At 44.4% G+C, this 144,179-nt stretch overlaps 2 protein-coding genes across 9 annotated transcripts; one reads left to right on the top strand and one right to left on the bottom strand.

The window, feature by feature from the left end:
- Positions 1 to 5,680: 5,680 nt before the first annotated feature.
- MOB3A (MOB kinase activator 3A) lies at positions 5,681 to 38,278 on the bottom strand. Of its 2 annotated transcripts, none has more exons than XM_029613924.1 (4): positions 37,640 to 38,278; positions 9,311 to 9,866; positions 8,845 to 9,047; positions 5,681 to 8,234 (listed from the first exon to the last, which is right to left on the bottom strand). In XM_029613924.1, the coding sequence occupies exons 2-4, from the start codon at positions 9,741 to 9,743 to the stop codon at positions 8,205 to 8,207; spliced, it is 666 nt and encodes a 221-aa protein (XP_029469784.1). In that variant the 5' UTR covers positions 9,744 to 9,866; positions 37,640 to 38,278; the 3' UTR covers positions 5,681 to 8,204. The 2 variants fall into 2 exon arrangements, with proteins under 2 accessions (XP_029469784.1, XP_029469786.1); XM_029613926.1 differs by having other exon boundaries at positions 37,531 to 37,643.
- A 43,575-nt stretch (positions 38,279 to 81,853) lies between these two features.
- On the top strand, positions 81,854 to 143,348 carry IZUMO4 (IZUMO family member 4). 7 transcript variants are annotated; one of them, XM_029613922.1, is made up of 11 exons: positions 81,854 to 82,317; positions 83,217 to 83,297; positions 116,002 to 116,073; positions 116,506 to 116,532; positions 116,729 to 116,804; positions 117,808 to 117,855; positions 118,264 to 118,284; positions 118,653 to 118,673; positions 121,098 to 121,115; positions 125,945 to 125,988; positions 143,095 to 143,190. In XM_029613922.1, exons 1-10 carry the CDS (start codon positions 81,903 to 81,905, stop codon positions 125,946 to 125,948), a joined length of 783 nt encoding a protein of 260 aa, XP_029469782.1. In that variant the 5' UTR covers positions 81,854 to 81,902; the 3' UTR covers positions 125,949 to 125,988; positions 143,095 to 143,190. The 7 variants fall into 7 exon arrangements, with proteins under 7 accessions (XP_029469782.1, XP_029469783.1, XP_029469778.1 ...); XM_029613918.1 differs by lacking the exon at positions 125,945 to 125,988 and adding an exon at positions 142,782 to 142,798 and having other exon boundaries at positions 81,855 to 82,317; positions 143,095 to 143,348; XM_029613920.1 differs by having other exon boundaries at positions 81,855 to 82,317; positions 125,942 to 125,988.
- Positions 143,349 to 144,179: the final 831 nt, after the last annotated feature.

The following is a 144,179-nucleotide window of genomic DNA, read 5'->3' as shown; positions in this document are numbered from 1 at the left end:
GAGAGATGCTTACCTGTAACAGATGTTCTCCTAGGACAGCAGGATGTTAGTCCTCACATGTGGGTGACATCAGATGGAGCCCGGCCCGGAACACTTTTGTCAGTTTCTAGAAACTTTGACTGGCTCACTAAGCACACCTAGCATGCTGCTATCCATCCATCCACACGGAGCCCCCTCTTCAGTCTCGTAACATAGAAGTATGAAAAAATAAAATAAACACATAGGAAAAACCAACTGTGCGGGGTGGCGGGTGGGTTTCCTGAGGACTAACATCCTGTTGTCCTAGGAGAACACCTGTTACAGGTAAGCAACTCTGCTTTCTCCTAGGACAAGCAGGATAGTAGTCCTCACACATGGGTGAATACCAAGCTACAGGCTGCTCCCGGCAACAACAACCAGACACTTAACTGGGTGCTAACAGGCACAAAAAAAACCCAGGTTGCTGCTGGCAACAGAGGTCTACAGCCTGAACAAAAGGCCCTAGGCTGGGAGAGTTGGGTTTACAGCTGAAAGATTTCAAAAGACAGATTGGTCGAAGCTACTGTCATTTCAGCCATCCTTGCCCAAACAGTAGTGAGTAACGAACGCGTGGAGAGAACTCCACGACGCAGCCTTGCAGATCTCAGCAACGGGAACCGCTCTCAAGTGAGCTACCGAAGCCGCCATGGCTCTCACGGAATGAGCCTTGCACGGCCTCCAAGCTAAAGGCCCACCTGCGCATAGCAGAAGGAAATGCAATCTGCCAGCCAGTTTGACAAGAGCTTGCTTGGTCACTGCAACTCCCAATCTATCCTTATTGAAAGATATCAAGAGCTGCATGGACCGCCGGTGGGCGGCTGTGCACTCGAAATAGAAAGCTAAGGCCCTCTTGCAATCCAAACTGTGCAGAGCACATTCGACCTGGTGTGAATGAGGCCTCAGAAAGAATGTAGAACCATCCTATCATGAAATATTTTGTGTAGGGTGGAGACATCACCAACGCCTGAAGCTCACTAACCCTGCACGCCAAAGCAACCGCAACCAGGAAAAGAACTTTCCATGTCAGGTACCTCAGATTGCAAAGGCTCAAAAAGATCACACATGAGCCGAGCTAATACAACGATGTCCCATGACACAACAGGAGGCCACAGGGGAGGCTTCAGCTGAAGCAAACCCCGCATAAACCGCCTCACTATGGGCTGCACAGAGATGGGCAGACCATTAACTCCCTAGTGGTAAGCAATGATGGCCCTCAGGTGTACCGAGTTAGTGTTCAAGCCAGCCTCCGAAAGGTGCCACAAATAATCAAGCAACTTCAGAGTATAGCAGGCAAACGGATCCAAGCCATGACCTGCACTCCAGTGGGAAAACTTCTTCCACTTCAGTCTGTAAGACTTTCTGGTGGAAGGCTTCCCGGAAGCTACCAGTACCTAAGACACGTAGTCAGAGAGACCCAAGTCTAGTCTCTCAACATCCAGGCTGTTAAGGCTAAAGCCCTGAGGTCCGGATGGCGTAGCCTGCCCTGATCCTGTATGATCAGGTCAGGGGAGGTCCTCAGACCGATAGGTTCTCCAACAGACAGATCCTTCAGTTTAGGGAACCAGACCTGCCTTGGCAAACAAGGGGTCACGAGAATCATGGTCCCCTTGTCCTGCTAGAGAGTTTCAAGAGAGTCTTCATCACCAGCGGAAGATATGCTTACAGAAGACCTTTGCCCCAATGGTGGGCAAAGGCGTCAAAGGCTGGTGTTCCATCTGACCTGAACAGGGAGTAGAAGTGGCTCACTTTGCTGTTGAAAGGGCAGGCAAAAAGCTCCACATCTGGGGACTCCCACAGGCAGAAGATGCGATCCACCACTACTGGGTTCAGGGAACACTCGTGTGGCTGGAATGCCCAATTCAGGCAGTCCACCACCACATTCTCTGTCCGTGTTAGGTACATCGCTCGTAGGAGCATGCCTTGTGACAGAACCCAGGACCAAATCTGCACCGCTTCCCGACAGAGGAGGAATGACCCAGTGCCTCCCTGTCTGTTGATGTACCAAACTGCCACCTGATTGTCCGTTTGGATGAGGACCAAACGGTTGGACAAGCGATCCTGGCACACCCAAAGAGTGAAGAGCATCGCTCGTAGCTCCAGGCAGTTGATCTGGAACAGAGATTCCTGGGCTGTCCATCGACCCTGCATACAGAGGTTGTCCATATGCACACCCAACCCACAGTCGATGCATATGTAGTAAGTACAACCTGAGACGGGGGGGAGCCAAGAAAGGAACCCCCTGCTCCAGATTGGAAAGATCTTCCCACCAAGATAGGGAGATCTGAAGAGGCTGCATAATGCAGATGCATGCACTGAGGTCCTCTGTGGCCTGCTGCCACTGTGACCGCAGTGTCCATTGTGCCTGTGCATGGACAAGCGGTGCCAGGGGTTTAACATGGACCAACACAGCCATGTGGTCGAGAAGCAAAGCAAAAGGCAGGCAGAGACCTCCCGGCTTTGGTGGATCAAACTCACAAGCAACAACAGGGCAAGCACCCGATCATGGGATAGGAATTCCCTGGCCTGAGCTGTGTCAAGACAGGCCCCAATGAAGGCCAGCTGTAGCGACAGACTGAGGTGGGACTTTAGGTAATTAATGACAAGCCTGAAAGACTGTAGTACCTGAATGGTCAGTTTCAGGGAGCAAAGCAACCCCTGCTGGGTGGCACTCTTGACTAGCCAGTTGTCCAAGTAGGGGAACACATGTACTCCCCAACAGCAGAGGTGCACTCGCATTACTGCCAGCTAATCTCCTCTTTGCAGGAGTGGGATCAGGGTGCCCAAAGAGACAATCTTGAAATTTTCTATTTGAAGAAATTTGTTCAAAGCTCTCAGGTCTAGAATAAGGTGGAGCCCCTCCCTGTTCTCTTTGGTATCAGGAAATACTGAGAGTAGAGCCCTTGGCCCTATTGGTGAAGCGGAACAGGTTCGATCGCTCAGGCCATTTGAAGGGCAGAGAGCTCTGTCAAGAGTATCTCCTGATGAGGGGACAGGCCCCAAGATGGATACGGGGAGAAGCCATAGGATTGTTCCTGAAGTTCAGCCGGTACTTTTTACAAATGATGGAGAGGACCCACTGGTCCGCAAAGAGATGCAGTCTGCCCCATATTGGAGGGCAGGATATTGAGGTTATGGCAGTTTGGCTTATACTACTCTGCCGCTAGTCAAAAAACCCGGTAGCAGGCCTCTGCTGCAGGGCTGGCCTAGCCTGGGCATCTGTTGCTGCTGAGAGCAGCCCCAGGAACTGCTGTGCGGCATGTGTGCCCATGAGGCAGGAGGATAGTACTTCCTCTGGCAATAGGACTTCCTAGATCTCTAGCACGAGGATTTCCTGAGGGAAGACGGCAGGTCAGAAGTACTGGCCGAAAGATGCTATAGGGTCTCATGGTGATCCTTCAACTGGGCCACCACATCCCTGACCTTATCTCCGAAGAGATTTTCACCAGTGCAGGGCAGGTCTGTATCTCTTGGACCTCTGGCTGAAGGTCTGAAGCTCTGAGCCAGGCCACCCTACAGGCGCCAATGTCTTAAAACATTGTAGGTGGATCTTACCTTGTGTTTACCAGCCTCTAGGCCCTGTTGTATCACTGCCAAAAAAGCATCCTGCAGTTGTTGGGGCAGGCGCTCTGACAGCTCCTGAACCTGTTTCCAGAGGTTTTGGTTGTATTGAGTCATATATAGCTGGTAGGAAGCAATATGGGTGTTCAGCATGGCGCTCTAATATACCTTCCTATCCAAGGCATCCAATGCTCTATACTCCCTACCCGAAGCAGCCAAGGCATGAGTACAAGAACGCTTGGCCTTTTTGAGGGTGGACTCCACCACCACCGATTGATGTGAGAGGTGATGTCTCTCAAACCCCAAAGGCTTACTGTACTAGGTAGATGGCATTCACCTTCCAAGTCACCAGAGGAACAGACACACAGTGTGCCCAGATCCTAAGGAGTAATTCCTTAAAGATGTCATGAACTGGAACAGCCAACAGAAACTGGAGGACTTCCAGCACCTTAGGTCGAGCATCCTCCTATGTGAGTAGCTGAAACAGTATAGCCTTTGCCATAGCCCAGCAAAGCCCGCAAAGAAAAGGTCTTCAAGGGAGGGGGGACCTATGCCTCTCATCTGAAGACAGGTCCGAAAGAAGGCAGCCGAGGACAAGTCAAAGGTATCATCCCCCCCCCATGGATCATATGGGACATCCTCCTCGCTAAGGTCCCCTAGGGCCCCCCATGGAGGGTTACTGCCCACACCTCTCTGTATGGGCACAGAGGCCCCAATGGCCCAGGAACTGGACCAGGGAATGTTGGTTGCAAGATCAACAGCCACGATGGTGCCGGTGACTGCATTGCTCAGAGGACCCCCCACGATAGGAATCGCTTTGGAGGGGCCCCAGGCAGAGGATATAGACCTCATGCACATCAGTAATGGCCATGGTCCACGGGCACTGGGGGCATCGGCAGAAACCAGACGCCATGAAAAATAGGCAAGCAAGCGGTTGAGGGCCAGCAGCCAAGGAGCGAAACACCAAAGATCGACCACAAACAAGGGAAAAATTTAAGCTACTGGCCGCTGACTGGGTTACCGACTGGAGGAAAAGGGACCCGGAGAAGAAAGTTGAAAAACCAACTGGAAAAGCAAGACACACTTTGAAAAAAGCAGAGCTCCACAAACCGCGAGGCAAATAGTTCGTGGAAAAAAAAGACTGAAGAGAGACCCTGTGTGGACACATGGATAGTGGCATGCTGGGCATGCTCAGTATGCCAGTCAGTTTCTAGAAACTTTGACAAACGTTTTCTGTGCTGGGCTCCATCTAATGTCGTCATCCATAAGTGAGGACTACCATCCTGCTTGCCCTAGGAGAAACTAGTGCATTCCTTAAGCATAAATGACTATTGAAATGCCAAATGTATTCAGAGAACAAGTTATGAGGCTGGTTTGGTTGCTGAAAATTGCTGTGCTCAAAGAGGAAGTTATAGGAGGCTCTCTTGTTTAGAAGGGAAGTCTCGCTCACAAACAGAAAAGATGCAAATGTAATATAAAACTGCTTTTAATATATTACTGTGAAATACTTATTGTAAATGTATATGCTTTCTTATTAGGACCCTCTATATAGCTTCTTGCAGACCAGAGATAAGGAAATGCTTTGAACTCTCAGAGTTAAGACAGTCTTTCTGGTTGAAGCAGAATGAGGAACTAGTATAAAACTATATTTTACTATATTAAAATGTAAAGAGATGTCAGCACCTGGGCCCCTCTGTTCTTCTAGAGTTGTAGCAGACAACAAAGAACGAACCTTGCATATGCCCTCTGATACCCTATAAAAGTAAGCCAGACTGGAAGGTGTGTAGAAAAGATGGAAGAGACTGAACTGATCTAACCGACATCAAGCCCTCACTTCCTGGGAGAGATAATGCCCTGCTCTCAGCAGGACCACAACCAGAGAGTTAAAATACTTGCTTGAAAGGGGGCCAAAGTGAGAAACCAGAACTCATCTGATTGCTTTCAGAGTGATCACCGAAGACGTATCCTTGTAAAATACTACTAGCAAAATATTCCTTTGCATATCATAACCATTCCTTTTTACTATAACCAATTGCTTTTATTACAATATATACATATAGATTAGTGTTGTGTGTGTAATTTCCACTGGGCAACAAGCAGCACCAAAAGGTAAGAGATATTTTATTAGACTCCCATAGAAGAAATATATATTGAGCACATGGTAACATACAAAAGGATATGAAATCAGTACAGGTGTGCTACTACTCATAGGTAGCAAATTCAACCCTTGTGTACAGGAAGAGAGAAATTTGATCACTTATCAATAAACAAACATGGTACAAGAGAGGAGCAGCAGCAACTCAAGCAAGGCAAAGCATGGTACAGGTGCACAAAATAGGTAATGCAGTTAGGAGAGGATTCTGTGCTTTTAAATAATGGTCTAAAAATGCACACATTCACAGATGACACACAGTCATGTAAATACTGCAACATTTATTCTTGCTATTATTTCTAGCAAACAGCATTGGTTCAGAAAAGATCAATATTAAAAAACAAAATCAAGGATTATCAAACTGTGCCATTTTCAAGAAAGTACAAGAGAATTATTTGTATAAAAAAGTACACCATTTAAAGTCATTTTTGCTACTGGTCATTGCATACAAGTCCCCTATTAAGGGGATAAAACAGTGGTACAAGAGCTGAGCACAGGAGGGACATGACCACTGGGAATACAAAGTACAGGTTACACATTGTCAGCTGCTCCTTCTACCTTTATGCTACATAAACTGGTCATCCTGCAAATCATGCCTGCATCAAGGTAAGCCTCTGGGGAAGAGGAGGAAAATATTCTTGCAAGGTTTGACCTAGCTATGAATTAGATTTTATTCTGAGCAGTATTAAGAATTCTTGTGGTCCAGCTCAGTGTCTCTCAAATATGGCTACCAACAGATTGTTTGTGGTATCTACAGATGAAGTCAGTTAAAACTAACTGAGTAGTTAAAAGATGTTGTCAATACAGCCAACAGCAAGATTGTGGCCACACGAAGAAAAGCTAAAAAATTGCTGTTAGAACTACTATTCTAACCGTATAGGCTGTTCCTAAGCTTCTGGCATAATCCATAAGGAGGTGGGAGCAAATAAAATGTAATATTAAAATAAAAAACACAGGAGGTAGGGAGACCAGGATAGGTCCACTCCAATTACTTTGTTTTAACAAATGGTAAGGAACTGAAAACAGTTTAACAGAACCAGCAAACCTCTTTATAAAAGAAAGAACATCAGAATAACAAGGTCTTAGTGCTCTGAAAGTCACCCTAGGAGCTTTAATTCCAAAATTACTGCATATCCATTCCTCTTCTAGCTTCTGTACCAAGAGGTCACATTTCACCCTCTTTAATCCCCAGCATATCTTATCAAATTCTAGCAAATCATTAATTAAAAACTAAGTGATTTAAATGCAAAAACATGTATAGAAATGTACAAATATGGATGCTAAAAAAAAAAAAGATTTCTTTCTAAACCAATGTTCATAACAAGGTGTCTCAAAGTATGCAGTCTCTTAAAACTAGCAATAACTGCCCCAAAGGAAGCAAAAGTTTGGTCTCTTATCATGGTTAATGTCTCTGTCAAATATAAGACAAAGCAGACCCTGTAAACAGAAATAGATTTGAAGGCAATCAAGCTAAATCAGCTTGACAGATTTCTTTTCATTTGGAGAAAAAAAAAAAATCAGCAATATTCCTACTCACTTCTGTCTCCAAAACCAATGATGGAAAGTTTCTGCTGATTTGATAGCTATGTTGAAATGTGCCATGGGTCTATGCTACTAGTTTGTCTTATGTTATACTCCTAGAAATTTAGAAATCCAGCAGGATGTGTTGTAGGTTGCTGACCCCCCTGCATCAGGAATTAATTCCTGTGCTGTGGATTGCGCTGATGGGGTCCAGGAGGAGATTTTAAGGCTATTGAGGCAATGTAAGAGTTGCTACAGTGAGCCTAAAGGTGCCAAAGTGTGTCCAGCACTACAAAGAAGTGAAGAGGAGAGGCTAAGGGAACTTTCCACCCAATTACACTGACATTCTGTTTTAAGATATTGCGCAACAAGAAAAGAGCAAGAGTAACATTTGTTTGGTTCTTTATTTTCCAATTACTTAACACGAGGGAAAATATTAAACAGCAGATCGCTATTTATCTGGGAAACTGGATGACTGAATGCAGGTTTAACCATGAGAATTACTTTTACACTTCCTTTGATTTATTGTGATTTTGTATTACTGGCCCATGAGGTAAACACCAAGGTACCTGAGGGATTAAAACCAGCTGCACTGCCCCACAATAGCATATTAATCTGAGGACAAACGCTAAGCTTGATCTGCCCTGCAGCACTCTGCCCTGCTTCAGAAGGTTGCAAGGATATAGGCACTGAATAGCTAAGCAAAAGACAAACAACCTACTACATCAACTGTTTAAAAAGAGTCTCTTTAAAAAAAAAATATCCTGAAACAATCACAGCTGAAAGAGAGAAGTGGTATCTGTCAAAAGCTTTCTGCATAAAAAAATATATATTTCCTTTTTTATATTTTTAAAAAGTCTCCAATTTCCCATGTGACAGCTCCGTTGTGGCAATGAGATGGAGTTCAGCAGTACGGATAGGTTCCTCGGGATCAAGGGAAAGGCGGGCCCAGTTCTCAGTGGCACATCCGCAAAGTCATTTCCTTCTGTTAACCACAAAGTGCAGGATGAGTAAGTAAATGCTACACAATGTCAGCAACCATGCTATTTTATTCAATGAAAAGATCAAACCAAGAGAAAAGACTGGAGAGATATAGACCCCCATGCTCCAAAAGATAAGCTGTGTGCCCTTACTGCAGGGATCAGAGGTGAATGGCCACAATGGAATAAGCTTGAAATAAGCCAGCGGCCCCCCGAGTTCTACCGCAGCCACCTCTAACAGCACAAGCCTTTTTCATCCTAGAAATCTTACAAGAACTAATTCTGCTCCATGCATTTTACCAACATAAACAAAGTATTTTCTAATCTTGTTCATTTTGCTTTCAGGTCTCAAAAATTAAATTTGTAGAGGTACCAACTAAGTCTGATTCAATTTGACTGCTTTCCAGATTTCATGGTGATGAACACATAGAGAATAACTCAATACATTTTTAAGTTCAGATGTTTAAGAATGTAACTAATATTTTAGAACTTGAGGTGCATAAACAAAATTTGATTTGGTCCTGCAGCCTCAGCGGACACCCAAAGTGCTCCGCTGTTTGTACCTCTCTGCACCTTCAAGCTCTGCCAAGGAGGACTCTCGCTACCTTCACTTACCAAGGGCTCTAGCTCTTTGTTGTCCATCAGGTTGAACTCTGTGACAAAATAATAGAAATGCTTGTAGCAGGTGTTGACGTGAGCCTCGGCCCCCATCTGAATGATCCTGTCAAAGTGATGGATGTAGACATGCACGAAGACTCGAAACAGTCGGGAGAGAATCTTTTTCACTACCTGTAAGAAGTTCCTTGGGAACGGAGTACCTACATGTAAAACATATGAGTGTCAGGAATTATAGTGACCTCAGGGAAATCAGAGTCTGCTTATTCACAATACCTAATGCAGGCTAAGAGCATGTAGACAGTAAGAAATACCCAACTATAATTCACCACCTATATTCTACATGAAAGAACATGTGTACACAGAAGACTGTGGACTCTTCAGATATGTTCCACAGCCAGTCAGATTGAGGCCTAACATTTATTTTTGATTATGAACAAAGCAGGAATGCAAGGCCAAGACTTACCGACGTTGGTGGGGAAAATATCCTCATTGTTGATCTGCACTTCAATCCAGTCCATCAAAAGATTCATATACTTGGGAGCTGAGAGGGCAGTGGGCTTCCGGTATCTATGCTCATCCTGCCAGCGGTATTCATACTTGGGGCCTCCAGACATGGTGGGGCACGACAGTTCAGTGCAGCTATCATTAATGGTGCCGTATATCAGGTTGATGCGGTTGAAGAAGTCCACCACGTGCACCGCTACCCAGTCATTCTGGTCTTCTCCATGTGGCAGCTGAACAGCCAGCTTCAAGTCCAGCCCTGCGTTAAGTGATGCTTGGGCCTTCTTGTGCAGCTCAAACCTCTGAGTCCCAGGTTCAAACTTCCGCTTGGGCCGAAAGGTTCTGTCCTTGTTAAATACTTGCTTTAGAGGGTTTGACATGTTTTTCTTCTCCATTTTACTCCAACTTTTATGTAGTTTTCAGCCCCGGAATTTCAAGACTCCCACCAGACACTACAATCTCTTCACACTTCAAGGACACAAGATGCTGATCTCATCTATTCTGTGCTTTCTGAAGCCCTGCAAACAAATCAGAGTTAAGAAAATAACGAACATCAAATATGTAAAGGCACTTAAGTGAATACAATTTCTATGTGGAGACATCATTGGGACAAGTCAGACAGGCTCAAGAGAGCATTATTAAAGATCTAGATGAATACAGAATTTGGAAAATTCTAACATTTTTAAATTTGCGATTACTTAATTTTCTAGTGATCAAATTTCTCTGCCCTCTTCAGCTTTTTAAATCTTATAGGTGCAGATTCATGAAACTGCTCTACCTCCTATTATCTTCCTATACCTAATAAAACTTTGGAAGGTGGTTCAGCAGATACATCCATTGATTTATCTGGCTTTTTGGTGACGTCAAATGAGGAAGTTTCTTTCAGAGCAAATCTGCTTGTATCCTTTATATTTCCACAAGATTATAACATACTTTAGTCTCTTTTTTCATCACCGTGAAGCACTATTTAAAAAGGACAGAAACTTTGGATATTTCTTTACCTCTAAGGCTACACACAAAAAAATTTCTGGTGATGAGACTTGAAGTTCTGCCTTAGGAGCCACTTGTGTAATAAGATATCCTTGCAAATGTGTTGAGATTCAAGATATTAAGATTTTCTTCTAAGATCCATCACAATTGAAAGTTTATTGACTCTAGGTGGAATATTACATCTTTGTTTGCGCCAGCTTGTGTATTGGGGGGGGGGGGGGGGTAACGGGTTTTGCTCAGTAGTACTCATCTTTTTATACTGTGGTCCCAGGGTCTAATTCTATTTCTCTCCTTTGTAGTGTGTCTAATAGGAATTGTGCAATCATCGGTATTTTCCTTTGTAATACTGATGGTGATTTTTTTCCTTTAATTGTACATTTACATTTTTTTCGTTTCAAATAAGTTATTTGAATTTGTAAAAAAAACTGAATAAATTTACCCACCCCCCAAAAAAAAACCCACGCAATTTCTATTGAATAGGTTCGCTGGCCGAATGTGCAACATAGTATACTATTTAAAGCTACTTCAATGACCCATAAATTGATCAGCTTAGATTCTGTAGACTGGGCAAATGCCCTACTTCGATTATATAAATCCACACATTCCTTGAGATCTGCCCAAAGGGGACTCCTGGACAGGCAAGACTGGTTGAAACCAGAGTGTGTGCTTTTCCCTTTGCAACCCCAATTCTGTGAAACATTTTTCCTGAGGTGTTGCATCAAACAGAATGCGTGAAAACTTTAAAAAAGCAATGCTGAAAAAAGTCTTAATCAAGCAGGCATATACCTAATGGCATGGCTTCTTCCTTTGCTTAAGTGTCTGTTAAAATATCCTAACAATGTAATACCCAGGCTATAAACATCTCATTTTGGCTTTTGTTATGATGTGACATTTTAGTTACCGTAATTGTGTTACTGCTGTACATCACTTAGGGCTGAGGTGTAAACAACTGATACATTTTAATGTAATAAAAATAAAATGGAAAAAAAAAGTTTGGAGCCTGATTAAAATGTTCTCTTCTGTTCTCTCTGAAAAATCTTTTCTATAATCAAATCTTGGGTTTAAGGTAACAGGAGACACTGTTTGAAAATCAGTATTAGTTGCCCACTTTTATGGGCAAATATCTTAACCTAGCCTGCACCAGACTGCTGCCATCAGTGCTACAGTAGATTTAGCCTAACTGTACAGACACCTTTAAAATGCCACTGCTCTGAACCTCTTACAATCTCCTCAGCCTCCCAAGATACAGGTCTGTGGCACTGGAACAGGGACATTCATCTTTTCTAAACAATATTTACTGGAAACAACTGAAAGTTCATAGGAAGCCAATAGGCAAAATGACGCTGTGTGAACCTACAAGCAGAACAGCCTGGACAATGCGTAGTAAAACAGAGGTTTAGGAGAGGCATACAGAGAGAGGAAGCTCTGAAGTCACCAGAAGACAGATGAAAGCAGCCACCTGTTACTGACTGAAGAACACATACAGTCATTCACAACTGTATAGGGACCAAAATCTCAAGAACGTACATCTAAGAAGCATCCTTTGCAGACACTCAAAAGTTTGTTCAACAAATTCAAGATGGTCCATAGGTGTCAATCTACTTGATTTCTCTCTAGAGCAGCGATTCTCAACCAGTGTGTCGCCAAGCACCGGCAGGTGTGTTGCGGCTCCTGGTGTCCCACTGCCCCGGTTGTGCTTCCCCGTTCCCTGCCCCCACGGGCCAATGGCAAGCCTCCTCCATTCTTCCTGCCCCCACACAGGCCAATCGGAAGCCTCCTCCCTTCTACCTCCCAATGGGAGTAGGAAGAAGGGAGGAAGTTTCTGATTGGCTGGTGAGGCAGGAAGAAGAGACATAGTATAGGCCAGGGGTGAAGGTTGGGAGGAGTGGCAGTGTCGAAGCGAGGCCGCCAAGGGAGCTCATCCCCGTGGCGGTGAAGAAGCCTGACCTGATGAAGCAAGGCCACCACGGGAGCTCATCCCCATGGCAGCGAAGAGGAAGCCTGACCCTGGCCAAGCAAGACCGCCACGGGAGCCCATCCCCGTGGCAGCGAAGACTGACCCTGGCCAAGCATGACCGCCACGGGAGCCCATCCCTGTGGCGGTGAAAACGAAGTCCTGCTGGAGTAAAGCCGCGACATAACTGGAGCCCATCCCTGCAGCGAAGGAAGAGGTTTGGCGGTGAGGCCCGGTGCGTGCATGTGAGAATGGGAGCCTGGGTGCGAATGGGTGCATGGATTTTGATTTTGTATATAAAAAAGAGAGCATGTGTGTGATTGAGACCAAAACTGGTCATGGGGTATGTGTGTGTGAGTCCTAAGAAGAGGATCGTGAGGACAGAGCTTCAGCAGCCACTGCTGCTTCTGGTGTGAGCTTTTGGCCTGCAAGAGAAAGGAGTAGGAGAGTTGCTGGAGAGTGTAAGTAAAGGTGGCTTTTTAAGTTTATTTTTCTTGACTGCCATTTTAATTATTGGGTATTGTGTAATCTGTTTTGAAATATTTATTTATTTTTATATACCGATGTTCCTGTATAGCATACATATCGCACCGGTTTACAGAGAACTGAACTGTCGCCCCAGGGGCGGATACATTGGAACAATGGTATTTGGCAATTTTTAAATATTTTTGTATTTATATCTTTTATTGGCAAAACAGAACAAGAAACAGTAACAAAGTGGCAATATATCGGATTGCCCCATTTTTCTATATATTAACATTTGGACAATGCGCATCAAAGTTCCATATAAAATTACAAACCGTATTAAACCATATGTCTCCGCATTATGCCCCCCCCCCCCCCCACAATCCCACCAGGTCTTTTTCGCTACACTTATTGGAAGCTATTCAATAAACATAATAGACCAAAAAATCAACTGTATAAATTATGATGTATATAGAGATATTCAATGCAAAGGGAACATCATCGGTAACAGCTGTTTTTTTTGGATTGTGATACCTCATACAATATAGAGCCTCTCTGTACGATATTAGAGGGTGCTCTACTGTAACAAGAAGTCACGTTTTAAGCGTTAACCATAATGTGTGAGATTGGTTTTACACTATAAAGACTTTCTTTGTATATAATCACCGGTATCAACAATCACATGGTTTTTCAAGGTGCATTGCAAATTTTTCCAATTTTTTTTAACTTATAGTAAAACTAAGAGAGATGTAAACAGATCACTTATCATTGTACGCTTAGCGTGCAGAGGTGACAGCTTTTACTGAAACACCGGCATGAACCCGACACGTCCGTGGTTTCGTGGGACTTCTTCAGGGGTTTGTTTTTTTGCGGCGGTGTCGTAAGTTGTTTCTGCGTGACCGGTTCTCCAGATCATCGATTCGGTCCTCGCTCGCTGCCGCCTTTTTTTAGTCAGCTCCTCTACTCGCTTTTCTAATGCGGTGATGTCGTCCTCGGCTAGGCCCACTCGACCCTCAAGTTTTTCGGCGCGGGCATCAAATTCTGTCAAGGAGGCCCTCACATCAGCAACTTGGTCGGATAGTTGATGTAAACGCACATCCAAAGTGTTGACCACGGCATGTGATATTTTTTCTTCTAATGTTTCTCCATCTGCAGAGAGAGCCGCCGACGCAGCCGCGGCCATTTTGTTGCCAGGAACTAGCGCTTTAGGTTTGTCTTTGCGGAGAGTCTGGGTAGCCATATACCCACTGCAGAGTCAAAGAGTGGCGTAGTACAGATCAAGCCGCACCTGAGGGTGGTTTTGGTGGCCAGTCAGAGAGTCATTAGGGCTGGATGGAAGTGGATAAGGCCAGAGAGGCAGCCGGAGCGTGGAGGAACGCGTCCTACCAGACCCACCACATCACATGATCCCTTTTTAAATATTTTTTATGAGTTTTAAATTGTTGGATGTTATTCTGTTCATCAGCTGTTTTGAAACATTTATTAGTATAGTTTTACAATTATTTCTGCATGGGGTTCTATAGCAGCTTGGCTTATTCTGTTTTCCTACTAGGAGGTGTATTAGATAGGGTTGTTACTGTTTGAGTATGTTCCATAATACAGGTGTAACTTTGTGCAGGTTAGTTTGTGTGCATTATTATGTTAGGTGCTATATTTCTCTTTCCATTTCTCCAGGTTTGCACTGCATGCAGAGTGACTTTTTTGGTTTTCCATTCCAGTTTCTGTCTCCATATTTATAATTTGTGGTCTTTCTGTCTTTGGTGAAGGTCGGCTTTGTGTGTGACCGAGGTGAGGAACTTTACTAGCATGTAGGCATTTGTTTCAATCTTATTTGTTGTGTTTTCTCAATAGGATATGCATTAGTGGTAAATTACTGTCTTTTCATAAGGAAGGGTATCGTACGTAGTAGTAAAGGGAGTTTGCTTTTACTGAGATGTCACCAAAACATAAGAAATTGCCATGCTGGGTCAGACTAAGGGTCCATCAAGCCCAGCATCCTGTTTCCAGAACCCGAATATCTTTTTTGTATGGCGAGTTATATGGGTAATGACCTAGTTCTGCTTTGACCCATTGTTTTTGGGGGGGGGGGGGGGGGGTCGAGAGGATTCCCGTGGATGCAGTGCGTATGTTTACATATAGCCCCGTGACGTCACATGTTCAGTGTGCCACGCATGTGAGAACCATCTGTCAGGTGTGTCACAGCTGAAAAAAGGTTGAGAACCACTGCCCTAGAGAGATGTAGTCAAGGGTGCAGGAAGTCCCACAACATCCATCACACACACTGACACAGCAAAGGTTCCAGGTCACAAGCTATTTCTACCATGCTTGTATCGTACCACTGGGTATTCACACAAAATGGACATTACGGTACAAAATGCAAGAAAAGCAGGGTTTGTTTGTTTTCTGTACGCTTTCAAAAGCTAGAACAAGAGAGCACTGCGCACCAATAATTATATATTTTTATTTCCTGTCTAGTTAGTAAGAGGCAAATTGCTGCCATACCACATCCGGGAGAAACCTGCCCCATACACTTCCTCATTAAGGAAACATGACTCAGTATTCAGTTAGTGTCAAGCTTTAGGTTTATCTAGTAACTAGTTAATCTGAGAAAACACTCCATTTCATGAGTGCCCTGTAGAAAACCCTTCTGGGTGTGGGGGCTCAGGGGATATTTAAAAAAAAAAAAAAAAAAAAATGAAAAAAAAAAGAAAAAAAGGGATATGTGAAACACTTACAGAATTACAAAAAAAAAAAAAGTTAGTCATTAAAATCAGGAGGGGGGCACAACACAAATGATCCCCCTTACCCTCCTCAGTAGGCATCCATGCCTCGTTTTATCATGGCTTCTGGGTGAAGGTGTGCGCTTGGCTCAAATAGCATTGTTTGTATCTAGAAACCAATACTAAATGTTTAAATGGTTCCCTATCTGCAAAAGCAGCTAAGGAGCTAGACATTTATTTAAATTTATTTAAATTCTTTTAATATACCGATGCTCAAGACCAGGTCTTATCGTACCGGTTTACAATAAACTAGGGGGAACCAGTTAACAATGAAAGCAAAAAGTTACATTATAACAGGGAAAGTGGAACTAGGCTGTTAGAAAAGGATAGGTTAAACATTTCTAACTTGGAAGAGAGAAGGGCATATAAGCAGGAGAAGTGCTTACAGGTAAGAAATTATATACAAATTTACATAGTGTATACAATAAGCAAGTTTTATCAAAGTGCAATTAGGCGAAAAACAGTTCCTTTGAGTTGCGGAAAGGGACGCAACCGTGGGGTATGTGACTGTGTGGGTGACCCTGAGGGCTTCTTCAAGGGTAAGCTTGGGCGAACAGCCAAGTTTTTAATTTTTTTCTGAAAGTGATATGGCAACGTTCCTGGCGGAGATCTGGCGGGAGAGAGTTTCCAGTGATGCGGCCCAGCAATTGATAGTGCTCGTTTTTCAATAGTGTTGTGAAGAACGGATTTTTTGGGGGGAACCTGGAGGGAATCTCTGTATGCAGATCTGGTGGGTCTTGCAGAGGAGTGTGGTTTGAGGGGTATGGTAAGTTGGAGCGAGGATTCCTGAAATAAGGTTTTGTGGATAATAGTAAGTGTCTTGAAGAGAATTCTGTAGCGAATGGGTAGCCAGTGAAGTATATTTAGAATCGGGGTGATGTGGTCCATGCGGCGGGAGTTTGAGAGGATCCTGGCTGCAGCGTTTTGCAGCATTTGAAGAGGTTTGGTAGAAGAGGCCGGAAGACCAAGCAACAGCGCATTACAATAATCAATCTTTGAGAATAGTATGGCTTGAAGGACCGAACGGTAGTCGTGGAAGTGTAGGAGAGGTCTTAACTGTTTTAATACCTGTAGTTTGTAAAAGCCTTCTTTGGTGGTGTTGTTGATGAATTTTTTAAAGTTCATTCTAGAGTCTAGGAAGGCCCCAAGGTCTCTCACTTGATTTACTAGAGGTGTGTTAGTATTGATGGCTGGACATGAGGCTACTTTTTTGAAACATTACTCATTTATTTATTTTGTGTATTTAGCTCACATTCATCTGAATGTGCTCAGAATGTTGATATGAAAAAATGAAAGGTCACGAGGTTGTGGAAAAAAAGTCTTCATTCCCAAGAGACCCAAGGCCAGAAATAAGGTACACTTACAGAGCAATAAGCGTACTCAACACTTGCATACAAGGTGGTGATGCAGGTCAATAATGAGGTGTATTAAACAGGGTAGGGGCTCCTAAACAGGAATGGATTTCGTTTTTGTCACCCCTAGACACTGTTGGCGGTGTCGCCAACCCCACCCCCAAGGTAGGACATTACTAATAGGTTGCCATGTCCGGTTATGTTTCTCATAATTATATCTCAAATTCCTGGTCTGGTATTAAAGTCTCTTGTCAGCCAATCAGCTCTTGAATCAGTTGTCAAGTATTGTGATAATCACACTTCCAGCCAGTATCAAACACATACATAGTCTCTCAGCTACAAACACCCAAACACACTTTCAGACTTTGTGTCCAAGAGAGGGTGTGTGTGGATGTCTGTCTCTCAGACAAAGATACTCGCACACACTCTCACACTGTGTATGGGTGTGTCAGAGAAAGTGTGTGTATGGGTGTCTTTCTAAATCTCTTTCTGACACACATTCCGTCACTCTGTTGCTGCTCATATGCGGGCTGATTCAGTAAAAACACGGGAGAGCGGACGAATGCCCGCTCTCCTGGCGCACGCACCGGCCACTTGCCGGTGCAGGCGATTCAGTATGTAAATTAGGTGGTGTGGTAGAAACGGGCAAAAGGAGGCACTAGGGACACTAGCACCTCCTTTTGACCCGGAGCGGCAGCTGTCAGCGGGTTTGACAGCCGACAGTCAATTTTGCTGGCGTCTGTTCTCGAGCCCGCTGACAGCCACGGGCTTGGAAACCGGATGCCGGCAAAATTGAGCGTCCGGTTTTCGGCCCGACAATCACTGGCCCAATTTAAATTTTTTTTTCTTTTTACACCCTTCGGGACCTCAGACTTAATATCGCTATGATATTAAGTCGGAGGGTGCACAGAAAAGCAGTTTTTACTGCTTTTCTGTGCACTTTCCCGGTGCCGGCAGAAACTAGCGCCTACCTTTGGGTAGGCGCTAAGTTTCTTAGAGTAAAATGTGCGGCTTGGCTGCACATTTTCCTTTCTGTATCCCGCACGCATACCTAATAGGGCCATCAACATGCATTTGCATGTTGAGGGCGCTATTAGGTGCCGCGGGTTCGACGCGAGTTTTCCACCCCTTACTGAATAAGGGGTAAGGGAAAACACGCATCCAAGGGCAGGTTAACAGTGCCCCCGCTCCTGTACTGTTACATCATTATCTAAAAAAAAGTTTCTCCTTGCTGCCAGCCCTTCCCCAGTCTGCAGCAGCCCTCTCCCACTCCCACTCCAGGAGACTCACTCGTTCCACAGCCAGCTGACCCTTTCAGGAGGAACATCCAGCCTACTGAATCCTCCCCAACATTTTCCTCTTGATTCACCCCATTCCTTTTTCTGACTGTAGCTTGCCTCCACCCCCCTCCTCGCCACCATTCCAGTGTATTCCCATTGGCCGAGAGCTGCAGAGTCTGCTGCTTTTATGGTTGGCAGGCTCTGCACTGCCTACCTACTCAAAGGAGGGTAGGGTAGAGGAGACCAGACTAACCTATACTGTTTCGCCAGGTCTTAACAAGAAAAATTAAGCCTTGGCAGAGACTGGAAAGAATCACAAGACCCAAAGTAGTAGAGCTCCAAAATTCTGCCTTCCCTTGTGGATCCAGTGCAGCCAGAGCTGGTGCAAGAGTTTTAGGTATCATAGGTAAAGCTTACAGCCTTGTACCTCCCAGCTACTCACTTCCTACACACAAATTATGCATTTATAATAGTTTTATATTAAAAACTATTCAAAGTACAGTCTTATGAGGTAAAAGTATCACTAAAAGCACGTACATTATATTCACATACAGTGCTATGGTGCCAACCAGAAAACCCTGTAAAATAAAAAGAATAAAATAAATTAAAAAATTAAAAAAAACAAAAACAAACAAACCAGAGACACTTGGATCCCATATAGCATTGAACCTATTGTAACATGTTGGGCGTGGATTCGGCTCTCAGAAAGCCTTGCGTAAATTGAATTACAAACAAAATATAGTAAAACTCCAATACCAAAACAGCAATAATAGCCAGCACTCAAATAGTGACAACTCTACCTATGAAAAGGCAACACTATAAATATTACACCAGTCCCAAAAACACCAATTTGAAAACCAGAACAAGCTAAACTGTTATATATCCCTACACAGAAACTACATGCTAGCAGAATACCTCACCTCTGTCACACATGCAGAACACAGATCAACCCTCACCAAATATAGAATAAGGAGACCATAAATAGAAATGTGCAGACAGAAAATGAATTGGAAATTGCAACAAGCTAGATCTTGTATGCAGTGCAACAATGGAAAAGGAAACATTACTAGTCCTCATAAAATATCAAACAATTAAATCAAGAAAAATGTCAGCAATAGTAAAGCTATAAAAATAGGTAAATATTACAAAACAGCTGAACACTTGCTAAATAAACTCAAAACTTTTTAAAATTTCCTAAAACCCAATAAAATATTTTAAAACAGACATCAGATAATACCCAAAAATTAAAAATAAGAATTAAAAAATCCCCCACTTCCTATAATTTTCAGTCACCCCGGGATTGTTCTGCATTAGTGGTGGTAAGGGAGTGCACAAACTTTATCTTCCCTCGCACACACATGCTCTCTTGCACCCGCTGCCCCCACCCACACAAGCTCCCGCGCACCAGCTGAACCCTACACACACACGTGCATGCTCCCTCGCACCCGCTGACCCCTACACACATGTGCATGCTCCCGCGCACCCGCTGACCCCTACACACAAACACTCCCTCTGACACACACATACTTCCTCACACATGCTGCACACACTTGCTTCCTTTGTGCCTGTTGATACCTACACACCCGTGCATACTTCCTTGCATACTCCCACTCTCTCTCCTCCTGCCTCTGAATGTGTTAAAAAAAAAATATATATATATGTGTGTGTGTGTGTATATATGTATATATACACATATACACACACACATATATATATATACATATACACACACACATTGGTGGTCAGGAACGATCCAGGCAGGGCTACAACCTGATGGCCCTGGTTGGGAAGAGGTAGGCAGAAAGGCACAATGCAGAGGGGATGGGGTTATTTTTTCCATGCACCCAGCACAAGGGGAGGCCGTTGGCAGAAATCAGTAAGAGGCCTTCAGCTCTGTTGATGCAGCTGCAGGATGTGGCAGAGAGATGGAGTTGTGCAAGGGAAGAACGCGGGAGCATTTCCACCACTGCGGCAGTGAAAGGGGGGGGGGGGGGGGGGAGGGAGCAGTCCCTCAGAGATTGGTGACACTGTGGGGAAAGGACAAAAAAAAAAATGCAGGCCCATTGAGCTCTGGCTGCAGCTAGAGGGGACCAAAAAAAAAAAAAAGCATAGGCCCCTGAACCGCAGCTACAGCCATGGGAAAAGCAAAAAAACCCCAAAAAAACCTCAGGCTCCCGCTCTTTCAGAACAGCTGCTGTGGGGCTGCGTGTTAATCACAGCAGCTCCGCAGACATGGGGCAGCTGCAAGCAACACCAGTGTCACGTGACTGACCTGACTTTCACACCGGGGCATGCCTGAAACCCCAAATAGGCCAATCTGCCCCTGGGTGGGAGGCCTTTTGATGCTATGGGAGAGTTTGAGATTTTCCTTGGCCTGGGGGAAGGAGTAAGGCTGCAAGGCCCCAATGCTGCTTTTTTTTTTTTAAACAACTAGTTTTTGTCACTGTTCAACAATGGGGGGGGGGGGGGGCCAACAGCAAAGCAGTAGCACAGGAAAGCCTTGCAGCAGTGGCAGGAAGAGCAGCAGCGCTGGTAAATTGAGGTCGGCCATGTGTTTTCCGCTGCTGCTGAAGGTGGGGCCTGAGCCCGGTCTGCTGCTTGTGCTGAAACACCGGTCATATAGAGGGCTGCCTCTGAAATAGGCCAAGGTGAGAGAAGGTGCCAGTGGCGCACCAAGGGTCCCCGGCGCCTGGGAGCCAATACATTTTGTGCCTCTCCAGTGCCCCCTCCCATCCTTCTTGTACTAATGCTTAAGGTCACAGAAAATCAGTGGTGTCTCTAGACTGAAGAATTTGAGGGGGGGGGGGGTGGCTAGGGGGGAGCCAAAATGATATTACCTCATATCACACCCTCCTCCATAGCACAGCCCCCTGCTTTAAAATTGGCTACAAAAAGTCTCAATAAGAAAGTCCAAAGGGTCTTCTGCATAATGTTAAAAAGCTGGCTAGCTTCACACTTCTAATAAAACTACTATTAACTTTATTTCAACTAATTCTATATGGCTATGAGAGTGAAGTCTGGAATGTATACAGGAAGGGTCAGAATGTCAATATAAATCCTGCACCTCCAGTTCTGTAATGCACTGTGCATCCAAGGAAATTCCCCCAACAACTGAGCTTGAATGTTTCCCTTTCAGCTCATCATACAAAAAAAATGTTTTAAAGTTTTGGTGTCACCTCACAGTAATAGCAGTACAAACACCTTCCACTGCCAGACACATTGTGAACAACCACAAAACCCTGCAAAAAAACACAAACAAAAACCCGACACTCAATCTAAACAGCAAACCTACCATAACATAACTGTAGTAACACCAAAGACAAACAACAAGAATTCTACCTGTGAAAACACAGGTAAACATCACTCTGGGTCACAGAATACCAATACACCACCTATTGGGGAAACAAAACAAACCTGCTTGCTATAGATCCCCTACATGACATTACACACTAGCAGAATTTCTCATCATGGTCACACGCACAGAGCAGAGACAGACCCTCACACATACAGAATCACAAATTAGACAAAAACTGAAATTGAAACCCCAAGAAGTCAGATTATGTGTAACAATGGAAAAACAGAACCACCATTCCTCATAAAACAAATAAAATCAAGAAACAAAGCATCAATTATAATAAAACCATACTAATAAAAGAATCTTTTAAAACTACTGACAGAATAACTTCTATTAATTAAAATCATATTCATTTTTTTAAAATTTCCCAAGCAACAATAAAACATTTCAAAACATCACATATATAAAACACCCAATAATTAAAACTAATAATAATAAAAAAAAAAAAAAATCCCCTGCTGCCCATACCTGGGAATTCTTGATTGTCGAGGATTAGGGGGTTAGAAGGGGCACAAAATATTTATCCTCTCTCTCACACATATACCCTCATACACACCCACCTCTCTCTCTCACACAGCCACACTTGCAGGATCTAAGACCCTCTCTCTCCCCCCAACCCCTACACACAAGCTCTTCCTCCACTGAATTCTCACACACACTCTCACTAGCTCCCTCAGATAGACACATATGCCCCCAGGCAGGCTCCCACTCAGAGACCCCAAGGCAGGCACAAATTCATTCTCTCGCATGCGCCCACCCACTTCTCACACAGACCCCTCTCTTTCCTTTGCTAGCAACCTCTGAGCCTCTTTTTGTTCTTCTGCTGCTGCTGTCACTGCTGCCACATGGCTACTGAGGAGGCGCCCATTGCTGTTACTGGCACTGAAGCCTGCTCTGCTGCGACCTCTGTGCAGGCCCCGTGGTATTAGAAGTTTGCAGGGCTTCCAGTTCCTCCATGCTGATCTTGTTCATTGTCGTATCAGCAGAGGGAAAGGGCTTCTCTTGCACATTCCCAAAGACAACATACGCCATTCACTAAAAATTCAAATTATTTTTTTTTACCTTTGCTGCCTGATCTTAGTTTTCTAATCAGTTGGTCATAGGCTCCCCCCCCCCCCCCCCCTTTTCTTGGTCTTTTGCCAATTCCTTTTACAGGGTCTCTTTTTTTTTTTCTGTTTCTTCTCTCTCCATCTGTCTTCTTCCCTTCCTCACTGTCACACACACAGTCTATAGGGCCTCAGCCTCCCTCTCGCCTCTGCAGCACCCTGATCTTCTCAGGCCACCATGAGGTGGGATCCGCAGCGGCCCTGCTAGAGGGCCTCCTCTTCTAGGGCTACCATGAGTTAGACTTCACAGTTTGCCCTGCTGCAAACAATGCTCCTCTTCTGCAAGCGGGCAGATGCCTCTGCTCCTTCCTGCCCATGCAGCTCTGGCAATGTTTTTCTTCCGGGGCCATGCAGGTGGGAAGGAGAAGGAGCACCTGGAGGTTTGGAGGTAACTTGTTTTCTTGGGGCCATGGTGGGATGAACTCCACCACAGCCCCACCGAACTTCCTGCTGTGCGTGGCCACGCTTGTGTGCAGCTTAGAGAGAACAGTGACCAGTACATGAAGTTAGCAAGTAGCCAATTTAAAACTAATCAGAAAATTCTCTCACTCAACGCACAATAAAGCTCTGGAATTTGTTGCCAGAGGATGTGGTTAGTGCAGTTAGTGTAGCTGGGTTTAAAAAAGGTTTGGATAAGTTCATGGAGAAGAAGTCCATTAACTGCTGTTAATCAAGTTGACTTGGAAAATATCCACTGCTATTACTGTCATCAGTAGCACGAGATCTAGTGTTTGGGTAATTGCCGGGTACTTGTAGCCTGGTTTGGCCTCTGTTGGAAACAGGATGTTGGGCTTGATGGACCCTTGGTCTGACCCAGCATGGCAATTTCATATGTTCTTACACAGCACAGGAATAGCATGCGTCCCTGCTCAGCCACTGGTGGGATGAGGTCCACCGGCAGCCACATGGACCTCCCTATCTTATCCATCAATGACCACCTATGGCCCCACGCCCGGGGTACTGAACCCCCCTCAATACACTACTGGTCATGAGAAACATGCTGCAAGCAAGGGGCCTGACTTATCGGAGAGACAGCAGAGGCTTTTTCTTTACTGGAGAGAGAATATTTTTTTCCTTCTGCCTGCTGTTTCCCCCCCCCCCCCCCAAGATATTTATTTATTTAAAAGAATTTATATACCGCAAATTAAACAGGATCTGTCTGGCTAAGCAGTTTACAAGTATATAAACATACATAATAAGAAACACCAATTAAAAACAATTATAATATTACAAATAAAAACATTACATCTAAAACATTAAAACTAATAGATTACATCTAAAAAGACATTATAGAAAGTCAAAGCAGATTAATTAGGGTTCATGACATTGAATTAATTTTAACTGTAAAAGTTGTTAAGTAATGTTGTATGCAGCGGCAAAGAGAGCTGTTTTCAAAGCCTTTTTAAATTCTTTTACATTTGCTATTAGATGAATTTCAGCCGGGATAGTATTCCAGAAGATATCTGCCACTTAAGGCATGGGCCTAGTGTGCATTTCAGACCTGCTCCTAAACCTGGAATGGGGGGGGCCCTGCTGCACAGCAGGGTAGAAGATCACTGGCAGAGCTTTATGGAAAAGTTAATTACTACTGCTAAATAATTTTATTCCTGAAAGGGGAGCAACTGGGTTTCTCAGGATTCCCTATTTACCAAGCAATTTAACATGTGTCCTGATAAAAATTGTGGACCTCAAGCGCTGTCACTGCTAATGTTTACATGTCCTCTAATGGAACAGAAACCCTGAAATTTTCAGATGCTGCCCAAATAAAAGGATTAATCTACAGTATTCTGAATGGATAAAAGTGTCATGTGTGTAATTAATACAGCAAGAAGACTGTCAAACTGCAGAGACCACCTGAATTTAGGAGACTGAAAGACATAAGCAAGCTGAAAGCACTTTCTGCCCCTGGGATTTCTACAGAGCAGGGGAAGAAGGGTATCAGGTTACAGACAGACAGTGTCAAGATGAGAGGTTCTCATATTTCTGACTTTGTGGGAATAAAGACACTGCATAAAGTGCAGCAGATGGCATCTAGAATAGTATCAGATAAAATAGGACCTATCATTGTGGGGGTGCGAAGGCTTGTTGGACTGGCAATGTAATCAAAATGATTACAACAGAGCTAAGGGTCTGAAGGTCCTGCTTTCTCGTTCTTGTAGGGACTTGGAGCAAGTCATTTATTCTTATGTTTGACCACAGACAAGTTATCTTCAGAGAAGGAATACAGCAAGCAGCTGAATTACTCTGTTGAGCTACATGCATCAAATTCTGTAGAAAAAAAAGGAGAGATAACACAGTTAAATAGAAGATGGCTGCCAGGCCAACTGAAATACAGTTACTCTGCTCTTCTCGCTCTTTTTATATTTTAAAGAATTACAGGACATAAGCTGTGAGGTTGAGAAATTATTCATTCTGCATACGGAAATGTCCAAAAGCATCCTCCTGGAAATGCTTTTCCAAAATGTTCTCTCCTGTACTGTGCCGACAAAAAACAGTTTAGAAACAGGGACTTGCATGTTAAAATATTTTGTTACGCAACCTGGTGCACACATTGGCTCCTTCTCAGATAAAAGCAATTACTGCAAAACTGAGGCTCTGCCACAGCTGCAGAAATTAGCAATTACAAGAGAAAGCAAGCCTGAAGATAAGCCACACAAGGGCACAACTGCCCTGTTTTACTCATAGATTCTGACTGCAGTCGGGGAACCACTGTCAACCCATCAAGAGGCAGGCGATACAGCTCTCTCTCTCTCCTTCCTTCTGTTTTTCACAATAAGTCTTACACGATTATGCAAACACTGGCTTACTAACTCTTATGTGCACTTCTTACTCGCCAGAGCAAAGCTGCTCATGAAAGCTCTGAGAGTCCAACAAAAGAAGTTCTAATAGAAAGCTTGAAATGCACACTTCCTCTTTCACACTTTCTTCCTTCCTCTCCCACTCTGATTATGTCTCAGCTGGCTATACAAGAGTAAGTTTAGGGCTAGCTAACACCTCCCTATCCATGGTTCACCAACACACTTCTAACCACTTCCTTCCTGCACAGCTTCTAAGTGATACAATTCACACTCTGCTCATGCAGCAATGCTTCCTATGACCTTAAAAGCAGTGTAACACAACCAAAGCTGTTTCAGCTAATACAGAGCTGCTTATAGGAGTTTTGTAAAATAAATTAATTTTCCTTCCTTTACTGATCCTTTCCATCCCTAAAGTGTGGAATGAAGGAAGTATGTATAGCTCCTGAACACTAGTCAAGAATTATATTAAATTAGTCCAATAAAGAAGTGTCACCAGATATTTTCATGTTTGACCTTTCTTTCCATGCTGTTAAGTGGCCTAAAAACAGCAACCATGCTACTTCATCCACAAAGTAATATTTGTAGCAAATCACCACATTTGGATTTAATTCCAGTACATTTGGAAAAAAAAATGAATGGAATGACTAGAAAGTTTCTGTATGGTATATCAATTTGCTGCTCCTACACAGAGCTACATAGCTGACACACCTTCATTTGCTATATTTTGATTTTCTTTGGCACATCAATTAGCACTGTACCCATTCAATCTGTGGGTGCCCTCAATACAAACACTGAAATCTCCAGCTCAGTGGTCACTTAATATTATAGCATGTTACAAGAAGTGATTTAATGTATAAAGAAATCTTTAATCCACACATTTTGCAGTTGTTCAAGGCAGCTCACATAGAAAACATACACAATTAAAAACAGGAAATAAAAACAGACTAAAGACAGAAAAGCATTACAGTTCAATGTGAAATGAAGTCACAATGCTCAATCCAATAAGATGGTTTTAAAAGCTTGAGAGAAAAGGTAAGTTTTCAGTAGCTTTTTAAATGACTTTAAGGATGGGGTATTCTGTAATTTTCCTGGTATAGTGTGATACATTCTGACCACACATACAGTTTCATATACTATGTTTCCTGTGCATTAGAACAAAAAATGGAAAAGGACCTCAGCACAGAAGGCTTTACTCTTAAGCATGAGCACAGAGATTTATTTGCAAGGTAACATCAAAAAGGTGAGAATCATGGTATTAATACCTAGGTCTAAATTAGTTACACATTCTCATAAGAACATAAATGCCATACTGGGTCAGACCAACAGTCCATCGAGTCAAACATTCTGTCTCGGACAATGGCCAGTCTAGTAGCCTTGAAAGAACTCAGCAAATCCCAATATAGAAGTTTGTTTCATGTTGGTCTCCCCAAAAATTAAGAGGTGGAGAAACCAAAGCCCATATGGCTAATAATTATTTATGGACTGGTCCTTCAGAAATGCATCCAAACTTTTTTCAAACTCAGTTAAAACTACTAACCTTAATCGTGTTTTCTGGTAACAAGTTTCCATAGCTTAATTGTGCATAGATTAAAGCATTTCAGAGAATTTTGTCAACCTATCTGTTTAAGAGAATGTCGCCTAGTACTATTTGATAGTACAAATAATAGATCCCTATTAACCTTTTCATACCCCACACAAGTTTATATCCCTTCTAAGCCATTAGCCAAGTTGAAGAGCCCTAATCTGTTTATCCTTTCTTCATAACAGTTGATCCATTCTTAATCATTTTTATTGCCCTTCTCTGTACTTTCTAGCTCTACAATTAGACTTGCACACAGTACTCAAGGTGTGGCTGTGTCATGGATCAACCCAAAAATATATTCTGCAGAAATGCAAACATTTTCCAGAGGAAATAAATTCTAGAACAAGAGACGATATGAGGCTTGAAGCAAGCAAATTTAGGAGAAGCATCAGATATTTATTCACAAAAAGGGTAGCTGATACATGGAGCTCACTCACAGAGGTGGTGGTGAAAGCAAGAACTGTATCAGAATTTAAGAAAGCCTGAGATAAGCACAGAGGATCCCTAGTTGGAAAGGGAAAGAGAAACTGTGACCTGTCACATAGAAACATATGGAAAAAGAAAGCAAATTAGGAAGACTAGGAGGGCTTTAGTCATCTGCTATAAAACTATATTCTTATGACCCTACCTGGAATACGATGCAAGCGAACAAAATGGGGGGGGGGGGGGGGGAGAGCTGTTAGGCAGGAAGAATCCAATCCAGGAATCCACCAATATGCCCTAGAGCAGGAATGGCCAACTCCGGCCCTGGAGAGTCACAAACAGGCCAGGTTTTCAGGATTACCACAATGAGTATGGATTAGATAGATTTTCATGCACTGCCACCATTGTATGCAAATCTCTTATGCATAGTAACTGTACATATCCTGAAAAACCTGGCTTCTCTGTGGCTCTCTAGGACCAGAGTTGGCCATCCTGCCCTCAGTAACTGTTAAGACAAACCCTTTTGTTTACATATCATTAAAAACAGTACTGAGATTTGGAAAAAATAAAAATTGTCCCAAGGGGACAATTATGAAAGTAATGTGGAAAACACCCAGCATACATTCTTTATCAAAAGTACTCTTGTGAATCACCCACTTAAAAAGAAAGCCAATATCTAGTAAAGCTATCAAAAGATGTCTATGTTCCTGGAAATGGCCTCTTTAAAATGTCTGGAAGTTAAATTCACTGCAGGGCAAACTCCTCTGCCTGTAGAAATACCAAAATTATTTACACTCATAAGGATCCATTGCCAACAAGCAAAAATATGTTGCAATACTTAGGGAGGGATTTTTTTTTTACTTGAAAAATAAAAGTGAAGAAATAAGGGAGGGCATGGTGACATAACTAATATCATAAACGTGTTACCCAACATTAGGTTTCAAGCAACATCAGCTGTTACTTTATAGTATTCTGCAAAGCTGTGGGGATCACATGGAACTTAAGCAGATGGAAATACACTTGGGAAAAAGGTATAAGGAGTTCTAACTATGACTAGAGCCAGGCAGTGAAATCCAAAAGAGTTACGTGCAAAGTCATCTTTTCCCAGAGGGTGCAAACAGCATTAAAATGCAAAACAGTTTGAACTGTTTATTATGAGATTTTGACTACTAGGTATTCTCTTCTCCCATCATCCCTGCGACAGGAGAGTGCCCTGATAGTTAAGTCTACCTGAAGTGCGCTGTCTCAGATTGTTGCTCTACCATCCCTAGCCACTATATGCGGTGCTACCCTCATTTGGAGGGACAAAACAAGATGATGTGCTATCTACTTGTCAGCTAGCATATCTCTGATATACACACAGGGGTCCCCAGATGATTCTATATGCTTACACTTCTGACATAATGAGACAAAGATCTTTGACAGAAGATTGTCACTATCAGGTACAATGCTGTATACAGTGTGTGCTGCAAATATTAGAGATTTCACAAAAAGAATTCAAGAAATTAGGATAGCACGACAAAGAAAAATAAGGCACTTGAAAAGAAAAATGTTTTCTATCAGCCTCAGAAACAGTTTAAAAATAACCACACATTTCATGAATTTACCTTTTTTTTTTTCTCTTCTCCTTACTAACCACTAGTAACATAGTAATGATGGCAGAAAAGGTCCAAATAGTCCATCCAGTCTGCCCAGCAATCTTCTTATGGTAGTTATCTGCCATGCAGGTTACCCCCATGTTTCTCTTAAGGGTAGCAACTGCTGCTCTGTGCATTTATCCCCAAGTCTTATGATAAGAACATAAGAAATTGCCATGCTGGGTCAGACCAAGGGTCCATCAAGCCCAGCATCCTGTTTCCAACAGAGGCCAAACCAGGCCACAAGAACCTGGCAATTACCCAAACACTAAGAAGATCCCATGCTACTGATGCAATTAATAGCAGTGGCTATTCCCTAAGTAAACTTGATTAATAGCCGTTAAGGACTTCTCCAAGAACTTATCCAAACCTTTTTTGAACCCAGCTACACTAACTGCACTAACCACATTAGGGATGTGAATCGTTTTTCAACGATTAAAATTATCGTCCGATAATGTTTATATCGTCTTAAATCGTTATAGAACACGATACAATAGAAATTCTAACGATTTATCGTTAAAAATCGTTAAATCGTGTTAGTGCGCACTAACTCGAGTTAGTGCGCACTAACTCCCCGTTAGTGCGCACTAACTGAAAATGATACAAATAAACACTTTCCAGGTCACTGAAGGTCAGTTAGGAATGAATATGTGTTCCTATTGGCTGGCTGCCCTCTTATCTATTGATGTTACCAAGGTTACCACTGAGGTGATGGTTGGGGGGATGGGAAATGGAACTGGAAACTAACGAACACCAACAGAAAATGAAACAAAGTGTTCACACTTCCCAGGTCAGTAAAGGTCACTTAGGAATGAATATGTATGTATGTATTCCTATTGGCTGGCTGTGCTCTTATCTATTGATGTTACCAATATGGTTGGGGGGATGTGAAATGGAAACAGTTGGAAGCTTGACAAAAAAAGTAATGTAATGATCAGCACTCACGTGACTAGAACTTGTTTGTTTATTATTTTTGTTAGCAGGCACCTGAAATGCTAGTGCATGTTGAATTTGCCAATCACTGTGCATTTTAGAAAGGTGGTCCTGGCTGGAACTGTACACAGTTCAAATATATGTAATTGATTGTTGGTAAGTGTATTTTTTAAGTAGCCACACTGGCACCAGTATGTTTACTTTTCCTCCTACTTAACTCACTAGCTCAGCTTTGTAAGAAGGGCTTCTCTGCTTGTGTGTTGTTTTTGTTTGGTGTGAGGAGAGCAGAAACATCAGATCTTTATTCAATCTACTACAGTCATCTCTTACAGTGCCCTATCCCTATTAATACCAGGAGTGTTGTGATCTTCCTGCACACAGTGCCCTAACCCTGATACCAGTCTGAGACAGCTCCCTCCCTGCATTACTAGTGAGAGGCTGGCTTCACAGACAGGGGGGAGCTGCCTGACCCTCACTCCTGACTTCCCCCATGTCCCAGCTAGTGAATGGTGTGTGGGTGAGGGGGGGGGGGAGGATGGTGAAGTCTGAGACAGCTCCCTCCCTGCATTACTAGTGAGAGGCTGGCTTCACAGACAGGGGGGAGCTGCCTGACCCTCACTCCTGACTTCCCCCATGTCCCAGCTAGTGAATGGTGTGTGGGTGAGGATGGTGAAGTCTGAGCCAGCTCCCTCCCTGCATTACTAGTGAGAGGCTGGCTTCGCAGACAGGGGGGAGCTGCCTGACCCTCACTCCTGACTTCCCCCATGTCCCAGCTAGTGAATGGTGTGTGGGTGAGGGGGGGGGGGAGGATGGTGAAGTCTGAGACAGCTCCCTCCCTGCATTACTAGTGAGAGGCTGGCTTCACAGACAGGGGGGAGCTGCCTGACCCTCACTCCTGACTTCCCCCATGTCCCAGCTAGTGAATGGTGTGTGGGTGAGGGGGGGGGGGGGGGTGGGGAGGATGGTGAAGTCTGAGACAGCTCCCTCCCTGCATTACTAGTGAGAGGCTGGCTTCACAGACAGGGGGGAGCTGCCTGACCCTCACTCCTGACTTCCCCCATGTCCCAGCTAGTGAATGGTGTGTGGGTGAGGGGGGGGGAGGATGGTGAAGTCTGAGACAGCTCCCTCCCTGCATTACTAGTGAGAGGCTGGCTTCACAGACAGGGGGGAGCTGCCTGACCCTCACTCCTGACTTCCCCCATGTCCCAGCTAGTGAATGGTGTGTGGGTGAGGGGGGGGGAGGATGGTGAAGTCTGAGACAGCTCCCTCCCTGCATTACTAGTGAGAGGCTGGCTTCACAGACAGGGGGGAGCTGCCTGACCCTCACTCCTCCGGGGTATTGTGATCTTCCTGCACACAGTGCCCTATCCCTGATACCAGGGGTGTTGTGATCTTCCTGCATGCAGTGCCCTATCCCTATTAATACCAGGAGTGTTGTGATCTTCCTGCATGCAGTGCCCTATCCCTATTAATACCAGGAGTGTTGTGATCTTCCTGCATGCAGTGCCCTATCCCTGATATCGGGATGTGTGCAAGAAGATCACAACACCCCCGGTATCAGGAATAGGGCACTGTGTGCAGGAAGATCACAACACCCCCAGTATCAGGAATAGGGCACTGTGTGCAGGAAGATCACAACACCCCTGGTATTAGGGATAGGGCACTGTGTGCAGGAAGATCACAATACCCCTGGTATCAGGGTTAGGGCACAAGTTCTAGTCACATTGACTGATCACATTACTTGTTTTGTCAAGCTACCAACTGTTTCCATTTCCCATCCCCCATATACTGTCAGTAGGAAACTTGGTAACATGAATAAATAAGAGGGCAGCCAATAGGAATACATATTCATTCCTAAACTGACCTTAACTGACCTGAAAAGTGTCAAATTGTATCATTTTCAGTTAGTGCGCACTAACTCCCAGTTAGTGCGCACTAACTCCCGTTAGTGCGCACTAACTCCCGTTAGTGCGCACTAACTCCCGTTAGTGCGCACTAACTCCCGTTAGTGCGCACTAACTCCCGTTAGTGCGCACTAACTCCCGTTAGTGCGCACTAACTCCCGTTAGTGCGCACTAACTCCCGTTAGTGCGCACTAACTCCCGTTAGTGGCGCACTAACTCGAGTTAGTGCGCACTAACTCGAGTTAGTGCGCACTAACTCGAGTTAGTGCGGCACTAATCGGAAAAAACGATTTTTTAAACGATTTTTTAACTAAAAAATCGTGCCTAAGACGATTTTCTTGCCCTGCCACACGATTTCTATCGTTAAGACGATATGGAAAACGATTCACATCCCTAAACCACATCCTCTGGCAACAAATTCCAGAGCTTTATTGTGCGTTGAGTGAAAAAGAATTTTCTCCGATTAGTCTAAAACGTGCTACTTGCTAACTTCATGGAGTGCCCCCTAGTCTTTCTATTATTCGAAAGTGTAAATAACCGAGTCACATCTACTCGTTCAAGACCTCTATTATATCCCCCCTCATCGTCTCTTCTCCAAGCTGAACAGCCCTAACCTCTTCAGCTTTTCCTCATAGGGGAGCTGTTCCATCCCATTTAATCATTTTGGTTGCCCTTCTCTGTACCTTCTCCATCGCAACTATATCTTTTTTGAGATGCGGCGACCAGAATTGTACACAGTATTCAAGGTGCGGTCTCACCATGGAGCAATATAGAGGCATTGACATTTTCCGTTTTATTAACCATTCCCTTCCTAATAATTCCTAACATTCTGTTTGTTTTTTTGACTGCTGCAGCACACTGAACCGATGATTTTAAAGTATTATCCACTATGATGCCTAGATTTTTTCCTGGGTGGTAGCTCCTAATATGGAACCTAACATCGTGTAACTACGACAAGGGTTATTTTTCCCTATATGCAACACCTTGCTCTTGTCCACATTAAATTTCATCTGCCATTTGGATGCCCAATTTTCCAAGTCTTGCAAGGTCCTCCTGTAATGTATCACAGTCCACTTGTGATTTAACTACTCTAAATAATTTTGTATCATCCACAAATTTGATAACCTCACTCGTCGTATTCCTTTCCAGATCATTTATATATATATACTAGCCGTTAAGCCCGTAACATGCTACATTTAAACATTTTTTTGGTCCATTTCCTTCCCACTCATTCTCCCTCCCACCTCCCCTATCTCCCCTCCCTCTCTCCTCCCTCCCTTCAGTCACTCCCCCCCCCTTTCAGCTCATCCACAACCCCTTCCCTCGGATGGCGCAGACGGAAGATCTCCGCCACTACTGCTCCTCCCAGCGCCATTTTTTTTCAGGCACGCTCCACTCTGACTGACGTGCTCGCCAGCGCATGTGCGGTAGAGTTGCTCTCTACTGCGCATTTGCGGCACGTTGGTCAGGGCTCCCTTATCTAGTAGATTGAAAAGCACTGGTCCAAGTACAGATCCCTGAGGCACTCCACTGTGAAAATTGACTATTTAATCCTACTCTGGTTCCTGTCTTTTAACCAGTTTGTAATCCATGAAAGGACATCTCCTCCTATCCCATAGACTTCTTAATTTTCATAGAAGCCTCTCATGAGGGACTTTGTCAAATGCCTTCTGAAAATCCAAATACACCAAATCTACCGGTTCACCTTTATCCACATGTTTATTAACCCCTTCAAAAAAATGAAGATTTGTTAGGCAAGACTTCCCTTGGGTAAATCCATGCTGACTGTGTGTTCCATTAAACCATGCCTTTCTATATGCTCTACGATTTTGATCTTGAGAATAGTTTCCACTATTTTTCCCGGCACTGAAGTCAGGCTCATTGGTCTATAGTTACCCGGATCGCCCCTAGAGCCTTTTTAAAATATTGGGGTTACATTGGCCACCCACCGGTCTTCAGGTACAATGGATGATTTTAATGATAGGTTACAACTTTTAACTAGTAGATCAGAAATTTCATTTTTGAGTTCCTTCAGTACCCTAGGATGCATACCATCCGGTCCAGGTGATTTGCTACTCTTTAGTTTGTCAATCTGGCCTACTACAGCTTCACAGTGATTTCGTTCAGTTTGTCTGACTCATCACCCCTGAAAACCATCTCCGGAACTGGTATCTCCCCAACATCCTCATTAGTAAACACGGAAGCAAAGAATTCATTTAGTCTTTCTGCAATGGCCTTATCTTCCCTAAGAGCCCCTTTAACCCCTCGGTCATCTAATGGTCCAACCGACTCCCTCACAAATTTCTTGCTTCGGATATATTTTTAAAAGTTTTTATTATGAGTTTTTGCCCCTATGGCCAACTTCATTTCAAATTCTCTCTTCGCCTGTCTTCTCAATGTTTTACACTTACCTTGACAACCCATAAAAATGTACTGCTAGCAACATTTTTACTGCGAGATGAGCCTGCTTGAAAATTCAGACAGTGCTGATGTGTTTTGCTTATGGACTTGGCCTTAGAAGCAGTCCCAAGCTTTTTCACTTATGTCTGTGTATCAGTACCCCAGCCCATAAAAGTCAGGGCCCATGTTGGTTGTCGTCTCAATCCAATTCCTCTTCCACACCTCCATTCCCCTCCGCCATCAAAGCAAAGAGCGATATTGTAGTTGCATCAAAAGCATTAAGGCTTATTGGTTAAGGGTAGTAATACCTTGCCTTCTGTTACAGATAGTAATAACTGCTCCGTGAAGGTTACCCCCATGCTTATCAGTTCCCCAGACCATAAAAGCCAGAGCCCTCATTTGCTGTTGTCTTAATCCAACTCCCCTTTTCCCCTGCCTTTGAAGACCAGAGCAATGTTGCAGTTGCATCAAAAATATCAAGCCTTATTGGTTGAGGGTAGTAACCACTGCACCAGCAAGTTATGCCCATGCACCCTTTTCTTCATTTCCATCCTCTAGTCTTTAGGGTTCCAGTGTTTATCACATGCCCCTTTGAATTCTTTGACTGTTTTTGTCTTCACCACCTCCTCCAGAAGGGAATTCTAAGTGCCACCACCCTCTCTGTGACAAAATATTTCCTGGTGTTGGGGCTCAGTCGTCCACCCTTGAGTTTCATTTCATGACTCCCAGTTCTACTGATTTCTTTCTAACGGAAAAAGTCTGACATTCATGCATCAACAAAACCTTTCAGGTATCTGAAGGTTTCCCTGCACAGGTATACATATTAGATCCTTCAGCCTCTCCTCATAAGACTTCTGATACAGACACCATATCATTTTGGTTGCCCTTCTCTGGATTGCCTCCATTCTGTACCTATCTTTTTTGAGTTACAGGCTCCAGAACCGAACATAGTACTCCAGGTGAGGACTCACCAAGGACCTGTACAAGAGCATTATCATCCCCTTTTTCCCCCGATTATTCCTCTCTATGCAGCCTAGCATTCTTCTAGCTTTAACTATCCCCTTGTCACACTGCTTTGCTGACTTCCTATCGCCAAACGGTATCACCCCCAAGATCCTTCTCTTGGTCCGTGCAAATAGTCTTTCACCCCCCCCATCACATACAGCTCTTTTGGATTACTGCATCCTAGATGCATGAATCTGCACTTCTTGACATTGAATCCAGGCTGCCAAATTGTCGACCAAGCTTTCTTAAATCACTTTCCATTCTCTCTACTCCTTCAGGCATGTCCACTTTGCTGCAGATCTTAGTATCATCCACAAATAGACAAAACTTTACCTTCTATCTATTCTGCAATGTTGCTCACAAAAATACTGAACAGAGCTGGTCCCAAAATGGATACTTGTGGCCCTCCAATTAACACTGCTTTCTCTTCAGAATAGGTTCCATTTACTATGACCTGCTGTCTCCTGTAAGTCAACCAGTTCGTAATACACTCCACCACCTTGGTGCCGACTACTAAGCTTTTCATTTTATTCACAAGCCTCCTATACGGGACCATATCAAAAGCTTTGCTGAAATCCAAGTAAATCACAATGCGCTCTCTTCCTCGATCCAATTCTCTAGTCACTCAATAAAAAAAACAAACAAAAAAAACAGATTTGCCCGACAGGACTTTCCCTTGATGAATCCATGCTGCCTTGGATCCAGCAACTTACTAGATTGCAGATAGTTCACTATTCTTTATTTCAGCAGAGTTTCCATTATTTTTCCCTCTAGAGGTGAAACTAACTAGACATGTTCTGGACTTAAGGGTCCCCATGCACCAAAGACAGCTTCATAGTCAGAAGTTTATAAGCAAAATATGCCCAAACAGCTGAAGTTTGTAATGATAAAACTTTATGCAGGCCAACAGGAGCCGCTGTTCAATTAATTTTTTGTGATGTCCCTTCTACACAAAATCTGTTAAACTTTGTACACAGGCCATCCTAAATTTTACCTCAGTTAAGTACTTTATAGCTTATGCTCACTGAAAATGTTCAAATCATACTCCTCTGCCAGCTACTCTGCACACTGGGGAAATGTTTAAAACCCTGAAAATTAAATACACAGCTGTAAGAAAAGGAAAATCCTAAATAAAACTTCTCACTTCTTTCTTGGTACAGCACATACTGCTTTTTTCACAAGATAAATTACAAAAGGTATCTCTTCCAAGATTGAGAATATCATCTCAGTAGGCAGGCTTGTAAATATGTTTCAAGTACTCAGACTGAATTCTGAATCCTAAAAGGACTGGTTTTGGTTGCTAAAATATATCAAGTATTTTTCTCCACAGACCAAAAAAAAAAAAGGGAAAACCCCTTTAGTGCATCTAGCACTCTGCCCCAAATAGGGTTTCTGTTTTTTTCCCCCTCCAATTATTCACAGTCCAATCAAACACACACAGACTTCACAAGTCTTGGGACCCTAAGCCCTTCAATTATATACAACAAAATTGAGTTTTCATTTGGATAAAAATTACACTGGATAAGCCAACTGGTCTTTTTCTTCTGTCATTTATGTGTGGGAGAAAATCTCCCCTCCTTCGTTTCCTGGGAGTTACCCATGACATCAAATCCTGTCAGAGGAAGTGAAAAGCCTTTGGGTACAGAAGAAACTATAGTCCAAAATAGGGTCCTGAAGATCTCTTCAATATCGGCTGCAAAAGTAGTCTGGGAGAGTATACGTGGGGCATACTGGTACTTAGAATCAATTTTCAAATCAATTTTTTAAATGTTATTTTCACTGTGAAAAAGATATTTCACGAGACGCCAGTAAAATATCGATAGCACTGACTTTTTTTCGCATCGATTCCTCAGGAATCGTTTCTTTTCGAATTCACAGAACGAAAATAGGAAAAGAGAGTAAAGTTAAAACAAGGATTAAAGGAGGAACACAACTCGGTAACAAGAATAAAACGCACAACAAAGCATCTAGAACGGAGAAAAGCAAACTGCAGGTGTCAAAATTGTAATCAGGGCAGGAGTAAGAAATATAAACCTCCGTGGGGAAGAGAGTCACCCTGATAATTAAGACAGCAAATACAAATGAAACTGCAAAAATAAATGTTAAATGTGTCCCGCAAGCCTCAAGCTCCCCATGAGTAGGGGGAGCCCAAGGCCTTCTACTCTCATACTCATAAAACCCTTTTATCTTATAAAGCCTCCCACCCTCCAGGAGGTACCTCCGTATTTTTTTTAATCCTACTCCCGCGAGGGAACAAAACATCCACCCGGAGAGAGACGCCGCAGAACACATAACGGAAGGCAGGCAAAAACAGTTCCAACTCTTACCGGCAAACGCTCGGAACCGCCCAAACCCCTTGCGCTCTCTCCTCCTTCCGGTCTCACGGGGCGGCTCGTGCCGTGGCTCGGCGGGCGCTATTTCTTCCTTCCGGTCTCGCGAAGCGGCTCGTGCTCATGCAGCTTCTAGGATCACGTTCCTTCCAGTATCGCGGGTGGCGCGCGGTCCCGTCTAGCGCCTCCTCTCCACGCACGCGCCAAGCAACAGCTCCCAGAAGCTCCGCGCTTGCCTTCCTAAAACTTTCCAGAGCTCCTGACTTAGGCTGTACGTAAAAAGAAGGGGACTTTTCCTCGACGGGGAATTCTCTTTTTCTTACCTTCCGCTCTTACACTGGAAATTCTCTCCCTCCCCCCCCCTCTTAAAGGGGTTACGGATAGCGCTGCGGGATTCTGCAGGACTTCGGAGAAGACTCGTCGGTTGTGGACATAATGGGACTCATTAATCGAACCGGCAATATAAATAATTTTAAATAAAGATGCTTAGTACATCTGGCCCAAGTTCAGGAGGAATTCCAGCTGCAGTTTCAGCTTACCTCTGGGAGAAACAAAAGTGTGCCCACCGTGCTTGATCCCTCATCCTACAGGTTACGTGTGATCCAGTAGTGTTACTGAGTACCTTATCTTTCTTGCAGTTTATTGGGTCTGGTTAGGAAAGATCCAGACACCTTATGCAGCAGCAGCTGTTGAACACCAGGTAAGATCTCTTCTGCAACCAGATGAAGAGACCAAGAACATTTCTGGATAATGCTTAAGTCAGTTCATATCATTTCTCAGCAACAGAAGATACAAGGTCAAATTACAGAACAAAGAATCCTCACAACACACTTCATCAGTAGGAGTCCCACAGGGCTCTTCCCTGTCTCCTACTCTATTTAATATTTACCTCATACCATTATGCCAACTTCTTACCGACCTCAACCTCAAACATTTCCTGTACGCTGATGATATCCAGGTCCTGATCCCCATTAAGGATTCCCTTGCAAAAACGCTGACTTTCTGGAACACATGCCTTCAAAAAATTCAACTCCTCCTCACCAGCCTAAACCTGGTACTAAATTCCGGCAAAACTGAACTCCTGCTCATCACCTCTGAGAACAGCACCTTTTCACCAACACAAGACACACCAACAATCACACAAGTGAGAGACCTAGGAGTCCTAATTGACAATCGCCTGAATTTCAAAGCCACCATTAACAAAACAACCAAAGTCTGTTTCTACCAACTACAGGTGCTGAAAAGAATTAGACCTCTTTTCCATGCCCAAGATTTCAGAACCATCCTGCAAGCAATCATTTTTTCAAAATTAGACTATTGTAACACCATCCTACTTGGTCTTCCCGCTTCTTATACTAAACCGCTTCAGATGGTACAAAATACAGCTGCACGAATACTGACAAACTCCAGGAGAAGGGATCACATAACCCCCATCCTAAAGAGCCTCCATTGGTTACCTATACACTTTAGAATTATTTACAAGGCCATCCTTACTACATACAAAAATATCCACCTACTGGCTCCCATCGACATACAGATCCCTCTCCAACTACATAATTCAACAAGACCAACAAGAGATGCATACAAAGGATCGCTACAGGTACCACCGTCCAAATCTACCAGACACATCACACTAAGAGATCGGGCATTCTCTACAGCCATTCCACCGTTATGGAACTCTATCCCTTCAAACCTCAGACTTGAAACATGCATCTCAACCTTCAAAAAAAGACTAAAGACATGGATATTCACACAAGCATTCCCGGACTCAAACTGATCTACCTTCCACGCCAATCCTTACCTTCACATACACCATGACTAACCTTCTTGTTTGAATTTTATATTATTTTACACTATCGTTACATGTTTGAATTAATAACCTGTCCTTTCTCTTCTCTCTCTGCCAAGTTCTAATCTCCCTGTTATTTGTAACTGCCTTTTTTCCGCACCATTGTTTTAGTTTTGTTTACGATGCACACTTGTTTTAATGTGAACCAGCATGATGGGACTGCGTTCTCGAATGCCGGTATATAAAAACCCTAAATAAATAAATAAAATAAAATATAGTAACACAAATTCCCTCCATTGCTAGGCAAGTTGTGAAATAGTACAAAATCCTGGCACCTCCCCCACTCAGTACATACGTAACATACCACTACATCAGTAAATTACAGGTCTCCAAAGCAACAACCCTATCTATGAAAAGGCAGCCTGCAAATATTACACCATGCCCTAGAACACCAAGACACCTCCTACTGGCAAAACACAATGAACAAGACTGCTATAGATCTCTACAGGTTAGCAGAATACCTCAGCTTGTTCACACCTGCAGAACAGAAAGGCCTTCCTAAATTCAGAATAGCTGACAAAAATTAAAAACCCTAAGAAGCTCAGAATCTATATGCAGAGCAAAGCTGGAAAACTCACTTTCTCCGTTTCCCCTGTACAGCAGCTTTCTCCTTCCCTAACCCTAGTGTCTTTCTCCCCACCAGAGAACCAGGGATGAAAAAGGGTGAGTTCCAGGAAGGAAGAGAATGGGAAAAGGGAGAATCTGGAATGAGGGAAAGCCCTTGGTTTCCTGTGGCAGATTTTTCAAGATTCTGTGGTGAGAGTTGGCAATGTGATAGATTTTTCAAAATTTTGCTGCAATTATGTATCAAATTTACATAATGTTGCACATATTTGCAAATTAATTTTTTTTTACTTTATACAAATTAATTTTCTGACACTTTGTTGTTAATTTATTTGGTTCTTGTTGTGCTGGAGGTGGAGCCTTGGCCTGGTGCAGGATTGGTACAGCACTCTGGTCAGACCCAGAGAGCGCCTGCCACCAGGAGGCGGAGCACACAAGGAGACAGAGGCTAGCTGGAGCTTCGCCAATAGCAATCCGGGGTACCCGGACTGCTTGGGCTTAGGTGGGCCTCCGTGGGTCTCCCAGAGAAGTAATGAAGAGGTGTGCCTACCATGAGCAAAGGTGCGTTGCTATTGAAGATAGGGTCACCGGGGACCTCGGGAATGAGACAGGAAGTGAAGGTCCTCCGGGCGAGATAGGTAGCGCCTACTGGTTGAATCAGAGGTAGGCCACAGCCTGTATCAGAGCAGGCCGGTCTGGTGGTCACAGGAGCAAACAGTGTCTCAGAATGCAGCGCAAGGGTCAAAGCTAGGGTATGTGTCAGAGGGTGGCCAGCCAAAGCGAGGGTCGGTTCCAGGAGGCGATCAAGAGTGGTCAGGAGACAGGCAGTGGTCGATTCCAGGCAGCGGTCAAACCTGGTCAGAAGGCAGGCAGTGGTTGGTTCCAGGCGGCGGTCAAACCTGGTCAGAAGGCAGGCAGTGGTTGGTTCCAGGCGGCGGTCAAACCTGGTCAGAAGTCAGGCAGTGGTCAGTTCCAGGTGGCGGTCAAACGTAATCAGGCAGGCAAAAAGGTCAGTACCATGAATCAGTCCGCAAAGGTACGACAGGAGGATGAACGGAGAGCAGGGATCAGGAGAGGCGCTGGAACACAGAGAGGACCACGGGAACACAGTAGCACAGGAACACTGGAACAAGACAGGAACAGGAAGCAGGAGAACGCAGGAACAGCAAACTAGCTACACCGAAGTGTCGACCCGATTGCCAAGGTGAGGTCCTGGGGACATGGCCTCGCTTCTTATAGTCCTGCTACGTGATGTCATCGGGAGGCGTCCGGGCTGAGGTTCCCGCCCTTGGCCCTTTAAATGTAGAGATGTCAGCCACACAATAGTAACCCCTTTTGTAGGTGACAGTCATCGTATTGGTGCAGTTTGTCCAGAGAAGCAAAAGCAGGATCATGTCTGTTCCAGTAGCCTCGTGAGAGAGTTTTATGTCCCGGAGCTTCCTGCTGTTGTAGTACTGTAAGCTTTTTTAAAGTGAGAAAGGTGTACCCGGGTAGGGTGTCCTTCTAATTTTACTGCAGAATGTGAGGTTAAAAGTACCTGATAGGGTCCCCTCCATCTGGGGCCAAGGAGTTCTTTCGCTGGAAAATCTTCAGAAAAACAAAATCACCTGGTTGCACACTCTCAGTAGGCACAGGGTCCACTGGAGGAAAAGATGCTCGTACTTTCTGCCAGTGTGAAGTCAAAACTTTCTGCAACATAAACAATATATACCTCTTGTGGAAATATAAGAGCAGTGGAGGGTTTTGGTAGTAAACCAATAGCCATTGGTCGTCCAGTGACTGTCTCAAATGGGGTAAGCCCTGTCTTGGAATGGGGTGATGCCCGCAAAGCCATTATAGAAACATAGAAATGACGGCAGAAGAAGACCAAATGGCCCATCCAGTCTGCCCAGCAAGCTTCACATTTTTTTTCTCATACTTATCTGTTTCTCTTAGCTCTTTGGTTCTATTTCCCTTCCACCCCCACCATTAATGTAGAGAGCAGTGATGGAGCTGCAACCAAGTGAAATATCAAGCTTGATTAGTTATGGGTAGTAGGGGAAGTAACCGCCGCATTAAGCAAGCTACACCCATGCTTATTTGTTTTACCCAGACTGTGTTATTCAGCCCTTATTGGTTGTTTTTCTTCTCCTCTGCCGTTGAAGCAGGGAGCTATGCTGGATATGCGTGTAGTTTCAGTTTTTCTTCTCCCCTGCCGTTGAAGCAGGATATGCATTGAAAGTGAAGTATCAGGCTTATTTGGTTTGGGGTAGTAACCGCCGTAACAAGCCAGCTACTCCCCGCTTTGTGAGTGCGAATCCTTTTTACTTCTTCCCTGCTGTTGAAGCAGACAGCTATGCTGGATATGCGTGAAGTATCAGTTTTTCTTCTCCCCTGCTGTTGAAGCAGGGAGCTATGCTGGATATGCGTGAAGTATCAGTTTTTCTTCTCCCCTGCCGTTGAAGCAGAGAGCTATGCTGGATATGCGTGAAGTATCAGTTTTTCTTCTCCCCTGTCGTTGAAGCAGAGAGCTATGCTGGATATGCGTGAAGTATCAGTTTTTCTTCTCCCCTGCCGTTGAAGCAGAGAGCTATGCTGGATATGCATTGAAAGTGAAGTATCAGGCTTATTTGGTTTGGGATTAGAGCTAAAGGGAGAGCTCGTAGCCACGTTAAGTGCGCTGCAGCCATGATAATACTCAACTTAGTTTTTAACCTGCCATTGAAGTTCTGTATAAGGGCAGAGGCTTGGGGTCTGTAAGGGGTGTGGAACCTGAAAGAAATGCCTAACACTTAATAGCTATGTCATTCACAAAGTGTGTCCCCTGATCACTATCAATTGATTCTGGGATTCCATATCTTGGAATAAATTCTTTCAGTAAAATCTTAGCTGCAGAGATGCGTCTGCTTTTATTACTGGAAAAGCTTCTCCCCATCCTGAGAAGCTGAAAATCATTATTAGTACATACGTGTAAGGCAATTCGATAAAATCAACCTGGATTTGCAAGAAAGAACCCAGGGGGCGCTTTAGGTGCGCAGGAGTAATGACCAAACCCTTGGAGGCTTTGAACAAATTACATTGCATATACTGAGAACATATGGTAATAGCCAGAGCCCTAACTGCTGAAACCAGTCCCCACCAATGGTGAAAGAGCATAACCATTAATGTTACAGGAGTTGCATGAGATGCCTGATGAAGAGAAAGTAAAATATGGGGCAGTATATGTCGGGGGGCCACTACTTCGTCATTTGGGCCGAATCATATTGGATCTGTTTCCTGATTTTGGATAGTGGCCCCTCCTTTTGCCCACAACTTCCAATAATCCTTATCTTGTGCCTGCCACTGAATCAAAAATGTTTTTAATATTAAGGTCTTTGTTTTCTCTATGTATTTTAGCAAAGGGCATCCTGCAATTCCCACAGTATTGTTAGTCAGAGCTGCATGCTTGGCTGTTTTATCTTGCCAAGTTATTCTCTTTGGATACAGTTGAATCTTCCTTGCTATGCCCTGCACATTTAACTACTGCCAGCTCAAGAGGCAACAAGATAGCTTCTAGCAAAGCTTTAACAAAGGACCCATTCTTAATCATTTCTCCATTTGCTGTTAAAAATCCTCTCATTTTCCATAATGCCCCATAAGTAAGACATAATCCCTTTCCTCTAAAACAAGCCCGAGTGAGGGCTACCAATTCTCCAGTCTGTGCTGATTGTGCATGAGTGAGAGATCCAGCTTCCAGCACTTCCCACTGGGTACATACAGCACATCCAATCTGCAGCAAGTCTGTATCATCATGGAGAGCAGATCTATCTACAAAATAAACTGCGTCAGCATTAGAAAGAGGGATATTCTTTTAAGCCTTCCCGGGGCTGCAATTCATACTCCATTAGACTGCACAATCATGGTTTGGAATCTCTAAATCAATTATTTCTAATAACAAGGTAGCAGGGGTTAGAGTAGAACAGTGATGAAAGATAATATTCCTTGACTGTAAAAGGAGTTCATACGTTGTCATGCGTTCCAATGTTATTACCTGAGTCTTTGCATTATGTAAAACTGTGAACAAAGCGAAATATCTTATCTATAATTGACACGTTTGAAGTTTAACTTTTAATACTTTAAGACCTAATGAATGCAGGAAACACATCTCTACTTCAATATGGCCTAGGCAACATTGGGTGAGACAATACAAAAAGAACATTAACAAACTAAAGTATCTTAATTTTCTGGGATAACTGTCAGGTGAGGAGGTATGTATGGGACTATAAACTATAAATGTTGTAAGTCATGGTTCATTCTGAATCCTCATTTTTGTGTGATTAACTTGAATCATAGACACTACATTACCACGCCATAGTGTATTCTTCTAATGCTAACTTAGTTGGGAGTTTATTAAATCTTCAGCTCCTTTACTCTTTTCTTTCGTATATAAATCACTATAATGACAAATATTAAGAAACATTTCTAACCATAGTTTATTTTCCAGCCCTGGTCACAAAGGAAAAGGTGAGAAAAAAAACTGATACTTCACGCATATCCAGCATAGCTCTCTGCTTCAACGGCAGGAGAGAAGAAAAACTGATACTTCACACATATCCAGCATAGCTCTCTGCTTCAACGGCAGGGGAGAAAAAAAAACTGATACTTCACGTATATCCAGCATAGCTCCCTGCTTCAACGGCAGGGGAGAAGAAAAACAACCAATAAGGGCTGTATAACATAGTCTGGGTAAAAACAAATAAGCATGGGTGTAGCTTGCTTATTGCGGCGGTTACTACCCCTACTACCCCTAACTAATCAAGCTAGATATTTCACTTGGATGCAGCTCCATCACTGCTCTCTACATTAATGGTGGGGGTGGAAGGGAAATAGAACCAAGAGCTAAGAGAAACAGATAAGTATGAGAGAAAAAATGTGTGAAGCTTGCTGGGCAGACTGGATGGGCCGTTTGGTCTTCTTCTGCCGTCATTTCTATGTTTCTATGGTGTCTGTAAGTTTGGAACCCAGATGCTGATACATGGGTTGTGCACCGCTCATATAATTTCAAATATCAAATCTAAAACCTTTAAAGCATAACAGAGAGTACCAGTTGGCTTTACCCAGCCTGCCTTTTTGCTAAAGGTAGAGCCTGCAGCTTTCCAGTTCTCTATAGATTCATGCAGCAGCTGCACTGTTTGTAATCCAGCTTTCCTTTGTTGCTAATTGGCAAGCTTGTTTAGTAATCTCTTGTGCTGCAAAGTCTGCAAATGAAAAAGAGGTTCTCCAAAAACAAAGCCTTTTTACTATTCCATTTTCTTAAGTGTTTATTAATAGATGAAAAAAAATAAATATATATATATAATGTGAAGCAGTGAAAACTGTCAGGGGAACTAGAGCACAATTCATGAATTCTGCTCCCTGTGCAGACATTTGTGATGGTAGTGAGAACTGTTTACATCTAAGCAGCAGCAGATCCTGGGTTTGATTTTGTACAGGACTCATCTGTAAACCAAAATCTCTGTCTATTAGGGGTTCTTTAGATATAACAACCTTATCAGGTAGGGGCAGCCCAGTTATTCCATATGAGGAATTGGGTATGCCCCCTCTAGAAGGACCTGAAGAAAATTAAATGTGGAATTAATCGTAATTGTCTAATGGGGTACTATAAAAGTCAATAATATGCCCAAATATTTAACAAGTCTCATAGTGGTAAAGGAGATGAGGGCATCCCCTAAAAGTATTCTAACTTCATGGGAAGTATGTAAAACAATTAAAATTCCTGGTACATGTGCTGCATATGTCACAATCCTTAATTCACAATTTGAAAACCCAAACATACCAGAGAAATAAGTTATGGGGGTTAGATTGTCATGCTGAGAAGCATCCGCTGCCCATCCTTCAGACCCATAAATCAATCTTATAACTTAAATCAACAAGAACCAAACTAGGTGCATTCAATACAAAATACAATATATCTCCTACGTCTGCTGTAAAGTCTTTTAAGTTTATTGTTTACAAACTCAATAGCTTATTAACTTCTAACCAAATTCAATGTTAGCCAGCCAGAGAAAGCTGACGAAACCAATCTTTCTGAAATAATCTACTAAATTAAAGTACTTACTTTTCCCCACAACTTTAATTCCTCAGCAGTTTGCTTATCTCTTTCAAAAGTCAAGTAAACCAGTTCTCCCCCACCCTGTCTGTGCATATGAATTGCCTGGAGCTTTACCTGCTAACCCAGTTAACTCTCCAGCTCCCAGTGCTCTTTCAAGTACTGAAATTGCCATAACAATTGTAATGCATTATACTACAGCAGAAATCAGACATAAATAAAAAACCAGATTGCAAGCTACACTTTCCCTTTTTTATGTTCCTCTAATAATCCCTCAGCCTCGCAAGCAGAGCAAGGGCTTTAAACCATAGGCTAACTGGCACTGTTAAATCTCCCAGTATAGTTTTTCCAGTACACATTTAGTAACAAGTATACAGACAAATAATTCACAATCACTTTTAATAAGTTCTCCTTAAGTAAAATAGTCAACAATGGGCGTCCCCAAAGTAGATCAAAAGAAATAGTGTATTTGGCCAAAAAGAAATCTTTCAAACCAATCTACCATAGCAGAAATTCTGTTAACTGTCGTAACTTTTGTAAAGGTACCTTCAGCTGGAAATATCCCCTTAGTGGCATGATGCCATTCAAACATATATCGGACTGATTCAGGTCCATAATTTTTCCACATATAACGGGCGGGGGTTTTTAATGGTGGTTCTTGTATTTGTTTGCTGGGTAAATCTCCCATTTTTTTTTTCTCAAGTAGCAATCCTTTGTTGGATTACAGACACTCTCCTCTTGTATCACAAATACTCCATATATGCAAGATTTCCCAAGAAATCAAGATTCCCTTTGCTATCCCCTGATATCCCGTTTACATTTGTATGGTCTACTTTTATTGTATTTTTGTCCCCCTTTTTCTCTTTTTTTTGTTTTCTGGGGGGGTTTTTTGGGGTTTTTTTTATATCATAAGCAGGGGTGCACTTCCCATACTTATCCTAGCCTTTTCCTAGGCTATATTCCCAGGGAATTCGTCTCCCTGTATCCCAGTCCTAGACTTTCCCAGAGAATTCGTCTCCCTGATTTTGGTCTGCCTAGACTGTCCCAGCCTATTTACCTTAGGCTGTATATCCAGGGATTTCACCTCCCTGTATTTCACCGGACCCGGTATTTTTCCCAGAAGCCTAGCACCATGTCTATTAAGTAGCTGGCTTTACTGCCCTGCGTCCTGTCATGTAAGCAGCAGGTTATTTTTTCTTAAGTTGCCGGCATTACTGGAGGCTTGTGCCCAGTCTGTTAAGCTGCAAGCTATTTCTAAAGCCGTGTGCCCTTAAGCTAACGGCTTTGACAGGTACCTTTGTAATGCTGAACACTTTGATATTCATAGGAATACCCAAGTCTCTTAATAACAGTGCAAAAACAATGAGTAAGCACATTTCCCTTAAAGGTCTCAATGTTAGTGCAATACAAATGGTACAGCACAAAAAAACAAAGAGAAAAAGACAAAAAATACCTTCAGGGATCCTGTGTCCTGTATTCTGTTCGAATCAAGAGAAGGGCCACAACCAGCACTCCCTTCTTTGATTCCCGACCAATGCACCATCTGTAATGAAAAATGTTTAGCAAGGGCACCAGGAAAGACAGACACAGTGTATTTCTCATGAACAAAAGCCTTTATTTCTTATGTGCATAAGGAAGTCAGCTCCTAAATTGGAGAATACTGAATTGGTTAGATATGCCATTTGCTAGTCTTAAATACAGTTTTGCCCTAGTAATTAAAACAACACTCCTTTGATTTAAGGTCAGAAGGTGAAAAGAAACATTTGCTTACATCTGACATTCCAAAGAGTCCTGGGAAACTAACTAACCTTGAAGACAGGCACATTCCATGACTCTTTACTGTGGGCCCAGAACTACAAAGCGATGCATTATTTCTTCTGCTATCTAAAGGTTGAAAGAAGGCCTTAAATTGCAAGCAGTGCCCCCCCTGGAATTCCAATGCACAGACGTCTACCATAAATTTTTTATTATCACAACTGCAATGGAGATGCAGGCCGGGTCAATGATATGCGCCGGTGTCTCAGGAGTATCCTCTGGCTCCAAGGAATGTGAGAGCGCATCTGCACGAAGATTTTTTGCTGCTGGGCGATATCGAAGTTCAAAATTGAAACATGCAAAGAAGAGAGCCCAGCGGGCTTGTCTTGGGTTGAGTAACTGAGCTTCTTTCAAGTGTTCTAGGTTCTTATGGTCAGTAAAAATAGTAAACCTGTGTTGTGCCCCTTCAAGCCAGGGGCGCCATTCCTGGAGTGCGAGTTCACCGCCAGAAGTTCACGATCCCCGATCGTATAATTCTGCTCTGTGGGCGAGAATTTATGGGAATAGAAAGAACACGGGATCAGGGCTCCTTTGGTAGAATACTGACTCAAGACCGCCCCGGCTCCAATAGCGGACGCATCGACTTCAACGAAGGGAAGGCTTGGGTCCGGATGTCGGAGGCACGGACTGGTATGGAAGGCTTCGTTCAGTGCTTGGAACACAGACTGTGCCTTGGGGCTCCACACACGAAGGTCAATTCCTTTCTTTGTCATAGCGGTGAGGGGAGCAGCCAACGTGGAGTAGTCTGCTATAAAGTGACGATAATAATTTGTGAATCCTAGGAATCTTTTCAGGGCTGCAAACCTACCGGCTGGGGCCAATCATGGATGCCCTGGAGCTTATCTGGGTCCATAGTGAACCCCTGACTCGAGATAATGCACCCCAGAAAGGGAAGGCTGGGTTGCTCAAAAAGGCATTTCTCTAGCTTGGTGTAGAGATGGTGGTCTCTCCGTCATTGGAGTACAGTTTGAACATGGGAACGATGAGAATCCAGATCCTTGGAGAAAATTAATGTCATCCAGGTACACTACGACGAATGAGTACAGAAGGTCCCGAAATATTTCATTCATCATTCGCCGGAAGATGGTGAGGGCATTACATAGCCCGAAGGGCATAACTACGTACTCGTAGTGTCCATCCCGCGTATTAAACGAGGTCTTCCAAATATCTTCCGGCTGGATTCAGATTAAGTTGTAGGCACCACGTAGATCCAATTTTGTGAAGATTTGAGAACCCTGCAGCCGATCAAAAAGCTTGCTGATGAGCGGGAGTGGGTAGCAATCCTTCGGGGTAATGGCATTCAACCCTCTATAGTCAATACATGGTCTCAGATTTCCATCTTTCTTCTTTACAAAAAAGAAGCTGGTGCCTGCCAGAGAGGTAGACAGTCTTATAAATCCCTTAGCTAAGTTTTCTTTAATATATGCAGACATTGCCTGGGTTTCCGGAAATGACAGAGGATAGGTTCTACCCTTGGGTAGTGTGGAGCCAGGTAAGAGTTCAATAGGGCAGTTGAACTTCTGTAGTGGTCGCAGAATATCAGCCTTCTGCTTGGGAGAATACATCCTGGTATTCCAAATAAGGACTGGGTAACCCAGGAAGGGTTGTGGAGGTTAGTACTGGCACTGACAGAGACACCCATCATAAACACTGATCTTGACATCGAGGACCCCACTGAGTCAATTGGAGTGTCTGCCAGTTGAAGTGGGGTGAATGTAATTGAAGCCATGGGAGGATAAGGACTATGGGGTGTACTGACCGTTTTAGGATCAAGAGGGTAATTTGTTCTTCATGGAGTGTCCCCATGGCAGCCGAATGGCCAGAGTACGGTGAGTGATATGATCTGGTAGAAGTTCTCCATGGATAGAGGCAATACGCAGTGGTATCTCCAGCGGTTGAGTGGGTATCTGGAGGAGAGTGACAACCTCCTCCAGGATGAAGTTCCCATCAGCCCTGTATCTGTGAGGGCTGTGGTGGCAAAGGAGTCCGCCTCCCTTAGGAGCGAGACAGGCAGCAGCAGTTGAGGGCCAGAATCTGTGGCGCCCAAGCTCGGGATCTCCGCCGGGCTCAGGCTTTGAAGTTTCCCGGCCATACCAGGCAAGTGTGGAGGAGATGGCCCGAACCCCCATAGTAGAGGCAGAGACCAGATTTTCTTCTTCAAAGGTGTTCCTCGGGAGTAAGTCGACTGCGGTTTATCTGCATGGGTTCTTCCGGAGGTTGGGAACTCGCAGGTAGAGCCTTCAACTTGGGGCTTGTAGCCTGGGGTGGTTGTAGGGTGGGAGGTCGGAGAGCATTTACTTCCCGAGACTGTTCTCGGAGACAGTGGTCAATACGCCCAACCAGAGATATCAGTTCTTCCAAGGACGTGGGAATCTCTCGGGCGGCCAATTCATCCTTCAGGACAGGAGACAACCCCTCTAAGTAGAGTGCCCGCAAGCAGTCCTCTTGTCATCCCAACTCGGTTGCCAGGGTTCTGAACGCCACAGTGTATTCAGAGAGTGAGTGTGATCCCTGGCGGAGATGTAGGAGATGGTGGCTGGCGACTGCCTGTTGGCCTGGGTCCTCAAAGGTGTGTCGGAAGGCTTTGATAAATTGTGGAAGCTGCTGTAAGATGGAATCAGAACATTCCCAAAGCGGGAAGGCCCATGCCAGGGCCTTCCCCTCCAGGCAAGAGAGAATGAATGTGATCTTCGTCACTTCATCTGGGAAGAGAGCAGGCTGCAGTGAAAACTGCATGTAGCATTGATTGCTGAAACCCCGACAAAGGCGAGGATCCCCATTGAAACTGGGTGGAGCTGGGAGGGCCAGCAGTGCCCTTGAGGGCGAAGAGACAGCGGACAGACTGGGGGCGAGGGCCCCTGGGTTGGTCATAGCCAATTCCTGAAGTTGAGAACACAGTCTTTCCACTGAGGTGGCCAATGCCTCAATGAATTGTTGTTGTTCTCGACACATGTCGCCAGACCTGGAATGGCCTGCAAGGCAGAGGACTCCACTGAGTCCATGACCTTGGCAACCTGTTGCGCTGGAGGTGAACCCTTGGCCTGGTGCAGGATTGGTACGGCCCTCTGGTCGGACCCAGAGAGCGCCTGCCATCAGGAGGCGGAGCACACAAGGAGACAGAGGCTAGCTGGAGCTTCACCAATAGCAATCTGGGGTTTCCGCAGGTTGATGCCTTGGGTACCCGGACCGCCTGGACTTAGGTGGGCCTCCGTGGGTCTCCCACAGAGGTAATGGTGTGCCCACCACGAGCAAAGGTGCATGGCTATTGAAGATAGGGTCACCGGAGACCTCATGAATAAGACAGGAAATGAAGGTCCTCCGGGTGAGATAGGCAGCACCTACTGGTTGAATCAGAGGTAGGCCGCAGCCTGTATCAGAGAAGGCCGGTCTGGTGGTCACAGGAGCAAACAGTGTTTCAGAAAGTAGTGCAAGGGTCAAAGCCAGGGTATCCGTCCGAGGGTGGTCAGCCAAAGCAAGGGTCGGTTCCAGGAGGTGATCAAGCGTGGTCAGGAGACAGGCAGTGGTCGGTTCCAGGCAGCAGTCAAATGTAGTCAGAAGGCAGGCAGTGGTCAGAAGGCAGGCAGGGGTCGGTTCCAGGCGGCGGTCAAACGTAGGCAGGCAAAGGTCAGTACCGTGAATCAGTCCGAGAAGGTATGACAGGAGGATGAAAAGAGAGCAGGGATCAGGAGAGGCGCTGGAACACAGAGAGGACCACGGGAACACAGGGTCGCAAGAGCACTGGAAAAGACAAGAACACCAGAACACAACAGGAACAGGAAGCAGGAGAATGCAGGAACAGCAAACTAGCTACACCAAAGTGTCGACCCAATTACCAAGGCGAGGTCCTAGGGACAGGGCCTCGCTTCTTATAGTCCTGTCAGGTGACGTCATCGAGAGGTGTCCGGGCTGAGGTTCCCGCCTCGGCCCTTTAAATGTAGAGACATCAGCCATGCGCGCCTAGGGGTGGAGCCAAGGAGGTCGAAGACGTGGAGCCCCGATGGGAGCTCCACTGAGAGGCCTGTGGCGTGGAGGAAGCCGGAGAGGGCAGAGGTGAACGTCGCGGATGTCGGGAGCTGGCTGCAGCAGCAAGGGAGTACGAACCGGAGCTGGTGGAGGGGAGCGTGAGGTGAGCAGGCCCGGTCGCGGCAGCCACGCAGCCAGGACGCGCAATAGTTCTTTATCAAAGGTAAAGGGATTTTAGTAGAGCATTTTGGATTCAGAACGCATGGTGAAATTATACAAAATTACATAATTATATACAAATTCCGACGAGTGAGGTTATCATATTTGCGGATGAAACAAAATTATTCAGAGTAGTTAAATCACAAGTGGATTGTGAATCATTACAGGAGGACCCTGCGAGTCTGGGAGATTGGGCATCAAAATGGCAGATAAATTTAACGTGGACAAGTGTAAGGTGTTGCATATAAGGAAAAATAACCCTTGCTGTAGTTATACAATGTTTGGTTCCATATTAGGAGCTACCATCCAGGAAAAAGATCTAGGCATCATAGTGGATAATACTTTAAAATCGTCGGCTCAGTGTACTGCAGCAGTCAAAAAAGCAAACAATATTAGGAATTATTAGGAAGGGAATGGTTAACAAACTGGAAAATGTCATAATGCCTCTGTATCACTCCATGGTGACACCGCACCTTGAATACTGTGTACAATTCTGGTCGCCGCATCTCAAAAAATATATAGTTGCGATGGAGAAGGTTCAGAGAAGGGCAACCAAAATGATAAAGGGGATGGAACAACTCCTCTATAAAAAAAGGCTGAAGAGGTTAGGGCTGTTCAGCTTGGAGAAGAGACGGCTGAGGGGGGATATGATAGAGGTCTTTAAAATCATGAGAGGTCTTGAACAAGTATATGTGAATCGGTTATTTACCCTTTCAGATAATAGAAGGACTAGGGGACATTCCTTGAAGTTAGCAAGTAGCATATTTAAGACTAATAGGAGAAAATTCTTTTTCACTCAATGCACAGTTAAGCTCTGGAATTTGTTGCCAGAGGATGTGGTTAGTGCAGTTAGTGTAGCTGGGTTCAAAAAAGGTTTGGATAAGCTCTTGGAGAAGTCCTTTAACTGCTGTTAATAAAGTTGACTTAGGGGCTGGCCTCTGCTATTACTGGCATCAGTAGCATGGGATCTTTTTGGTGTTTGGGTAATTGCCAGGTTCTTGTGGCCTGGTTTGGCCTCTGTTGGAAACAGGATGCTGGGCTTGATGGACCCTTGGTCTGACCCAGCATGGCAATTTCTTATGTTCTTATAACCAAGGAGCTCACCGCACATTCATAGGACTTCCTCAGGAGCTTATCCACCACACACAGTGGCCAATACTGTGGAATTATACTGGGGGGGGGGGGGGCTAAAACCCAGGAGCTAATTCCCCATGCAAATACTCACATGCATACTCTCAGTACATTATACTTCCAGGTACTTTATGATAGGTTTAGCCGAGCAATAAGATGATAGAATAGAGAATAAATAAAATCAATTAATACAGAAGAACTGATTGCAGATAATAATTACTAAAGAGAATTCCTAAATATATGCAAGTAATGTCATTAAAACCTATTAGTTTACATCATATATATTGCTCTCCTGGTGCAGCTGGTCAGATGGCTCTCATCAGGAATACCTAAGCATCATCTAATCTTTATTTCACCTGAAGTTTAGCTGACCCAGAAGACTGGCCAAATTGAAATCTTTAGCAGGGCATGCTTCTATACTACTAGGATCATCTGCAGTGGTTCTCAGTATCTTCTGTCATCCGTTGTGATTTCAGTGCAGGTGGTTGTATACATAGTTAGTTTAGTTGACTTTAGAGGATGCCTGGCTCATTAAGGGGCCAATGCAATAAAGTGTGCTCAGCCTAGTGTACGGGTCTACTCAAGGTTGGGTGTGCGTTTTGGACATGCTTTTAGCACCCGCTGCAATAAGGAGATTAACGTGTCCAAAACACGTGCCCAAACAAATAATTAGCTGATAGTGCCCATTACATGTAAATTCCATGTAGATGAGGCTCTTAACTATTACCCCCCAAGGCAGGAAATCGTTGGGCACCCAACACACATTTTTTAACATGGAAAATTTAACTCCAACCCCACAGGTGGAGTAAAGTCAATTCATGAATCAAAGGCTTACGAGAAATAAAAAAATTTGGTCCTCTGTGTGTCCTCCTTAGTATTGTTGTGACACTTAAATTTACTCCTTACAGCGTGGAAAAATAAGTAGATGTTAAAAGGGTTGCAGGTGGAAAAACCAGGAGATACGTAGATGACTCGCAGATTTTAAAAGGCCACACGCGTATTTCCCGGTACACGGACAAAAAAGGGGTGGGGGCATGGACTGCACCATGCAGTCAGTTATGCACACTAGCATGTGCCAGGATCCCACAGCCGCCTAATTTGCTTCTGCTATGGGCTGCGTGTAAGTAGATAAATTAAAAGAAAAAAAAAAGGGTTTTTAACAGGGTTTTAAGGATTGGGGTTAGTAGGGTAAAAGGGAGGCTAGTTAGGTAGGGGGTTTAGGAAGTCCTCGCTTTTACTGGGACGAACTGGGAAACAGGCCTAATGCGTCACCACAGGCATCTACTAAAATCCCCCCAGTTACGCACTCAAGCCGGGATTCGCGTGTAAAATCGATATACAATTGTGCGCACATGTTATAAAATCGGTGCATCCCTGTACGCATGCCGACAGATGTGCGCGTCACTTTGAAAGTTATTGATTAAATGTATATTGGCTTGATTAAAAAAAAAAAAAATCTTATGGCGCACAATTTGGTTGCCCATAGCAAGGGGCGCTTAGTTATGGGTGTTTTCAGCAACCTCAGTAAAATAACAAAGAAATTGGCCTGAAGAAGTGGGATAAAAATGGACGCTTGTATTGAGTGCCCATTGTAATCGTGGGCGCTCAATGCATTTGAATGCTATGGATGCACAATTCTTCCCTAGTGCGCCCTTTTTCAATCAGCCCTTCATTTAAATACAGCATCTGGCACCCAAGGGATGTGTGTTAGGAAAATGGGTGCTCAATAGGAGCGCCTGTTTTCAGCACGTCTTCTTGCATTGGCCAATAAGAGTTTATGGTCAGGCTGTCCTTGGCTTAGTTCAAGGCCAGGCCCATATTGCTCATCATGGCCTGTTTAGCAAAAGTTCACAGTACTCAGTTCTCTTCTGAGCTGTACATCTCCATACTGTGTTGAATTATGGTCTCAGGTCGGAATCTACCAGTGGCAGTTGATACCCTGATTTTTGTATATTTTGTATTTATCTGGAACAGCCAAACTCAGATGTACCACCTATCTTCTCCTACTGACCTGTGATGCAAGAGGTAAAAAAAAAAAAAAAAAAAGCAAACAAACCCCTGTATTGTGTGCTTTCAAAAATCTATTCTATTTCTATGTAAAGGATTTCGGATTGACATGCAGCTAGCATATTCTACTGAACCAGTTATATGGGGAAAAGAACTGTGGACTAATAAAATTGCATTAATAAAGTCTTTATCATTATTATGTGAGAATCAAGACAGCAGTATTTTGGGCAGCATAATGAGGCTGTGAAGTGTCTGCTGTCTTTGCTGGTTTTTCTTTCACCTGGTTCCTGCTTGAGATGCCCTGCAAGGGGAAGGTTAGGGTCTTCCCTCCGGACCCCCTTTCCCCATCTGGACAACAGCCGTCTATCATCCACTTCATGTCCTCGCCAGCATTTGTGGTAGCCGAGGAGTCTGGTTTGCGGCGTGGTGTAGGAGAACTGTGATCGCCTCTAGAAGAGGTGTCCCTTAGCCCGGGACCTTCACCAGCCTCCAGTTCATAGAGTTCCTCAGGAGCGCGCGCCTCCGCAGCGCTCGGCCATGACTCGCTGCCTGTGTCCATGGCGGAGGGGGGCGTCCTTCCGAGATTCACTGCCTGCATCGGCTCCATCTTCCCTGCCTGATTGCAACTTCGAATTGGCCATCAAAACCATCCCTGCTTCGGGATCGTCGGTGTCGGGATCCATCCCTGCCTTCTTCATCCTAGGAAGCTGTGATCATTGAAGGTGGTGAGCTCTTTGTTGTTCCATCTCGCCCAGAGGCGGTGACACTTGAGGCTTTGTGGGACTTAGTAGCTGGCTTCGGGAGTTCTCTTGAACTCCTTAATTCAAAGATGGATCTTTTTTCTTCTAATTACCACCAAACATTGTCTGACTTGCAGGAACATGTTAATTTTACAGTTTCTAGAGTCTCTAAAGTTGAAGATACATTAAACCCTTTCCAGGAATTTAATGTAGCTACCGTGAAAGATTGTATGGCTCTTTTGAGACTTATTGAATTTTTGGAAAACAATGTTAAACATCTTAATCTGCATTTTTTAAAGTTTCCCAAAGTTGTTGGGGAGATTCCTTTTTCAACGTTGAAGAGGTTTTTCCAGGATGTCCTAGGTTTTTCATCTGAGAATATGCCATCTATCAATTCACGCTATTTTCTTCCTAAAAAGAAAATTCCTGGACACTAATACCGAATTTCATGATAATTTGTCTCATTTCCTTGAAAATTCCTCATTGGAAGTTTTGGATCGGAGTACTTCATTGGTTTCTTTTATTTTGACTGTGGTTTTAAATAATGTAATGCAAAATTATTTTAGGAAATTTCCTGTCTCATTTTTTGGTCATCCTGTAAGGATTTTTCCTGATTTTGCCTCTGCAACTCAGGTTAAGAGAAAAAGTTTTCTTTTGTCCTTCATTACCCATGTAAATGTGTTATTAAAAAAGGGGATGAATGTTTTGTTTTTTTCTGCCTAAGCAAATAAAATCCTTTATAGAGGCCCGCAGCCCACTTACTTCTTCCCTTATACCTCAATTTTCATAGAGCTATATGTTTTATACTGCTGGTTAATACTATGTTAATGCCATTTTTTGATACTGGTTACTTTTAGTATACTCCCCGGCATTTCTCTCCTCTCTCCGGATTCTTCTGCTTTGAAGTGGATATTTTTATTGTAATTTGTTATATTTTATTGTATTTTGATTTCTTTTGTTGGAATCCATGTATTTCGGTCACAAGCAATTTGTTTTGTTTGTAACTTTAAAATTCTATAAAGAGGATCACGTGATGTGGTGAGCGCTGTCAGACGCAGCTGACCTCGCTCCGGGCGGCACATATTCTACCTGCTACCATCCACCCGTTACAACAAGCCGAGACATCGGAATCCTAAGCATTTCCAGCCTCTTATGTCGATAACAACTTTTATATCAAAATCGCCAATCATGCCACCTAAACTGGCGAAAAGGGACAAACAAAAAATAAAAGGGCCGGATCACAAAATGGCGCCCGCGATGGCGGAAGACCCGAGCAGTGCACGGTTTCAGGTCAGTTCCCCCTTACATCCGACGACCACAGAGATTAAAGAGGCTGTAATCGCTGTCTTGGACAGTAAATTAGAGGGATTTCGGCACAAATTACTTCGCTGCGTGAGGCCTTCCACGATTATGCTCCACGCCTATCGCAAGTGGAAGAGCGGACGTCCTCTCTAGAGGATGAAGTTTCAACATTAAACGGGAAGGTGTCGGGGATGGAGAAAGCTCTCAAAGAGCAGGAAGAAAAATTAGAAGACCTCGAAAATCGGACGCGAAGGTTCAACATATGTTTTATAGGGATCCCTGAATCGCTTGAGGACCACCTCCTCAGGCCCACTTTATTAAAATGGCTGCCTGATGTTTTGGATCTGCCAGAGCTGCAGGATATCCTGGAAATTGAGTGGATCCATTGAATGGGAGCTAAAGGGACTGACCAAAATCGCCCACGTACTGTGATCGCCAAGATTCTTAACTTTCACCATAAGCAACTTATATTGCAGGCAGCACGAAAGCATGAGGCTTTAAAATTGCAAGGGGCAGTAGTCCGCTTGGCGCCAGATTATTCTATAAAGGTGGCGGCCATGCGTAGAGCCTATGCCCCGATTTGCAGCAAGCTTATTGAAAACCATATTAGATTTACAGTACAATTCTCAGCCAAACTCAGGATAAATCACAGCAGAAAATGGACCGCTTATGAGAATGTGGAAGCGGTAACCAGGTTTTTGAACACCCTCAATAAGTGACTTTTCACAGAGAGACACTGGTCTTTTCCCTTGTCTCCTTGATAACTGCTACTAAGGTGGTGGTATGAGCTCTGCGCTCACTGATCACACTAAAATGATCTCTACTAAGGACTCTTCGAGTCTGGGAAGGTTTCGGGGCTTAGTTTTGGGTTTGGAAGGGGGGAGGAAGACACTGGTATTGTAATATGTTTGAGATTCCTTTGTATGTATGGTTTCTACTTTTAGCAACAGGTCTCCAGGAGGTTTTCTCTAGTACAGTGATGCAGGTAAATGGCACGAGGGACAGGCTAGGCTGGGAGCCTGTTCTCTCTTTCTTTTTCTCCTTCTTATTTTCTGACAATTATGGTACAATTCTTAGCATGACAGATGGGGAGTAAATACAGAATGATTTCCTGGAATATAGATGGGATGGATCCCCAATAAAGCGGAAAAAGGTCTTTCAGCACCTGCAACGCTTAAAAGTAAATATTGCGTGCCTTCAGGAAACCCATCTAAATAACCTGGAAAGTATGAAACTTTGCAGGGAATGGGCAGCGGCCAGTCATTTCTCTGCAGCCCAAGGGAAGAAAGGGGGCGTGGCGATTTTGGTCCATAAAAATACCCCATTTACCATCACACACGAAATCAAAGATAGTGCCGGCAGGTGGTATATTATAGTCATAGGCATACTGGCAGGGAAGACTGTCACTGTATGCAACCTATATGCGCCAAATAAACCTGACTTGGCCTTTGTCACACATGTCATTTATGTATTGCTGACTAACTTGCAGGGTGAGCTGTTTCTTGCTGGCGACTTTAACTGTGTTTCTAATCCTGCTTTAGATAAATCACATCTACCTAAGGGCTATAAATTGACTTCAGAACCAGAGATGGCCACCTTTTGTAAAGGCTTACGCCTGGTGGATACATAGCGAGTCTTACACCCAGATATGCAGGCGTATACTCATGTCTCCAGGGCGCACAGCACGATGTCAAGGATTGATTACATTCTTGTCACTGAACATTTATTTGCTAAAGTAGAGGTAGCAGATATTGGTGCAATAGTTGTAGCGGACCATGCGCCGGTCTGGGTGGATTTTTGGCCCTCCAAGGCTGGGAAATGTCCGAAAGTCTGGTGGTTTCCAGGGCATTTGAACGACAACAAAGACTTCCATCAGTTTCTGAGACGGAAATGGGAAGATTATGCCAATAACAATGGGCAACACTGCTAATCCCCTGTTGTTTTGGGAAGCGAGCAAGGTGGTACTCAGAGGGGACATTATAGCGTATTCTATTGCTAAACGGAAAAAAATAAATGCGGACATTCTAAAATTAGAGGCTCAGCTTCAAGCTGCAAAAAACTGCTGGTGGACTCCCCAACCCCCACCCACAGGGATTCCTATAGGGCTTGTTTAGCGGCTATCAACGCCCAGTTACATCTAAGGGCACAGAGATCCCTTAAAGCCTCGGAACACCATTTTTTCCGTCATGGGGATAAATCGGGGAAACTTTTAGCAAGGCTGGTTGCAATTCAAAGGAAAAAAACTTTTATATGGGGTTTGAAAACACCAGCTGGAACACAGGTTACAACAAGCCCTGAAATTTGTGAAATTCTTCGCTTATCCTCTCCGATTGATGTGGAGAAATGTCTGAAAGAAACTCAAGTTGAGGGCGGGCTCCACATCAGGCATGCCCATCCAGGGCTGTCCGAGGTTCCTACCTGGCATGACCCAACTACTTTTTAAGAAATGGTCGGTGCTCGGCCTGCAATACATGTCTCAATTCCTAAAGGTGGATACCAACCCTATTCAGATCTTCAGTTTCCAGGAGCTTCGTGAGCGCTACCTTCTCCCCTCTGACTTTTATGGATACCTGCAACTGAAACATTTTATACTTGAAGAACAGAGGGAAAATCCCACTTTCACCCAATGTACTAGCCTGGGCAATCTACTATTAGGTCCGGATGGTAAATGCCAAAAATGTTCTCAATATTATACCGCACTGAAAGCCCTCACGGTATCTTCACCGTTAGCTTCAGTGACTTTGAAATTGAATAAGCAGCTTCCCCAGGAGATTTCGCATAATGATATTCGAGCCTGTTTTCAACGGATTCCGGATGAGGTGGAAAATGTGCCTTTGAGGGACAAGCTATACAGATTTCTTCATCAAGCCTATTATTCCCAAACCCATATGGGGGTTACCCTGGACAACTTGTGCGCTCGGTGTGGCTATCCTTCTCCAGATTTTTACCACGGATTTTGGTCCTGCCCTGCTTCGCAAAAATTTTGGGAGTACTTACGGCAATTGACAGTACAGCTCTAGGGGTATGTCCTCCCTAAGGACCCTACTGTTTGGCTCCTCGGCATGATTCCTGACATAGAGGCCACATTAGACAAAAATCAAGCTAAACTTCTGTATAAAATCATTCTTATTGCCAAGGCCACTGTTCTGGAGCAATGGACTGAACAGAGTCCTAAATTTAAGAAGGTGTGGGAGCAAAGGTTTTGCGGCTAATGCATATGGAATTGTTGACGGCACGACAAAAGTCTACTGATCACTAGAATGGGGCAAAGAGGTTTTGGGCAGCTTATACGACCTTACTCCCTGCTGAGGTGGTCGCTTTTCTTCCCTGTTAGCTTGGCTCCAAGTGGCACATTTGAACTCTTGTATCTGCTTCGACATTATACATTCTTCATTCTGTCCTGATCTGCAGTGGGCATATTGGACTTCCGTATATAAGGATTGGGAGAATGCCTCTTAAACTTCTACCGACTATGCATTTGAATACTAGTGTCTTCAGGTGAGGGGGGGGGGGGGAGGGGACCTCTGCGAGGGAAGGTAAAGGGATGAGGGTCATTACAGGACTGACTGATGATGTCACTGGTCTGCTTTGTCTGTTTATGAGCCTAATCCTCAAAAAATAACAGTATACTTGGGCTTTAATCCTGTCAGCTGGACTTCACAGACCTTATAGATTTACAGTGGTCTGCATACCTACAACATGATGAAGACAAAGCTAAATGCTTGATGTTGAATGTTTTGCAATTTTAATTATGATTTGTCATAATGTGTTTAGTTGTTATGTCCACAAGCTTGACAAAGTTTTTGTAAGTTGTGATTATACTGTTAATAAAAATTACTCACACAAAAAAAAATTCTATAAAGAATTAATAAAAAAGATAACAGCAATTGCAGGCTACTATGCAACTAGGTATTAGCTGAGTGCACAGTAAAAATGTTTCATCATAATAATCAGTTATTACATTTCAAATATAGTAAAGAGATACCAGACAAGCTTACTGGATGGATGTAGTGCTTGGCTAATATGCAATTATATAGATCCCCAAGGGAAAAAGCACTACAAAAAATTATTGTAAAATCAAAATTTTATCTTTATTATCAAAAATGTTTAAATTGCCTAACTAAAAAACTGTATCATTATAAATAGTTCTACTCTATATTGTACAAAATTGAAATTAAATAAATACAATAAAAAACCTTCTACATAAAATATGCACACATACCGCAGTCATCCTTCAACAATATTAAAGTTAATGTATATCCATTAAACAGATCCATTGACATCAAATTAAATTAATCATACTTGATCACATTACAATAGTTTTTATCACAGAACCCAATGTTGAAATTCAAACATGAAGAACACTGACAAGTATCCTTATTTCACCTAATGGCTTCTTCAGGGGGAATTTACACATGGACGAATATGAAATCTATGAAATTTGAAAACAATGCTGTCTGTCTTGAAAAACTATACTGATATGAAGGTGTGAATAGTAGCAATCTGTTCTCAATAATGTGCAATATATGTGCTTGTTGCAGAAAAGTTTTTATCTGCCACATGCAACTTCAATAAGCATAAATGCAAATTGTCCACTGAGCAAAAACAAATAGATCTTAGTATCTAAAGCAGAGCTTTCCAAACTTTTCATGTTGGTGACACACTTTTTAGACAAACATAATTTCGTGACACAGTAATTCAGTCTACCAGCAAACCAGAAGTTAAAGGTTAAACGAACAAAATGTATTTCAACAATTTATGTATGTTTCCTTAAATATATACATAAATAAAATGTTTCACAACACAACCTATCTCATAATAAATATTTGCAGGCTTCCACTTCCTCCATGCTGATCTCGTCCATTGTGAGATCGGCATAGAGAAAGTGCTACTCTTGCACATTCCCAAAGATTACATGTGCCAATCACTAAAAAGTAATTTTTTTTTTTTACCTTTGCTGTCTGATCTTAGTTTTCTAATCGGTTGGTCACAGGCTTTTTTTTCCACGTTTCCTTTCTTGTTTTTTTGCCAATTCCTTTTACAGGGTCTTTTTTTCTATTTCTTTTCTCTCCATCTGTCTTCCCTCAAACACACAATCAGGTTCTCATTCTCACACGCTATCTCACACATTCTCACACACACAGGCTCTCACTCACATGCAATCTCACACATCCACAGCTCTCACTCTCACATGCCTCTCTCTCATACATACATACATACTGTCTCTCTCGTGCACATGCTGTCTCACTCTCACACACACAGGCTCTCTCACTCCTACATGCTCTCTTGCTCAAGCACAGGCTCTCACTGGCACATGCTGTCCCTCTGCACGGGTTGCCGAAGGATGGGCTCTTCAGAGGCCCTGATCTTCCCTGGCCGTGACATGGGATCTGCAGCGGCCCTGCTATCAGGTTTCCTCCTCTTCTCGGGCCGTCGCGACGTGGGATCCGCAACGGCCCATTAATGCTGCTCTTCTTCTGTACGCAGCAGATGCTCCTCCTCCTTCCTGCCCACGTGGCTCCGGCAACGTTTTTCTTCCAGGGCTGCACAGGCAGGAAGGAGGAGGAGTGAACGTGACCCTTTTCTTCGGGCCGTGGTGATGTAAGCTCCACCACTGCCCGCCGATCTTCCTGCTATAGTTCTCTGCTTCCGCCGGCCCTGTGGACCGGGCGACACACCTCTACACTACAGGCGACACACTAATGTGTCCCGACACACACTTTGGAAAGCTCTGATTTAAAGGATGACTAGCAGCGATTAACATGGCATGAGTCCAGAGATTAGTTAACTCAGCTCAAGTATGCTTATCCCAACAATCAAGCAAACAGCTCTCAAAGTTCAGCAATAAAGGCTTGCCTTCCTCCCTGCCAATACACAACTGACAATCGATTCAGCGGACCTTCCGCATCAGTGAGTTATGCACCTCTACCAACAGATGGAGTCTGAACAAAGCTAACATTACAGTATAAACACCCCTGCAGTGACATCAATCCACCAGTATTCTCTGCAAAAGCCAACTATGCTTAACCATTAAGCCTTATGCTCACCTTTGATGCAACTCCAACATTACTCTCTGCATCAATGGCGGGGGGTGGCAGGAAATTTGAATCAAACAGTTACCAACAAGGGCCCTGAACTTGGTGGTTGGTGAAACAGATAAGTATGGGAAAATAAGTGTGGGAGCTTGCTGGGCAGACTGGTCTTTTTCTGCTGTCATTTCTATGTTTCTATATCTTTCTATAACTAAATAATATATGAACATAACTATTAACAGACAACTATGCAAGTACTCAGTTAACAGGAAAACACTGAGCTCAGACAAGGAGTGTAATATCACTAATCTAGGGACCGGACCTAACACCAGTAATTCCTGGAAACGCAGCCACTCAGGAGAACAAATAGCACCACTATCCGGCAGTCAAGAGCAATCAGGTGGATTAAACTGCCCTCATTAAAGAAAAGGAAATTGTCAGGTAAATAGTAATTTCTCCTTTCTTAGCATTCAGACAGGTTAATCCACACCAGTTGGATGTACTAAAGCTACTCCCGAACAGGGCAGGAGGCTGTCCTTGGACCGATCAACAATGCATGCACAAAGGCTGCATCCTCCCAGGCTTGCACATCCAGGCGATAATCCTTGGAAAATGTGTGTAAGGAGGACCACATCACGGCTCGGCAAATCTCAACAGGAGACAACAATCTAATCTCCGCTCATGACACTGCCTGAGCTCTAGTGAAATGAGCCCTGACTAGGCAATGGCTGCTCAGCATCCACAAATGCGGCTGTGATTACCTTCTTAATCTAGCGGCTATTGTAACCCGGGAAGCTGCTTCACCCTGTTTATTCCCACCGTAGAGTATAAACCGTTGGCCATCTTCCTGAGAGGTTTAGAAACCTCCAAATACCTCAAGATATGCCGCTTGACATCCAATAGGGACGATGTAATAAGACCCGCGGCAAAACAGGCGCTAGTTATGAGTGTGGATTTTGATCACCACGCGTGGCTGAAGCTGCCGCTTCTGTGGGATGTAAAAAATAAATTATGCAAATGATTTGCAAGCCAATAATCCACACATAAAAGCGAGCAAGCGAACGAACGGGTCTCCCTATTAAGTGAAAGAATGACCCTGGAAAGTAGTTTTAATATTTCCAATAACTGTGCTGCAGAAAACATGGCAAATATTTTCATGGATGCTAATTCACACTGGCATAGCAGCGAGATTGGTATCCAACTGAGCACCTATCTGGATGCTCAGGTGCCGACATAGGCACTCACTCGGGAGTGAATATGGATGCTGTGGCGCCCAGAAAGGCGCCTAGCTAATCTTGTCACTCAGGCGCTGAGCTAGGCTCTTATTTGGTCACAAATCTATAAGCTCAGGCACCCAGAAAAGCACCTAGCCAAGCTGGCCCCTCGAATGCTGAGATAGGCATTCAGCTAGGTGGTTTTCAGGACGTTCGGATGCTGACATAGGCCCCCTCCAAGTCGGCACTGACACTTAACTTGTGTTGTGACCATGACGGTAAAAAACCCGCATTACAAAACCTGCACTAGCATTAGCATGGCTCCCTGCATTGCCTATAATTAGCTAATCGCCTCCTTTGCATGCCGTTAGCATGCATTCGCGCAGGAAAAACCACGGGTCCGTAATCACATTTGTATGCACTTTTTTCCCTGCGCACAAAACACTTATTACATCTGTGTATAGGGCTTTGCGCAGGAAAACACACGTACAAAACACGCGAACAGGTGAACACAAACCCACGGCAGCTTCAGCGCACCTTATTACATTGGCTCCAATGTCCATAACAAGACTATATTCATCCACATCTCTCTCCTTGTCCACAGTCTGCAGGGAAATTGATTGATTCAAGTGAAAATCTGAGACTACCTTCAGCAAAAAGGATGGAAGTGTTCACAGCTGTACTGCCCCCAGTCACTTGCAGAAATGGCCTGCAGTTCAGAAACTCTACGCACAGAACAAATTGCCACAAGAATCACCATCTTCAAAGTAAGTAACCTCAAGGAGAGGCTAAGCAGTGGTTGAAAGATGGGATCAACCAAAAAATCCAGAACTAGATTAAGACTCCACAAAGGCACCGGTAACCGCAAAGGAGGACAAAGATGCTTCACCCCTTTTAAAAATCCGGTTACATCAAGATGAGCTGACAAAGGTCCACCATTCATCTGTCCTTTGAAACAGGCAAGAGCCGCCACCTGTACCTTCAAGGAATTAAGGGCCAACCCCTTAATCGACCCATCCTGCAAAAATTCTAAAATGAGCGGGATCTTACCTGAACAAGGATGAACTCCTTCTCTCTCACACCAAGTCTCAAACACTCACCAAACCTGAACATAGGCTAAGGAAGTGGAGAACTTTTGCGCTCTAATCAAGGTGGCAATCACAGCAGTGGAGTATCCATGCTTCAGCAACCGAGCCCTCTCAAGTGCCATACTGTAAGACAAAATTGAGTCAGATCTTTGCGAAGAATAGATCTCTTTCACAGCAGATCCCTGTGGATCAGAAAGTGGAGAGCAGACTCTACTAGGAGCCTTCGTAGATCTGCATACTATGGCCTCCTGGGCCAATCTGGTGCAGTCAGAAGCACCATCCCGTGTGACTCTCAATTCTCCGGATCATTCTGCCCAACATGAGCCACAGGGAAAAGGCATATAGAAGCTTACCTTCCGACCACTCCTGCATGAGGGCATTGATGCCCAAAGACTTCAGATCTCTCCTGCAACTGAAGAAGCAAGGAACCTTTGCACTGTGTGATGTCGCCAGCAAGTCTAGAAATGGGAGGCCCCAGCAGTCCACTATGAGCTGGAATGCTTCATTTGACAATTCCCGTTCTCCTGTATCCAGACTATCTCCTGAGAAAGTCTGCTCTTACATTGTCTTTTCCTGCAGTGTGAGGCTGAGATCTCCTGAAGATCATACTTTCAGCCATTCCATGAGTTGGGCTATTTCCTGAGACACTTGCTGGTTCTTGGTTATTCCCTGGCCATTTACGTAAGCTACTGTCGTTGCATCGTGATATAATGAAGATCTTGGTTCAGGTCTTTGGTTCACTCAGCTTGTCCCAGAAGCCTTTGCTCGTCTGATCTAACTGAATCTGCTGGGATACAGTGAACCTTTGACTGACCTCAGACTCAAGAATTTGGAAGATATCTGGGAGACCTGTAGGCACTGCAAAGCCTATAATTAAAGGCCATGAGGTTATCGATGGCAGATATCTGAGCCATATCACAAGCTTTGTTCTCACAGATTCCTATCTCACTGAAAGAAGCAGGTGAACTGAAGATTCCCGGAGGACAAGACTAATTAAAGGCCTGGAACCAGCAACAGAACACAGACCTACTATAATAATTGATCTATTGACAAAACACAGAAGATCAGAAGAAACAAGAATACATCAAAGCAATGCTAAGAGAAAGGAACTTTTAAGGGAGGAGGTTTCTCAGGCTAGGGAAGGTCAGTTTATTACACTGTCATATTGCGTAAATGATCCTCTCACAAGCATTTTCTAGGTCTGGTTTGAAACTATATAATGCAGCTTTCACAAGAGACTGTAAGACACAGTAATGCTCTGCCTATATTGAAGGTCTTGCATCTGTGTCTTCCAAGGATATGCAAAATTAAATTTATATTTGCCTCAATTAAATTCCTTGTGGTATCCTTGTATATGTGCGGACAAGCGTCTTATTGAAGTCTAATATTTTAGACATTATGGGGCGGATTTTCAGACTCCGCGAATAGGCCTACTTTTGTTTGCGCTCCAGGCGCAAACAAAAGTACGCTGGATTTTAGTAGATACGCGCGGAGCCGCGCGTATCTGCTAAAAACCTGGATCGGCGCGCACAAGGCTATCGATTTTGTATAGCCGGCGCGCGCCGAGCCGCACAGCCTACCCCCGTTCCCTCCAAGGCCGCTCCGAAATCGGAGCGGCCTTGGAGGGAATCCTCTAACGCCCTCCCCTCACCTTCCCCTCCCTTCCTCTACCTAACCCACCTGCCCGGCCCTGTCTACACCCCCCCTTACCTTTCTCCGGGGATTTACGCCTCCCGGAGGGAGAAGTAAATCCCCGCGCGTGAGCGGGCCTCCTGCGCGCCGGGCCGCGACCTGGGGGCGGGTACGGAGGGCACGGCCACGCCCCCGGACCCCCCCGGGCCGTAGCCACGCCCCCGTACCCGCCCCGGGCCGTAGCCACGCCCCTGTACCCGCCCCCAAAACGCTGCCGACACGCCCCCGAAACGCCGCGACGACCGGGCCCGCCCCCGACACGCCCCCCTCGGAGAACCCCGGGACTTACACGAGTCCCGGGGCTCTGCGCGCACCGGTAGGCCTATGTAAAATAGGCTCACCGGCGCGCAGGGCCCTGCTCGCCTAAATCCGCCCGGTTTTGGGCGGATTTAGGCGAGCAGGGCTCTGAAAATCCGCCCCTATTTGGATTGCTCAGCCCTGTAAGCAGTCGACAAATCGCAAGCATGCCAACTGAATGGCATGGCCTTCCAGTCGACTGATGCTCCAGAGAGACTCTTCTATACTCCAGCGCCCCTGCGCTGTCAGCTCCTGACAGAGTCCCCCCCAACCCTGGAGGCTCACATCCATCATGAGTAGTAGCCAATCTGGTGTCCTTAAGGAAATACACTTCCTTAGATGATCCACTTGCAACCACCACTGCAATTGGATGGTGATCACCACTGAGTGAAGCTGTATCGAGTAGTCTTGAGACTGTGTACTTCCACGAGCAAGGAGTCTGTTGCTCGATGTCCTTGTCCAGGAACCACCTCTAAGTTGGCTGCCATCAACCCGAGCACCTGTAGATAAGACATACCATCAGGCTATTTGTTTCTGTCAATAGTTGCACCTGCACCATTGGTTTCTGAATGTGGGTCTCTGGGAGGAACACCCTGCCTTGCTTCATGTCAAAATAAACACCAAGATATTCCAGAATCTGGGATGGCTGCAGAATGCTCTTGGTCAAGTTCACCACCCAACCTAGTTCCTGTAGCAAGGAGATCATCTTGCACAAGGCGTGAAGACTCTCTTTCATGCTCTTGGCCAGAATTAGCCAATCATCTAAGTACAAGTGGACCAGAATGCCATCCTTTCTCAACACTGCCGCTACCACCACCATGACCTTGGAGAAGGTTCTGGGCACGATGGCCAAAACAAAGGGTAGTGCTCAAAACTGATAATGTTGCCCCAAAACAGCGAAATGCAGAAACTGTTGATGATCCAGCCAGATGGGAATATATAGGTATGCCTCTGACAAATCCAGAGACATAAGAAACTCTCCCGACTTTACTGCCATTATCACCGAGCATAAAGTTTCCATGCAGAAACGAGTCACTCACAAATGAAGATTGACTCGAGATTCAGGGTGGGCGAAAGGAACCCTCCTTCTCGGGTACATGAAATAAAAGGAATATCGACCTGTATTTTCTTGTGCCATGGGCACTGGGATCACAGCTTGCAGGCTGAGTCTTGACAACGTACACTCCATTACCTGCCTCTTCTCTGGAGAGCTGCAGGGAGACACCATGAAAACATCCTGAGGAATGCTAATAAACTCCAGAGCATAGCTGTCTCTTATCACCTCCAGAACACATTGGTCTGAGGTGATCTCGACCCACCTCTGATAAAAAAAAGGGAGAGGTGACCCCCTATCTCCTGTTCAAAGGGGTGGGTCAGCACACATTCATTGAGAGGTTCGGGGGCACCGCTGCTTGAGCCTGTGCCACGTCTGGGCTATCTGTGGCAAAAGGCCTGAGACCTACCCAAAGGTCGAGCCCTCTGAAAAGCCACACCTCTGTAGGGTCGAAGGCGTTTGATACCCCTAGCACAGACCTCTTGTGCCGAAAAAGTGCGGCGCCTGCTTCTTATCCTCTGGTAACGGAGGAAACTTGGACTCACCCCATTTATTGGTCATTTTTTCCAACTCACTTCCAAACAACAGTGATCCCTTAAAGGGCAATTTTGTAAGATTAGACTTTGAAACTGTATTGGCCGACCAATTCCTCAGCCTTAGCTAATGCCTAGCTACTATCACTGAAGCCACCCCTCTGGCAGAAGTGCAGACCAGGACGCGGCCCGCATCTGCCAAAAAGGCAGCTGCCAGTTTCATCATTGCCCTGGAATTCACACCAGATTCATTGACTTCCTGAGGGAGAAGCAAACAAGTGCGAGCCACCAGGGAGCAACAAGAAGCTATCGGCAAAGTTACTGCCATCGCTTCAAAGGCCTGCTTAAGAATAGCCTCAATTCTCCTAGCCTGTGCATCCTTCAATGCTGCTCCCCCTTCTATAGGGATAGTCATCCACTTGGTGACAGCACACACCAGTGCATCCACTTTCAGAAAGTGCAACTGTTCTCTCGCTGCTGGATCCAGAGGGTACAGCGCTTCCAAGGCTCGACTCTCTTTAAAACTAGCTTCCTGGACGCCCCATTCAAGATCAATCAATTCTTGAATAGCATCCATAATGGGAAAGAAACACGAGGCTTTACACAAAGAAATTAAAATGGGATTTTTCTTTGGCTCGGATATAGAATAAGCACCTGGCACTCCCAGCATCTTCAGCATCTGGGAGATCAGAGCCGGCAACTCATCTCTATGAAAGAAACACAACACTGATCTATATGGCTCCAACCCCGGAGGAATTTCCCCATCCTCCAGGGATCAAGGATCAGCTTCATCATCCATGCCATCTGGGTCCCTATCAGTGTGACCCGCAGCAGGTTTAGGCGTACTCCGATGCTTACCCATGGCACCACGCATGGAGAAATCCGCAGCCTGCGATCCTGAACTCTTAGGCTTGACCAGGGCTGTTGACTGCACCTGAAGAAATAACCTCAGCCCTTGAGAGAATTCCAACCAAGAAAGGGCAGAAGGATCCATACCAAAACCAGGAGGCATCTGTCCTGCACCCACTGAACTATCTTCCCTCGCTGATGAACCAGTTAGGGGAGCTCCAAAACCAGACGAAACCTTTGGCAGTTCCCCCTCCAGTCCCATTCCTGCATCATGCTGGGAAGGTCTGGGCTCAGCAAAATCAGCCAGAGACAGCTCTCCCTGAGCCTCCAAGTAGCGCTGACACAAGTCAGAGGGGACGCCGGGCTGAGATGCCTGAATATGGCAAGCAGCACAAAGGACAAGGTGCTTAGGCTTCTTTGCTACCGCCGTCATGGCTCGCTATCAGTACTTTCCCAAAAGTATCTGACAATTGTGCACCCAGCTGTACGGCTGCCAAGTAAGCCTGAACAGGGTGCCCAAAACAAGCTCTGTCCAATAAAAGCACATTATGGACGCCCAAAATATAGGCGCCCAATACATGGTCCAAGTAGGTGCCCACCTGAGCGCACCCCAGGGCGCGCAAGTGCGAACCGACATCACACACTGTTTCCATAAGAACATAAGAAATTGCCATGCTGGGTCAGACCAAGGATCCATCAAGCCCAGCATCCTGTTTCCAACAGAGGCCAAAACCAGGCCACAAGAACCTGGCAATTACCCAAACACTAAGAAGATCCCATGCTACTGATGCAATTAATAGCAGTGGCTATTCCCTAAGTAAAATTGATTAATAGCCATTAATGGACTTCTCCTCCAAGAACTTATCCAAACCTTTTTTGAACCCAGCTACACTAACTGCACTAACCACATCCTCTGGCAACAAATTCCAGAGCTTTATTGTGCGTTGAGTGAAAAAGAATTTTCTCCGATTGGTCTTAAATGTGCTACTTGCTAACTTCATGGAATGCCCCCTAGTCCTTCTATTATTCGAAAGTGAAAATAACTGAGTCACATCTACTTGTTCAAGACCTCTCATGATCTTAAAGACCTCTATCATATCCCCCCTCAGCCGTCTCTTCTCCAAGCTAAACAGCCCTAATCTCTTCAGCCTTTCCTCATAGGGAAGCTGTTCCATCCCCTTTATCATTTTGGTTGCCCTTCTCTGTACCTTCTCCATCGCAACTATATCTTTTTTGAGATGCGGCGACCAGAATTGTACACAGTATTCAAGGTGTGGTCTCACCATGGAGCGATATAGAGGCATTATGACATTTTCCGTTCTATTAACCATTCCCTTCCTAATAATTCCTAACATTCTATTTGCTTTTTTGACTGCTGCAGCCTTTCTGCGTAGAAAACTGCACGAACTTTTTTGACTGCGGCAGCCTTCTGCGTAGAAAACTGCACGAACATCGCCGTGGCCTTCCACACGGTGTCTGAGCAAAGCCTGAGAGCGGGGCCTAGCCAAAAAGGCTTCTCAACCTGCCACGATTCCCCAAGCTCAACTGGAGACGGGAACGGACGTTGGATCAATGCGCTGAGCTCGGAAACCAGAAGGGGGATGGAATCCCTAAAATTAACTCCCCCCTTTTTTTTAATTTTTATATATATTTATTCTGTACCTGAGTTCAGCCCGTCCCAGCCGAGTCTTTAGCTGTAGGGGGAAGGGCAAAGGCCTTCACCGCCTTGCTCAGCTTTCTGCACTCGCTAGCCTCTCTGTCGTTTGTCTCTCTACAGGTAAGTCCATGCCAAAAAAACAGCTACTGGGCCAAGGCATTCTTCTGAGGGAAGGATCCACAGGTATCACCTCAGGAAAACTCAACTGAGGGAGGGACCATAAGGTATGACCACAGGAGAGCGGGATGAATTAAGCAATCCCCAGTAGGGAGAAGCACATCCATCATCTGCTGGAGACAGAGAATACTGGCGAGCTCAGTGCAGGGGTGTATATACACTGTGATGTCAGCTTTGCTCCATCTCCATCTGCTGGTAGAGGTGCATAACTCACTGTGTAGATTAACCTGCCTGAATGCTAAGAAAGTAGGCAATTAATACAGTTCCAGTACTTATTTTAAGAGAGCTTGAAGTACAGGCTCCTTTCTCTGAGTGTTTCTGCAGGCAGTGGCAGCATTGCACAGGACAATGAAATGACCACATGCCCATCTCTACTAGTACTTCCATGCTGAACTGTCTCCTCCAGCAACACATGAATTTATTGAATTATAGATTACATCTCACCTTTACCCATTGCTTCCAGCTTGTTTCTACTCATCAGAAGCTTGTTTCCAGCCACTAAGAGCTGGATCCCAAGAGCAAATATTGCCTTCCTGCTTCCTTACTGGTGCACTGGATTATTTTGTTAGTATCAGTATAGTGGTGGAGTTGACCCTAAAGCTTAGCATAACAAGAATAGCGAGGCCTAGGTCGGGCTAGGGTATAAGCAGCCCCCCCTCCCCCCTCCCCCTTTGCCCTGTGCTTGCAAGCAGTCACCTGATCAACATCTTATTTCCTTTGGAAGAATTATGCCCAGCAACAGTGTTGTTTCTTCAAGGACATTCAACAAGAACTTGATAAAATGTGGAGATCTGATAACCACCAGCACTCTATTTAGTACGGAAATAACAAGCTGACCATCCACCATGACTAACCCAAGGACAGAATGTGTTCCCAGGCAGAGATGGCTAACCCCCCCCCGATAGCCCAGAGAAACAGCTAGCCACTGAACCAGCTCAGACAAGTTATAAATACAAAAAAATACTTGGAAACCGAGAAACTTCAGATCTGCGTGGAGAGAGAATGCATGTGGAATTCCATTTGTCTGTGTGCAAGGATCATAAAGGAACTAATAAGACTAAGAATTTGTCATCAGCACATGTGTTTGTGGAACACTCATACACCACCACGCCTCCATATGTTTTTTTACTCTCCCTACTCCCTCCCCTTTCTTACCCCTTTCCTCCACCCCCTTTCTTTTTCACTCACATTCCTTCTCCCTCTTCTCCTCCCCACTCTGGCCTTGCTCACATGCTCTTCCCTTCTTTTCACCCTCCCCTCCTCACATAAACTACCTTCTCCTCTCCTCATCCTCACAACCTTCCCTTCTTCTTCCCTCTCTTTTCCCTCAGCGTTATGACCCTCTCAACATCACCAGTGGGATGACTTTCTCTGCTGGTGGGGAGTAAAGAGGCGTTCCAAGGTCGGGGCAGGCGGCAGACAAGCGAAATCCAGGAGACGAACCGAGGTCAGGAGCCAGAAGACAATCCAAAGTGGGAATCAGGATGCAGGGATCAGGGCACGGAGACAGGAACTCAGGATCAACGCAGCAACCAGCAGCTCACGAGGAGTAGGACCCGTTGCAGAGGCAATCCCAGACCGCCAGGGCTCAGGTTATGTAGAGACCAGGCCCTGTCATCATCTCCCCAGGCCGCGGGCACTTCCTTGCCACTGGCCCTTTAAAAGGCAGGGGAGCGTGTGCTCGCCTTGGGGGCCTGCCGAGACGCACGCGCCGGATGGCATCCATGCCAGCGCCCAGAGCAGGGAAGGCCTGCAGAGAACAGCGATGGGGATTCCCCGTCGCAGCAAGGGAGCCGGCGGAGGACCCTGCCGCGCCTGTAAGCGGGGTTGGCCACACTGCCAGCCCATGCAATACTCTTGGGTTAGATATTCGTTAGACTGATAACTGAAAAGTTATCCATCTAAACGGCTTAGCCACAATATTCAGTGATTTATCCAGTTAAAATCTAACTAGACAACTCTTTATCTGGATATAATTTAGCCAGATATGTAAGAGGTCTTCCTGGGGCAGGCGGTAGGCATTCCGGGGAAGAGTGGAGTTAGCCGGTTAGGTTTACCAGCTAACTCCGATATTCAGAGTTAGTCAGTGAACCTAACCGGCTAACTCTGGCCATGCTGCAGGCAGGTCTAAAATTAGATGGATATACCTATCCAACTACCTTTTAAGATAGCCGGGTATATTCAGTGGCATGACTGTGCCGCTGAATATCCCGGTTAAGTTAACCGATAGTTGTATCTGGCTAACTTATCTAGCCACTCAGCAGCTGAATATGGAGCCCCTTGTATTTCAATTAGTTGCCTTTTGCATCTTTTATTTTGGTATTTTTGCACTTCTGTTTTTTCATACACTACAGATTTAAATATAGGACTTTTGGTATAAAAGTAGCAGTACATTGTTTCCTTCTTATCATCAGGAGTCCACCTAAATAAAAGTAGTCCTCTCAGTATTACGTCTGTCGGTCGCAGACAGCCGCGACCGCTCTTGCTCACCTCTTTCTTTACAGCATTGACTCCGTTGGGTAGACTTGTGGCCTCCGCCAGTTATCGCCAGCCTGCCTACCCACTCCCAGGCCTCCTTGGACGGTACGGACACTGACGACCTCCATCTTGCCCTTGGAATCCCTTAGGTGCGCGCGCATTTGGGCCAGTCTTAAGCACATCATGGCGGGAACCTCGGGAGCGTCCCCTCCGGATGATGTCATTCCACCAGGATACTTAAGCCGGCTGTCCCTGCTTACCAACGACTTGGCAACGAGTTCCCTCATTGCTGAATCCGCTTCGCTCACTACGGACTTCCCGTTCCTATGGCTGCCTCTTCAGCGTGAGATACTCTGGGGAACTGTTCCTCGGGAGCCCTTTCCTCGTCTCTGGCTATCCGCTCCTTGGAGGGCCTAACGCCTTGGATTGCTACCTGCCCCATTCCCCAGGGTTTCTCTGGAACCTTCGCTACTGTGAGTACCTCTGCTCTGCGGATCATTACCATACCATCTCAAGTGAGGAACCCTCATCGGTTTACCCTGCTCCACGGACCACTACTGTATTATCTCTACTGAGGAACCTCATCGGTGTACTCCACTCTGCGGACCATTGCCGTATCTTCACTACAGAGGTATTCCCTTTGGGTATATCCCATTGCACAGACTCTGAGACTTTCTCCTGCACTCCCCACTCCATGGGCAGTGCCTCTCTATCTCTTAATAAAGACTCTAATCTATAGCTGTGTCTGACGTCACTGAGACCTCACCTCCCGACGATGAGGCTCACTCCCTCACTCCTCCCTGTGGGTGGCTCCATCTCTCACCTCGGCCCAGGGGCCCACATACCTACAAATCCTAACAGATTGCCAAGTCCATGGACCCGGCCCAGGTCTCAGCAATTCAAGCCATCCCTGGCCTGGCCCAGCGAATCACAGAACAGCAAAAAGTATTAGAGACTTTGGCTAACGCCATAAACCAATTGAGTAATCGGCTAGACTCTGTCCCGACGCCTAGAAAGCCTAGCTTTGCTCCATAGGTGTCACACTTCCGGCCTCCAGTGCCCTTGCTGGCACCTCCTCGTTTCGCAGGTGACCCTTTGTTGCGTAGGGGCTTCTTGAACCAGTGCAGCATGCACTTCCCCTTACAACCTGCATATTTTCCCAACGTAGTTTCCAAAACTACGTACATCCTGTCCCTCCTGGACAGAAAGGCTTTGGCCTGGGCGTCACTCCTTTGGGAGCGAACGGACCTGATGCTCAATGACTTGCCGGGCTTCCTCACCCTATTTTGCTCAGTATTTGACGACCCCAGTCGCAAGACCATTGCCGGATCTACTCTCCTGCATCTGCAACAAGGTGCCAGGTCATTGACCGATTATGTCATCGAGTTTAGGACTCTCTCGTCGGAACTACACTGGGAGCTGGGCTGCCTGCGTGCCATATTCCTAGACGGTCTAAGTTCGCGCATCAAGGACAAATTAGCAGCATGAGAACTCTGAGGCATTGGATTCCCTCATTGACCTCGCCGGTCGCATTGATCGCCACCTGCGTGAGTGATCGCACGAGTCCAGGGGATCCAAGAGAATGTCTTCAGGTGCTCCACGTATTCGCCCAACACCATCTACCCAGACCACTCCTACATCTAGCACCGAGGAAGAGGAACCGATGCAAATGGGTCACAGCCATCTATCCGCAAGGGAGAAGAGTCGTCGGCAAAGATCAGGTCTTTGCATGTATTGTGGCCAACCGGGTCATGCGGTACCCTCCTGTCCCCTTTGTCCAGGAAACTCCCAGGCCTAGGTTCTGCCGGAGGACTTCTCCTAGGCCTGACCGCACCCTCTCCTCCGCTGACACTGCCTGTCTCAATCAACTCGGACGCTCTGGAATTTCACACCCTGGCACTCGTGGACTCTGGGGCCGGTGGAAATTTTATCCTCAGATAACTCGTGGAACACCTTCAGATCCCCACCATCTGGACACCAACGCCATTGCTACTTTCTTCTATCCATGGCGAACCGTTAAAAGGCGAAGTTACCTTCTCCACGGTCCCCATTCAAATTCGCACCGGATCACTGTACACGGAGACCATTTATTTCTTGATACTGGATAAGGCTATCCACCCTGTGGTCCTTGGACTGCCATGGTTACAACTACACACACCTCAATTCGATTGGAGCACTCTGCAATTGTCCCACTGGGGTAACTCCTGCCATGGAAGGTGCTTGGAGGTTATGTCCCAGATGCCTTGCCTAGCCACTACCACATCTATTCCGGGTCTTCCGCTGCAGTACTCCTCCTTCAAAGACGTGTTCTCCAAGAAAGCAGCGGACACTGCCACCTCACCGCTCGTTTGATTTTGCTATTAACTTATTGCCTAATACTGAGCCTCCCCGAGGAAGGGTCTACCCACTTTCTCTGACTGAAACAAAGGCCATGTCTGAATATATTCAAGAGAATTTGGTGAAAGGCTTCATTCGACCTTCAAAGTCTCCTGCTGGAGCTGGGTTCTTTTTTGTGGGGGAAAAAGGACGGCTCCCTCCAATCGTGCATAGATTACCGCGGTTTAAATGAGATTACCCAGAAGGACCGCTATCCCTTGCCATTAATCTCTGAACTTTTTGACAGGCTCCAAGGGGCCAAGATATTTACCAAATTGGACCCCAGAGGAGTGTATAACCTGGTCAGAATATGCCGGGGCGACGAATGGAAAACCGCATTTAACACTTGCGACGGCCATTTTGAATATCTGGTAATGCCGTTTGGCCTCTGCAACGTGCCGGCAGTATTTCAGAATATGATGAACGAAATCTTCAGAGACATGCTCTACAGTTGTGTCGTGGTTTATCTGGACAACATCCTGGTATTTTCGCAAGACTTCCAGAGCCATCACTTGGACGTCACCAATGTCCTACAACGCTTAAGGGATAACCAGTTATATGCCAAACTGGAGAAATGCTCCTTTCACCAGGAGTCTCTCCCCCTTCTGGGCTATGTGGTCTCAAGCCAAGGGTTCCAGATGGATCCACAAAAGACTAAGAGTATTCGAGATTGGCCTTAGCCAACGGGTCTTAAGGCGCTTCAAAGATTTTTTGGTTTTACTAACTACTACAGGTCGTTCATCCACCATTATTCAACACTGACCGCCTCACTCACAGCTATGACTCGAAAGGGAGCCAATCCCTCCCAGTGGTCACCTGAAGCCGTAACCGCCTTTCAAAAGCTTAAGGAGGCGTTCCTACGAGAACCATGCTTGCGTCACCCCGATCACCAACAACCCTTCATCGTCGAAGTGGACGCTTCAGACGTCGGTGTTGGTGCAGTCCTCAGCCAATCACATCTTGCACCCGTGCTCGTTTTTCTCTCAATGAGGAGCATAATTATGGAATCGGGGACAAGGAATTACTAGTGATTAAACTGGCCTTCGAGGAATGGTGTCCTTGGCTTGAGGGAGCGCAGCACCAAATTATGGTATACACTGACCACAAAAACCATACTTACTTACGTACTTACACCATGCTCAACACCTTAATCAAAGGCAGGCCCGCTGGTCTCTCTTTTTTACCCGGTTCAGTTCCCTCCTACGATACCGGCCAGCTAATAAGAACACCCGAGCCGATGCACTCTCCCGTTCTTTCACCACTGAAGATGTTTCAGACGTTCCACGGCACATCATCGATCCAATGAAAGTTCTCTCCGCCACACTCACAATGCCATCAGGGAAGACGGTGGTTCCCCGACCGCTTCGAAGGAAGATCGTCCACTGGGCGCATGATTCCTTGCTCGTAGGCCACCCTGGACAAACTAGAAGTCTTGCCAGTCTTCATAGATTCTACTGGTAGCCAACCATGAAAAAGGACGCCCAAGCGTATGTAGAATCATGCCCCACTTGCGCCCGTCAGAAGCCACCGGTGGGTCGGCCCTAGGGGCTCCTTCAGCCTCTTCCTGCACCTAGTGAGCCGTGGACACATATAGCCACGGATTTCATTGTGGATTTACCCCTATCCAGTGGCAACACCACCATTTGGGTCACCGTGGACCGCTTTTCGAAGATGGCTCACTTCATGGTGTTACCTGGTCTACCTTCGGCTCCGGAGTTAGCGAAATTATTCATTCGCCACATCTTTCACCTCCACGGACTCCCAAGACATATACTTTCTGATTGAGGGGTGCAATTTACAGCGAAATTCTGGAGGTCATTATGCAAGAAATTTGACATAGTCTTGGACTTCACATCAGCCTACCACCCGCAGGCCAATGGACAGATAGAGAGGACGAACCGTACTCTAAAGCAGTTTCTTCAGGCATATGTGAACTCTTGGCAGAATGACTGGTCCGATTTACTACCCTGGGCCGAGTTTGCCTTTAACTCCCACCAGTCTGCATCTACTGGATCATCGCCCTTCCAAATAGTATACGGACGCCAACTTCTGCCTCCTCTTCCAGTCTCCAGCAGCACAGGTTTCTGCACATGAGTTACACCAACTTAGGTAAACACCAAACTCCTTCTCCAGCAAGCCGCTCAGAAAGCAAAAAGATTCTACGATGCCCATCATCGGGCAGCTCCTCAGTTGAAGTCCGTGGACAAAGTGTGGCTCAGCACCCACTTTATCCACTTGAAACTGCCTTCAGCTCGCTTCGCTCCCAGATACATTGGAGCTTTTCCCGTACTTCGCCGGCTGGGTCTGGTCACTTGCAGCCTTCGTCTACCCAAATCGCTCAAGATTCATAATGCCTTCCACATCTCGCTATTAAAGCCACTCATCCTGTCGGAATTCTCTAAGAAACCACCTGATCCCCAACCTCTGGCGGCTGAAGAGGATATAACGTATCAGGTTGAGGACATCTTGGATGTGAGGAAGTGCGGGAAGTGTTGGGAATATCTGATCTCGTGGGAAGGATTTGGCCATGAAGAGAACAGCTGGGAGCCTCAGTCAATATCCTCGACAAAGAGCTGATCAAACAGTTCCATGCTTCTCACCCAAGAAAGCCAAAACCCCCGGGGGGGAGACCTAAGAAGGGGGTACTGTTACGCCTGGTCGCAGACAGCTGCGACTTCTCTTGCTCACCTCTTTCTTTTCAGCATTGACTCAGTTGGGTAGACTTGCGGCCTCCACCAGCTATCGCCGGCCTGCCTACCACTCCCAGGCCTCCCTGGAAGGCATGGACTCTGAAGACCACCATCTTGCCCTCGGAATCTCTTAGGCGCGCGGGCCAGTCTTAAGCATGTCAAGGCAGGAACCTTGGGAGCGTCCCTTCCGGATGACATTCCACCAGGATACTTAAGCCGGCTGGCCCTGCTTACCAACGACTTGGCAACGAGTTCCCTAATTGCTGAATCTGCTTTGCTCACTGTGGACTTCCTGTTCCTGTGGCTACCTCTTCGGCGTGAGACGCTCTGGGTAACCGCTCCTTGGGGGCCCTTTCCTCATCTCTGGCTATCCGTTCCTCAGAGGGCCTAACGCCTTTGATGGCTACCTGCCCCGTTCCCCGGGGTTTCTCTGGAAGCTTCGCTACTGTGAGTCCCTCCACTCTGCAGACCATTACCATACCATCTCTAGTGAGGAACCCTCATCATCGATGTACCCCACACTGCAGGCCATTACTTTATCACCTCTACTGAGGAACCCTCACCAGCGTACCCTGCTCCACGGACCACTACTGTATCATCTCTACTGAGTAACCTCATCGGTGTACCCCGCTCTGCGGACCATTGCTGTATCTTCACTACAGAGGTATTCCCTTTGGGTATACCCCATCGCACAAACTCTGAGACTTTCTCCAGCACTCCCCGTTCCACGGGCAGTGCCTCTCTATCTCTTAATAAAGACTCTAATCTATAGCTGTGCTGATGTCACTGAGAACTCGCCTCCCGACAGTGAGGCTCACAGGGCTCCTCCCTGTGGGCGGCTCCATCTCTCACCTCGGCCCAGGGACCCACATACCTACAAATCCTAACACTCAGTTTTATCATTAGCTTCCGTGGTCTCTCTCCTACTGCAGCGGGTCTAGGACCAGTGTCACCATGGCCTATAACTTGTCTTCACCTGAAGATTTGGCACTATTGCTACCACCATCATTAATCCTAGTGCTGAAGCTAAAGGTGGGCATCTTTTTATTCTGGGTGATGCACAACAAGGATTAACTATTCTTTTTGCATCCTTTCATATTTCAGTAGTAGTGGTCATCTTGCTGAGATTTGGTCTAGATCTTACACAAGGTCACTGCTTGAAGTTACTCAGCAAGACTTGGTGAGAGAAATGTATGCAATTATTCTCCCTTCCGAGCCAAAGTCTGAATCCACCCTCACATGTCTCCCAATGCAGAATCCCTCAGACTCATATCTACTCTATTTTTTGCCACAAAGTAAGGTGGGAAATGATCAGAAACCTCAGGCCCACTTGTCTTTTTTAGAGCATGAACAATCTTCTGATCTTTTTATCACTTGTGTTCTATCGGGGGTCAATCTTATGCAAGATTCCATCAAAATTCTTTGTAACCCACCCTGAACACATCTGAAAGGATTGACTAAACACACAAATATTGCAACTGCAAACTGCCTCCACAATGCCACCACAATGCTGGGAGTATTTGAAGAGTGCCACAAGGGCCAAGAAGGGTTATTTATCCACCTTGCTGCAGAATTGGATACTGTTACGGAGGAAAGTGAATAAATGCAGTGTATTACTTGATTTTTGTCAACTTATCCAACTATACAACTTAAGTGCAATAAGCAGAGATCTGCTGTGAATCTGAAGATATCACTGAACATGCCAGACACCCCAGCACTGTGCAGATCTTGAATATTTTGGGAGTATCTAAAAGAAGAGGAGAATAGAGACAGTTCCTACTTCTTGGAGCTTACCATCTAGTTAAGTCACAGCAAATAAGAAGCTCTGAACAGTCAATCTATAGCTTAAGAACATATGAAATTGCCATGCTGGGTCAGACCAAGGATCCATCAAGCCCAGCATCCTGTTTCCAACAGAGGCCAAACCAGGCCACAAGAACCTGGCAATTATCCAAACACTAAGAAGATCCCATGCTATTGATGCAATTAATAGCAGTGGCTATTCCCTAAGTAAACTTGATTAATTGCCGTTAATGGACTTCTCCAAGAACTTATCCAAACCTTTTTTGAACCCAGCTACACTAATTGCACTAACCACATCCACTGGCAACAAATTCCAGAGCTTTAAGTTGAGTGAAAACAAATTTCTCCAATTAGTCTTAAATGTGCTACTTGCTAACTTCATGGAATGCCCCCTAGTCCTTCTATTATTCGAAAGTGTAAATAACCGAATCACTTCTACTGGTTCAAGACCTCTCCTGATCTTAAAGACCTCTATCATATCCCCCCTCAGCCGTCTCTTCTCCAAGCTGAACAACCCTAACCTCTTCAGCCTTTCCTCATAGGGGAGCTGTTCCATCCCCTTTATCATTTTGGTTGCCCTTCTCTGTACCTTCTCCATCGCAACTATATAGCTTGGGAGGAACTAAACCAGCGACTCCCAGAAAAAATGGATGCAGCAGCAAGATGCGTGCTGCCGCTGCAGGGGGGACTTATATTGCAGGACACTCAGAGGGAATGAAGCTGGACCGCCAATGCGGAACGCCCGGGCTGCAAACTGCAGGCGATGCAAAGGAAAGAAGAGGCATTGTGACGGCCGAGGCCGTCCGCTCTGTGACGCCGATCAGGTGTCCGGTTCCGCAGGCTCTGCCGGGGATGGGGTCCGCCGGGATCGGGCTGCTGCTGCTTCTGCTGCTGGCTGATCTGACCCGCGGCTGCCTGCGTTGTGATCCGACCTTCTCGGAGAAGTTCGCCTCCTACCAGCGGAACATGAACTGGAAGTCCTGGTGGATCGGGGATCGGACGGCCGCCCGGCACATCCTGCAGCAGTGGCCGATGCGGACCTTGCAGGCGCTGCAACTCAACATCGCGCCGGAGATCCGTGAGTGCAGAGCCAGCCCTGCTTCTCCCCTGCATGCTGGCAGGGGCTGCCGTACAGCAGCACTACAGGTCCCGGGATGCAGCGGGGGAGGGGTGCGATTATGAAAAGCCCGCGGCTGGCCGAAGCGCATCATTGGTCAGCTGGTTTGGGCACCTTTAAACCACGCCTCCGTCCACATTTGCAAGTAGCCTAGTGGTTTTGGAGATCAAAAATATGATCAGTCCAAATCTGGGAGAGAAACATTAAAATAAGTTTGTTGGTTTAAGTCAAATACTTCTGGTCACTTGAGTTTTGGAGGGCTTATTTGCTAGTAAAATGCATACAAATCACGGTTAATTGGAACCCTAGTGGGCTCTTCCATCGCCTTTGGTTTGTTTTTTTTGGGAGGGGGAGTGTAAATCTAGGTTCCATATGCTATTATCATATATGGTAAGGACTAAGGGAGTTGCCCCCTACCCCCAAATATACAGAAATGCATTGAATTGGATATTCTTTCAGTGCAGACCAAATATTAATTGATACTTTTTCTGAAGCAGGGTAAGGGGCCATTCTCGCCTAGGTTTAGCTGACTTTTCAGTCTTTTCCCCGGGCGGGAAGGTCCCTTAAACTGCTCATTTCACTTAATTTTTCATTTGGGGGAATGTCCCAGAACACTGCATACGTCCCTAAAACCTCTGTATTTTGTTTTCCAAAACATTACAAAGTTTCACAACACCCCCACCCAAATAAAATTCCAAAATAAATAATTAGAATTTCTCTGAAAAACACTGTAGTATTTCCTCAGCATTTGCATAAATATTGGTTGACTCTGAGCAGGATAGAACAACTTTTGTTTTATATTGAAAGACCAAACCTAGAAAAATGCTGAGCTATTTTATGGTCTCTTCTCCATGTTCCAGCTCAAGATTTGCTACATTCTGTGGCAAATAAAGTGTATGAAAAGCTTGACACCGTGTACAAGGAGTTTATGTACAAACCAGGTAAGCTTACTTGCACTAGATCCAATGCCTTTTGCATGGAACAAGGACTGCCTTTTATATATCTGTACAATGATGCCTTTGCTAGTAGTACCTAGAAATGTTCTGGGCTTAGGTTCTATGCATGAATTTTACTTTCAGGCCAATGCAATATTGGTGCAGGGAAATTGTGCGTTCATGATTGAGTGCCCGTCCGCCGATGCACTCAAATTGTGTGGAAATTGTGTGACCCTAGCGCCTCCTTGGCAGCAGGCGCCCAGCAGAGGTGGCTGTCAGCGAGTTAGGATAACAGATGCTCAATTTTACAAGTGTCCCTATGCCTAACCCGTGCACAGCCACGAGTTAGGAAAATGGACACTTGTTAATTGAGCATCTCTTTTCCTAACCTGACCGCCGGCACACTTTATTTATTTATTTTCAAGGTTTTTCCTTTTTCGGTTCTTCGGACTTAATATTGCCACGATATTAAGTCGGAGGAGCTACAGAAAAGCAGTATTTTCTGTAAATTTTTTTGATTCCTCAAGAATTACCTGCTCCGGGACAGGCGTTAATTTTTGAGGGTAAAAATGTACTGACCACCAAGTTGCAGCTTTGCAGATGTATTCGAGAGAATCAGCTCGTAGATGAGTCACTGATAAAGCCATGGTTCTCATTTAATGAGCCTTGATAGAGTCTGAGAGTTGGATGCCTTAGATCCCATGGGACAATTGGTTTTGTGACGAGGTTTTATCTGCCGTAAACTTTTCATGAACTTGGACACTAACAGATGAGTGGAAATGGTTTACTCTCAATCCGAGTATGGTAAATGACTATAGAGCTGAGATGTACTCTCACTAATGAAGCGCTGAGTCCCACAGCAGACGGAGAAAGCAAGCAATTAGCAAGTCTTTGGGTTCACATGAGGATCCACGGAATTTTGCTGACACCATGTGGAAAATCTTTTCCATTTAAAACCATAGGTTCTCCTAGTTGTTGGTTTCCTTGCAGATATTATGATATTCTCTGCTTCCTTTGGTAGGGACAATCCAGCAATTACTGAATGTTCAGCATCCAAGTCATCTTATTAAGGGATGGTAGGTTTAGATGAAAGAGGTATCCTCTTTCTTGGGTTAATAAGGATGATTCTGATCCAGGATGGATCAGAGTATTGCTGGATAGTTGAAATAGATATGGAAACCAAACTTGTCTGGGCCACGTCTTTGAATACTTTTTGCATCATTCTGGTTATCAGTGGTATTGGTGGAAAAGCATACATGAGATCTGCATTCCAGTCAAGCAGAAAAGCATCCTGACTAAAACGAAAACTCAGGAGCAAAATTTTCTAGCCTTCTATTTTGTTCTGATGCATATAGGTCTGTTACTGGGAGACCCCATAGATTGAACAGCTTTTTGGCTGTTGATTGCTGCAGAGACATTTGTATGGTCGAAAGACACTGCTGAGGTAATCTGCTAACATGTTGGAGATTCCCAGAAGATGGTCGCTTGCAGCATGGCATAATGTTTGGTTGCCCATTCCCATATCTTTAATACTTCAGGGCTAAGAGTCCATGACCCTGTCCTTCCTTGTTTGTTTACACAGAACATGGTAACCTGGCTGTTGATCTGAATGAGGATGGTCTTTTCCTTGAGCATTTGAGTAAAGGTTACTAGAGCGTATCTGATCGCTCTCAACTCGAAGAGATTGATTTGAAACTGTCTTTCTTAGAATGACCAAGTCCCTTGAGACTGGAAAGGGCTGGTGTGGCTTCCCCACCCATTTGTGGAGGCATCTGTTACCAATGTTACTGTTCTGAACCACCTGCAATGCTCTCATGTAAACGGTGGAAGGAGTGGTGGTATATTACATCACAAAACACACAACACAGATTTGTAAAAGCAAATACTAGGTTTACTAAATAATATAAAATATGGTAAAAATCAAGGAAAAAGGGTGCGCTATGATACAAAGAGGAAATGTTAAAATTTGGGACTGAGTCCTTTCATTAAGGATATCGGCAGTAACTGAGCAGCACTTTCTGACCCAATGGGACATAACAAGATTGAGTTTTAATTATTAAATAGTTATTCTTGGAAGTACACAACAGACAGCAAAAAGGAAATAAGCTATAACTTGTAGAAGTACCAGTGGTGAAAGAAGTAAAGCGTTTGCTGTGTTATCGGATGTACAGTGATTGCGGGACATTTACTATTCAAGTTATCATTGCTAGCTCTGGGAGACCCCTGATCTCGAGTGGGGAAGGAGACCTCATTATGGAGGACAGAAACCACCTCGTTAGGCGAGATAATTCTCATTCTTGGCTGGAGGTTGAGGAGTTGAGGGTGCAAGTTTGGCGTGTGTGTGTGTGTGTGTGGGGGGGGGGGTAGTTTGTACTCAAACATGGGAAATTATGCCAGGGAAGGGGTGTGTGAATGGGTATGCATGTTGTGGTGTGCTTGGTTGACCTTAAAGATATCAAGTAAAAATTATCTCAATTCAAAGATTTCAAGGTGTCTGACTCTTACATGTTCATGGTTTACAGTGAATATGATGTGGTGCTTAGGCTGGGGAGCCTACTCATTGGGTTGAGGGTATAATAATTTTGTGATTAAATTGTATGCCTTTGTACATGGCACAGGTTCACTTCTGCTCTCTTAATGTAGATGTTCTACACTCACCCATAAAAAGGAAGGTCTTAATGGGTTTAAGAAAACTGAGAATCAATATAGTATTCTTGCAGGAGACAAACCTGGATGAGTTGGAACACAGAAAGTTGCAAAGGGAATGGGTGGGACAATGCTAATACTCCACATTTTCTATCAGACAGACGCGGGTAGTGATCCTAATTCATAAAATGTTATCATTCCATCTAGATCGACAGATAGTGGATCCCAATGGAAGGTATATCATTGTTTTGGGAATTCTTTATGGAATCAAACTGATATTAGTACATTTGTATGCTCCTAATCAGTATTCTCATAGTTTCTGACAATTTGGAAGGACTACAATGTCCCCCAAAAAAACAAAAAAACAGGCTGACATAGGAATCAGTTTCTTGTCTCAAAAGTTACATCTCATAGATTCCTGGCGGTTCTTACATGTGGAGGATGAGGAATATTTATTTATTATTATATATATCTTTTTTTTATATACCGACATTCAATCTGAGATATCACATCGGTTTACATTCAGGTACTGTAGGTATTTCATACTGTAGGAATATACATACTACTCTCACGTTCACAAAGTTTATTCTAGAATAAAGTATATTTTAATATCCAAAACTTGATTTGATAAGATCATAACAAGTGAAATGATAGAGGTACCCTATTCAGATCATTCCATTATAACCCTCAAAATAAAATTAGCTGAAGAAGGGAGTAAGAGGCCTGAGTGGAAAATATCACTTGTATTACATCAAGATAAGGAATTTGTCCAGTTTTTAAGGAAAAATATCAACATGATGACAACACCATAGAGGTCAATGCTATAACATTTTGGAATGCAGCCAAGGCACTCCTCAGAAGTCATATAATATCTTATCATACTAGTAAAAGGAAAAAGCAAACAAGTACAATTATAGAGCTAACAGAAAAATTGATACAGCTGAAAAAAACCCATACAGGACACTCGCTCCTGAGATTAGGCAGGAGATGGAAGCTACCCGCAAAGATTTGAATACTATATTAGAACACAAAGTCCAAAACAATCTGTTGTATGAGCAACATGAATTATTCCAGTGGGGCAATAAATCTGTGTTATGTTCGGTAGGTTGCAATCCATCCCACAGTCCACCGCTCTTACCTCCAGCCTGCACCCTGGCATGCCATCCTCCGACGCTGTGGCCCACACCGCCGATGCCAGCAACACTACAGAGCTTCCCTAGGTGTGTGCCTGCCTGACTTGCCAGCATTTAAAGGGCCCATGGCAGGAACTCTCCCACGGCGCTCCTGGATGATGCCACAGACTGGGACTATTTAAGGCCACCTCTCCTGCCTCTCCTTGCCTCGGCAATAGGTCGCCTCTTCGGAGTAGTGCTTTGTCTCAGCATTCTTCACCTTGATGTCTGTTCCTGGTTCCTGATGTGTTCCTGTTCTTCCAATTCTTCATCCTGAGTCCTCGTCTTTCTGGCCAGTCCTCCTCATCCACCTCCCAGTGTTCCTCCATGTTCCTGTGGCTCCTCATCCTTTGTTGTTCCTCCTCCTTGGTTTGGACTTCTGGCTTGGACTTGAATCTGCTTCATCTCCGCCTGCCTCCGACCTCCACCTGTGTATAGTTGTCGACTAATCTCCACCTGGCCTGACCTTCTGCCTGAGAGTACTCTGCCTGCCTCTGACCACAGCCTGAACTCAACTCTGATTGCTGCCTGCCTATACTGCTGCTTGATCTGTCTTCACCTCTTATGGTGCTGGCCCACATCATCTTCTACACAATGGATCTTAACCTCCACAGAGGCCCATGCTTAAGTCCAGCTGGCCACGGCACCCAAGGACTCAATCTAAGAAGAATGAGGACTGGTATTGGTGAAGCACCTGTTGGGCCTCTGCTTCAGCCAGCTCCACCTGCTGACTATGGGACCTGCAGGGCTCCTCCTTGCAGGTTGTGCCAACTCCTCCTTGGCCCAAGGGTCCACTTCCACAACAGATTGCTGAGACCATGGACCATGGAGGGGTTGTCTTCATGGATTAAGGACAAGCTAGCTGCTCATGAGCTTCCCGAGTCTTTGGATGCTTGATTGAGTTGGCTGGAAGGATTGACCGTCGCCTCCAGCAATGAGCCCGGGAATTCTGCCCTCCGCACAGACCTTTTACACTTGCCTCTTTGTTCCAGCATCCTCTCTTTCTGCCTCCAACATTAGCACTTACATCATCATGTCCGGAAGAACCAATGAAACTTGGTCAGGGGTGCCTGGCCCCCGAGGAGAAGCTCTGCAGACGTCAGCTGGGACTCCTCTCTTACTGTGCTGGGAGCGATCACCAGCTTGCATGATGTCCTCAGAGGTTGGGAAACTAAGCTTAGGGTCTAGTGGGGAAGTGACCCTAGGCTTCATGACTCCCACTTCTAAATTAACATTCCCTGTGATCATTACTGTGGGCGACCAGGAGTTTCTCCGCAAGCCCTGGTTGATTCCGACACCAGGGGAAATTTCATTTGGAAAGTCTTAGTCGACCACCTGCATCTTCCCATGGACATCCTTTGTCATTTCCTCCATTCATGGGGATCCACTGCCTGGACGGATTACACTGACTACTGCACCCCTGCATATTCACATTGGCATCTTATATGTGGAAGACCTTGCCCTCCATGTCATTGATAAAGCAGTACATTCCATTGTGCTGGGTGTTCTGTGGCTACAACTCCACGCTCTGCAGTTCAATTGGACTTCCCTACAACTGACCAGGTGGGGACCTCATTGCCTTGGCACCTGCCTGCAGCCTGTCAAACTACTCTGTGTGCTGTTAGTCACCCTCATGGGATTACCTCCACCGTATTTGGACTACATGGTCATCTTCTCCAAAAAGAGGGCTGAGACCTTACCTTTCCATAGTGTATACGACTGTGCCATTGAACTGCTTCCTAATTCCTCATAGCCGGGTGTATCCATCATCCATCCCTGAGACCCGAGTTATGACCAAACATATCAAGGAATACCTTGACCGAGGTTTATTCAGCCTTCAACCTCTCTGGCCGGGGCTGGCTTCTTTTTCATCCCCAAGAAAGATGGATCATTACGCCTGTGTTTCGATTATAGAGGACTAAATGCTATTACAAAGAAAGATTGGTAACCCTTGCTGCTTATCTCTGAACTGTTTGACAGTTTCCAGGGAGCCAGAGTTTTTACTAAATTGGATCTTCGCAGGGCCTACAACCTCATTCGAATCCAGCCAGAGGACAAGTGGAAGATGGCGTTCAATACATGTGACGGACACTATGAATACTTGTCATGCCTTTCGGATAATGCAATGTACCTGCGGTATTTCAGAAGATGATGAATGAGATCTTCCGGGACCTTCTCTCCATCTGCATAGCCATGTATCTGGACGACATCCTTATTTTCTTCAAGAAACTAGACTTTCACCGTCAGGATAAACATTTGGTCCTGCAGAGGCTGCGAGACAACAAGCTGTATGCAAAACTCAAAAAGTGCCTTTTCGAAAGAGAGATCCTTCCCTCCCTGGGATACATAGGGGCAGATTTTCAAAGGCTATGTGCGTAACATGAGAAAATCTGCCTCTGCGCGCGCTGAGCCTATTTTGCATAGGCTCGGCAGCGCGCGCAAGCCCCGGGGCGCGCGTATGTCCCGGGGCTTCGAAAAAGGGGCAATCCAGGGGCGGGGCTGGGCCGCGGTCCGGTGGTAGGGCCGGGGGCGTGGCGTTGGTGCGGGGCGGAGCTGAGTGCTCCTGCACAGTGGCCTGTGCTGGGGCATGCTGTGTTGGCAACCGGCCGGCAGGCGTAACTAATGCAACAAAGGTGGTGGTGGGGAGGGGGGTTTAGGTAGGGCTGGGGGGCGGGTTAGGTAGGGGGAAGGGAGGGGGAGGTGGGGGGGAGCGGAAGGAAAGTTCCATCCGAGGGCGCTCCGATTTCGGAGCGGCCTCGGAGGGAACGGGGAAAGCCATCGGGGCTCCCCTAGGGCACAAGTGTGCACCCCCTTGTGCACGCCAACCTCGGATTTTATAACATGTGCGCGGCTGCGCGCGCATGTTATAAAATCGGGCATAGATTTGTTCGCGCCGGGTTGCGCGAACAAATCTACGCCCGCGCGTAGTTTTTAAGATCTGGCCCAAAAGTGTCCAGCAAAGGTTTTCACATGAATCCGGATAAGATCAAAAGTATCCAAGACTGACCACAGCCCACTGGTCTGTGGGCTCTGCAAATGTTCTTAGGCTTTGCCAACTATCACTGGCACTTCATATTCATTTATTTAGACATTTTATATACTGTTGTTCCATGTAAAGATCACAATAGTTTACAAAAATAAGAAGTTAGGTTGTATGCATTTTTGAATAGCTATGTTTTTAGCTCACATTTAAATCTCTTTCTATTTAATATCAGACGTAACATCTCAGGTAGAGAATTCCAAAGTTTTGGATCTGCTATGGAAAATACATGATCTCTTATGTGCATCAGGTGTGTGCTCTGTATTGTGGGGATTCCTTTATTTTGAGATCTTAGTGTTCACTGGGTGCGTATGGTTGTAATGTCATGCCTAACATACTGGTGTTACTAAAATGAATGATTTTGAATATTAACGTTAATATTTTAAAACAGATTTGGGATTGTACTGGCAGCCAGTGCAATGAAATCAGCGAGGGTGTAATGTGATCAAATTTCCTAGTTCCTAACAAAAGTCTTGCTGAGGCATTTTGTAGTACTTGTAATGGTTTTAAGAGATATCGGGAAGACAGAGGAGTAAAGAGTTACAGTAGTCTAGGTGTGAGAAGATTAGAATTCAGAAGTCTTCAAAGGTTAATAAAAGTTTCACCCAATGCAATATATGCAACTTGGTGTAACCTGAATTGATTAATTTATTGATGTGCATTTTCATACGGGCCGATACAGTAAGGAGCGGTAGGAAGAGCTGCGTTAGTGCCGGGCGCACCTGCGCTTGGCGCACGCACAGTCCTGCTCACCTACCACTCGATACTGTATTTAAATAGCTTGCAAATGCAAGCCGCGTCCAAGAAACGTCCGTGAAGCATTAGGCCCGCGCAACCCATTTTACTGTATAGGCGCTTTATACAGCGCCTATACAGTATCCTGGGTGCGCTGGTACCTGTCATTTCAAATGTCACCAGGAAGTGGATCCCAACTTTAACCCAAGAAAACCTAAAAACCTAAAATCCCCTCCTCCCGAAGCGACTCGACATGTACCAACTTACTTTTTGTTGCTTTTTTCAGCCTTCTCTGCCGTCCTCCGGAGGGGGCAGCCGGCGGTGAAAGCGGCTTCCAGCGGTCCCCGCGCAGGTCCCGGTTTTCCTGGCTCAGCCGCTCCAGCTGCACCTCCAGCTCCTCGATGCGCCGCCGCTGCGTCTCCAATAACTTCTGCTGGATCTCGATGATGTTGTTCAGCTCCAGCAGGTACTCGGCTCCGAAGAGCATGACGTCACGGCGTGAGCGAAGCGAAGCGTACTTTCATTGGCTTGAGCGCCCAAATTGACGGGCGCTCAAGCCAATGAAAGTTCGCTCGCGCCGTGATGTCATGCACTTCGCTGGCTCTAGTCATTGGAGCGGAGAGCCCGAACCGCGCCGTGGAGTACCTGCTGGAGCTGAACAACATCATCGAGAGCCAGCAGAAGTTATTGGAGACGCAGCGGCAGCACATCAAGGAGCTGGAGGTGCAGCTGGAGCGGCTGAGCCAGGAGAACCGGGACCTGCGCGGGGACTGCTGGAAGCTGCTTTCGCCGCCGGCTGCCCTCTCCGGAGGACGGCAGAGAAGGCTGAAAAAAGCAACAAAAAGTAAGTTGGTACCATGTCGAGTCGCTTCGGGAGGAGGGGATTTTAGGTTTTTAGGTTTCCTTTTGGGGGAAAGTTTGCCGTCTACCCTTACCCCTGCCTCTAATGCAGGGGTAGGGGTAGGCAGTAAATTAGCAGGTTAAACGCGCAGCTAAACTGCAGGTTAAAAAGGCGATAATCGGGGCACACATTACTGTATGGGAGGGAATAGCTAATCCGATTGTTTACATCTCATATACATGCCGCGGGCGGAAGGGGTTACTCGTTGATTTAAAGAGGCAGTAAGAATGGGTTAAAGGGGATAGTGAATCGCGGGTTGGGCTAACGCAGCAGTTTAAGTTGTGGTAGTTCCTGCTGTATTGCTTTCAATAGATTGAAAGTGTCGATACTGTATTTTCAACTGATTTAGAGAATGGAATGTAAAACTGTATGTCGTCAGCATACAAGAAGATTATAATTCCTAAATCCGTCAGTAATTTGCACAGTGGGCGTATATAACTATTGAATCATGTTACCTAGCGTGCTGAGCCTTGAGGAACACCGGTATCAATATGGAAAGTATCAGATATGTGATTGCCCAATTTGACTTGGAATGTTCTATTAAATAGAAAAGAAGAGAACCATTCGAGAACACTACTTTTTTGATCCCAATGTAGCTCAACTGATGGCACAACAGGGTATGGTCCACAGTGTCAAAGGCGGCTGTTAAGTCGATTAGCATGAGAAAATAAGATTCATCCGCATTAAACCCTCGTAAAATAGTGTTCATTAATAGAGGACTAGTGTCTCAGTTGAATATTTTCCTAAATCCGAATTGATTTGGGAAGAGAAAATCTTGGTCTTCAAAATGATTTACAAGTTGGGATAATACTGCTTTTTCAAGTACTTTTGATAGTAAAGACAAATTTGATATTGGACAATAGTTGTCCCAATCGTCGATTCTACCATTATTATTTTTAGGAATCTGCTTTATCACAGCTTGTTTAACCCATGTGGAACAATTCCTTCTGCGAGAGAATGATTAAGGCTGTGATTGTCAGAGTGATAACACAGTGTACCTGTTTCAAGGAACTAGCTGGAATTGGGTCACGAGGGTGAGTAGCAGGCAATGATTTGACCAATTTCAAGATTAGTTACTCTGTCGAACGTGAACCACTTAACCAGGCCATGTGAATCTTCAGGTGCTATTGAGGGAGAACAGATACGGAATTTAGTTTTTGACCTGTTGATTTTAATTTAAAAAGCTGTGGCATATTCATTGCAAGCGGCCTTATAGAAGTTATAGTTCCTTGAGATGGAAGATGATGGGTCCTTAATTAAATGTTTAACAACATCAAAGAGCAATTTAGAATTAAAGATTACCCTGTGAATAGTAATCTTTTTTTTGCTTTATTGGTTAGTGCTGGTAATTTGTTAGGAGAGTTATATTTTCCTAGGGTTTCAGAAGACTCGCATTTCCGCCATAGTTTCTCTAATTTTCTGAGGTTCTGTTTAGTGCGTCTTAAATCATCATTGTACCAGGGCTTCTTTTGTTTTGAGGCATTCCTTTCTTTGTTAATAGTTTTCCTCTGGACAGGACTGAGGTGTTCAGCTATGTCATTGATTATCTGATTCTAGGAATCAATGTTTTATGTATGCTTTTATTTTTATGTTATGTTTTATGTTTGTCTTAGTTATGTATATTAACATTGTAAACCATTTTGACTGACTTTCATTGTAAAAGCGGTATATAAACCCTTTTAAATAAATAAATAAATGATGTAGTTCAAGGAGCTTATTTTCTATTGATTCTGCAAGTACCTCTGTGTCTATCTTTTTCTGAAAGTAAAAGCCAGCTACACTAACTGCACTGACCACATCCCCTGGCAACAAATTCCAGAGTTTAATTTTACATTTTGGGGTGTTTTCATGTGTCTGTTTTGAAATATTTTATTGGAGTTTGGGAAATAGAATATATTTACGTGACTTTTTAAATTATTTTGACATATTTATTCTTTCTATTAATATGGTTTTAATATTATGAATGATGTTTATAGCTCTTGATTTTATTGCTTGATCTTTTGCGAGGAATGATTGTTTATTTTTCCATTGTTACACTGCATAATACAGTCTGGGGCGGATTTTAAAAGCCCTGCTCGTGTAAATCCGGGCGGATTTACGCGAGCAGGGCCTTGTGCGCCGGCGCGCCTATTTTCCATAGGCCGCTGGCGCGCGCAGAACCCCGGGACGCGCATAGGTCCCGGGGATTTTGGAAGGGGGCATGTCGGGGGTGGGGCCGAACGACGCAGCGTTTTGGGGGCGGGACCGGGGGCGTGGCGCCAGCCCGGGGTGTTCCGGGGTGTGGCAGCGCCCTCCGGAACCGCCCCCGGGTCGGGTCTCGGCGCACCAGCAGCCCGCTGGCGCGCGTGGATTTACATCTCCCTCACCTTTATCCACGGATTTACGTCTCCCTCCGGGAGGCGTAAATCCGTGGATAAAGATAAGGGGGGGTTTAGATAGGGCCGGGGGGGTGGGTTAGGTAGGGGAAGGGAGGGGAAGGTGAGGGGAGGGCGAAAGAAAGTTCGCTCCGAGGCCGCTCCAATTTCGGAGCGGCCTCGGAGGGAATGGAGACAGGCTGCGCGGCTTGGCGCGCGCCGGCTGCCCAAAATCGGCAGCTTTGCGCGCGCTGATCCAGGATTTTAGAAGATACGCGCGGCTACGCGTGTATCTTATAAAATCCAGCGTACTTTTGTTTGTGCCTGCTGCGCAAACAAAAGTACGCGATCGCGCAGTTTTTAAAAATCTACCCCTCAGGTTTGTGGTTTCTAGAGCATGCTTGTGAGCGAGAGTGAGAAAACCAGTGAGCATGTGTTTGAGCAAGACAGTGAGCATGAGTGTGAGCGAGAAAGAATGAGTGAGTCAATTTGCATATGTGTGAGCAGAAGGACATTTAAGCTGGTGGGCCTATGTGTGAGCCAGTGAGCAGGTGTATGAGAGCAGCCATTGAGCATGTGTGTGAGTGAGAACGTGAGCAAGTTTGTGACATAGTAAGCATGTCTTGGAGAGGAAGTATTTGAATCAGCAAGCATGTACGTGTGAGAGAAGTTTGTGTGAGAATGAACAGGTGTGTTAGAGAATGTGTATGTATGAGAGAGAGGAGAAAGTTTGTGCATATCTCCCACCCTTGACTAATCCACGACAATCTCAGGGTGACTGGAATCTAAAGTTCCCAGGTACGGAGAGAGCAGGGGATTTTTTTTAGCTTAGTTTTAATTATTGGGTGTTTGTTGTGTCTGCTGTTTTGAAATATATTATTGATGTTTAGGTAATTAAAAAAAAAATTATATGTTAGTAATCACTGGATGTTCTATTCATCAGCTGTTTTGAAATATTTATTTTTTTATGAGTTTGGTTTTTACTATTATGATTGATGTTTTATATTTCTTGATTTTTTTATTTGATGTTTAATGTGGAATGGTGAGGTTTCTGTTTTTCCAAATTTGCAGGCCGATATAGTACAGTGCGCTCCGGCGGAGTGCACTTTTAACCCGCGTTTGGACACGCGTTTTCGATGTGCTAGCTTTACCCCTTATTCAGTAAGCTTTACCCCTTATTCAGTAAGGGGTAATAGCGCGTCGAAAACGCGCGTCCAACCCTCCCGAAACTAATAGCACCTGCAACATGCAAATGCATGTTGATGGCCCTATTAGTTATTCCAGCGCGATACAGAAAGTAAAATGTGCAGCCAAGCCGCACATTTTACTTTCAGAAATTAGCGCCTACCCAAAGGTAGGCGTTAATTTCTCTCAGCACCGGGAAAGTGTACAGAAAAGCAGTAAAAACTGCTTTTCTGTACACCCTCCGACTTAATATCATGGCGATATTAAGTCGGAGATCCAAAAAGTTAAAAATAATCAAAAAAAAAAAATAATTAAAATCGGCTCGCGGCTCGAAAACCGGACACTCAGTTTTGCCGGCGTCCGGTTTCTGAACCCGTGGCTGTCAGCTGGTTTGAGAACACGCTGGCAAAATTGAGCATCTGCTGTCAAACTCACTGACAGCCGCCGCTCCTGTCCAAAAAGAGGCACTAGGGCCGCACTAGTGTTCCTAACGCCTCTTTTTACCGCGGGCCCTAATTTGAATAATTTTTTTTCTGAATCGCGCGCACAGGAGAGTGTCCTGTGTGCGTGCCGGGAAAGTGGGCGCTCTCGCCCGCTCTCCCGCGATTTTTACTGTATCGGCCTTATAGTCTGGCTTGTTGCAGTTTCCAGTTCAGTTTTTGTCTGCATGTTACTATTTATACTTTATTATCTCTTTATTCTGTAAGTAGTGAGGGTCTGTCTGTGCTCTGTATGTGACTGAAGTGAGGTATTCTGTTGGCATGTGGTTTTTGTGTAGGGATCTATAACAGCTTAGCTTGTTCTGTTTTCCTAATAGTAAGTGTATTTATGTTTTAGGGCCTATTGTAATATTTGTAGTGTTGTCTTTTCATAGGTACAGTTGTTACTGTGAGAGTCAACAGTTAGTGCTGTTTTATGGTAAATCTGTTTTTATTCTTTGAAAAAGCAGTAAACATCCAACAAAGAGTGGCATATGATACATACTATACTCTTTTACATATCATATGATCGTAAGCAACCAAAATGATAAAGGGGATGGAACAGCTTCCCTATGAGGAAAGGCTGAAGAGGTTAGGGCTGTTCAGCTTGGAGAAGAGACGGCTGAGGGGGGGGATATGATAGAGGTCTTTAAGATCATGCGAGGTCTTGAACGAGTAGATGTGACTCGGTTATTTTCACTTTCGAATAATAGAAGGACTAGGGGGCATTCCATGAAGTTAGCAAGTGGCACATTTAAGACTAATCGGAGAAAATTCTTTTTCACTCAACGCACAATAAAGCTCTGGAATTTGTTGCCAGAGGATGTGGTTAGTGCAGTTAGTGTAGCTGGGTTCAAAAAAGGTTTGGATAAGTTCTTGGAGGAGAAGTCCATTAATGGCTATTAATCAATTTTACTTAGGAAATAGCCACTGCTAATAATTGCATCAGTAGCATGGGATCTTCTTAGTGTTTGGGTAATTGCCAGGTTCTTGTGGCCTGGTTTTGGCCTCTGTTGGAAACAGGATGCTGGGCTTGATGGACCTTGGTCTGACCCAGCATGGCAATTTCTTATGTCCTTATGTTCTTAAGCTTCTAAGAGCATACCTTCCGCCCCCAGAGCCCTACTGTATTGTAATTGTTCAGTTTACTCCTGGTTTTCTGAGGGCAAGCCTACACCCAACACTTGTTAAAATAGGCCTAATACCATATCAGTTCCAAGTATCTTTTTTGCAGGGTTTTGTGTTTGGCACCACAGTAGTAAATATAAATATATACATGGTTTTACCTCATAAGACTGTACATTGAATGCTCTTTTTCCTGTAAACTATTATTAATGCATAATTTTTTTTTACTGTATGTGGGAAGGGGCGGGGGAATGAATCTGTAAGGTTTATCTAGGGAACCTAATACCCTTGCACCAACCCTGAGGGAGTACGTCATACACAGACCCTCACCATTCATCCATTTACTATTTTCCCCAGAGTTTAAATGCTGAGGAAGGATGGGATGCAGGTGGTAGGGTTCCTGGGAGTGTGACAGGATGACCAGCTTCTTAGAAATATTAGAACTGCCACTCTCTCTGCCACTCCTCTAGGAATCCTGACCCAGCCTCCCCCTTCCCCAGCATTTTCTCTTTCGCTGATTTGACTTGTGCTACACCTTGGGGGGGGGGGGGGGAAGGGGAGGAGAGGAGACACCATCCCATCCCTTGCCTCAGGCAGCAGATTGCCTTAAGAACATAAGAAATTGCCATGCTGGGTCAGACCAAGGGTCCATCAAGCCCAGCATCCTGTTTCCAACAGAGGCCAAACCAGGCCACAAGAACCTGGCAATTACCCAAACACTAAGAAGATCCCATGCTACTGATGCAATTAATAGCAGTGGCTATTCCCTAAGTCAACTTGATTAATAGCAGTTAATGGACTTCTCCTCCAAGAACTTATCCAAACCTTTTTTGAACCCAGCTACACTAACTGCATTATAACCACATCCCCTGGCAATAAATTCCAGAGTTTAATTGTGCGTTGAGTGAAAAAGAACTTTCTCCGATTAGTCTTTTTTTTTTTTTGGAAACTTTATTTATTCAATGAAACAGTTAACATCAACAACAAGAATAATGACATATGTATGTAATTTTGTTTAAGCAGAACCTAAGCCCTTCCCCCCGCCCCAATCCCTCCCTCCCCTCACGCCTTGTATCGGTTGCCTGTGAATAAAGTCCATGGGTAGTAGTGAGCTAGTCTTCGGGAAAATCACAATCAAATCTCCAGTGTGGTCTTGGGTAGCCATCGGTAGAAGATCATAGTTCGCCAGTATCATCATCCTTTGGTGGGCACCACGGATCTCTTGGAAGTCCGACCCTTGGTGTAAGGTAAGCAATAAAACCCGCCCAAATTAGGGCAGTCTCAACAATTCTCTTTGGTGTTGCTTTTGTAGTAAGGGCGTGCTCCATGGAGCAAAGACGCAGCATTTTTTTAAACCAATGATCATAGCTGGGAGCTTGGGGTTGCAACCAGTGAGTCGGTATGATCTGTTTTCCCACCAACCCTGCTTTTTTGATAAATAGGCCTTCATGTCGGGTTAAAGAGTAGTGGAGAGGATCAGCTATGCCAAACAGCCAAAGATTAGGGTTAAGCGGTAAAACCTTATGTAAATAGATGACACAAGCGGAACTGATTCGTGCCCAAAAGAGAGAAATTACTGCACAGTCCCAAAAACAATGAAAATAATGGCTAGCTGCGGTTGCACATTTGAGGCAGTGGTCAGACTGCGTAATGTGCATTTGTTTCACTGTTATGGGTGTGATATAGCTTTGCCAAAGAAACTTGTATTGAATTTCCCTCAATATAACATTCTCAGATATTCCAGGTAATTCTTGAAAACATTTCCTAAATTCAGTCAATGACAGTGAAAAAAGGCCCCAAGATAACCATTTAGTATATGCTAATTCCTCGAGGTTCTTCACTTCTTTACAATAGTAAGAGATGGTAGGTTTTTTAGTCTTCCCCACTTGTATAATATCCCTTATATTTCAAACCTCTGGGGTCTCTCTCAGTTGTGGCTGTGTGGTCCGTATAAAATGCATGACCTGTAGATAGACAAATTGGTCTGCGTCAGGGATCATAAACCGTTGTTGCAGTGTATGAAAAGGAAATAAGTCCCCCATTACTTTATCATATAGATCTGAAATAAGGGTGAGGCCCTTTTGGTGCCAACGGTAGAAAATGCCTTTCCCTTTTCCCGGAGGAAATAGGTCATGAGTGGTAATCATAATCAAGGGAGTGAGACGGTGGGTCACCCGTCCCTTCCTGCAAAACAGAAGCCAGGCTTTTCTACACGTACGCAGCAGAACCTGAGTCTTAATGTGATTAGGGAGCATCCGAGTATCGAGTTGCAGTAATGGATTGAGCGACTTTACCCCATACCATTCCAATAGGTAATCATAGGGGGTAAGTGTGGAGGTGGAAAAAAGCCAGTCTTTAATATATCGGAGAGAGCAGGCTAAATTGTACACTGCCAGATCTGGGCACCCTAACCCCCTGCTCTCTACCGATCTTGTCAACACCTCCAAAGGTAAACGAGCATGTTTCCCACTCCACAAGAAGGAGCGAAGAGCTTGACGGAAGGTGTTATGGTCTTTTTTTGTGATCCAAAGAGGAGCCATCTGAAGGGTATAAAGCCACTTAGGTATGAGAACTATCTTAAAGAGGTGTATGCGGCCCATTAATGATAGGGATAAAGGAGTCTACCGCTTCAGGGAGGCCAACGTGTAATCCAGGAGAGGTTGAATATTGGCTTTATATAATTTATTTACTTGCACCGGGATTTTAATGCCCAGATAGCGCATAGTATCTGATACCCACCGCAGCCGAAAATTCCCAGCCCAACTATCGCGCAGGCCTCCTGTAATGTCAATAGCTTCGGATTTATCATAGTTGATCTTAAGGCCTGCAAAGAGACTAAATTGTTGCAGTATGTCCAAGACTGCTGAAAGCGAAGGTTTGGGCTGCGTAAGGAAAACCAGTAAATCGTAAGGCAGCTATTTTAAATATTTGAGTGGGGCCCCCAAAACCTTTCACTCCCCCACACCCATCTATCTTTCGGAGCAGCGGATCAATGGATAAAATGTACAGTAGTGGGGACAAGGGGCATCCCTGACGAACTCCCCTCTGGATCGGGACAACTCCAGATAAATGGTTGTTTGCTAAGATCTTGGACGTCGGGTGGTCGTATAAGAGGGAAATATATTGAAGGAATTCGCCTCTGATACCGAATTTTTGTAGGACAAAGAAAAGATAAGGCCAAGCCACCCAATAAAATGCTTTCTCCAAATCGAGCGCTATAGCCAGGGCTGGAATATTTTGATTTTGGCAGATGGTCATGGCTGTAAGTAATTTGATAAGATTCGCATTTGGTTTCCATCCCCGTACAAAGCCCGCTTGGTGCGGTGATATCAACCTGGGCAACAGGACGCTTAACCACTCAGCCAATACTTTTGCTAATATTTTTAAATTGCAATTAAGCAACGATATGGGTCGGCATGAGGAGGGGTATAATGGATCCTTCCCCGGCTTTGGTAAAACTGTTATATAAGCCTCATTGAATGATGCAGGGAAACTTGTCTTAGTCAGCCCTGTAGTGAAGTAATTAGTCAAGGGAACGCTAATGGTATGAAGGAGTATTTTATAAAAATCGTAAGAAAGGCCTTCGGGGCCTGGAGACTTTCCCGGATGGGCCGCAGCGATAACCTGCATGACCTCGAATGTTTGTATGGGCCGATTCAAAAAAGCCAGTTGAGAGGATTTAAGAGTAGGGAGTTTGAGGTCCTAAAAAAAGTCATCCATCTCACCGGGACCCCCTCCTGAGTCATCTGTATAAAGCATACTGTAAAAAAGATGAAACAGTTCACTTATCTCGGGTACTTTAGCCGTGTCCTCTCCGGAATTTCGTTTCAAATTAGGGATGAACGATTTCTGCCTTTGTGTTTTTGTTAAATTTGCCAATAGGCGACTTGGTTTATTTCCAAATTTGAAAAGGTTTTGCTGTCCTTTTTGTAAATAGGCCTGTGCTCTATAGTCTAAAAGTGTATTCAGTCAGCCAAGGACACTAAAGACTCCCTTTCTGTACTCTCCGAATTTTTTTGTATTAGCAACTCTTTGGCTCTGCGCATCTGTCCCTCTAAGTGTACAATATCCCTATTAAGTTGTTTATTATGAAAATGGACATATGCAATTATTTTCCCTCGAAGTACCGCTTTACCAGCTTCCCAAAATAAATGGGGTGTATCCATATGTTGATGGTTATTTTGGGCATAGTCTTTCCATGTATCACGCAAAAAAACCTTAAATTGGACATCATCCTTAAGGTACCCCGGAAATCACCAGAGGCGAGTGTTGGTAGCCTGTTTCGGGGAGGTAAATTGAATAGATAATTGGGGAGTGATCCGATACTACCTGGGATTCAATAGTTGCCTCTGCGATATTGTGTAATTGGTCCTGTGGAATCAAAATATAGTCAATACGAGACATTGTTTTATGGGCTCTCGCAATGTATGTGTAATCTTTTTCATTAGGGTGTATCTCCGATTAGTCTTAAATGTGCTATTTGCTATCTTCATGGAATGCCCCCTAGTCCTTCTGTTATTCGAAAGTGTAAATAACCGAGTCACATCTACTCGTTCAAGACCTCTCATGATCTTAAAGACCTCTATCATAGCCCCCCTCTGCCATCTCTTCTCCAAGCTGCACAGCCCTAACCTCTTCAGCCTTTCCTCATAAGGGAGCTGTTCCATCCCCTTGAGCCGCCCCTGGCTATTGTTCTGAAACCAGGGCAGCTGTCCTAGTGAGAACAGTGTCACAAATCACATGACCTTGCACCCCGAGGCATTGAATGGGTTTATGAGGTTTGTGTGCACCTATAATGCTATTTTTTACATGATAGCCAGCCTGAGCCATGCAGCACCAGGAAGTGTGAAGTAATTTGTTACTCTTGCCAGGACGCTGGGTTTCAGGGTAGCCTTTGTAGTACATTTCTTAATCAGTATAGAGTGAATGGTAGAAATTGTTCTGTGTACTTTCCAATGACTGTACTGAACCCAGAGGCTTGCAGTGTGGAATCAAGAAGGCAATGGCATGAAAAAAAAGAGAAGCAATTGAGATAAAAAAAAAAAACAAGAAAAACTAAGTTCCATGAAAACACACTTTTCATAGAACTGGAAACGCCCTAAAGGCTGAATTTTAAAGTTATTTTTAAAAACCTTAAGCAGCAGCAGAACGTAGTTGAAAGGGCAGTTCAATCATTTAGGCAGGGTGAGTCAGTTACCTCAGGCGGCAAAATTTTGGGGCTGCAGAAAGTGCCTCCCTAAACACCTCTGCAGTGGCCGCCTCAATCTGAATCCAGATGCAAAACCCCCGGGGGGATCCCACACCCCGCTGGCAGAAAGAAAACACCAGCAGTGGCAATGACGATGTGCCCATGGGGATCCCAGGAAGAAAGTGCTGCCACCAATGAGGACATACCTATGGGGATCGCACACCTCATGGGCAGAAAGAACATGCTAGTGCGGTGGTGGTGGCAAGTGATGATGTTCCTGCGGGGATTTCAAATCCCATGGGCAGGAAGAAGGCACCGCCACCGCCAAATGTTGGTGTGCCCTTGGGGATCCCACATCCCCCGGGCAGAAAGAAGATGCTAGCACAATGGATGTGCAAAATGATGATATTGCTTGTGGGAATGCCACACCCTGCGGGCAGAAAAACTATGCTATGGCACTGTCGCTAAACAATCCCAGGCCCCACAGGCAGGAAGATTAACCCCACAGCAGGGAGGATTATGATATGCTCACGGGGTTCCCATACCCTGTGGGCAGGAAGAAATAAAAGACCCAGTGGGTTGGGTGTGAAAGAAGGGAAGGGGGTTGAGTGAATGAGATGGGTTGGAGTGAGTGAAAGGAGATGGAAGGGAGGGGTTAAGTGATGTAAAGGGGATGTAAGGAAAGGTGAGGGAGGAGGATGGGATGGAAGGGAAGGGTGTGAGTGAGTGAGAGAAGAGGGGATAAATGAGGGTGCGAGAGGGAATAGAAGGGAAGGAGGGTGAAGGAGAAGGGAAGGGGTGAGAGAAAAGAAGAGAAGGGGGAGTATGAGTGAGAGGGAAGAAAAGGGAAAGAGGTACGTGTGAAGTAAAAAAGGGAAGTGAGGAGGGGGGGGGGACGACGATGACATCACGAAGAGAGATGGCTGCTTAAGAGGAGAGCTCCAGCACACCACGAGCCTGTAGATGCGATAATCGTCATCCATCCTCTCTTATTTGAGCTGCTTTATAGTGCATCATCTACCCCAGAACTTTAACTTATGTCTACCAAACAGAAAGGGACAGATTTGAGCAAGTATTCCTATTCCAAAACAAGGGAAGTTCTGGAGGGCCTGGGAAGCTGCGAGGAGCCTGTAATGGCGGACCACTCTGAAGCCGACTCTGACTCACAGAGCGAAGGGCAGGGATTGCAACACCAGGGCTTCCAACTCGAAAGGAATTTCGACAATGGTTTAGCGACCTCCGGCGTGATATGAAAAGAGCTATTAGAGAAAATAGCTGAACTACGCGATGAAATGGGAGAAATAGGCCACAGGGTAGATGAATGTGATCTTAAATTGGACTTTCACGCAGAAAAGATAGAGAAACTTACCTCCAGATGCAATGATATCACCAAAAATGGGGATGATTTACTTCTAAAATTAGAAGATCTGGAAAATCGGAATAGAAGGAGTAACCTTCGTTTCCGCGGGATCCCCGAAACTGATGAATACAGCGATTGTCAAGAGGTGATCCGTTCGATTAGCCAATTTTTCTTGGAGCACGGAGGAGAAAGTGAAACAGAGACCGCTCCTCCCAATATAGAACTGGAATGGGCACATTGCACTTTGGGTCCCCGATCGGGAAACCAGCCCTGAGACATAATCGCTTGCTTCCTGAGGTACCCTGTGAAAGAAAAAATCTTGGCAGCGGCAAGAAAGCAACAGTCCTGGCAATGGGAAGGACTGACGATTTCCGTCTTTGCTGATCTAGCACCGGGAACACTCAAACGCAGACAAACTTACCAGCCAGTCACCGCCATCCTGAGAAAGGAACAACATCGATACCGGTGGCTGTATCCGACGGGGATTGCCATTACTATTGGAGATGCTACAACGCAGGCAAATACCCCGGATGAAGCGGCGGCCATCTTGCAGTCGGCCGGTCTGTCAATCAAACCGGTCATGGCGCCCGAACGCAGGAGCCGCCCGGAGTCTCCGCGATGGCAAAGAATAGAGAAGGGCGGCAGACGACTACGAAGAAATCAGGAGCAGGATGACTCAAACTTGGACATATGTATGAGGGAATGTTCGGGACTTGCGTTCCAGCTATTATGGGTAACACTTTTTCTCTTTCAGGAGTTCAATATTATGTTCTCTGTTTCATGTAGATACATTTCCATAAGCTGAAGTTGTAGTTCTATTGAGAGGATGACATTGCAAAAGGGAGGGAGATATGGATGGCAGAAAGGGAAAGAGGGTTGAAAATAGGGAGCAATAGGGAGGGTGGGTAAAAGGAGAGGGCTGCAGGAGGGGGAGAATTGCACTGTGCACTTTATTTGAACATTAATGCTGCTACTGTGCCCCAGTTTACTTGCTGTTATCATTGCCTGTTGTGAAAAGGAGAGCTGCCCGTTCTGCTGCTGATGCCGAGGAAGCTACGCCCCCATCACGTGATATCCAGCAGCGTCACCAGGGCTCCCGGTAAAAGGAGAGGCCCACGGGTGGGCCTTCGCCAAAGGGCCTGCCTTTTTGTGGGCCCCTTCACATGACCATGTGTGGGCTCGAGGAATTTTCATGTTGTATAATCAGGTGTTGGTTTTGGTGATTTTGAGAAAAAATAATATTGGTTGGCTGTTGTTAGGAGTACATAAAAACATGCCATACTGGGTCAGACCAAGGGTCCATCAAGCCCAGCATCCTGTTTCCAACAGTGGCCAATCCAGGCCATAAGAACCTGGCAAGTACCCAAAAACTAAGTCTATTCCATGTTACCGTTGCTAGTAATAGCAGTGGCTATTTTCTAAGTCAACTTAATTAATAGCAGGTAATGGACTTCACCTCCAAGAACTTATCCAATCCTTTTTTAAACACAGCTATACTAACTGAACTAACCACATCCTCTGGCAACAAATTCCAGAGTTTGTGCATTGAGTGAAGAAGAACTTTCTCCGATTAGTTTTAAATGTGCCACAGTCTAACTTCATGGAGTGCCCCCTAGTCTATTATCTGAAAGACTAAATAACCGATTCACATCTACCCGTTCTAGACCTCTCATGATTTTAAACACCTCTATCATATCCCCCCTCAGCCGTCTCTTCTCCAAGCTGAAAAGTCTTAATCTCTTTAGTCTTTCCTCATAGGGGAGCTGTTCCATTCCCCTTATCATTTTGTTTGCCCTTCTCTGTACCTTCTCCATCGCAATTATATATTTTTTGAGATGCGGCGACCAGAATTGTACACACTATTCAAGGTGGGATCTCACCATGGATCGATACAGAGGCATTATGACATTTTCCATTTTATTCACCATTCCCTTTCTAATAATTCCCAACATTCTGTTTGCTTTTTTGACTGCTGCAGCACACTGAACCTACGATTTCAATGTGTTATCCACTATGACGCCTAGATCTCTTTCTTGGGTGGTAGCACCTAATATGAACCTAACATTGTGTAACTATAGCATGGGTTATTTTTCCCTATATGATTCACCTTGCACTTATCCACATTAAATTTCATCTGCCATTTCGATGCCCAATTTTCCAGTCTCACAAGGTCTTCCTGCAATTTATCACAATCTGCTTGTGATTTAACTACTCTGAACAATTTTGTATCATCTGCAAATTTGATTACCTCACTCGTCGTATTTCTTTCCAGATCATTTGTAAATGAGGCACTCCACTGCCCACTCCCTTCCACTGAGAAAATTGTCCATTTAATCCTACTCTCTGTTTCCTGTCTTTTAGCCAGTTTGTAATCCACAAAAGGACATCGCCACCTATACCATGACTTTTTACTTTTTCTAGAAGCCTCTCATAAGGAACTTTATCAAACGCCTTCTGAAAATCCAAGTACACTACATCTACAGGTTCACCTTTATCTACATGTTTATTAACTCCTTCAAAAAAGTGAAGCAGATTTGTGAAGCAAGACTTGCCTTGGGTAAAGCCATGCTGACTTTGTTCCATTAAACTATGTCTTTCTATATGTTCTGTGATTTTGATGCTTAGAACACTTTCCACTATTTTTCCTGGCCCTGAAGTCAGGCTAACCGGTCTGTAGTTTCCCGGATTGCCCCTGGAGCCCTTTTTAAATATTGGGGTTACATTAGCTATCCTCCAGTCTTCAGGCACAATGGATGATTTTAATGATAGGTTACAAATTTTTACTAATAGGTCTGAAATTTCATTTTTAGTTCCTTTAGAACCCTGGGGTGTATACCATCCGGTCCTGGTGATTTACTACTCTTCAGTTTATCAATCAGGCCTACCACATCTTCTAGGTTCACCGTGATTTGGTTCAGTCCATCTGAATCATTACCCATGAAAACCTTCTCCGGAATGGGTATCTCCCCAACATACTCTTTCATAAACACCGAAGCAAAGAAATCATTTAATCTTTCCGCGATGGCCTTATCTCCTCTAAGTGCCCCTTTAACCCCTCGATCACCTAACGGCCCAACTGACTCCCTCACAGGCTTTCTGCTTCAGATATATTTAAAAAAGTTTTTATTGTGAGTTTTTGCCTCTACGGCCAACTTCTTTTCAAATTCTCTCTTAGCCTGTCTTATCAATGTCTTACATTTAACTTGCCAACGCTTATGCATTATCCTATTTTCTTCTGTTGGATCCTTCTTCCAATTTTTGAATGAACATCTTTTGGCTAAAATAGCTTCTTTCACCTCCCCTTTTAACCATGCCAGTAATCATTTTGCCTTCTTTCCACCTTTTTTAATGTGTGGAATACATCTGGACTGTGCTTCTAGGATGCTATTTTTTAACAATGACCACGCCTCTTGCACACTTTTTACCTTTGTAGCTGCTCCTTTCAGTTTTTTTCTTACAATTTTTCTCATTTTATCAAAGTTTCCCTTTTGAAAGTTTAGCACGAGAGCCATGGATTTGCTTACTGTCCCCCTTCCAGTCATTAATTCAAATTTGATCATATTATTATCATAATTGCCAAGCGGCCCCACCACAGTTACCTCTCTCACCAAATCCTGTCCTCCACTGAGAATTAGATCTAAAATTGCTCCCTCTCTTGTCGGTTCCTGGACCAATTGCTCCATAAAAATGTCATTTATTCCATCCAGGAACTTTATATCTCTAGCATGTACCGATGATACATTTACCCAGTCAATATTGGGGTAATTGAAGTCTCCCATTATTACCGCACTACCAATTTGGTTAGCTTCCCTAATTTCTCTTAGCATTTCACTATCAGTCTCACCATCTTGACCAGGTGGACGGTAGTATACTCCTATCACTATAGTCTTCCCCGACACACAAGGGATTTCTACCCATAAAGTTTCAATTGTGCATTTATTTATTTATTTATTTATTTATTATTTTTATTATACCGAGTTTCATGATAAGAATCACATCAACCCGGTTTACAATTAACATGTGTGTGGAGGCAGGGAGTAACATAGTGATAAACATTTCCCAATTCAACATTAAATATAGTGTGAAACTTAAAAAATATTAAAACAATAATTAGGACGTGAGAAAGTTACAAAAAACAGGGAATAATAACTAGGACCAGAAAGGGGGAGGGAATTAAAAAAGAGAATATTTACATTTCAGCCAACTGTTTAGTCTCATGCAGGATGTTTATCCTATTGAACTCTATGCCATCCTGGACATAAAGCGCCACACCGCCTCCCGGGTGCTCCTCTCTGTCATTGCGATATAATTTGTACCCCGGTATAGCACTGTCCTATTGATTGTCCTCCTTCCACCATGTCTCTGAGATGCCAATTAAGTCTATGTCATCATTTACTGCTATAGATTCTAATTCTCCCATTTTACTTTTTTTTTTTTAAAATCATTTTTATTAAAGGAACGCGTGAATACAACCACAGCAGCCTCGTAAAGAGGTTAACAGTGAAAACCTAAAGCAGGTACAAAATATCTGTTGCGAGAGTAACAGTGGACCCTTGAGCCGGCCTGATGGAGAGAGAAGATGATGGAAGAAGGAGTCTCCAAGGAGAGAACACAGGCCTGGAGGCGGATGCTAGCAGAGAAGGAAGCTCTTTACCCTGGAAGCCGGAATCCCCCCGGGAGGAGCCCTTGAGGATCCGAGCCACTGGAACTTAGGTGACCGAGGAAGATGACTTCACCCTGGAAGCCCGAGGCTCCCCCGGGAGGAGCCCGTGGGAACCCGGACCGCTGGGACTTAGGCGAACAGCAAGTAGAAGAGACGGTCCGAGGTCGGGGCAGGCGGCTGGCAAGCAGAGTCGAAGGCAGGCAGAAGTCAGCACCGGAGAAGCAAGACCAGAACGAGCGGGAAGATCCGGAGCTGGAACAGAAGCGGAGCAGGAACTGGAGAATGAAGAACTGGAACTGAAGCGGGAACTGGAGCTGGAGGTGAAGAACTGGAACAGAAGATGAGGATACGAAACTGGAACTGGAACTGGAAGACAGGAACCGGATACCACGAGATTACAAGCAAACGTCCAGAGCACACAGCAACAGGGAAAGCAGGTAACCTTGTTGCAAGGCACTGAGGGCAGACGCCGGCCTTAAGTATCTGCTGGCGTCTGACGTCACAAAAGGGGCGGCCCGCCAGGAAAAGGCCTTTAAATTGCCCCCCTCGCGCGCACGCCTAGGAGGGGAGGGGCAATGTTTGGAGACTCGGCGGCGTCTCCCTCATGGAGATGCCGCCGAACAGGCCGCGCAGGCCTGTCCGGACGCGGCAACTGCTGCCTGAATCCAGGCCCGAGGAGCGGCGGACCAGCTGGCGGATCCCAGCCCCGGAAGAAGAGGTAAGGTCCCAGTTACCAGCGCTGTGACCGGGACCGCAACAATATCAGACATGACACAAAAACTGTTAAGCAAACAGCAATGGAAGCGCTGCAGCCGCACGCACGCCCCCATTTTCAAATAGTATGCTGCAACAATCCCCTTCCCCATCTTACTTCTTAGACTTCTGGCATTAGCATACAAACATTTCAAAGTTTGTTTTTTGTTTGTATTTTCATTCTGCTTTTTAATTGATAGGGATAAGTTAGAATTTTTTTTAGCTCAGGTGAGTTTTTAGTTACAGGCACTTGGACTACTTTTCTAATTATTGGAACCTCACTGTCGGGATGCCCTAATTCTAATGCATCATTAGTATCCTTTGAAGATACCTCTCTCCGAACCATGCACTGCTGAGCGACTGTCGGCTTTCCCCTTTGTTCTAGTTTAAAAGCTGCTCTATCTCCTTTTTAAAGGTTAGCGCCAGCAGTCTGGTTCCACCCTGGTTAAGGTGGAGCCCATCCCTTCGGAAGAGACTCCCCCTTCCCCAAAAGGTTCCCCAGTTCCTAACAAAACTGAATCCCTCTTCCTTGCACCATCGTCTCATCCACGCTTTGAGACTCTGGAGCTCTGCCTGCGTCTGGGGACCTGCGCGTGGAACAGGGAGCATTTCAGAGAATGCTACCCTGGAGGATCTGGATTTCAGCTTTCTACCCAAGAGCCTAAATTTGGCTTCCAGAACCTCCCTCCCACGCTTTCCTATGTCATTGGTGCCCACATGTACCACGACAGCCAGCTCCTCCTCAGCACTGTCTAAAATCTTATCTAGGTGACGCGGGTTTTGGCTTTGGTTTTATTATATGATAGAGGGGTTTCCATTCCTACCATAATCAAAGTAGATATGGATGGTTATCGAGAGCTCTTCATAAACACAGTAGGCAGAGATGTTTGGTATATCGAATGGTTGAGCAACATAGTAATTTAGAATTCAGTGAAAGGAAGCTTAGGATGGCTTATATAAATGCCCGGGCAGTCAAGAGAAATCTTATTGAGATTTTAGAAGTTATTGACCAAAAATGTAGATATTTCTTTAATTACAGAATCATGCATATGGACTTAGATACAGTGCTGTTGCGGAACTTGTGTCCATTAGGGAACTGTTTTATAGGTTCAGCTTGTTTAAACAGAAGAGGAGGGGGGTTTTTGTGATTTTGATTGACGCTATTAAATAGGAGAGGTTGGTGATGGATTGTGCAGCTGAATGTGAAGGGATTCTTTTCAAGGCCCACTCCTGGGTGTTTTGTACCACTAGTTTGTCAGTGGCTGTGATGCAGTCAATAACATCTATGGTTGTGGAAATGGATTTAAGATTTAAGCAGTCAGTTGTGGTAGGGGATTTCAACTTGCACTGTGAAGTGCAATCAATTTCTGGTGTGCGTTCCTGTAAGGAAATTATATCGGTGACAAGACTGCACCAGTTAATAAAAGACCCCACACATGTAGCAGGGCATATGTTAGATTTGCTTAGTGTCAGAAGTAGCTTGGAGTAAAGATTGTAGTGTTGGTTATGGTGTTACTGTTCCTTGGTCCGCTTATTACCTGCTCCAGTGTGGAAAAAGTTATAATTCGATCTAAGCCAGATATGGATTTGATGTTGAATAAATGGGATATGGTCAAAGATAACATTAATTTATGTTCTCCGGATGATGTCATAAATTGGTGGAATGACACTATTAAGAACATTTATGAGGAAAGTGAACCTGAAAGGGTAATTCAGAAGAAAGTAGGGTACATACAGCACCTTGGTTTAATAGTCAGTTATTGGAGAAAAGGAAAGAATTACAAAGAGTAGAGAGAAAATGGCATAGAAAAAAATCTGAAGCAGTAAAAATAGGATGTAATGAAACGTTAAAGGCATATAAAAGTGCTCAAGAGTTGGTCAAGAAAGGTTATTCTACCACAAAATTAAATAAATCTATGAATAAGCCTTTAGATTTGTTTTCAATAGTTAAGAATCTTATGTCCCGAAGGAATACCAATGAAGTGATCCAAATGCCCTCAAGTGCAGAACTGGCTAGATATTTTTGTGACAAAGTGTCAGGAATTCAAACTGAGATTGAAGGATTGCAGAGAGGTAAACAGAAAATTTAAAAAATGGAAATATGTTCAGTAAAGCCAGGCTGGGATGCCTTTGTTCCTTTTAATGAGGAAAGATTGCAGGAAGTGATAGCTGAGAGTCACAAAACTTTTAATTCTCAGGATCTCTGTCCTTTTGAAGCTCACTGTGGGGGTTATTTTCTAAAGCTTTATTGCATGCGTTAGGGCCCTAACGCACGCGATGAGGCCATATCACATGCGAAAAGGCCCTTTTCACATGCGATATAATGCAAATTAGGGGGGGGGGGGGGGGGGAGGGGAGGGGGTAGAGTCGGCAGTGGCTTCGCTGCCGGCAATAATGTTACTAACATTATCGTCTGCGGTGGCGCTATTTGGTGTGAAAGCCGGTGCACCGCCGTAGTGCAAAGGCTGCGGGCTTTCGCAGGCCTGCCCCCCCCTTCTTCGCAGGATTCATCATTCTGCGAAGAATGATGAACCCAGACCTGTGTTTGGTTGCCAGTTGGTGAAAATGCTGAATTTATCCCTGGGCATATGTTACCCCATTCCAAAGAGTGCCTCACTTCCTAAAGATAGGGTGACTTATTACCTCCCTGTTTCTAGCTTACCTACCTTAGCTAAGGTTCTTGAGAAGTGGGTGTTACATCAATTGGATGATTTTGCATGTGAAGCGGAAATGTATGATAATGAGCAATATGGGTTTAGGAAGAACTGTGGGATTGAAAGTCTGTTAGTGCACTTGATGGAAGATCTCTGTGGCTCATTAGAAAACAGGGAATCCGGTATTCTTATCCAAATGGATATTGCTTCAGCCTTTGACAAGACATGTCATAATAAACTGTTATCTAGGCTGAAGGGTTATGGTGTAGCAGGAGTAGCTTATCAGTGGTTTTCCTCATTTTTGTCAAAAGAAGGATCTTGGATTAGAGCTCTTTGGGAGTGGGGATCCTGCTGGGCTCTGTTTTACCTCCCTGTCTGTCTGTTTAATATCTTCTTGAGTCCATTAGGTAAGGTGCTTGCTAGTATGCAGGTAATGTGTAAATGCTATGTTGATGATCTGCACATATTTATCCCTAGTGACAGCGCTGGAGAAGGGCCATTGGAAAAACCACATTTGTTTCTCTAAGGTCAATGATTGGTTTCTGACTAACGACTTATTATTAAATTGTAATAAAACTTCAATGTTGTGGGTTGGAAATACGCCATCGCCTGCATCTACACTTATTGATGACAATTTTCAATTGCCATTGCTAGCTGAAATACATTGTTTGTGGGCTATTTTGGATTCCATTGACATTGAAACCAGACGTGTCAAATGTAGCCAACATAGCTTTTTATAGGCTGAAATTGGTTAAGCCTTTAAGAAAACGTTTAGCAGTAGAAAGTTTTAGGATTGTTGTTCATGCTTTGGTCCTGTATTATATTGATTACTGCAATGCCAGCAAAATTGTTAAAGGTTTTCAGTTGTTGCAAAATCTGGCAGTCAGGGTTATTTTTAATTTGCCTTGGAGAGTTTCAATTTCACCCATTCTGCAGCAATTACATGGGCTCCCAATAGGCTTCAGGGTGACGTTTAAAATAGATGTAACTATTTTTAAAGTGATGCATAAAGTTTCCTATAGTTTGAGGAATATGGGCCTTCTTGCCCTTTGCGTTCCTCAAGGCAAGAATTATTATCTGTGCCCTCTTTTCAGAAGTATAGGTTACACAGAGCCAGATCTAAAGCTTTTTCTGTATGTGCACCAGTATTATGGAATGCTCTACCTATTGGGGTGCATCAAGAGACTGATTATTTGAAATTTAGAAAATTGATAAAAGCAGGAGTTATTCCAGGAAGCATTTGGAGCAGGTAGTGTTGGAGTGCAATTGTAATTTTAGTTTAATTGTAATTTTATTTGATGTAACTGTTTAATTGTAATAATGTTTTATTTTATTGTTGTGTTGAATTTTGTGAGCGTTTATTGTAATTCGCATTTGAATATTGGGAGAACACGTGGATTATAAGTTCTTGTTAAGTAAATAAATAATGGGGTGTGGTGTGAGTGGAAGAGAGTGCAGGGCCAGTGAAAGCACTAGGTGGACTAGGCAGCCACCTAGAGCGTCACAGTTTGGTGGATGGCACAGAAGTGCAAAGATTGCCATTCCTTGTTCTTTCCTCTGTGGGCCAAAAAGAGGCTGTTGTATCATGTGGGCCCACGCGGGTGGGAAGGAAGAGGTGCAGTCGCTGCAGCCGGAAGGAGTAGGCTTAGCATTGACCTGTTTGGCCAGGAGCAACGTCGGCCCTTGTCCCGGGAGGAAAGAGGAGGAGTCCAGTCAGCTGCATGGGCTGAAGGTTTAGGCTAGCAGGCTGCTGCCATTTGTGCATTCCAGATAGAGAAAAGAGTGAGTGCGTATGAGTGAGCGAGTGAGAGAGAGCATGAGCGTGAGTATGCATGTAAGAGTGCAAGTGACCATGTGTTATAGAGGGTGTGTATTTGAGAGAGAGTGGACAAAGTTTGTGTGCAATCCTCCTTCCTCCACTATTCAAGGACAATCTCAGGGTAACTGGAAATCAAAGGTTCCCAAGTATGGAGAGTTGGCAAAATTTTTATACTTATTAATTTTAATTATTATTGGATGTTATTTGATATACAAATTTAGATTGTAAGCCCTCTGGGGATAGGGAAATACCTATAATATTTGAATGTAATCTGCTTTGAAGTGCTAAAAAATTGCAAAAAGCAGAATATAAAAATCTAAAATAAATAAATAAATAAATCTGCTGTTTTGAAATCTTATTGTTTTTTTGGGAACTTTTACATATTTTTATGAGTAATTATAAAATGCTATTCTATTTGTCAGCCTTTTAAAAATATTAGTTATAGTAGTGTGGCTTTATTATTTATGATTGATGTTTTATATTTCCTGATTTTATTGTTTTAAGAGGAATGGTGATGATTCTGGTTTTCCATTGTGGCACTGCATATAGTCTGGCTTTTATTAGTTTCCAGTTCAGTTTTTGCACATTTTTATTTATACTTTATGGTCCCTTTATTCTTTATTTGGTGAGGATCTGCCTTTGTTTTGGTGTGTGATAAAGGTGGAGTATTCTACTACTGTGTAGTTTCTGGTAGGGATCTATAGCAGCCTGATTTGTTCTGTTTTCTTAGTGAGGAGGTGTATTTGTGTTTTAGGGCTAGGTGTAATATTTGCAGTTATATAGTAACATAGTCAATGCCATCTGAAAAAGACCCATGTGGTCCATCCAGTCTGCCCAGCAAGTTTTTTTTTTTAGGGCAGTAAATGCCGCTCCATGCAGATTATCCCCTTGCCTTCTGTTAAGGGTAGTAACTGCTGCTCTGTTCTTGTTTTTATTACCTCTTCTGGGAGGGAGTTCAATTTAAGTTGCTTACGCTGATTCATAAAGCCATATATTTGGATTCCTTCTGTTTGAAGGACAGAATATCTAGGTATGTTCCTGCATGGTCTCTATGTTTTTCTTTTCAGTATTTGCTTACTGTTCTGTCTATTGCTGAAAATAAACTGAATGTCACAAGAACTAAGGCAGTTTCTGTATTTGGACCTGATTTGTGGAATACTGTACCCCTAGAGATTCATAACCAAGCTGATTATCTGAAATTTCAGAAGATGCTTAAAGCATCTCTTTTTCTAAGCTTTTAATATATAGAGTTTAATATTTGTTTAATTTTATTTTTTCTGTGATATTTTGTGTTTTTAGATTTAAGATTTATTATGAATGTACTTTGTAATCTGCAATGTATATATTGTTAGAATTGAGGTGTATAAGATTCATGAACTAAAACTAAATAAATAAATCTACCGCCCTTTCCACGCAAAAATATTTCCTGATGATGTTCCTGGGTCTGCCTCCTTGGAGTTTCAAAGCATGACCCCTAGTTCAAAACTTTCTTTCCACTGGAAAAAGTTTGATTACTTTGCATCATTAATACCTTTCAGGTATTTAAAGTCTGTAATATATCCCCTCCAGGGTGAGGAGAGACAGGGTATTTTCATGGGGAGGGCTTTTACTGATTTGAGTGCTGGCAGCTGGTCCAGGTTTGGTATGGGAGGTTTTACTGTCTTCATGGCTGAGGAGCAAGACCAACACACTTTACAAGAGGCTCCAAGGGTCTTTTTTGCAGGGTTTTCTATCACCACAGCAGTGCATGTAAATGTAATATACAGGGTGTTGGTGATATTTTTACCTCAGAAGACTGTATTTTGAAAGTTCTTTTTCATGTAAAATCTATTATAAATGCATAATTTTTCTGTGTGGTGAGGGCTGCAAGGCTATAAGGCTCATCTAGAGCAGTGGTCCCCAACCCTGTCCTGGGGACCCCCCAGCCAGTCGGGTTTTCAGGATACCCACAATGAATATGCATGAGAGAAAATTTGCATGCACTGCCTCCATGACATGCAAATTTTCTCTCATGCATATTCATTGTGGGTATCCTGAAAACCCAACTGGCTGGTGGGCCCCCAGGACAGGGTTGGGGACCACTGATCTAGAGCACCTAATACCTTTTCACCAGCCCTGAGAGAATGTGCTACACATAGAGACCTTCACCAGTCACCCATCTCCAACTTCCCCAGGGGGCGGATGCTGGGGAAGAGTGGGAGGCAGGAAGTATTATTCCTGGGAGTATGGCAGGGTTGTTGGCATCCTGGAAAAATGATCACTGAAGTTGTATGCCACTCTTCTGGGAACGCTGGCCTCTGCCTCCCCCTTCCCCAGCATTTCAGATTATCAGAAGGGCCAGACTCCAAGGGGGACCCTCTCCCCTTGGCACTCTCAATGATTTGACCTGCGCTGCACTTTGGAGTGTGTGAGCAAGGGGGGGGGGGGGGACACCATCTCATCCCTCTCTTCAGGCAGATTATCTTGAGCTGCCCCTGATAGTTGAACAATTTTGAAATGCAAATATAGGGATGGATGACTGAGCAAGAGGAGAAAGCGCAAGCACTGAAAAATAGATCAATGGAGGAATAGGAGTTTGCATTTCAGAGAAACACAGGAGGTTCATAGATCATTGCTATTCCCTTCTTATCCCTCAGGTATTTTCCCTCAGATCTTGAACTCGGTTCTGAAGGCCCAGATCCTTATGCTTCGGGATGACATCATCCAAAGTGAGTTCTAACCATTTCTCTGTCACTAGGGCTGGGTGTAGGCCAGAGTATGGGTTGTAAACATTTGCTATGGACCTCTTCAAGTGTTCTGGGCCTGACCTCCTGCTGCCTTCATGCACAGCTTGGAGATATCAGATATTGGGTGTTTCCTTCTGCTTCATTGGGAGTGCGGTTCAACAGAAAGTGGCCTTCATTTGCTACTTCTCAGGGCTTCCTCCCCCTTCTGTCTAGCAAGCTCATTCATTGCAGCAACAATCCTCTGCGAATGACCATCCTTATATCTCTTCCTACCACCGATTCCTCTCAGGGCAGCTGGTTTATGAACATTGTGCTGACCAAACACTGGTTCAGACAGTTTGGACAACATAGGAAAAAGGGAAGGGGTCCACCAAATTGACCGACACCAACCATGTATTTTGTGTTGCTTTGCAGGCAGACTCGACTGTGAGCAACAGTGCGGTGAGTGAGAATCCTCTGGAAACACCTGGAGGGCATGCGGATGATCCAGCCAAATACTTAGCTAGAAATCCTGCCACATTTCACCTTTAGTGCCAGCTTCAGCAATAACACACCTGCAGTGACTCCTTTCAACAAGGTTTCCTTTTCTGCTCTGAATTGTCTCCTACTATTCAACACTTTTCTTTTTATGTTACAGGAATCTACCAATATGAAACAATTTCCTGTGTCACTTGTAACAGTTCCGTAACCGCCTGCTTTGGATATAACTGCAGGTAAGGGAATCCTCATACTAGGAAGAGTACTCCATGCCAGAGATCAACTGGGGTTTATGGCATGGCCTCAGCAATCAGATTGGGCAGTATGGTCCTTATTTGGTGTCATAGTCTATGTTTTTCTAGAAGTATGGAAGAACAAGGTGGGGAAACTACTACTAAGAAGTTCAGAGAATGGAATTTAGTACATGCTTAGCATCTGCAGTGTAGTTTAAGGTGGCCTGAGATAAATCCATATAGAGACACACTGAATGAGGGCCAGAATTTCTGTAGTGGATAAGGGATTTCTTTGCCAGAGAAATAGATGTTAGAAAAGCTAAGGCACTGTTGTACACAGAAGAAAACAGAACATTAAAATGGTCTGGGGTCTTGCGACAGGTTGAAGGCTAATACCAGACAAGACATTTTCTGTATTGTTATTTAATTGGTTGCCTTGGTATTTTAGTCCAAAGCAAGTGAGCTTTTTTTTTTTCTATAACATCAGCTATCAGCTCACCATGTGTATTCTATATACCCCGGCTGGGCATCTATACAGACTTGGTTAGATTCCACATTTCCACAGGGCACTTGAAAGACAAGGAATCCTGTCAGTACTACAGGATCGTTCTTTAAAACCAGGCAGGAAAGGGTTCATAGCACAAAAAAACATAATTTGTGTGTTCTAAAAGTTCTGCTCTACATTTCTTCACTGCTTTTCCTTATTAGATATGACTTCACTTTTCCGACAAGTATAGCTATCTTCTGTGGCCCATTAGGTGTCTTAACAAGTGACACAGCAGGAACAGAATCCACACTAGCCTCCGATATAGCTTATTTTATTATTACTCATTTATACAGTGCATAAGAGATGTACACAGCACTGTACACAGACTCATAGTAGACAATCCCTACTCTTTAGAGCTTACAATCTAATAAAGACCAACAAGCAAGACAAATGGTCTTAGGCACTCTATGGTAGCCTTCCTCCACCCTTCACCTCTAATCTTTTACTTTCTTGTTAAAGGACAGCAGAAGAATGGGAAATGGCCTTATCAAGTCTCCCCAAATACATGTAAGTACTTAACAGTTTCTATATTATCTGATAAAATTGCAGTTACATTTCAACCTGTCGCCCACTCTGTACTCAAAGGGCACCATTTATCCCATAGAATAGGATAAACCCCTGGATAATTTGGTTACAGCCTCTTCCACAGGTCCAGGTCTTCTAAACTTCTTTGCCCCTGAAACATTCTTGGCTGTTGTGCATCATTTATACTTTTCAGGCATTTAAGCTTCTTCTCAGTACCCCCCTCAGGGCATCCATAGTAACAGAGTAATGACAGCAGAAAAAGCCAGTCATCCCCCCAAGCCTTATGTTAAAGGTAACAATATTTGCAATCAAAAACAAGCAACTGTGAAACCTATAACAAAATGACTGCTAGCAACATAGTGATTTTATATTTGTTTGTTTTATTTCCAGAGAATTTACGTCTTTGGGAATGTAAGTTTCTTGTTTCTTTAGTTTTATTCCAGTAGTGCTGATAAAGTTCCCCTCACACGTATTACCATCTCAGGCAGCTGGAATTATTGGAAAGCTTCAGCACATGGTAGAGAAAAAATACAGGACGGGGCAAAGGCTCTCTTCACTACTGTGTACCAAGTTCCACACGCACAGAAGCAGGGGAGCAGTTAAAGATGAATCTGGGGGTTAAGCCTCCTCCACGTATCCAAAGAGTTGCTTGTGGGGTATCAGGAGAAGCCCCTGCCCTCTGGGTACGAGCTGTAGGGAAGATCAAGATCTGTATGGCAGTTTTGCCATTACTGTAACAAAGTCACTAGAGTACTTTTTTTTGTTGTTTTTATTTCCAGGAATAACATAGTAATGTCAAGGTAAGTGGGGTTTATTTGTTGCATTATACAACAGCCAAGACCAATACTATTCTAAGCTCAGGTTTAGAATAGTTCAGTCATTGCAAAGAAATTATGGATAGTCTCAATTGGATGTTGACAACCTTGCTGCAGAAATGATGAAATCTCATAATGAATACATCTTCAATGCTAAATTAGAGCAGTACAATTGGAAATTGAACAAGCAATGGATAGTGGCTTGATGATGCCAAGAGCCTGGAGACCTACTCAAAGCAAACTTCCTTTGTGATGGGCTGGAGGGGACTCCCAGAAGCCTTCTTGATAAGAGATTGATAGCACATAACTGTGTCTAATGGCCTATGTTTCAGAGAGAAGAGTGAAATACATGGTGTTTTGAGTTGGTACTGACCAGGCAAGTGAGCTCCTGACCTCCCAATGATTGAGCCTGCCAGGCACAAGGCAGATTTTATTTTTTTAATTTGTATTTTAGATCACACATTTTCACTGGGAGCATAAAGCAAGTTACATTCAGATATTATAGATATTCCCCTGTCCCAGAGGGCTCACCATTTGACTTCACAGAATGCATAAACAGCATTTATTGGTCAACTACCATATCTCCTTTGTGGTGTAACCCTGTGCTTTCGGTACACTCTTTTAATGGGGGATGCCAATCAATGGTGGGAGGCAGACTTGAGATGTGTGGGTCACCTGAATGGGGCCCGTTGAAATCCTTTGCAGACCTTCAGGATGAGTTTGAGGTATCAGTGCAGACGTGGTCATATTATGACAAAATAATGAGGGAGTTGGAAAGGCATAGGCTGAAGGGTGGAACTAGGTTGAACGTAACCCGATTGAGTTGCTACTGCTGCTGGGACGAATGCACCATAAGGCCAGCTCAGTGTTATATAGAGTTTTTTCTAAAGTTGCCTTGGGGCATGAGCCCTCACTGCTGGCAGAGAATCAGTGGGAGGGCGACCTGCAGAGCGAAGGAGGATTTGGTAAAATGTGCATAGGTCTTCTCTATGTGCTCATAGAGCTGATGGTTAAGCTATTGTTGCATACATATCGCTATCCTCTCTTTTTTCATAAATTCTGTGCCACCTTCTTGCCCCTCTGTTGGAGAGGTTGTGGGCAAGTGGGGTCATACCTGCATGTGTGGTAGGACTGCCCATTGGTACAGTTCTTTTGGAGGAGAGTGGGATGTTGGGTGGGACCGATGGTAGAGGTGCAATTTAATCTTACTCCTGAGCTTTGGCTGATGGGTTGTTGGAATAACACGAGGGTTAAAAAATTTAAGAAAAAGTTGATTCAGCACCTGCTACTTGCAGCCCAATTTGTGATTGCGACTAAGTGGAAATCTGTTCCTACTATTGCACAGTGCTGGAGGCAGATGCATGGTATTCCTTTAATTGAAAAATTGACATATGTTGAAAGATCGGCTGGCATTATATGATAAAGGCTGGGAGTTATACTGAAAGTTGTAGAATGCATGTGGGGGGGGGGTGTTTCACCTCAGTAGGGATGTGTTATTGTGTTTACGAATTTGTTCTTATATATTCTTTTTGTCTTTGGCTGTTTGTAATGGCTGGCAAATTAAATAAAAAGTTAAAAAAAACAAACAGCATTTATAGCACAATATGCCCATACTAGAGCTATATTACTTTTTTTTTGTTTACCTGTCCACCCCCATTTGAAATTAGCTGCTTTGCATGTATACAATTTCCTATTGCTTGCAAAGTAGCTAATGCATAGGCAATAGCATGCTAATAAAATAACCCAGCGAGCTTAAAAAAACCAAAACAGCCATGTTATTGCACTTGAAAGAGGTATAGTTATTTCATCTTGGCGACATCAGGACACTAATGTGCATCCTGATGGCCCCTAAGGGCTAAAACTCCCCCCCTGGGAGTCTTCCAAGACCTCAACCCACCCCTGTTCCTGCCACTGTTTGAGGTGACAGCAACACCCTGCCACAAACCTAAACCCCTCTTCTTTGTTCCCATTTGCCCCCTTGCCCCAACCAAAGACCTCTGCCCCCAACATACACCATAATCCCTGGTGTCTAGTGGTACCCCACTTCCCCTCATTTGGAAATATACCCTGGTGGTCTAGGGTGGCCTCTGGACCTCCCCTTTACCTAAAGAAAGATGCCCTGGTGTCCTATGGGTGGTTTGAAGCATCTCTAGCTTTGGGGCCCAGTTGACATTTTCCTGGAGCGAGGAGGCAGTCCGGGCTACCAGGAACATCCCCAATGCAATATTTCACCCCTCCCATAGTAAAATATCACAGCTTCATAAATCTCCCTCTAAATTTGTATCAGAAGTAATGGAGGGTGAAGTGACTTGCTCAAAGTCACAAGGAGCATTAGCAAGACTTGAAATCCTGGCTTCTGAAGAACTTCCTACAATATAGAAAAATCAACCTCTCTTTTCTGTCTTGCAGCCCTCCTGCTAACCCAAGGTAAGTCTTTACAGGTTAATATATTTTAATGTGTTTACAGCAACTCTCTAGATAGAAAGAAATGGAAGGGTTTTAACTTGAATAATTGAAGCATGTTGGTAATCAATGCAAATATTTCCTACCTTCTGTACTTTAAAAAATGAAGACGGTATAAATATAGTTGACTTAGATGGGATAGTTTCATTTTAAACCCATTAAAAAATGAGTAAAGGGATTTTTAAGGTGCAATGTGCTTAACTGGTATGTAAAAGGAAGCAAAGTTGCTTACCTGTAACAGGTGTTCTCCGTGGACAACCAAACATCATTCGACGCAGAGTTGGGTTGTTTTCTCTCAAAGCTCAGGTTCCATTTTTGATGCTTGAGCAATGCTCAGCTCTTCCCACACTACTGTCCCCCACGTGCAAGTCTCTACAGGCTTTTTCTCAAGCTTGTTAAACTTCCCGGGAAGGGAGGGATTGTTTTGGCTGTCCATGGAGAACACAGCAATTTTGCTTTCTCCTTGGACAAGCCCAAACAGCCACATAAGATGCGAATCCCTAGCCAAGGGTTACCTCAAAGTAAGTTGCACGTTCCATGGATTCTTGGCAACACATATTGTGTTGGAGAAAATTTTGGTTATTTAAAAATATTCTTAAGCACTGCTCATCCAAATAAACTATTATGCAAGATTTTATCTAAGCAGTATTGTCTTGTATAAGTATGTATCGATCATGTGGCTGCCTTACAGATACCTTGGATTGAGGCAGAGTTTTGATGTTGCCATTGCTGTGGCTATTGCTTGAACTTGATGCACTCTTATTGCGTGTGGGATTTGCAAGGCAATGGCTGCATAGCAATTTGAGAGCCATCTTGATAATGTGTGGTTCTGGTCTGCTGAACCTTTTCTAGTTATGTCATAGGATATGAATAGCTGGATTGACTTTCTGAACTTGGTTTCTGTCCAATTAGAACAAAAGGGCTCTTCTGCAGTCCAGGGTATGTAATGCTTGTTCTGCAACTGTTTTCTGTGAGTTGGGGAACGAATATCAGTAGTAGTCTTTCTTGTTTTACGTATAATTGTGTATACTGTCTTGGGAAGAAATTTGATGAGTTCTGAGGAGTTCTTTGTTTTGGAATATGTTTGCAATTCACTTACTCTTCTGGCTGATGTAACTGCTATCAGAAATAAAGTTTTCCATAGCCATTGGTTCATATGGCAGTTTCAGCAACTGCATACACAATATTTAAAGCCCCATTCAGGTGCTGTTCTTTTTAGTAATAGTTTTATGGTTGTACAGTCCTTTGATAAATCTAGCTACTAATAGCTGTTGGGAAATTGGTTTTCCTTCAACAATTTTTTTTTCAAACTTTATAGAGATGCTTCATTGTAGATCTGCCTTTAAGAAAACAAATATAATAAATAAAGAGATGACATATAAGCAGAGTATAATTAATGCCTTTAAGGAATAACTAATCCAACAATGCTGCATCTTATTTAACCAGAGGTACCAAAATTTACCTCAGTAGCTATATAAGACAAGTACAAAGACACCCATACACACACTTTCACACTGATCCAGAGCCACACCTAAGCATATTGTCATAATACAAACTAGTTTACTGAATATTGTACAGTTTGGAGTCTCTCTCTCATATCCAAGGGCAGAAGAAAAAGTCTCTTCAAGCTTGCACCTACTCCTTGGACACTTTCCTAGAGGTATGAATAATAAGAATACATTCAGATTGCATGAGTGCAATCATGTTATTACCAGAGTGTAACGGCTTGAAGATATTTCACCTGCTAAGTTAATAATAGCAGCTAAATATTGCATTTTATCGCTATTTGAGTAAATCATTTGTCCATTAGATAACCCCAAAGTCCATGAGATGGAACCTAACAATAGCTTTTTAACCACAAAACAGGCTTACATAAAATTATTTGTTCCAAAATTTGAAAAACTTTATCCCAGAATAAAAAATGTTATGAGTTAAAGTTCAATTTAACTGTATTGTGAAAAGCTGCTATTGTGCTCAAATGTACTCTGATGGAATTCATTTTTAGTCCAGAATCCATAAAGTGAAGTAAGTACTGGAGTACTTTCCGTGTTGAACAATTGTAAGCTGTTCTCCTTTATTAAAGCACCAATTAGTGAATCTTTTCCATTTGAAGTGATATGACCTTCTTGTGGCAAGTTTTTTGGGTGCAAGTAGAATTTCACATAGTCTTTGTAGATGCAGGTGATTGATTATGTTGCATTCAATATCCATGCCATCAATCAGGTCAATACAATACGGTGCACTCGGCCGAGCGCACCATTTAGCACGCAGTCGCACGTTTGACACGGGTCTATTACCCCTTATACTGTAAGGAGTTTAGCACGTCAAAAACCCCAACCCCCCTGAAAACTAATAGCGCTCATCACATGCAAATGCATGTTGATGAGGCTATTTTATTTATTTTTTTATATTCCGCTTTTCAGCACTTCAAAGTGTACATCAAAGCGGATTACATTCAGGTACTTACAGGTATTTCCCTAGCCCCACAAGATTTACAAGCTAAGGCCTAGATTTATCAATCTGCTATAAATAGCGCATGCGATACATCGATAGGAAAAGGGACGTGTTTTATGATAATAGCCTAATTATCGTAATGTGCACTATGTTAGTGCTTCGCTAACATTACTGAGAGGGAGAGAGAGAGAGAGAGACTGACTATTTATATCTCTATAGGATGCCCACCTAGTAACTCAAGGAGAGGTTTAGGTAGTAGTTAGGGGCCACTTTTACATGCAGAGAGACGTACGAACAGAACAATACATGCTTGTGAAGATTTGATGTCCTTCGGAGTGAGGAAACTCACACAGCAATAAGATTTGTACAGTGTTCTCTCAACCTAGCTTGATGGACTCTCTACCTGGGTAACATCAAGCTAGGTTGCCTTAACGCATGCAAAAATGCCATAATGCAATTTCATAAATGACCCTGTAATTTTGTACCTGAGGCAACAGAGGGTAAAGCGACTTGCCCAAGGTCACAAGGAGCAACAGCAGGATTTGAACCCTGGTTAACCTGGGTCCTAGCCTCCTGCTCTAACCACTAGGCTACTCCTACTGAAAGTAAAATGTGCGGCCATTTTACACTCAGAAATTAACGCCTGCCATTTTGGGAGGGGGTGGGGGTTTGGCTGTGCATTTTTGACTCGCTAAACCCCTTACAGTATAAGGGGTAATAGACGCATGTCGAAACTGCACGCCCAATCACATGCTGTATCGACCTGATTGATGGCATGGATATTGAATGCAACATAATCAAGCACCTTCATCTACAAAGAGTACTTGAAATTCTACTCGCATCCAAAAAACTTCCTAAGGGCAGGCGTTAATTTCTGAGCAGCCCAGAAAAGTATACAGAAAAGCTTTTCTGTACTCCCTCCGACTTAATATCCTAGCGATATTAAGTTGGAGGAACCAACAATAAAAAAAAAAAATATATAATCTGCCCCACCTGACAGCAGATTAGAAAAATGGATGTTCAATTTTACCGGCATCAGTTTCCTAACCCATGGCTGTCAGCAGGTTTGGAAACAGATGCCGGTAAAATTGAGCGCCGGTTGACAGAACCCGCTAACAGCCACCTCTACGCTAATAAGGAGATGCCAGGGATGCGCTATGGTCCCTAGCGCCTCCTTGTTAGTGCAACCTCATTTAAATACAGAATCGGATGCCCAGGAGAGGCAGCTCTCCCGCGATTCTTACTGTATCGGCCTGTTAGTGAGAAACTGGAGACTGGGATGCAAGACCATCCTCTGGTATTGAGACAATAGGTTCAGAGTTATCGGTAACCTTATGAGTGCATCCAGCGCCATTCTGATCAAGAAAGCAAACCAACTCTGCCGAGGCCAATAGGAGGCTAATAGGATCTTTTCCCCCTTGTTCTCTGTCAATTTCAACATCGTCTTTGCTATTAGCAGAATTGATGGGAAAGCACAAAGCATTCTTTCATTCTATGGTATCTTTTGCTATTGCATCCTGTAATGGCCTTTTTGAAAAATAATTTTGTAGTTTGTGATTGGTCTAAGCTTGATGTGCCCCAAGCTCTGAAAAGATTGTGTAGTATGTAGAGATCATTCATATGATTGCAACTGATGGCTCAATCTGTTGGTTCTTATGTTTTTTCCTGGTATGTAGACTGCCGAGATCTGCATTTTCCATTTGGTTGCCCAGTTCCAAATATTTATGGACTCTTTGCAGAGTAGATAGGATCCTGTCCCTCCCTGTTTTTTTATTTTATTTTTTTTGTTTGGTCAAGATTTTACTGCCTTCAATACATTGAACATTGCTCTCAATTGCAGGTTGAGATGAAATTTAGACTTGTGATCATATTTCTTCTGTACAGATATTGTTGAGGTGCACTCCTCATCCCTGATGAGATGCATCTGTTGTCACTACAGTCTGTATAATTGGTGGGTGAAAGTTCTGACCACATAACAGGTTTTTCTTGATTGTCCACCATGTGAGTGATTTCTTACTTTGTTCAATTGGATTTTTTTTTAACTTAATGGTTGTATAATCTGATTCCATTTGCTTTTCAGATACCATTTTGTATGCCTCATCTTTCATCATGCCATTGCTGTTAACATCACTGTCAATGCCATATGTTCCAATAAGTCTCATGTATTTCCTGTTATCCATTTCCTCACTTTCACATCTTCTGCTGATTAATTTGTTCACTTTGATCATATTCAGCTTAGTTCCTATTAACTCTAAATGATGTTTTGGTCTGAGTGTGGATTTTTCATAACTCAGGAGGAAACTTTAGTGTATTTTTTTTTTTTTTTTTTTAATCAGTAGATAAATGGAATCCTTGGAGGATATGCTCGATATCAGCCAGTTGTGTAAGTATGGAAATACCATAACATTTTGTTTCCTCAGGTGAGCTGCTACCACTGCTAGGCATTTGGTGAATGTTCGGGGTACCGCTGTGGGATTGAAGGGCAATAACCTGTTCTGGTAATGTTGATCTTCCAGGTTGAACATTAGAAACAGGGGCAGTTCTAACATGAGGCAGGGTGAGATAGTGGTCTCAGGTGGCAAAATTTTGAGGCAGCAAAAATTACCCCCAAAATACTCCTGCCCATGGAGTTCCCCCTCCGACAAGCAGAAGAAAGAATCCTTGGTGGGCTAGTGGCACAGTTTCAATCTGTGGCAGTGCAGCTTCAATAGCGCCACCCCTCTGGCACATCTTTAGTGAGACATCCCTTCCCCAGTGCGTCGTTACTAATGCGGCCTTCCCGCGGTGGCACATCTTGTCTGACATGGCCTCCTACCCCCACTCGTGCATCTTCAGTGAGGCCAGCCCAGCAGCAAAAGAAAAAACTCGACAGGGCAGCTGCAGAAAAGGCCCATAAGTGAGGGAGAGACTTTGAATGTGTGTGTATGAGAGAGAAAGAGGGAGTCTGTGTGTGTGAGAAAGAGAACCACTGAGTGTGATTGACTGTGTGTTTGAGGGAGAGAGGATGCCTGTGTGTATGTGTGAGAGAGAGCCACTTAGCATAAGAGAATGCCTGTGTGGGTGTGGGAACAGTGAGAGGAGAGGATCACCTTGCTGGTGGCTGAAAGGAATCAGTAAGTTTTTGCTTGGGACATTGCCCTAATACTTTTAAAAAAGACCAAAGTTAACTATTTGGGAATATTATTTAGTGTGTTTATTTTTGAAAGTATGCAGAACTGAGTGTTTGTATTGAAAAAAAAAACCCCACAAAAAAACAAACAAACCCCCAAAAAGTAGCCAGAAGCTAGAAATAAGCTAGGAGCAGTGTACACCCAAGTAAAAAAGTTGAATAGTTCAGTTGAGTTACTCACCATGGAAAGGTGTTGAGGTAGTGTGATTGGGTTTGAATAGGGACCAACATTTGTTAATCAAGAGAGCAGTGAGTCACTCTGGCTGACTAACTGAAGTTAGACTGTTTGTATTTCCCAACCCTAGCTCATCCCTTAATTTAAAGGCAGGTGCCACTTTCACAAAAAAAAAAAAATCAACAAAAACTTTATTGAGAATTCGATCAGACCCCGGTAGGCCACTACCAGACACATAGTGAATTCACTAATACATTTAAAGGACGTTAGACACATTCCTACTCCCATAGCAACCTAAAACTTAACTAGGAACTGATCAAAATTGAGATGAAAGCAGCAGTCCAGCAGCAAGGGGGGGTCTTCCCAGTCTTTTGCAAAGAGTGTCATATGTATGATTTTTTACCCACCGGTGAGAAGTTGTACATGTGCATGCGATGCAAAGAGCTCCTGGCTCTCAGAGAACGAGTCCGATCTCTGGAGGCTAGAGTGGCAGACCTGAAGGAGCTGAGGCAGACAGAGAGGTATATAGATGAGACCTTCAGGGACATAGTAGTCAAGTCCCAACTTCAGACTGGCAGCCCTGGTGCTGCCTTGGAGGAAGAGGGTCTCATGATGGGAGAGCACCAACCAGGTGCAGCAGGAAAGGATCCTGTAGCAAGGACCTGCTCTCCAGGTGATGCATTGACCTTTCGCACCGAGGATATCTCCCCAAGGCCTACTGCCCAGGAGGGAAGGGTTAGGTCGGCCGTCATAGTTGGCGATTCGATTATTAGGAATGTAGATAGCTGGGTGGCTGGTGGGCATGAGGATCGCCTGGTAACATGCCTACCTGGTGCAAAGGTGGCAGACCTCACACGTCACCTAGGTAAGATTTTAGACAGTGCTGGGGAGGAGCCGGCTGTCGTGGAACATGTGGGCACCAACGACATAGGAAAATGTGGGAGGGAGGTTCTGGAAGCCAAATTTAGGCTTTTAGGTAGAAAGCTTAAATCCAGAACCTCCAGGGTAGCATTCTCTGAAATGCTCCCTGTTCCACGCGCAGGTCACCAGAGGCAGGCAGAGCTCCGGAGTCTCAATGCATGGATGAGACGATGGTGCAAGGAAGAGGGATTCAGTTTTGTTAAGAACTGGGGAACCTTTTGGGGAAGGGGGAGTCTCTTCCGAAGGGATGGGCTCCACCTTAACCAGGGTGGAACCAGACTGCTGGCGCTAACCTTTAAAAAGGAGATAGAGCAGCTTTTAAACTAGAACAAAGGGGAAAGCCGACAGTCGCTCAGCAGCGCATGGTTCGGAAAGAGGTATCTTTAAAGGATACAACTGATGCATTAGAATTAGGGCATCCTGACAGTGAGGTTCCAATAATTAGAAAAGTAGTCCAAGTGCCTGTAACTAAAAACTCACCTGAGCTAAAAAATTCTAACTTATCCCTATCAATTAAAAAGCAGAATGAAAATACAAACAAAAAACAAACTTTGAAATGTTTGTATGCTAATGCCAGAAGTCTAAGAAGTAAGATGGGAGAATTAGAATGTATAGCAGTAAATGATGACATAGACTTAATTGGCATCTCAGAGACATGGTGGAAAGAGGATAACCAATAGGACAGTGCTATACCAGGGTACAAATTATATCGCAATGACAGAGAGGAGCACTCGGGAGGAGGTGTGGCGCTTTATGTCCGGGATGGCATAGAGTCCAACAGGATAAACATCCTGCATGAGACTAAATACAAAATTGAATCTTTATGGGTAGAAATCCCTTGTGTGTCGGGGAAGACTATAGTGATAGGGGTATACTACTGTCCACCTGGTCAAGATGGTGAGACGGACAGTGAAATGGTAAGAGAAATTAGGGAAGCTAACCAAATTGGTAGTGCAGTAATAATGGGAGACTTCAATTACCCCAATATTGACTGGGTAAATGTATCATCGGGACACGCTAGAGAGAACGTTCCTGGATGGAATAAATGATAACTTTATGGAGCAATTGGTTCAGGAACCGACGAGAGAGGGAGCAATTTTAGATCTAATTCTCAGTGGAGCACAGGACTTGGTGAGAGAGGTAACGGTGGTGGGGCCGCTTGGCAATAGTGATCATAATATGATCAAATTTGATTTAATGACTGGAAGAGGAACAGTGTGCAAATCCAAGGCTCTCGTGCTAAACTTTCAAAAGGGAAACTTTGATAAAATGAGAAAAATTGTTAGAAAAAAACTGAAAGGAGCAGCTACAAAAGTAAAAAATGTCCAAGAGCCGTGGTCATTGTTAAAAAATACCATTCTAGAAGCACAGTCTACTCTAGATGTATTCCACACATTAAGAAAGGTGGAAAGAAGGCAAAACGATTACCGGCATGGTTAAAAGGGGAGGTGAAAGAAGCTATTTTAGCCAAAAGATCTTCATTCAAAAATTGGAAGAAGGAACCAACAGAAGAAAATAGGATAAAGCATAAACGTTGGCAAGTTAAATGTAAAACATTGGTAAGACAGGCTAAGAGAGAATTTGAAAAGAAGTTGGCTGTAGAGGCAAAAACTCACAGTAGAAACTTTTTAAAATATATCCAAAGCAGAAAGCCTGTGAGGGAGTCAGTTGGACCGTTAGATGATCGAGGGGTTAAAGGGGCACTTAGAGAAGATAAGGCCATCATGGAAAGATTAAATGATTTCTTTGCTTCGGTGTTTACTGAAGAGGATGTTGGGGAGGTACCCGTAATGGAGAAGGTTTTCATGGGTAATGATTCAGATGGACTGAATCAAATCACAGTGAACCTAGAAGATGTGGTAGGCCTGATTGACAAACTGAAGAGCAGTAAATCACCTGGACCGGATGGTATACACCCCAGAGTTCTGAAGGAACTAAAAAATGAAATTTCAGACCTATTAGTAAAATTTGTAACCTATCATTAAAATCATCCATTGTACCTGAAGACTGGAGGATAGCAAATGTAACCCCAATATTTAAAAAGGGCTCCAGGGGCGATCCGGGAAACTACAGACTGGTTAGCCTGACTTCAGTGCCAAGAAAAATAGTGGAAAGTGTTCTAAACATCAAAATCACAGAACATATAGAAAGACATGTTTTAATGGAACAAAGTCAGCATGGCTTTACCCAAGGTAAGTCTTGCCTCACAAATCTGCTTCACTTTTTTGAAGGAGTTAATAAACATGTGGATAAAGTTGAACCGGTAGATGTAGTATACTTGGATTTTCAGACGGCATTTGACAAAGTTCCTCATGAGAGGCTTCTAGGAAAAGTAAAAAGTCTTGGGATAGGTGGCGATGTCCTTTCGTGGATTGCAAACTGGCTAAAAGACAGGAAAGAGTAGGATTAAATGGACACTTTTCTCAGTGGAAGGGAGTGGACAGTGGAGTGCCTCAGGGATCTGTATTGGAAGAAATACGACGAGTGAGATAATCAAATTTGCAGATGACACAAAATTGTTCAGAGTAGTTAAATCACAAGCAGATTGTGATAAATTGCAGGAAGACCTTGTGAGACTGGAAAATTGGGCATCCAAATGGCAGATGAAATTTAATGTGGATAAGTGCAAGGTGATGCATATAGGGAAAAATAACCCATGCTATAATTACACAATGTTGGGTTCCATATTAGGTGCTACAACCCAAGCAAGAGATCTAGGTGTCATAGTGGATAACACATTAAAATCGTTGGTTCAGTGTGCTGCGGCAGTCCAAAAAGCAAACAGAATGTTGGGAATTATTAGAAAGGGAATGGTGAATAAAATGGAAAATGTCATAATGCCTCTGTATCGCTCCATGGTGAGACCGCACCTTGAATACTGTGTACAATTCTGGTCGCCGCATCTCAAAAAAGATATAATTGCGATGGAGAAGGTACAGAGAAGGGCTACCAAAATGATAAGGGGAATGGAAAAGCTCCCCTATGAGGAAAGACTAAAGAGGTTAGGACTTTTCAGCTTGGAGAAGAGACGGCTGAGGGGGGATATGATAGAGATGTTTAAAATTATGAGAGGTCTAGAACAGGTAGATGTGAATCGGTTATTTACTCTTTCGGATAATAGAAAGACTAGGGGGCACTCCATGAAGTTAGCATGGGGCACATTTAAAACTAATCGGAGGAAGTTCTTTTTTACTCAACACACCATTAAACTCTGGAATTTGTTGCCAGAGGATGTGGTTAGTGCAGTTAGTATAGCTGTGTTTAAAAAAGGATTGGATAAGTTCTTGGAGGAGAAGTCCATTACCTGCTATTAAGTTCATTTAGAGAATAGCCACTAGGGGTGTGCATTCGGATTGACCGCATTAGTAAAACGCAACTCATATTTTTTTTTTACTTAAAAAATTGATTCGACATAAACGATCAGATTTCCCACATATCGAACATAGATATGTTCGATATGTGGGAAATCGCGATTGTTGAGCCAAAATAAAAATATAAACCCCCTCACCCTCCTTAATCCCCCCCCCCCCCGACTTACCACAACTCCCTGGTGATGGAGCGAGGAGTGAGGACGCCATTTCTGCAATCCTTGGCGAGAAGCATGTGACGTCGGCGGCACGTCGAGTGACGCCGGCGTCACGTGATTCCCGGCTCGTTCGCGCCGGACGGCTCGTTCGGCCCAAAAAGAACTTTTGGCCAGCTTGGGGGGGCCTCCTGACCCCCTCAAGCTGGCCAAAAGTTCTTTTTGGGCCGAACGAGCCGTCCGGCGCGAACGAGCCGGGAATCACGTGACGCCGACGTCACGTGATTCCCGGCAAGTTCGCGCCGGACGGCTCGTTCGGCCCAAAAAGAACTTTTGGCCAGCTTGGGGGGGGCCTCCTGACCCCCTCAAGCTGGCCAAAAGTTCTTTTTGGGCCGAACGAGCCGTCCGGCGCGAACTTGCCGGGAATCACGTGACGCCGCGTCTGAGTGACGCGGCGCCACGTGATTCCCGGCAAGTTCGCGCCGGACGGCTCGTTCGGCCCAAAAAGAACTTTTGGCCAGCTTGGGGGGGCCTCCTGACCCCCCCAAGCTGGCCAAAAGTTCTTTTTGGGCCGAACGAGCCGTCCGGCGCGAACGAGCCAGGAATCACGTGACGCCGCGTCACTCGACGTGCCACCGACGTCACATGCTTCTCGCCAAGGATTGCAGAAATGGCATCCTCACTCCTCGCTCCATCACCAGGGAGTTGTGGTAAGTCTGGGGGGGGGATTAAGGAGGGTGAGGGGGTTTAAATTTTTTTTTTGCACATATGTACATATACCCAACTCATTGGATTTTTTTTATGTCCATATTGGCCGCAAGTGGGACCCCCTTTCGGACATAAAAAATATGAACATAAAATTTTGCTCTGCACATCCCTAATAGCCACTGCTATTAGCAATGGTAACATGGAATAGTCTTAGTTTTTGGGTACTTGCCAGGTTCTTATGGCCTGGATTGGCCACTGTTGGAAACAGGATGCTGGGCTTGATGGACCCTTGGTCTGACCCAGTATGGCATTTTCTTATGTTCTTATAGCTAGTAAGTTTGAGAGAATACCTGTGTGTGTATGTGGGAGAGATCACCAGTGAGTGTATGTGTGTGTCTATATGGGGAGAGATCCACTGAGCATGAGAGAATGTGTGTGTATGTGTGGGAGTGTGTGACTATATGTGCGAGGGAGAGAGCACCACTGAGTGTGAGGAAGATGGAGCCACTGAGCAGGAAACAGTGCTTGTGTATGTACGAGGGGGGAGTCAGTGAATGAGTATTTGTGTGTGAGGGAGTGTGTATGTGAATCAACATGTGTTTTAGAGTGTGTGTGTGAGAGAGAATGAACATGTTTTAGAGTGTGTGTATAAGAAAAAGAGGAAAAAGTTTGTGCACCTTCCACTTCCCTATGAATCCAGGACCATCTCAGAGTGGCTAGAAATCAAAAGTTCCCATGTATGAAGAGAGTAGGATTTTTTTTATCCTTATTAGTTTTAAATAATTGGAAATTTATTTGATGTCTGCTGTTTTGAAATATTTTAGTGGTGTTTGGTAAATTCTTTGTATGAATTTTTAATTACTGAATATTATTCTATTCAGTTGATTTGACATATATTCTTTTTATTAGTATGGCTGATGTTTTATACTGGTGTTTAACAAATAGTGATTTCTTTTTTTTTTCCCCCACTGTTGCGTTTTCCAGTTCAGTTTTTGTCTGCCTGTTTCTATTTATACTTTATAGTCTGTTTATTCTATTTAGCGAGGGTCTATGTTCTGCATGTTTGACCGAGGTGAAGTATTTTGCTAGCTTATAGTTTGTGTGTAAGGATCTATAGCAGCCTGACTTGTTTTGTTTTCCTAATAGGAGATGTATTGGTGTTGTAGGACCTGTTGAATTATTTGCAATGTTAGATTTTTATAGGTAGGGTTGCTACTGTTTGAATGCTGGCATTTAGTGCCGTTTTGGTATGGGAGGTTTACTATATTGTAATTTAGTTTTCTCATGACTATCTGAGGGCCTAACCTACACCCACCACTATTTACAGTAGGCCTAATTCCATATGGGTTCCAAGTATTTTTTGCAGGACTTTCTGGTTGGCACCACAGCAGTGCATGCAAATATAATATACATGTTATAAGTGATATTTTCATCTGAGAAGACTGTAGTTTGAATGTCTTTTTTCATGTAAAATCTCCCTTTTTGGGTTAAGGAAGTGATTAGTAAGATGCTTTAAAATGTATGTATACATTTTAATTGTGTGCAGGGAAGGGGGTGGTGGTATAAGGTTTGCCTGGGGCACCTAATACCCTTGCACTTGCTGTGAGAGAGTAGCAATCGGGATTTCTGGAAGTGTGGTAGGTTTACCAGTTCCCTAGAAATGTTATCATTGACATTTTATCTCTACTCCTCCAAGAAAATTGACCCCATGGCTTTATCCCCTTCCCTAGCATTGCAAATCACTGAAAGGGCAGTCTCCAGGGGAACCCCCTCCTTTCCTGGCCCTCTTAGTAATTTGATTTATGTTGCACCTTGGGGGAGTGGCAGATGCCATCTCATCCCTTGCCTCAGGTGGCAGATTGTCTTGAGCTGTCCCTGCTTAGAAACATTTGATGAGCTATGTTGATGGGAATGTGTGCATAGGCATCTTTCAGGTCCAGAGATGTTAACCAGTATTCTTTTTGTAGCAATGGTCGTATTGTATTTATTGAATTCATCTTGAACTTTTATTTATTTATTTATTTTAGATATATGTTTAAATCTCTGAGATCTAGTATTGGTCATAGATCACCTGATTTCTTTGGAATTAGCAAGTATTTGGAATAGAAACATGTTCCTCTTTGAAATGGGGGAACTGGTTGAATCATTATGGTATAAAGAAGTGATTGCTACTCCTATAGTTTTGTTAGCTGATCTTTTGAATGCAGATGGTAAATCAGGGCAAGTTTTTGATGTTTAGAACGTACTCTATTTTCAAAATCCATTTGATGTTATCTAATACTTCTTGAAAAAAAAAAAAGCACAGTCTCTCCCTCACCTCTAGGTCTGGAAATGGGTTTTGTTGGAATGCAGGCTTGGAGTCATGAAGGACAGAGTGGATCTCGGGGGAGGCTGACTACCTTGCCTTTGTTGAGATCTGGTATGATTTTGTTGTTTGGCTTGCGGCTGATGTTGCATCTATTATTGGCCACTGCCTAAATGTATAGTATGGAATCGTATCTGCTCCTTTGTAAGCAGAAGGATGACCGCGTAGAAGGTTCTTGTCTGTATTGCTCGGAAGTTAGGGCCTGAAGAGCAGTATTCTGGTTCTTTATTGCTTCAACTGTTTCTTTCCCCTTCAACTGTTTCTTTCCCCTTATCCCTTATGTACAAGGTGTGTCTACCAGATTTTTATGGACATCATCTCTAAGGCCCGATTCCCATAGCTATGCTCTTCATCTGGCATGCTTTTTATTTTCTTGTAGTTTCTCAAAGTTATTATAAAGATACTGAATCATTTGTATTTGATGTGTACCAATCCTGAGTTGCAAACTAGCATCTTGATATACCCTTTTCTAATTGTATCCGGAATCCTCGGATCCTTTCCTGAGGGTGAGTTTGAATAAGTTTCAGTCTTTTTAGCTTTTTTCATTGTAGACTCCACAACAATAGAATCATGAGTGAATTGCACGATTCATGTCCTGGACACTTTTGAATCCTGTATTTTACATCAAAATTTTTTTGCTACAGGTGATCTGGTGAAAGGTGTTTTTCATAGTTTATTTTGGACCTTCATTTCAGCATCATGCATTGGTAGTACTTTTTGTTGTTTCAGAAGTTGTATGAATCTGAAGACCTCTAGTAAATTATTTCTTCTGGATTCTCTTCTAAGCTAGACGGTATCACTTATGACATTTTCTGAAGAAAGTTTGGGTATGTGGAGTCTTCTGGTGGTGTTAAACTGCTGGGTTCTGATGTGGAGTCTGATGGTGGATCTAGTGATGGCATTTGATTGTATTAATAGCAATTCATAAGAAATACATGACGTGTCAGATATAATCTGGACCTAAGAATCTGTTTCTGATTTATGTCTTTTTTTACATTGCATTCTTCTTCCTTCTCTCAAGAGGCAAGTGGGAGTCTTGCTTGTAGATGTTCTCAACTTTTCTAGTATGAGTTGAATGGAAGATTTCTGTTGCTGAGGCACTTCCTTCATCTAAGTATTTACAAAGTCCACCTATAATTTCTGTATGAAGGCATGACATTTCTTTACTGGAAGCTATGGTAGCATGACTGGACTATTTATTTAACATTTTAATATACCGCAATTCATGTAGCAAGCTACATATCATTTCGGTTTACATTATAACAATAACAAGCATGTAAGAATGCGATTACATTAAAACAGGGGAATAAAACTAGGATAAGAGTGAACAGGGTAACACCATCATAACGTATAAAATAATAATAATATTGCGGTTCTTTTGAGAGTTAGGCTATATCTCTGGGTGTGAAATAGGTTAATATAGTAAACGGACTATGGATCATCTATTAGTGATGAAGGAATGTAGAGTTGGAGTGTTAATCTACTACATAATCTGATCGGTAATTTAGTGGAGAGTCTGAAGAATGGTGACGTAAGGTAAGAGTAATTAGTTGGTATTAATTAAATGCTTGCTCGAATAACCAAGTTTTGAGTCTCTTTTTGAAAGTGATCGGGCATTGTTCTTGCCTGAGTTCTGGAGGTAAAGAGTTCCATTCTGCAGGGCCCGCTGTGGATAGAGCACGTTTGTTTAGAGACGTTTTGATGGGTGGAGCGAGGAGAGAGTCTCTATAGGCTGTTCTTACCGGTCTGGATGGTATGTGTAATCAAAAAGGTATATTGAGGTCCATTGGGATGAGGTTGTGAATGGAGTTGTGTATGATAGTCAACACTTTGTAAGTGATTCTAAACTTAATTGGGAGCCAGTGTAAGTTCTTCAGGATGGGTGTAATATGTTCTCTTTTGTTGGTCTTAGTCAGAATCCTGGCTGAGGCGTTTTGGAGCATTTGGAGCATATTAAGTTTCTTTGACTCTGAGGCTCCAGCGTAGAAGTGAAGACATACTAATTGACATTCTCTATATTTTGTCTTTTTTGTATGCTTTCTTCCTACTTGAGGAAGAGCTCAGTAATGAAGATGAATCAGGCAGTGTACAGGCACATTTGTGTTTAGTTTTCATGCACCGATAATTCTCAGCAGTTTCTGCTCTGACAGTTCAGTGCTTTATTTTATTTTTAACTTCTCATGGGTCTGCACCGTATCTCTTCAGTGCAGATGGTTCCTGGCTCTGACTTGCTGATGTCAAAAGTTCAGTGCTGTTTGCCTCTTGGGCACAAGCATGTCTCAGCTTCAGTGCCATGGTGCTGTTTCTTTTTCCTCTGTTGATTACTTGCTCTTTCACATCAGAGCTGTATTTAAATTAGTTTCAAATCTACTCTACTTCAATGATACTGGATGCTCATACTTTAACCAGAGGTCATAGTAAACCAGCACCCTTGAGGACATACATCTGCAGAGGCCACAGTTAATGGAATCATAACCTGGTCCAAGGCAAATAAAATGTAAATCAAACATGGACATGTTACGTCTTTGCTGTTTACAGGTTTTGACTGGACTTTTTCCCCATATCATCTGAAGACATTTTGAAAATTTGCAGTGGTGTTGAGAGAGAAGAGATTTCCCAACCATTCAATAAGCGAGCATAAATAGACTGAGGAGACTCGCATACAGGAATGCTAGTGTGAGAAGAGCCACATATGCGCAGAAATAAAAAATGGAACCTTCTGGGCTTTAAGAGAAAATGGCTCAACTTGGTATTGTTTGATGATAATGCCCATTTTGTGTGGCTGTTTGTTGGGCTTATCCATGGAGAAAGCAAAATTGCTTACCTGTAATAGGTGTTATCCCAGGACAGCAGGATGTAGTCCTCACATATGGGTGACGACACTGGACGGAGCCCTATCACGGAAAACTTTTCTGTCAAAGTTTCTAGAAAGCTTTGACTGACACTGGCACGCTGAGTGCACTGAGCATGCCATGATCCCTGTGTCCACAGGGATCTCCCTTCAGTCTCATTTGTAGCAAAACGTGCGAGTGAAACATAAAATAAAATAAGAAATGTATGCGGACTCAACTCAGAAGGGTGGCGGGTGGGTTTCATGAGGACTATATCCTGCTGTCCTGGCATAACACCTATTACAGGTAAGCAATTTTGCTTTATCCCAGGACAAGCAGGATGGTAATCCTCACATATGGATGAATAGCAAGCTACAGGCTGACTCACATTACAACAGGCCAATAGCAGACAACTCGTGCAGAGGCACAATAATTGGGGTGCTATTGGCAATAATGAGGCAGCCTGAAATCACAGCAGGTGGTTGTGGAAGTTGTTGGGGACTATAGTGGAAGAAAGCTTTTCAAGACAGGTTGGCCAAAGGCAGAGTCTTGACAGACTTTCATTGATAAGTAGTAGGGGGTTGTGAATGTGTGAAGATAACTCCATGTCACATCCTAGCAGTTGTCGGCAATTGGTACTGAACGATAGTGTGGTACTGATGTTGTCATGGCCGTTATAGAATGTGCCTGCACTCACCCCTAGAGAGGAGGGCCTGGTGCATCATAGCAGAATTCAATACAGTCTGCTAGTCAGTTGGAGAGAGTGTTTGTCCACTTGAACTCGCATCTTGTCTTTTGTCAAAGAACGAAAGAGTTAGGTGTAATTCCTATGGAGTGTAGTGCGGTCTAGATAGAATGCAAGTGCACTCTTACAGTCCAAGGAGTGGAAAACTCTCTCACCCTGGTGAGAGAGAGGCGTTGGGAAAAAGTGGGCAGAGTATATTCTGAGTAAGGTGAAAAGGCTGCGTCTTCCTAAAGAAGATGATGAGGGTGAGTACATAGGACTACTCAGTCACGGAGGAACACAGGGTCGGGTGAGTATGCAACAAGGGTATGTAACTCACTGACCCTGTTAGCAGAAGTGATGGCTACGAGGGAAAGAAGTTCCCATGTCAGACTGTTAAAGGTTATAGGAATGCAAAGATTCGAACGGGGAACGTACGAGTCTTGTAAGCACTAAATGTAGGCCCCATTCCATAATCAGTGAACATAGAGGCAGCTTAAGCAGTGGATAACCCATGGTAAGCTGACTCAGAAGGGGTTGAACCGTTAATCAGTCATCCCCACTCCCAAGTGGTACGCCGAATTGGAACTGAAGTGTACCCATCTGGAGGATGTCTGGGGACCAGAATCCGAGGGTATGTTAGAAAGCGTAAGAGAAAAGGAGTGGTGTAGGAGACACAACCCACTATCTGGACTGATCCTGGTATGTACAGGGAATACCCTTTTGTATGCGTCATGTGGTAAATCATGCCATTTTGAATGATAAGATTTATGTGTGGAAGGCTGTTGTTCTCAGGTACTGGTATAGTCACATCAGTGATGGAGACTGACCTGTGATAAGGCGAATTGGTTACTGGAATGATAGGTTGAGAAGTATGGGAAAGCATACTTGTTGCGGTCAGGATGTGGGTCTGAGAAACAGTGAACCCCGTCCTGTTGTAGCATAATGGGAGTTTTGGCTATGAGAGGCATAGAAAGAGACACACATAAGAGGCCTTTATTGCAGAGCGAGCAAAGGCATCCGTGGGAACATATTCAGACATGTGTAGGGAGGAGAATCTGTCCGTCGTATGGTTCAATTCGGACGCAGAGGGCAAGGTCGGTTGACCTCAGTGATCGAAGATTTTGCTCGCTACACATGTAGTTAGAGACCATTCGAGAGGATGGACAGATCTATGGAGGTGGTCTGCTAGTGCGTTCGGTAAGTCTGTTAGATAAGTGGCCCAGGAAAGCATGGAGTGTGCAAGGGCCAAAGGCTAGAGCTGCGCAGCTTCCTGGCAGAGCAGCTAAGAGGTTGTGTGTGCTTGTGTGTTGTATTACCAGATTGCCACTCTGTTGTCTGTCTGCTTGCAGCAAGGTGTGTTGCAGAGGCAGTATTTTAAGGCATAAAAGGCATAACTCATGGCTTGAAGCTCCAGGAAGTTGATTGGAAACTCTGTATGGAGCAGAATAGACCTATATTGGGTTGGGAAGATATGGATTCAAACAATTCAACCCTAAGTAAATGCGACTGTGACCAGGACCATCTGAGGATTTTGTTCTAGATCGGTAATATGGATCAGGGTCAAAAGCAGTTGAACAGCTTAAAGCCACTATTTGAAAATCCACTGAATCTTACTCATAGCCAATCTGGGCATATGAGTGAAGTGGATAGTGAAAAAACCCCGTGGCTCATCAATGAAAGAATTGAGGGGCTGAGGCAATGTTGCATGCGTGCAGAGATGTGTAGGAATTTGACAGGATGCCTGCGCGGTTGTTGGGCAGGAAGTTCGCTGCGACTGTAGTGTCCAGAACTGCTCCATATGGGATTTATGGTAGTGAAACAGAAATACCAGGTAGTAGATTTATAGTGAGTCGTGGAGAATTTAGAGCTCCTTGCTTGGATTGACTCCTGTTAGGCAGTTGTCCATGCAAGGAAAAGCGTAAATGATGTTTTGCTCCGTAGAGAAACAGCAGTGACTGCTAGGCATTTGGTGAAATACACAAGTTGTCAAAGCTAGTGCAAATGGCAGAACTTGGCATTGGAATGTTGTTGACTCACTATGAAGCACATAGAAAGATTAGAGGAAAGAGGCAACCCACTTACTGGGGTAAGGGAAGCACGGTGACAAGATATACCATTTTACCTGTCCCTTCTTAAGAAAGTTGTTGACATTTCTGAGGACCAGGATGGGCGGAGAGCATCTGCTTTCTGTTGAAAGAAGGAATAGTGGGATTAAAACTCCCCCCCCCCCTTGTAGCATCTGGGGGACTGTACCGCAAGCCCTGGTACTAAGTGGGATGGCTGCTCTGATATCTAGCAAGGTTGAGAGACCAGGAGGCTGTCCAATTGGCGGAGCTGACGTAATCTGGATATCAGCTGGACTCCCGCGGGAGCATGAGCGGTAAAAGTCTTACCCTCATCTCTGTCTGCTGTGCAAGAAAACGTCGAGAGCTGTCACCAGTCTTGAGGTGGGCTTGCAATTGAGGCAGTGTCTGCTGGATCGTGTGTCTAGCAGATCAGCTAATGGATCTGGGACTTTGGGCCGTAATTAGGAACCAGAAGCCAGAGTATTATCGAGTACGGAGTCCCGTTGCTGGCAACGGGAGGATCTCTCGATGCAATCCCAAATTATTGGTAGAGAGGTTCTCTTGGTGTTGTGTCAAACATAGCTGGCAATAGAGATATGTGACACTAAAACGATTCTTGGAGGAGAATTAGACCTAGAACCTATCAAAACCGGGTGGCCCGATTTAGTGACCAGGTCTCAATGGGATTGTTGCTGAAGCGGGATTAGAGTACTTACCGTCCTTTGTGGTGGATCGCAGAAGGACAAGTCTGTGAATATCGATGGCTTCGTGGAGTCCGGGAGGCATCGAGGACAACCTGAGGGATGTAAACATCCAGCTCAACTCTGAAAGCTGGATTGGTAGCGCAGCTACAGAGGAGACAGGCTAGGCGTTACTGGCACTTCCACATTAATTTGTGCTGGCTCAGTACCCGGCACCAGTGTCAGTGGGGAACGCCTCGGTGCCTCAGGTGCAGAGGAGCACAGGATTTATAAACCCGGGCCCGCTTTGCAACTGGCTCAATGGACATTGACGCCGGTGCGGAATAACTATCCCTCAGAGCTCAGCCCGGTCATTCTCCAGCACCGAGGAATTGCCACCGATGTGCGGAACAGCGACAGTGGCAGTAGCGATGTCTCCCTCAGTGCTCGGCCCGGTCATTCTCCAGCACCGAGTAAGATGCCACCGATGTCCTGGTTTGCATCGGTGGCGTATGGTCACCGTGCCGGTGACGATGATTGCCACTGTGCTCGGCCCGGTCTTTCCCCAGCGCTGAGGTGGATGACCTCGCTGTTCAGATGGCAAGCGGTGATGGACTGTCACCATGCCTGCACTCTTCCTGGCACTGTCTAATGCCCTAGGATGATACGGGGCTTTGGTTAAGAACCCGAAGTATGGAGCATTTTGTTTAGTCGAGGGCATTGTGTTTAAGTGCTCCGGTAGTATTGACGGTATCGATGGCGGCATTGAAGGCGGCATCGAGGGTATTGAAGGCATTGATGAGTCATTGATATCATTGGTGGAATCGACGCTGGCACCAATGGAATCAACGATGGCACCAATGGAAATGAAGTGGGCATCGGTGGCATGGAATAGACAGTGCTATCGATGGATTGGACGAAGTCGACCCGGGCATAAATGTGGCCGTCGACGGCGTGGACGTGGGTGTCGTCGGAATTCATGAAGGGATCAGTGTCTTCGATGGCACTGACAGAATCGATGCGGGCATTGATGGAACTGAAGGGGGCATCGATGGAGGTATGGATGGAGGCACAAACGGTACCGATGGGGGGCATCGACCGCAACGAATGCACTGAGGGAATCGATGGAGGAATGGATAGGATGAGAGCATTGATGACCTCGACAGCGGCCCTGGCGGCAATGGTAACTGTGGATGTCCCTATCCCTCTAGCCCCAATAACCCGGTGGAGGATTGCAGGACGACACTCGCAGGCTTTGTGGGGCTAACTGAGGATGAAAACATAGGGAAAAGGGAGGCCACAATTCGGTTGGTAAGCCGGGGAAACAGTTAGTGAGGTGACAGGAACTGACCGAAAAACAGGGCATAGTACTCACCGAGCGTCGATTAAATGTACGTGAAGGGAGACTTGTGTAGGGAAAAATTATTTGTGAAGTAAAACTTCAAGTGTTTCCGTGAGGAAAAGTTGTGAGAAATTTCTCACAGAGCTCCTGAAAGCGATGCTAACTGCAGCGCGGAAAAAAGAAGACTGAAGGGAGACCCCTGTGGACACAGGGATCATGGCATGCTCAGTGCACTCAGTGTGCCAGTGTCAGTCAAAGCTTTCTAGAAACTTTGACAGAATAGGTTTCCATGATAGGGCTCCGTCCAGTGGTATCACCCATATGTGAGGACTATCATCCTGCTTGTCCTGGGATAAAATTAATTCTTAGCAGCCATCGGCCATGCCAGACCAGGCCAACCACTGAGATATGGAAAAAGTACAGTTCCAAAAGGCTAAATTCTGTATTAGCTGTGCTTTGGTTTAGCCCCTTCTCAAGCAGCAAAGGCCCTTCTTTTAGACATAGCCTATACTGCCTTCCGGTATCCAGAAACACAGTTTTCCTCATCTCTCTACAAGTTCCCTTCACCTAGGCAAGACTGTATGGAAATTTTGCAAAAATAGAGAATTTTATTTTGTAAATTAGTATCCAACTAAACCTACTTTCTATTTCATTCTCATATCTTAAAAGGTTTTCAGATCTCTCTGGTAAGTTTGGAAAGAATTTTACAGCACAAGGGAAAGAACTTTTCAAGTGCCACACATGACCCATGCACCGGCTCAATGAATCAAGTCAAAAATGCTGGACTGACTGAGTGGGAGAAGTGCAAGACTTATCCTGAGAAGACTGGTGGGGTGGAGAAGGAAAAGAGATGGACATCTGCTGCTAATAAGCGGTGATCCTCCAAGGACAGCACTGGAAGTGGTTCTGGAGATGGTTGCATTCTATAGGATGTCCTGCTGGTTATCTTAAGGGATTGCTCAATTTCTGTTTCTTTTTCCAGGGAAGAAATCACCCCGGTATGTGCCATGGATGCCCAGCAGTTATGTTCTCTTACAGAAAGGAAAATCCTCATACTGAGCTGCCTTTACCCTCCACACTACCTTCATTAAATGAAGCAACATCTAACTTTTCATCCCACAGAAAGTTTGCCTGTCTATAACCTGCCTTATGGACTCTTAGATCTTATCCAATATTTGAGACAAACATTTCTTTTTAAATTCCCTTCCCTCAAATAAAGGTTTGATAGTTCACTAATCCATTGTTACTTTTGAATTCCTGAAAACACTAATCATGGATTGGATGCCAGGTGCATGAACAGTAATACTTTAAAAAGCCTGTATGTGCCTTTCAATTACCGGCTGCTGTAGCGAGGGTAGCTTTTTATATCGTTTAATAGTTTTACTTTGTGCTCCACCATGAGCAGAAGTGAGATAGAAGTTTTTAAGCTATTTGGTTTATGCAATTTTCTCTTTTTCTTACATATTTAAACATTCATAAGTAGAAACAGGCAGATTAGGGTAGCAGTCAGATTAAAATGAATGTACAACCTATCCATTTTGGATGCTTTAAAACCGTAAAATATCACATTGTCACAGACCTCAGCTCCTCAGTAACCTTCTCGAAAAGCCATTGTGGATATATATCTTGCATAACAACTTGATTAAAACTGATCAAACTTGATTAAACTGATTTAAAAAACTGCAGACCACCAGTGCACTCAATCAAATTAACGTCAACACCAGACTAACTGCGGGGTTCTCTTTCCAAGGCCCTTGTTTTCTGTGGGCAGCCATGGGCGGGATGCTGAGTCCATCTGTCTACACTAAGGAAAACAAAATTATCAGGTAAGTAATTACTCCATTTTCTAGCGTGTAGCCAGATGGGCTCAGGACCAGTGGGATGTACAAACGCTACTCCTGGACAGGGCGGAAGGCTGCCCGTGGTCCAGTTAATACTGCCCTTGTGAAGGCTGCGTCTTCTCTAGCCTGGACATCCAGGTGGTAGAATCTGGAGAAGGTGTGTAGGAAGACCACGTTGCCGCTTGACTGATCTCGGCTGGCGACAGCAGTTTGGCTTCTGCCCAGG

Source organism: Rhinatrema bivittatum, chromosome 8, assembly GCF_901001135.1.
Source record: "Rhinatrema bivittatum chromosome 8, aRhiBiv1.1, whole genome shotgun sequence".
Taxonomy (NCBI): Eukaryota; Metazoa; Chordata; class Amphibia; order Gymnophiona; family Rhinatrematidae; genus Rhinatrema; species Rhinatrema bivittatum.
The sequence above is the reverse complement of the archived record's forward strand: the minus strand, read 5'-3'. Positions and strand labels throughout refer to the sequence as shown.

Bases quoted from the DNA above. Each gene is read 5' to 3' on its own strand.
- MOB3A (XM_029613924.1), bottom strand. From the start codon at position 9,743: ATGGAGAAGAAAAACATGTCAAACCCTCTAAAGCAAGTATTTAACAAG. The intron at 9,048-9,310 runs GTAAGTCTTGGC...TTTTACATGTAG, and splicing joins TATTTTCCCCACCAACGTCG to GTACTCCGTTCCCAAGGAAC. The intron at 8,235-8,844 runs GTAAGTGAAGGT...TGTGGTTAACAG, and splicing joins ACAAAGAGCTAGAGCCCTTG to AAGGAAATGACTTTGCGGAT.
- IZUMO4 (XM_029613917.1), top strand. From the start codon at position 81,903: ATGCGTGCTGCCGCTGCAGGGGGGACTTATATTGCAGGACACTCAGAG. The intron at 117,856-118,263 runs GTAAGTACTTAA...TTTTATTTCCAG, and splicing joins TCAAGTCTCCCCAAATACAT to AGAATTTACGTCTTTGGGAA. The intron at 118,285-118,652 runs GTAAGTTTCTTG...TTTTATTTCCAG, and splicing joins GAATTTACGTCTTTGGGAAT to GAATAACATAGTAATGTCAA.